Source organism: Candoia aspera, chromosome 3 (genome assembly GCF_035149785.1).
Source record: "Candoia aspera isolate rCanAsp1 chromosome 3, rCanAsp1.hap2, whole genome shotgun sequence".
Classification (NCBI taxonomy): domain Eukaryota; kingdom Metazoa; phylum Chordata; class Lepidosauria; order Squamata; family Boidae; genus Candoia; species Candoia aspera.
The window spans coordinates 26,146,540-26,257,442 of NC_086155.1; the positions used below are offsets into that span (position 1 = coordinate 26,146,540).

The 110,903-nt window shown below is 39.5% G+C and overlaps 2 protein-coding genes across 2 annotated transcripts; both read right to left on the bottom strand.

Moving 5' to 3' along the window:
- Positions 1 to 1,863: 1,863 nt before the first annotated feature.
- On the bottom strand, positions 1,864 to 18,233 carry FAM83D (family with sequence similarity 83 member D). The gene is made up of 4 exons (XM_063297174.1): positions 17,737 to 18,233; positions 8,298 to 8,465; positions 5,545 to 5,669; positions 1,864 to 2,925 (listed from the first exon to the last, which is right to left on the bottom strand). The coding sequence occupies exons 1-4, from the start codon at positions 18,205 to 18,207 to the stop codon at positions 1,923 to 1,925; spliced, it is 1,767 nt and encodes a 588-aa protein (XP_063153244.1). The 5' UTR covers positions 18,208 to 18,233; the 3' UTR covers positions 1,864 to 1,922.
- A 14,416-nt stretch (positions 18,234 to 32,649) lies between these two features.
- On the bottom strand, positions 32,650 to 109,931 carry PPP1R16B (protein phosphatase 1 regulatory subunit 16B). The gene is made up of 10 exons (XM_063297176.1): positions 109,566 to 109,931; positions 61,013 to 61,083; positions 58,090 to 58,235; positions 50,693 to 50,796; positions 47,537 to 47,661; positions 44,716 to 44,841; positions 43,887 to 43,962; positions 42,137 to 42,266; positions 35,239 to 35,407; positions 32,650 to 34,611 (listed from the first exon to the last, which is right to left on the bottom strand). The coding sequence occupies exons 1-10, from the start codon at positions 109,810 to 109,812 to the stop codon at positions 34,090 to 34,092; spliced, it is 1,716 nt and encodes a 571-aa protein (XP_063153246.1). The 5' UTR covers positions 109,813 to 109,931; the 3' UTR covers positions 32,650 to 34,089.
- Between the last annotated feature and the right edge of the window lie 972 nt (positions 109,932 to 110,903).

The window sequence follows — 110,903 nt, forward strand, 5'->3', positions numbered from 1 at the left end:
CAGGGTTTCCTTCACTATATGGGCTTCATCCCCTTCCCTAAAGGAGAAGTGCAGGACTTCCATCAGTTCCACCACACAATGCATGGCATATTGAAGTCGGTGAGGCAAAGGCCTTGTTTTTTCAAGCATCTATTTTGCCCCAATAAATCTTACCTTAATTCCAAGGGGCCAAAACTTTGGGGGAATCTGGGAATCAAAAAAAGTACATTTTTCACTGACTTTTAATACAGTAAAAGCTCACGTAGACATTAATGATTTATTGGGAGGAATAGCTTGGTTTTCCATCCATATTTATTTAACAAGGTTTATGCCAGCTCAGAACAAATCTAAGCCGAGAACAGCAAGTAATATAATAATTGCCACATTGTATGAACTTAATGGAGATTCTTCCATCAGATGCTTCCACTGCAAGTTGGAATGATCCAAATGACTAAATATTTGCTTTCTCCATTAAAAAGGTCTGGCCTTTACACTAAGAAAGGATACCTCCATGTAAAAGCAGAGGGAGCGGGCTCTATTTCCAAAAATTAAACTTATCTGAATGGTCACAACCCAAGATCCTGTTATTTAACATGTTTAGCAGGTAGGCTGTGCTGAACGTTCAAAAGATCCTTTGCAAAGTGCACTGGTGCGAGCAAAACATCCTGGTGGCCATAGGGCATCTGCTTTAAAGGCTTTTCCCAGATTGTTTGGGCACGCAAGCACAGACATATCCATTAGGACTGCCAGCTAAGTAAGCAGCTATGCATGCACACACAAGCATAGTCAACTTAGGAAAGCCTTTGAAGTAACTATGCTGAATCTTCTAGATAACAGCTGCTTCAAGGAGGGTATTTTGCTTGTACCCACACCTTACGAAGCATAGTTTCTAATGCTTACACAAACCTATTAGCAATTAGCCTCCAGTTTGCTATAAATCAGTTTTTCCTGCGGTTTAGTAATGGTTTTTTCATAAAATGAACCAAATAACCATCTTACTCCAATATAAACTTTAAAAGGTTGTCATTAAGCATGCTAACTACACATTAAACATTTTCTCTCTCAATCCCCTCATCACCTATTAGGGAATAAAGGTGATCTATCTCAAAAAGGCTCTTGAGAAAAAATGGCAGAGTTTGTGTTAATCATAACTTACTGATATCCACAACTGGATGGTTCATTATGTTAACCCATTAATCATGGTTTGCACAATATATCACCACCAAAACTGAACATGCAGTTTTGTAACTCAGTAAATTAATAATCTAAGGGCTACAGACAGTTTTCAGACTGAAATTGTAAACCTTATCAGAGAGATACAATCACAAGAGACCAGATTTGGATTCTACAGTGCCTTAGCACACTTTTGGAAACAAGTATATTTTTGGTAAGGTTTTATTTTCAAAATGTAAATTCATCAACACAATATGTCTAACTGTAATAATAAGATTAGCAAAAGACAGGTGGGAAATTTGCCATACCTTTATTAAAGATAAGGCCATACTTATTAGAAGAGCTATTATGAAGCTTGAACAGTGGCTTAGCTGTGATTAGATCATACCCTTGGTTTAAAAAGCTTGTAGGCACTTTTGAAATTTTAAAGAAACTGTATTGACAAAAACATTCAGTCCCCCCTCTCCCCCAAATATTTGTAAGGTACCACAAAATGAACAGGCCCAAGGACAAAGCTCGGCGTACCTCCAACAGCTGTACCCAAAACAAACCCTATTGAATAAAATTAAATAAAGAGTGCCTTCTTTTGTACTCTTAAGCTAGATCCACCTATTGGCTCTTAACACAAGGGGATTTTCTCCATGCTGCAGTCAAGGTTGAGCAAGTCTTGTAATACCACAGAAAAAGTAAGTGGGCAGAAGTGTACAGTTTTAAGAGAAACTCCCCTTGCCAACAACTATGTATATATCAGCTCTCCCCTTCTGCATTTCTCAGAAGCAGTCACTTGAAGTATACAGTGCAAAGTCTCTAAGATTTATTAGGCTTGTACTAATCTGTTGCCTAGGTTTTAAGTTGCATCTCATTGGATGGCAACCTCTGTAATTTTCAGCCGTACTTCCCCTCCTTGAGAGCATGGAAACCATGTGGTTAAGCTTGGATCGGATGACAGAGTAGTGAAATTCCCTCTCCTTATTTAGTTTGCGGAAATAATCTCCCCGATGATTGACAGAATAGTCAATAGACCTAAGGGATGTTAGTGAACCAGCAGAACTTGCCCGCGAACACTGGGAGGACAATGAAGAAAGTGACCGTGCGCTGGACGAAGTTGAGGTGGACTTTCTAGAAATAGGAGACCCTTCTTTAGAGGACATTCTTTGATCAGGAATCTTCTGATCAGGTATTCTCTGAGCCACGGCTACTTCCACATTATCTCCTTTGTCAGTCTGTGTCATGGAAGTCTTGAATACAACTGTTGTCTGAGTGCCTACCATTCTAGATCGAGAAGTGGTCTGGGTGGTGGCTGACACCATGGAAATAGCAGTTTGTGTGGCACAATTTAAAAGTGTTGTTGCACGCTTCTCATCTAAAGTTTCAGTCTGAGTGGACTGGCTCTTAGTCTCCTTAGGTTTTGTTAGGATCTCAGGACCACTATGCCATTCTTCTTCACCACTAAGGTGTGGCCGTTTAGCACTCATCCGCCCCCCTTGGAGCTCTTTAACCTGTTCTATTTCTCTTTCAAGCTTCTTTGGGGTGCTTGAGAGCCTAGCAAACTCAGCTCTCAGAAGGTTACCCACTGTAAAATCTTTGCAAGGTGTTAGTTTGTTGACTAGATGCTCGTGGCAAACAGTAGTCCTGCAGCTTTGAGGCAGCTTTGAGTTAAGAGGCTTAGATTGTGCATAAAGGATTCGGAACTCCAAATCAAAATGTTCCACTATTTGGCCTGAGAGTAGCAATAAGTTACTGCTGTTCAGCTTCCCATCACTCCAAGTGAAGCTAGAAAGATGGAAAAAGAAAATATTATACTATACATTTATATGTTAAAAATAAATTAAAAAATCTCTTCCCTATAAAGTAGACAATCATCCCCATTTATCAGATAGGTTGAGGTTGCAATACCAATTCATCCAGGAACATAGAGTGATCATGGATCTGAATCCAGAGAACTCCAATCTATATCCATTATTCCAGTCCATTCTATTTTTGTAACTATTGAAACCAGGAATTAGGAACTAAAAACAATGCCTTTAAGTAATCTTTAATGTATATTCGCCTTATGCAAATTGGCAAGATGTATTTATTAACTGGCTCTTATAATTAAATTATTATGAGAAAATGGCCATAACTTTTTCATTATTCTAGTAATTCTCTATTCATTCTAAAATCTATTCCACACCTATCACAATTCAGTCTAAATGTCTATACAAAACTCTAGATCTTTGTACTAGGACATCCTTTTTCTCCCACACCTCCATCCAGTTTTGCTTAAATTTCAGCCTGTAGAAACATGTTTGTTTATGGGGGGAGCATTCTACTTACTCCAAACAATAGAATTACAGTACTATAATTTTTTAATAGCTGGCAAGGTAATGTTTAGTTTTCCATCCAATATTCACCAACCTATATATGATTGGTAAAAAAAAAAGACAGGCTATATTTAGGAGCTCCCTATCCTATAACCCAGTTGCAGTACAAGACAAAATATTGGTACTATCTTGAACTTTCATCTCAATATACTTTGAGTCCTCTAGGGAAAAATAATAGGTTAACAGGGAAACCACGAATTCTAACCACTGCTGCTTAGTAAGTCAAATGATTCCTAGATGGCTATTAAGACAAGTCTACACTAGAAGAGAATGATTTAATTATGCAGTTTAAATGCTTAATGACATATTTTGAGCAAGAGATTGGGGAAGAATGGGCACAGAGATGTGTTAGATATTTATGTCTGCAGTAGATTAAGCTGAGAGAATGTCACTTGCTCAAAGTCATACCATGGGTGAATTTGAATCTCTGCCTTGTCTTAGTTCAGCAAATGAACAACCAAACTATACCTGCTCTATATTATATGATTTAAAGTATTTATAAACAAGCTTCTCTACAAATGAATGGAAAGCTACTCTGTGCCCTTGTAATAAAAGCCTTATGAAAACTATATGGGCATATTTAGAATGTCAGCCAGCACTGCACTAATAGTGTTGACAAGAACTCCTATGGGACAGGAATCCTCTGTGGCTGAAAATAGAACAGTAAAGAATAAACTCTAGCCCACAGGCTAGGCATAAATACAAGCTTTTGTCAGGCCAGACAGTCCTTATTAGACGTACTCCAAGTTAATGGTATTATTAACTTGATGAAACTCAGTCCTCCAATAACAAAGTTTATGGAGGAAAGGAAAAAGCCTCTTCATAAGTGCATTTTTCTCTTTCTCAGCATTTTTTTACAATAACCACTCCAGTTTAAATATATGCAAACATAACCTCTGTTTCCCATTCTCTCCACATTCCACTTTTTAAAAGCAATTTTATGCCCTTAAAAGCTGAAGCTGTTACCCTACAGTAGTGTTTCTTAAAGTATGATCCTCGGACCCTTGGGGATCCCCCAAGATCCTTCCCAGGGGTCTGCAAAATCAAAATTATTTGCCAGCCTTTGTTGAAAAAAAGTAATATAGTATTAAAATCCATCAAAAAATTGTGAGAAGTGGTAGTGAATACACCAATTTTAATTTTTAATATGTCAAAGGTAAAGGTTTCCCTTGACGTAAAGTCCAGTCGTGTCCGACTCTAGGGGGCGGTGCTCATCTCCATTTCTAAGCCTTAGAGCTGGCGTTGTCCGTAGACATTTTCCAGCATGACGACACGGAACGCCGTCACCTTCCCGCCGAAGCGGTACCTATCGATCTACTCACATTTGCATGTTTTCAAACTGCTAGGTGAGCAGGAGCTGGGACTAGCAACGGGAGCTCACCCCGCCGCGCGGTTTCGAACCACCGACCTTCCGATCGGCAGCTCAGCGGTTTAACCCGCAGCGCCACCGCGTCCCTTCTTTAATATGTTAAATATTTAATATGTTAAATATTGATAAATATAACCCATATAAACAATGCTCTTTTGGGGTCCCCCATAATTTTTAAAAGTGGGAAGGGATCCTGAGAGAAAAAAGTTTAGGAAACATTGCCTTACAGGGAAAGATTAATCTATTGCATTTTATCTGTGATTCAACTAAACAGAAGAGATGCCCAGCCAGAAAGTGATAGCAGCCCACTTTAAATATCAAAATTAAAACCCAAAAAGAAATCATACTTCCTTTCTAAAATAAAAACGAATATAAAACAGAACGTTTTAGAAAAATATAGCCTTGCTTAAATGCTTTTCACACCCCATTCTGTATAGAAATGTTAACATACATTTATTCTCAGATCTACCAAGAGAAAGTTCAGCTTTCCTTGCATGGATGCCCTTCTGAAATACTGGATTATAAGCACTGAATATAACTGGAAGGTTATGGAAAATTAAGGGGGTCACTGGACTAGAGAAAGCTGGTCCACCTATTGAAGCCATGGCCCATTTCCAAGAGATCTAGCTAGTTTTCCCATAACTTATAACAGATACTTACCTGTAAGAGCCTGTAGTCACTCTTACACCATCAACAAGCATGAACTTCTCATGGAAACTCCCAATTATCTTCGCTCCTGATCTTGCATAATATGTGTTACCAGCAATAGTTCGGACTCTCATAAGCTGTTTTCAAAATGGCACAAATTTTGGACAAAATTACCAAGGCAATGTGTTTAACCAAAAAGCATTCATTGATACAAGCCTGAGCGTGTACCCATAAGTATCAAAGTTCTTCTCTATAAACAATATCTAGGCTTTATAGAGATTTGCTAGACACAGATAAGATAGTGTGTTTGGCACAGAATTAAACACTACAGAACTAGTGTCATATTATATAATATATGGAGCAGGAGTAGACTACAGAACAGAACCTATAGGATTAGGCCTTTGATTGTGTATTATTCAACCAGCCACATAGAAAAAAAGGCTATAATGGGCTATGCAGGGATATAACATAGAATGTCAAAGTCTGGGGCACTATTAAGTCTACTTTCACATGGGCTTTGGAAATGAGGGGTTATTGTAGGAGGAACTTGCTTATCCACTGAATGCTAATGAGTTCCATACATTTCTTTGTTCCAGAATTAAATCTGTTCAAAATTAACCTTAGTGATTTTTTCCTTCCACGTGATTAGAGATTTCTTTCTGCTGTCAGTTAAAAAGAGGGAACTGTGCCTTGCCCATTCAATTCCTTTGATATGGCAAAGCAATAAAATGGGCTTGACAGCGCAGAAAAAAGATATGTAACTATTGCATCCTTTTAGACAATGCTAACCTTATCTCCAACTGCAGATTTCTCCACTACAGCTTCTGTGCAATATCAAAACAGCAAACCCGTTTTCTTATTTAGTAATAGGCACAGAAGCTGAAACATGCAGAAATGTCAAGAAATCCCATCCATTTTTAATTGCTGCAGGGGATACTACTGGTATAAAAGATAAGAATGGTAGAAATCAAATCACTTATTTATGGTCTCAGACCAACAAAATACAAATACAAAATTAAAATACAGGGGGGAAAAAACCCCAAACCTGAAACAATTGTTGATGAGAAGAGAATATCAACCAGCTTCTGCAACCCATAGCTATTCCTAAAAACTTGGCAATCTTTATAGTGGTTGTCCAGGTTAAGCCTTCCAGAAGAAAGACTGCAATTTCTTGATCAGAGAGACAACTAAAATATCTGAAAATCAGGTTTATGAGTGCCAGATGCCATAGGTGGTAAATGAGAAGTATAACAATCCATGGATTACTGACTCAACATCTGAATCAGAGCAGACACACATATGATTGCTGTATGGGAGACTAGTCTATAGTTGCAATAAGTAGTGTGCCAATTCAAGCTAAAGTGAAAAAAAAAATCCTATGTGAAATATGCAGGATGTTACAGAGGTAGCTAGGAATTGAAAATAGAGAGCCTTCAATTGTGCCATAATAGGGATGGATGATTTGACTGTCATTTTGAAAATCTAAATCCCAAATCCTCTTTTTAAGTTTGATTAAGGCTTTATCTTGGCTGAGTGACGTTACTGCCAGGAGTGAGAGGCCACAATATGCCAGATCAGAATCAATCTGCCTCCTTGCGGATGAGGAAAACCTATCCAGTAGGGTGAGGTGACTCAACCAAAATCTGAGATGGCAGCGTCTCAGGCCATCTCTTTCCACACCCCCAAGGAGGCAGATAGATTCTCATCTGGCATATTGTAGCCTCTCACTCCCAGCAGTAACGTCACTCGGCCAACAGAAATGCAGCCAAACTCTAGCCCAAAAAGTGCATTTCAAGTTGAGTGAGTGACACAAAGTATGGCTTTCAGAAACTTAGACTGAATAGCTTCTAAAATAGGGGCATCCTTATAAATACGAAGTTATGCACCATAACAAACTTGAAATCCTTAACCTGATCAATTGGTATTTTGTTAATTTCCCATTTAATGGGGACTTAAGCACTCTAGAGAAAACTAAAACCTTACTTTTTGAGTAATTCATTTCAAAGCATTCCCTAGAACATTAAAGTAGCTAAGCATCTATGGAGGCCCACCTGGGTTGCAGATAAAATGGCTGTATCATCTGCATACAAGAGAATTGAAATCGGAAGTGAACCTGGCAGAAATTATTCATCAGGCAAAAGAATTTGTAAAATGTAAATAAACAAAGAATAGCAGATAGAGAACCTTAATCCTCTAAGCTATCTGATGGATACAAACACCAAATTCTCTCTGCAAACGTCTGAGGATTGTAATATATGCTCCTATTGATAATCTAACTACTGATTAATTTCCCACAGCTACGGACACACCAGTGACACTCTCTGTGGTATAGATTCTTAAGGTAACTTGTAAAACTATCAGTGTAGATCTTCTAGAGCCAGTCATTTTTAAGGGCAGACAGTTCACTGCCTCCTCTTGAAGGTGTTAATACCATTTTTAAAATCAAATGACTTAGTTATTAATGACATTAGTACTGAAGATAGTTGATTACTTCAGTGAAATCAGAGTATTAGAGAACAGACTTATTTCAGAAAATAATTTAATAGTGACAACTGCAAGAACTTGGCACTGCACATATTAGTCAAGGGAGGGGGGAAATGCTACATTCCCAAGCTATAGCAACATTTAAAATTAGATAAAACTGTAGAAGCTTCTACAGTTCAGGATATAAGGAGTTTCTCCTCTCTTCAGCTGTGTTCAAATAATCTATGATCAGCTTGCGTGTATGTGCATGTGTATGTAAACAAAAATGTCCCATAACGTACGTTTTCCTGTTCCGGGTAGAATTCCAAGTTTTTGCACATTTCCAAGAAATGGCAGAGAAAATTCTGATCCAGAAGTATATACACAGGAACCACCCTCTTCCTACAAGCTTCTTGAAGGTCGCTGAAGATGTCCATATCTGTGAAGGCGTCCATAACCACAGCAATAACCTTGAAAATCAAAATCAGACAAAGTCCAACTTTTTATATAAACGTTTTATCAGAGGCTTTAACATAAGATGAAAAAAAAAATTCCATGCTGCAGCACTTTTCCATTTGTACCATGCAGATACTCTAGATGCTATTTCCCTAATTAGCTAATATGAATATTCATAGCTCAAACATTTAGGCATTCCCTTTATAACTTTTCGTCTTTCCTACTGAAATGTGTAATTGAACATCTCTCTTCTCTTAATGCTACTAGCCTAATGAATTAAAAATACATTAACTTCAATAAGATACGCTTTATCTTTTCAGTGTGAAACTTACATTCTTCTAGGCTGATGTAAAACTCAAGACCTTCATATATGTGGATAAATCAGGCCTGCATATAATCCCCTAAACTTTTTAAAATACACCCATAACTCCTGTATTATATTTTATTGAATAAAAATGGTGGAGGAATATGTAGGGTGATTTTTGTCTATGCATTGAAAACACTGCTTCAGTGTCAAGAGGCCCATTTCAAATGCTATAGCTGAAGGGATTCACATTCTTAGTCATTAATTCTTATTTTGCAAGATTGGGGAGCTGCTACACCGAGCTTCCTACCAGCAAACCTATTTCTACAACCTACATGCTGGGAGGAACCACTGGCAATCATGGCTTCCATTCTTTCTTTGCGCACAGCCAATCCTATGCAGCCCACTAATTAGCTGATCAAGAAACTACTTGGATAACAATGAGGGTGGGGAAGCCACTGGTTTCTTATGGATTGCCCTCTAGTCTTCAATAAAGATTTATTCTTATAATCTGGAGCAGCCTTCCCCAATCTGTGCACACTCAAGATGTATAAACTTAAACTTTCAAAATCTACAGCAATGGCCATGCTGCAATGAAATTGTGGGATGGAAGTCTCATGTTAATGAAGACCAATCCAGAAAATATGCAATGATTCTAAACAGATTTCCTTTTTTACTTCTGTTGAGAATATATGTTCCTGCAATTAACCTTACATATAGGGCTTGTATAATTACTTTCATCGTGGCCACTAGAAGTTACTGTAGCAGAGTCAGCTATCTTTCAACATTTTCTCCACTCCCTTCCTTCAAGGCAGAAATTGGGCCAAGTACCAGCTTGCTGCAGGTGTTGTTAGGACTGTCAGTGCTGGATTTTAGGATTTAAAACTGTTAAAAACAAATCTACAGCTACATGTTACTTCTCATATTTTTTGAATACTTCATAAACATACAGGGATGCCAAATTGTTAGAACTTGGCACTAGCACTGTATAGGAATCTCAGAGGAATTTCAAGTATTCCTGGGTGCTGGAGGGAAACACTAATGTGCCTATTTTTCCAATCCTACATGAGGAGAGGGGAAAAACAGTTGGTAAGAGAATAATGATGGGGAAAAAAAAGCAGTATGGGCTTATCAAATACATTCCATATATTAATAATCGTGGTACATTTATAGATGCTGTACTAGATCAAGACAGCACTATGACTTTCTAACAGTGATATAGTAGAATAAAGCTATTTACAAAATCCTCGTCCTTATGCAGAGTAGATTTGTATGTTCTCCAAGGAAGGTCACATCTGGCTCTGGCACTTTATCTCTTGCATCACCAAGGTTTTTTCAGTCAGATGTCTGGCAGAGAGAAGCCTAAAAAAATACGTTCTAGATGACACTACTACCCAGATTGGGATATCTAAACATCCCATCATCTGATCTAGTGGCCATTTCTTGGTGTTATCTGCACAGCAATTCAGAGTTTAGTTCCCTTCTGTGAAATACATTTTTCCTGTCTTAATCTAAAGGAATTGCCTTTGATCCAGTTTGATACTTGACAGTTACCTGTGAAACTCAAATGCTGTTTGCAGACATGTTAACCAAGTGTAACTGAAGCAAGGCTTACTGAATTAAACCATTTGCCTGTTTGTACAATATGCTAAACCAGTTTATTCACATCCCATATTGAGTCGTACATATCCAAAAGCCACTTTTTAGCCCAGCCTTTCTCAACCTTTTGACCCTGGAGGACATCTTTGCACTGAAAATTTCTAAAATTTCTTCTAATTGTAATAAAGACAGCTAATACTGTTAATTAAATTATTCTGGACCACTACCCTTTACTTTTTATGAAGAGCAACTAATTGTACCAATTCACTCTCGTATACCTGTCCGTGCAGCTTCTGTTTTCTTGAAAAAGTCCAAATTGTACTTGAATTCCACATCTGTTTTATAAAGGCGTTTGCCCCGCAGTAAATGGAGCTTGTCCTTCAACAGGCAAGATTCCAATACTGCTAGGCAGATGAATAAGTGCATTCCACTGTGTGTGTGTGTGTTTCAATCTGTCAAAAAAGGATACTGAAAGTAACATCCCCCAAGTGATTACAGCAATCCAGTTAACAATCACAGTGAGTGCATAAGACAATTTATACTGAAGTTATTTGACCTGAATATATAGATAGTAAAGGTAAAGGTTTCCCTTGACGTAAAGTCCAGTCGTGTCCGACTCTAGGGGGCGGTGCTCATCTCCGTTTCTAAGCCTTGGAGCCGGCGTTGTCATAGACACTTCCGGGTCATGTGGCCAGCATGACGACTCGGAACGCCGTTACCTTTCCGCCAAAGCGGTACCTATTGATCTACTCACATTTGCATGTTTTCGAACTGCTAGGTGAGCAGGAGCTGGGACGAGCAACGGGAGCTCACCCCATCGCACGGTTTCGAACCGCCGACCTTCCGATCGGCAGCTCAGCGGTTTAACCCGCAGCGCCACCGCGTCCCCTAAATATATAGATACTGCTGTATTATTTGCATTTGCTGAGTCCTGTATATCACTTTAAATTATACTGTAATATAAGATTATGAAGACCTTGACTTAAATTTAAAAAAAAAAAAAACCTCTTCCCCAGCTAAAATGGAATATGAGCAACCCCATCCCTTAGCTGTAACAGAAGGGTAGCTAAGGATTCTGTATAACTCAACAATATCAATTAATGATTTGGAGATCAAGTTAAGGCAATTGGTTGTAGAGAACTGGGCTCTAGGACTGCTCACTGAATTGTATTTCAATATGCATCTGATGCAAAATGGCAGTATGCTACACCCTATCTTGATTCCATATTCAATATAAATATTAGGTGGCACCAAGTTGTATTCTCCAGCACTTACATTTATCTCTAGTGCATACTGCCACAACTAATAATTCCCAAGGATGTTTCCAAAGATAAAATTTGTGGCTTTGGATTGTTTCTGCAAATCACTGAATAGCAGATAGAAAGCTAAAACAAAAATGCAGAGTCATCCAACACCAAGCAAAAAACAGAAAAAAAGGGGTGCTTTTTTTATTCAGTTGTGTCATTTCACACTCTGTAGTTAAGTTTTACTTGATAGTTTGCAACCTTCCCACTGTTTGGACTGGGAATGACCTTAAGCCAAAAGCCTACAAGATTATGCAGTCCTGTATTCCACACATCACTCGTTATTAATGTATTGTGTATTATGTAACATTATGTACATAAATGTATCAGTATATTGTCAAAGAAAAGCTTCCACAAACTCTAAATTTCAGATCATGGTATAGTGCCCTATGAGGCAGACCAGACCAAGAAATATATTCCACGGAAGACTAAAAACTACTTTTATTTAGATAAGCTATAGTAACATAATCTTGCAAGTATGATTGTGCTTTCCCTCCTCCCTCTTTTATATTCACGTGCATAAGGAGGATGTCTGAGACGTTTTAATAATCCTCCCTCATCGTTTGGACTTAAGCAATGCTTCCCTTTTTGTTGCTTTGGTAATGGATCTTCCCTCCCTCTCTCAAGGTCATCCTCTTTACTCTCTACATACCTTGACCTGTAACATTCTACAACTCTATAGCCTGCTCACTAGTCACCAAATCAGAGTTCATCCACTCCACCATAGCTCTTAATCTTCCTTTTAGATTTTGACTTTTAAATTGCTATCCAGTGGAAAGGAACATCCATCTATGTTTCTCAAAGCAAAGGGATCTACTTTCTAGTTTCGACTGTCAATTATTCTGGATCCAAAGATGTGCAAAGAAGAGTTTATGTCTATGATTATGTCTATGAGAAAAAATGAGGTTTTTTCTCATTTTTCCGCACCACACAAGTTTTCTGCATTTCACTAGAAACAAGAGCAACCAAGCAGCTTTAGAAATTCATAAACAGAATCCGAGAATGATGGCACGAGGCAGAGTAAACACATATGCAACACAAATAAACACCTCTTAAGTAGTTGCATGCAATATCACAATACAGGTATGAACGGGCACAGCTTGCACTGTGATGTCAGAATGAGTATTTTGTCATCATCATGGCTAACCGTGGATGCTTGTAAGTGGCGGATCTTCTTTCTTTAATCACTAGTTCCTGGTGATCAGAAATTCACTTTGTACCACAAAGTACAGTATAACTTGTCATGACCCTAATCAGTCAACCAGGCCCTGTCACAGGATACTGCATTCCATTCCCTGCCCCTAGTTTTCTATTCCTTTCCTCTCTCCCAATCTTGGTACTAAAAAAAACAGCAGCCAGAGAACAAGCCTCATTAGGTTTGAATAGCACATTAAAATAACTGTTCTACAATGGATACACTTATAATATACAGCCTTTTCCAAACTGATATCCACCAGATACAATCCCATGATCACAAACACTGTGGATGGGGGTCGATAGGAGCTAGAGAAGATCAACTTCTAGAGCAGTGTTTCTCAACCTTGTGGACTGGGCTGGGGAATTCTGGGAATTGAAGCCCACACATCTTGAAGTCACTGAGGTTGAGAAATACTATTCTAGAGGGTATCAAGTTGGAAAATGTAAAATCAAATTATAGTCAGTGCTATCTTTTCATAGAATAATCAAATTAGTTAAGAAATTTTCAGAGGAAGCCTAGAATATTTCACGTTATCTTACTTACCTCAGTATCTCCCCTTATAATGCCAGCTAAATTGTACCCTCTGAACAAAATATATTGGACTACAATTGCATATTTTCTGTTCAGCACTATTACTTGGTTATAAATGATGGGAATTTTAGTTTAGAATTTTAATGTATAGACCATATATTTGTCTAAAAGATGCTAGTATCATCTTATATAGAGAATATTCACATTTGTAAACAATGGATTATTCTGAATAGGACTAGTAATCTTAAAATCAAGAGCTGCATTAGTATCACAGAATGGCAGGTGATCAGCCTTAAATGGTGTCATACTACTCAACAGCCAGAAATACTAGAAAACAGCTGAGTGAAGTATTTACATCCTGGTATCTCCACCCATTATTAAGCATAGCAGAAATTACAGCTGCTGCATGAAGTGGAAAGACAAGAAATCAAACAACAAATGAACTTGTGGTAGATTTGTACTATAAATCCTGGAACAAAGTCTTCTGCTAATTCTGTAATAAATATGGGTTTTTTACTCCTGTCAAAGCACGCTTCCTGATTTGTACAATTCCTTATTCTTGGCACCATATACTGCCCAGAGTCACTGGGAGTCAGGTGGTGCACAAATCTAATAAAGTTTTATTTCCTCTTCCCACCTTCAACCCACCAGCTTTATTCTTATGTCAGTGATGGCCCATGCTGTTTGTAAGAGACTACCTTACTATCCTCACCATACCACCAACAAATGGACAAAACCATGCCCAATAGCAACCAATAACTAGGGCAACAGATGGATACATTAAAGCATCCTAGCTAATTTGAAACAAAGGTTTAAATTATAGAATATTTCAAGGCTGTGCTGTTTTAGTAGAAAAGATGCTTCTACGTATGCACCTACATTTTGCTGTTTGTTTTTAAAAGGCCACTTAAGAAGTAGCATACAATATTCTGAAGAATCACTGTGAGAATAAATATATTTACATGTCAGGGTTTACTAAATTGACTAGTTTTGGCTTTCTGTGTTCTACGAACCTAGTCATTGTGGTTCACAAAACAGTTGTATTATGTGACTCCAAAACACATTATGACTTAACACAGTGTCTATTCAGACTATATAAAACTGGGCAAGATAAATAATCTGGCATGGTATGAAGCAACTTCCTGTATCCTTAAAGGGAAATAAACTGGATTAATATGACAGTAGGCAAATACTAATAGGTGAAATAGGTGGAATGACACTGAGAAATAAAATCCAAAACAAGATGCTTATTAATATCACCACTGTCAAATGTTATAGTTATGGCCATTAAATAAATGGCTTTTGAATAAACACATATTTGTCATCTGCAAGAATTTGTTCCATCTCAGGTATCTTGATCTTTGGTTATCAACCTTGCTTACATCACAGCCAAGAAAGCATATAGGTACTCATTTAATTAATTTGCCCTTCCTATTTCTGTGTCACTGAGGCTCTGTAATGTGAATTTCTTTCTTCCTACTAATTATAACACTCTGGTTCACAACACAACAGGCAAGCAGCACAGGAAACAAGACATTCCACCAACAAATGGCCTCACTTGTTTGCAGTGTCATTAATCATGAAGACATACTTATCACAAGAACATCATTATTTATTAGCTCCAAAGACGGTAGGTACAGCTGCTTCAATATTTTTAGCTAGGACTACCACCCAGTATTTCAGAATTAACTCACTAGGCCCCTCCCATGCTAAATATAGCATTATGGTATGATGGAGGCCATCCTGCCTCTTATTTAAGAAGCCTCAACCAGAATCACATATTCCACTTCAATATGAGTAAACAATAACTTTGATCTTCTTTGCAAGAGGCCCTTCCCAAATGCTGTGATTTTTCAGTTTAATTACTGATAGGGAATGGTCAGTTATGGAGTTAAAGCTTTTTGGGGGGTTTTACATATATAAACAACAAATAATTATCCGTAACAGATGTAAAGCAGAAGTGGATAATTTGGTAACCAATTGATGCTTTGGATTATAACATTTCCAATTCCTGCCTTTGGCCATGCTGACTGTGGCTGAGGTGAGTTGAAGGATACCAGGTTGCTAAAAGGAAAAAAAATGTATGAAACCAAACACTAACTAAGCCAAAGGATGCTGGAAGTAGAGTAGCTGAGAGCTTTAGATGCCAAAGAAAACCAGATGAAGGACAGAGAAAGCCTACAGAAGGTGCAATGCATCATATGGAGTAGTGAAGCAGACCTTTCCAGCTCCTGAATTATTAAGCTCAGCTCAGGCAGGAACTCACTGGATAGCCTTAGACAAATAACGCTGTCTTTGTATTAGGGTAAAATACTGGCCTATTTTATAGGGCTGCAGAGAAATTGTATTTAAAGTGCTTTGAATATGTGGGAAAACGCTAGTCCTATAATGAAAACTGGTTTAATTAAAAAAAAAAGAAAGCCCTGACCTTTGACAATGCCAACTGAACCTTGATTTTTTTTTCTTTATTTAAATAATGTCATTTCAATCTAAAAAGCTGGCACAATATTTCAAAGAGCTTGCACTGATTATGTGCACAAGTAGACATTTTTCAACTCCTTTGGTTACATTTCTAACTAAATGTAGGTCTTAATATCCAAACTTAAACAGATGAAGAAACATAACAAGCATTTATCAACCATTACATTCACTTGGATACAATATTAAATTCATCATACTATCACCCCTTTTAACTTGAATTTTGAGTTATCATTTTATCATAGTTATTGTTTTATGTAAAGTTCCCATGAGAAGATATGAATCTGAGCCAAGTTGCCTATTATTACTGACCATTGCTTTTATCTTGGATTGTTTTGTTGTAAGCCACCCATAGTTGCATTGTTCATAAAAATGGTCCTTGCTGAAATTATACTAAAGGATGGCAGAAGGGAATCAACATGCATCACATTTATTTATAACTTACAAAAATTCAATAAATATAAAAATCTTCAGCTGATGGTTCTGCAACATTTACACACAATACTGTCGATTAATTTTCAAAACATATAGGAACCTACCATGAAAAGCAGGAGGAAAATACAGTGATTTTTTTTTAAAATTTAAGTTAGACAAAGACCAACTCCAGTTGACTCAGGGTGGCTAACAGCATACTTCCATTCGTCAAGAATTGCCTTTGCTTCCAGTCAATGTAAGAATTGCTGAAGATTTCTGCTCTATTCAAATTGGGCTAGTATTCCTTTCTTGCTTACATTAACAACAATTATAATACAAAGAAGAGTAAATGAATGCATAAGAATCACATTTGACAGCCAACATGACAAAGACCTCTCTACCCCCAAAATAAGTCAAACAAGTCCTAATTACAAGTTGGCAATTACAGGCATAAAGGATTTAACCTTAAATTATGAGATGAGGAATCTGTGAGCTTCTAGTTGCTGCTGACCTACACCCCTTGTATCACAGAAGCTAGTTGAGGCTGTTAGGAATAAAAACTCAACAATCTAGATCAGTGTTTCTCAACCTTGTTAACTTTAAGTTGCATAGACTGCAACTCCATGCTGGCTGGGGAATTCTGGGAGTTGCAGTCCACACATCTTAAAGCTGACAAGGATGAGAAACACTTACCATTGGTCTCCAAAGTGCAATGTAAGATCATCAACTGGAGTGGAGGCAGAAAAAAAATAGATCGTTGACATCTGTTTATCACATTCTTTTAAAAATTGGAATGTTTATTATGTACATCTTAATGCATGTATATAATTTATAAACATACACAGGGGCTGCAGGGTCAAAAAAAAAAGGTTGGGGACCACTGACCTAGATGTCCACCAACTGTCCATTACTGCATTAAACCGATCTTTTATTATGACATTTGAGTTTCTCTTTTCATACAAAGCCCAACATCTCTACACTGCTTCTATATATCACGCTAAGGATTCCACCCCCCCAAAATGCATTACAACGTAATACAGCAAGTAAGTGCCTTAAGGTGGAAGTTTAAATACTCTTTCAGTTCTTTCCCCCATCTGACCCTTCAAGCTTTGAGGCTTGACTCTTTTTCGACAACCGCAAATTATCGACTAACAAGAGAAAAAGAGATAAATTATTTCTTACTATGACCACACACCGCACCTTCAACCACACAAGATTAAGGCGGCTCCTCGAAAATATGCGCCAAACACGGAGCAGTAATTTGTGGGTAGTTATAAAATACTAAAGGTTGCAAGAACTGTTGATTGTGGCTGCGGGAACGAACTCTGAAAGGGAGCTGAGTCTAATCTGCGTGCAACGTTAGCCTACTTTCACTACGGCTGTTCACCCAGGCCGAATCCTGCCCACCACGAAACGCAGCTCTCGCCAGACTATTGAACCGATTCTCCCTTACTCACTTCCCTGGCTGATCGGATCTGCTTGCGCACCGCCTCTTTGCAAGGGTAGATGGTCTCTCCAAAGCTGGGCTGGAAGTAAGTCTCCACCCGTGTCAGTCCTCGGAAAGAACCGCTAACAAAGGCCGGCCATCCCAGCTCCAGGACGGGCGGCTCTACGTCGGACTGCACCGGGAAGTATGTGAGCGAGGAGCAGTCCAGCGAGGTGTTCAGGGCTTGGTCTGTAGCGGAGGCGCTTTCGTCTGCCCCGAGGGGTGGCACGGCGGCGCGCAGAATGGCTTGGATCTCAGGATCGGAAAGGAAGGCGCGCATCTTCTCCCGGCGCAAAAAAGCGTGGAAAGCCGGCCGGCCTCCGGCGACAAGCTCTTCCAGCGCCAGGCGCTGCGCCTCGCTATAGGCCGGGGGCGGAGTGGGATCCCAGCCGCGGAAACTCCTGAAAGGGGCATCGTCCAGGCACTGGGACTGATTCGCCATGGCCCCAGCCTTGCCCTTGAGGAGACGCAGACCGTGGGGAATACTCGGGCGCGTGGGAGGGGTTGGCACTTTATAGAGAATTTGAATCTCAACCGGCGTCCGCGCTTCTGCTATAGGCTGGAATGGCTCTCGCCTAGCCTCTCAGGGGTGGGGAAGGCTCGCTGATTGGCTGCATTTGGGAGCGGTCGCTCCAATCCCGCGAGAAAGCGAGGAGGATCTAGGCGATTTAAAAGAAAGCCGCCCCTCCGCGCTCTGGGTCTGGATAGATAGTTATCGTTCGCGCCTGGGGCTTGGGCGCGGTGGGTAACAGCTGTGTTTTGCGATCAGGTAGGTAACGAAGCAAGCTGCAGGCAGCCTGAACGGATCGTTCAAAGTGGTGTGGAAGGTTGTTGCTGAACGCCTTGCCGCCTCTTTGTCTCCAGAATGAAGCCCGGAGTGGTTATACACGTTTGCAGCCGCACACGCGTTGCGGCGGCACCCACAGATTTGTAGGGCGGTCCTGAGCAGACTGATCTCAACGGAATGAATTCCAAAGATGACACAATAAGCCACAAAATCAAAATGAATGAACCCTCGGGTTCTCGAGGTATCCACCAAAGAACAAAATGGCTAATCTTTTGATAAAAATACGCAACTTGTTTTTAACATCATCTGTTCTGAGGACCGGAAATGAACCCAGTTTTTAAAATGGGATTGAGGGGCAGTAAAGGAAACCATTGGCCAATTGAACATTTGTTTGGGGAAATGGTTGGAAGAATTACTAAAGAGAAAATAAAAGTTACAGTATTGCAAAGGAACCAGCACCGCTTCCTGTAAAGTAAGTCTTGTCTCACCTGTCTGGACAGTTTTTGAGGGAAGGGCATGCAAGGGGGACAGCTTACATCATGGACCACGATGGCATTCATCACAGCTTCCTACAGAGGCTTGTGCAACAAGCACATCGGCATAGGTATTGTGTACTTGAACTGCCAAGAAATCCTTGACAAACACCCTTACCAAAGGTACCAGAGCAAACTCATTGGCAACTAATTAAAAAACAGGAAAGAGCAAGTAGAGATAAGTGGACAATGTGAAATATGCAAAGTATGGTCCGTCCCCGTCCCCCCCCCCCGAGAATCACTGTTGGGACCAGTGTTTTTTCATTTATATTTAAAATTTGCATGATCTGGAGTTAGGATTGAACAGGAGGGTAGTCATGTTGTGGATGACACCAAACTGTTCAGGATGATAAATTCAAAAAAATTCCAATGTGGGTGAATGGGTTTCAAAATGGCAAATGAGGTTAATTGTAAACATACATAAAGTGATGCATGTTAGTACCAAACATCCAGACTCTGCCTATATATTAAGATTATCTGAGTTTGTAGCAATAATGGATCAGGAAAGGGATCTTGGAGACACCATACATAGTTCTATGAAAATATTAGAGTGCACTACACCTTAAGATATTATAGAGCTTGAAAATGGCAAAAAAGCAGTCAAGTATACTGCTGTACAGGAGCACCTCCCCTACAGGGAAAGATTACAGTAATAGTGTTTTAGCTTGGAATGAGGGTAAAGGGTGAAATGATAGAGATATATAAAATCATGCATAGCATAGATGACATGGGTAGGAATTTTATCCCGGAAAATGTTTGAGGCCATCCATTGAAAATAAGTGCAGGGAGATTCAGGACCAACAGAACTAATGTTTTTCCTAAATTATGGAATTCGTTGTGGTGGTTGTAGCCAATTTGGATTATTTTAAAAGGGGATCGGATAAATACCTGGAGGATCAACTGTAAAAGTCTACTATCTGTTCACTGCGGAAGTTGTTTACTATCTCTTGAGTGCTTTAAAATGAGCTGGTAGAAAGTAATAGTGAAAGGGGACTATCTCCCTCCAGTCCAGGTGTAAGAGCTTCCTAAATGCATCCAGGTGCCCACTGTGTGACACAGAATGCTGGAGTAAATAAACCTGGTTCTGTCAGGCTCTTCATATGTTGTTATGGAATTTGAATCATTCTCTTTCACAGAAGCTTAAAAGAGTTGGAAAGCACCATTTAGACCAGTGTTTCTCAACCTTAGTAACTTTTAAGATGTCTGGACTTCAACTCCCAGAATTCCCTAGCCAAAATGCTGGCTGGTGAATTCTGGGAGTTAAAGTCCATGCATCTTAAAGGTGCTAAGGTTGAGAAATAGTTATTTAAACCAGCAAATCCAATAGTCTGCTCAATTCAGGAATCTAGTTTTAAACCTCTCCTGTGGCTGGCAAGCCTCTGCTTGAACATACCCAGCAAAAAGAAACATACCACCTCTCTTAGTAATTGGTTCCATTGCCAAACTCTTTCTTAGTTCATTCTAACGTTTAATGGGAATTTGTTGTCCTGTAGCTTAAATGCATTATCCCATTATTGATCAATCCTTATTTCCAGCTACAGGTTGCTCTTGAATAGACTTGCCTGTGCTACATGGTTCCCTGCATAGCCAAGCATTCATGCACCTCTGTGCTTCTGACTCCTTACATAGCAATGGTGGTCTTCCCTTGGGCTAGGTAGATGAGCATCTAGTTCAAGGTCTGAATGCCAAAGACCAGGAGCATAAATAATGTCCTGTAGCTTAAATGCATTATCCCATGTCCTACATTCTGGAATGAGAGAGAACAGGTCTTGGCTTCCTGTGTGATAATCTTTCAGTTGCTTGAAGAATGCGATCATATTCCTTATTCAGTATTTAGGTCTCAAGCCTGAACATGCTGAAGTCCTTTAGACGTTCTAGAGCTTAGCCTCTAGCTCCTCAATCTCTTTGTTGCTCTTCTCTGAACCTGTTCCAGTTTTTCTAAATAGCATGGTATCCAGAACTGAAACAAACTCAAGGTAAGATCTCACCAATGGAGAATAAAGGGGAATTATTGCTTTCACTGATTTACAAACAATAGAGCTACTGATGCATTCTAAAATTGCATTTGCTTTCTTTACAGTCTCTTAAGCCACCTTCAGTTTATAATCAGCTACTATTCCAAGAGTTTTTTTAAAAGCCTCATTGCCAAGCTACCTTGGATTTGAAGGCGAAAACATGCTTCAAGGTATACAAGAACACCAGGCAACCCCTGTCTGCAAATCCTCAAGGTGAACATCTTTTCCCAGGTTCTTGCTCCAGCTGTATAAGCAGCTGTGTGGTCCTGAGAAAGATGAAGCTGCTGTATGGGATTGCCAGGAGATGCAACATGAACACTCCAAAGCACTTTTTTGCCTTAGAGTCTGAAGCAACGCACAACCTTCATCTGTCACATACATACTTTATTTTATTGAGCGATGAAAAGTGTTTGTATACTGCTTCCCATTAAAACTTGAAGTGATTTACAATAAATATGTCTAAAGGAGTGTCATAAGAAAAATAATTTCCTTCAAGAAATCAGCTTGAGCTTAGTTATTGCAAAGGAGTATTTTCTATTTGCTAAATTGAATCAGATGGCACAGTGCCAGAGGACACAGCTCAGTCAACATTAATCTGCATTTTTGTCACTTAGCCTGCTACTGAGTTTACCTATAGTAAACTTACCTGAGTTCTCCACTTGCTTGCAGCAACAAATCTAAATATATCTGATATTTTCTCACTATCTCTTTTCAGATGAATGACACATTGGATAAACAGAAGTACTGGATAATTAAATGTGCCAGGTTGTTGTTGTTTATTCGTTTAGTCGCTTCCGACTCTTCGTGACTTCATGGACCAGCCCACGCCAGAGCTTCCTGTCGGTCGTCAACACCCCCAGCTCCCTCAGGGACGATTCCGTCACCTCTAGAATATCATCCATCCATCTTGCCCTTGGTCGGCCCCTCTTCCTTTTGCCTTCCACTCTCCCTAGCATCAGCATCTTCTCCAGGGTGTCCTGTCTTCTCATTATGTGGCCAAAGTATTTCAGTTTGGCCTTTAATATCATTCCCTCAAGTGAGCAGTCTGGCTTTATTTCCTGGAGGATGGACTGGTTGGATCTTCTTGCAGTCCAAGGCACTCTCAGAATTTTCCTCCAACACCACAGTTCAAAAGCATCTATCTTCCTTCGCTCAGCCTTCCTTATGGTCCAGCTCTCGCAGCCATATGTTACTACGGGGAACACCATTGCTTTAACTATGCGGACCTTTGTTGTCAGTGTGATGTCTCTGCTCTTAACTATTTTATCGAGATTTGTCATTGCTCTTCTTCCAAGGATTAAGCGTCTTCTGATTTCCTGACTGCAGTCAGCATCTGCAGTAATCTTCGCACCTAGGAATACGAAGTCTTTCACTGCTTCTACATTTTCTCCCTCTATTTGCCAGTTATCAATCAAGCTGGTTGCCATAATCTTGGTTTTTTTGAGGTTTAGCTGCAAACCAGCTTTTGCACTTTCTTCTTTCACCTTCATCATAAGGCTCCTCAGTTCCTCTTCGCTTTCAGCCATCAAAGTGGTATCATCTGCATATCTGAGATTGTTAATGTTTCTTCCAGAGATTTTAACTCCAGCCTTGGATTCCTCAAGCCCAGCTTGTCGCATGATGTGTTCTGCGTACAAGTTGAATAGGTAGGGTGAGAGGATACAGCCCTGCCGTACTCCTTTCCCAATCTTAAACCAGTCCAGGAGGCCATAGTTTATATCTACAACATACATTTGGGTGTATATGTGTAATTTACCTATGCATACTTGCTTACATCTGCATAGGCACATCTGTGTGAGTAGGAACTCTGCATTTCCACATTAATCTGAGTTAGTGATACAAAGAAAAATCAGCACATTTTTCTACAATTTCTCATTCTATTTGATGGAGAATTTAGGTGAAATTCTTACGGGTCAGATATGTTCTTTTTGCATGTACTAGTTATGAGAGGCATGTAACTATCCTGCCTTTCATTCTATAATCATCTTTTCAGTAACCCGCAGCCTTCCTGGCTTCCCATCCATTCATTAAATCTGAAGTAAAGACATATTAAAAGAATTCTTCCCATGGGGCATTTCAGTTCCAGAAATATGGGCAGCCAGAGAGACTTCAGAAAGACCAAAATACATGTCTATTAGTGTAGGAAGAAACTGTAAGTAGTACACCATCTCCAGCATTATGATCCAACAGCAGTAAACTCAAAAGCCACCAAGAGAAATTGGAAAGAACTCTGATGTGCCCCAAGAATAAGATTTTAAAAAAGCGTAAGATGCTTTCATAGAGGTAATTTAAGAAAATACAAGGATTTTGACATAGCATTACTTTCAGTTTTCTCAGGGTGGATTTATTTATTTATCGTATGGCACATTCACATCGCAGTTCAATAAAATAAAAACACGGGAGATAAAATACAAGACATAAAATATAGAATATAAAATTATAGACATGTGTCTAGATTACAAATATAACTTCTTGCTTCATTTGTCACAGCCAGGAAATTGGCAAAATCTCCGTTATAGGCTCTGTTTTGGCACTCTGACACTATATGTTGGAGAGTCTGTTTTTCAGGCCCACAGTCACAATTCAGTGATGTCATTTTGCCCCACTTATAAAAGACATCAGCACATCTACCATGGCCTGTGCAGATTCTGTTCAACGTTGTCCATATCGCACGGGGCTGATCAAACCCAGATGGTTTCTCTGAGATGCAGGGTAAGCTTCGACATTGTGGAGGACAATTTTCTAGCCAATTCTGTTTCCACATATCGTGGATGTTGAAGTCATCTTCTACAAGTGATTTAGCAGTTGAAATGGCTGGATGTCTAGATCTCAGCCTATTTCGTTCCAGGCAGGTTACGTCACTCAGTATTGGCAGCTGGGGGTTATCAATAATATTCCGGTATTCTTAAGGAGGGCATTTTCCCATCGTACATCTGGGGGTGGTATATGACTCAGAACAGGCAGCCAGTATGTGGGAATAGATCGTATTGTCCCACTGACAATGTGCATTGACTCATTCAGCTGTGCATCAACCCTACTTGGTGCGGACTGTTAAGCCACACTTGGGCACGGTACTCTGCTGCTGAGTACACCAGGCTAAGTGCAGACACTCGCAACATGTCCACTGCCGAACCCCAACTAGTGCCACATAATTTACGTAAGATGTTATTTCTGCTTCGCAGTTTGGTGGCAGTCTTCATCAGACAGGGTGGATAATGCATATAATTGCTTTTGGAGATTATTTGTTGTCCATGTTGGGTTTTGCCACCCTTTAAAAATTTGATGTCATTTGTAAACTTGGCTATTTTGTATCACAGCTCCTGTTGTAAAAAAGTTAATTGCACATATTCCAGTAAGTTTATTATGGGAAAAGTAGAAGTATACTCTGCATCATCACCTTTGTTTGCATGCTTGAAGATACTCAATTAGTAGGATAGGAATTCTTGTGCAGGAAATTCTTTTGCAGCAAGACTTTTTCTTTATTTTAATTCTAACCCCCCCACCACCACCAATTTATCCAGGTTAGGTGGTAAATCAGCCAGACGGTGCTTCTCTCCCCCCCCCCTTTTAAAAAAAAATCTGCATTAAATTAACTACTTTCCTATAAGATGAAGTGGCAAATTATTTCTTGTTGTTCTTAGAAATTCAGTATTTTTCACTTCTGCATTGGTGGCATCTTTTTATTTTCAACAGAGTTGAATGTTGGAAGGATGTTTTGTAAAAAAGAGAAGTTGGCAAAAGATTAGGGTTGAAAATGGGCCAGATCAGATTGGGGATTGTGGAGGAAAACATTCCATAAAGAACTTCCCTCATTCATTCCTATGGGAGAGGCAGTGGGGCAGCAGCTCAGAAAGTTGTGACTCCTCCATTCTAAGCCCCCCTCCCTTTCTTAGTCATGTGAGTCAGAAGATAATTAATATTAAGACTTGGAAAGAATTCCAAAAGCCCTGCTGTGCACACTTTCTCTAGCTTGGTTTAATTTGTCTCAATAGTCTTCCTGGCTTCTCTCTGCAGTGTACTCATGATTCAAAAGTGATTGGTCCAACATGTTCCAGGAGACAGGCAAAGAATTATTATATATTCCTTCAGTACCTCTCTTTGAGAGACAGTTTGGTGTAGGGGGTAAGGCATCAGGCTAGAAACTGACTAGAGACTATGAGTTCTAGTCTTGCCTTAGGCACACAGCCAGCTGGGTGACTTTGGGCCAATCACTCTCTCTCAGCCCTAGGAAGCAGGCAATGGCAATCCACTTCTGGAATCTTGCCAAGAAAACTGCAAGGACTAGTTCAGGCAGTTGCCAGGAATTAACATTGACTCGAAGGCACCAAATATATATATATATTCACACACACACCTTCTCTTTAATCTTACTTTTGGTTTCAGCGAAGCAGCTGTTGAGGTCACCTAGATTGAATCTCAGTCTAACCACTGTCCTTAAAGGAGCACATATGCCACTGTAGATGTAACACTTCCATGACCAGGTTCATAAAAAAACAAAAACCTTATACAGGGAAGCAGAATTATGCATCTGAGTCACTGAGTTGTATGCATACCAGCACGGTGCTTCCAAAAATAGGCTTGATATGATCACTCATAGCAGCAAAGCCAAGCAAGAAACAAAAGGCAGGCTGATTTACAGAACCGTTGGATATGATTCCACATCATGTTTAACATACGTAACTTCGGGGAAACACAACAAAAACTTATATTTTGACCAACTGCTTCTGTTTAACAGATATTGTACCTTTTCTTTCCAGTACCTAAATAAACCAAATGAGCATGATTTTGGCTTAGTGTACAGTATGAACTGCTGTGGTTTTTAAACCTTGGTTCATGAGATCTATTGTGTAAGCCCAACCAATTGTAGTTTATCCACTTATGGATAAGCAAACTGGCTTAGCATGTATGAACCCAGGCATAATGACTTCCTTAGTTTTTGCTTTTAGAATGTGACACTCCAAGCATAGATTGCTGATGCCATATTAAGTATGCATATGGATTTGGGATTTGTCTTTCGTCCATATGAAAGCCTATGAAAATGAACCTTCTTTTCAGCAGCAGAACTATTAAAGGTGTATTCAGAATTCAGCTCACCCTACAGGTATTACACTGCTGACTGTTGCTAGCAGAAGTGTGCCCTTCTCAAAACTATGTAACTGCACTGAGGGAGTGGTTCTAGCTTCTACATATTCTCCCTTTAAAAATTATAGAGCCTGTTAGTTTTTGAAGAGACCCCATGTACACAGCTACATCTGATGGAAAGGGAGGAATCACGTTTTTGCTGTGCAGTTTTCATATGTGGCTTCTCATTGAGCTATAGATATTCATGTGGATGCTTGCTTCTGCTCACATATTTTTCCTACCTGTAATGAAACTTTCAAGAAAATCTGACAGAGCAACTTGGTAACATGTAATGCAGATAGACATATTAAACTAAACTTTGATATTAAGTCAGCAAACAGTGCAGCAAGAGTTTTATGATTCAGATGGAAAAGTGTGCCTATTGAATAGTTGAAGTTGTTTGGCAATTAGTGTTTCCAACATTTTTTCACAGGGTGTGTCAGCCTGGCCCAAGGAATTAACTCCATTTGAATTGTGTGAGAACTTAAGATGTTTCCTAGATCAGGCCAAAGACTATCTTTTCCAGCCTTTTGTGGCTCACGGTGGTTAAACAAATGCATCTTGAAAATTCACAATTAGGGCATGAGGATAAGAACCCTCTTTGACTGATGCTTCCTAGCAACTGACATTTAAGGCATGTGCCTATAATTTTAGAGTAAAGTTCTCACAACTAAGACCTGCTGATAAAGATCTCCACTATACATTTGTCCAGTTCTTTTAAAGTACTCTAAATTGGTAGTTGTTATTTGGTGGCAATGAAATCCATAGTTTAATGGTGTGTTATGTATAAAAGTATTTCTGTTTATTGATCCTGGAGCCTCACATGTAGTTTCAGTAGATGACCCTGGGGTCTACTATTGCATAAGAGGAAGAATTTATGTTCCTTTGCTTTTTCTACCCAGCACAAGAGTTTATGTATTTATCCTTTCCCCAGAATCATATCTCCAAATTAAAAAATCAAAATGTTGTGGTTTTTCCTTTTATGGGAGTTACTTTAGCCTTCTGTTTTACTCACTATTACATATATTAGTCTGAAAGACAAAATCATGTGTGGTAATTTTCCTTTTGATTGGGAACATGATTCACTCTAGGTTTTCCATTCTATGGGAAAGCCTTTCATACATAAGCTGTAGACATATAGGGCCGAGAGAGAAGAGGAACGTGCAGTCTTTAGTTATTTTTCAAATTTCTATCACTGCCCATCTCTCCCAAAAAGGGGACTCTTGCTAGGTATGCATGTGACCAGCAGATGCATCACCCCAGGTGGGCTGACTGGCATGATTCCTTGTCTGTCTCTATACATGAATAGGCCTATAGCTGGGTCTAGCTGCCCCTTGAAAGAAAAATAAATGCTTATATAATCCATCAACATCAATAAGCAAGTAGAAGGAAATATTTTCCTTCTTGTGAGATAGATGGATAGATAGATCTGTCTGGCCACAAAGTGCTAGGTAAGGTAGGTCTGGTTCAATAGAACAAATCCAAAGAGTCCCTTACTAGGAATCCCAAGGAATAAATTCTATTGAACGAAGAGAAAATAAGTGCAGTACAGTGCCAACTATAAGGTGCATGCTGATAAAAGATTCTTTTTATTCCCAACTATAAATCCATGTGTTGTCTGAGTATGTTTCAATGTAATTAAGAATGCCAAACCCCCCTGTACTTTGTGAACAAAGCCACCATTACATTCTGAATCCTGACCATAATCTTTGGATTTATTTATATCCCACCTTTTTTTCCACAGAATTTACAATAGATTACATTGGTCTCTCAGCCAGTACTGACTTGAACCTGGATCTGGTCAGCTTCATCAAGGCAGGTAGATCAGGAAACTTTAGGTCAGTGTTAATACATTACTGGCCAGGTTCCCAGGAAAAGCTGGAGTTACAGTTCAGCAACAACTGTAGTGCTGCAGATTGCCTCCTCCTACTTTAGGTCATGTTGCAAGGCAACAAAATAGATTATTGCTAAAAGACACTGCTTATATACAGGCAGAGAGATATCAAAGCTCTGCAGGCATGATCCTTTCCTGTATTATTTTTGAATAAGCACAAAGAACCAACACTCATCTGTTTTCCTGTTAATAAAAGAAATTTAATAGTTTATATTAAAAACTTTTCACTTAATCAAAGGCAGAAACTAATACTGACATACATACCCCATGCCATCAGATTTGTGAGGCAATTTGAGACTTTATATATTGTTTCAACTAGTTACGGAACAACCATCTTTTCATACATCATACAAGATTTCCATAAAAATAGCAAATAATCATTCCTTTAAAACTTTTAATATATCATTTGATGGGCCAAAATGACATCTATATACACTGTGCTGCTTATATATACAGGTGTGTGTTCTTTACCTCCACCACCCACCCATCCTCTAATACAGTCCTTTTTCCTTTTGGTAAATCTTTCAATGAAATCCTTGAAGTCATGACTGCAAAGGCTGATCAAACTGTTGACATGTTGTGAATGTAGCTTATCTTCGCTGTTTGTGGGTGTGTCACCAGTTTCCTTTCCCAGACAATGCTGAAAAATGTTGCTGCTAAGCTATTGTGTAAACATTTACCTCATGCCAGAATAACCATTAAAACAATCTGTCTTAAAATGATAATGGAGTCCATTTTTAACAGGCCCCTTGATTAAAAAGCAGTAGTGTTCCAAGGACACTAGACATTTTTCTTTTTTTTTACAGCAAAGACTAGGATGCTACTGGAAATTTGAAATACCGAACTGACAGGCCATGGCCTGGGAGAGGAATAAAGATGGTCAGATCCTATGCTACAAGAATAACTCATAGGGATTTTTGTTTTGTTTGTCATTTCAAAATCTTAAAACAAGTTGGATCTATAGATTGTTAACAGAATCCTTTCCAAAAAAGAAAGAGAGACATAGGGAAAGCTATTTAAATTATAAAAGATTCCATCTGCTAAAACCTTAAAATACTGGTTATTCTCATTAGATATATTTCCCATGCATACAGGGAAAATCTTTGGGTGAATTGTGGATGCGTTCCATTGCTGATAGGAGAACTTACTGGAATGGCTGAATGGATTTTTTTTAATAGGGATCAACTTCAAAAGTCACAAAATAAATATGACTAGAATTACATTCTATAAAAACCCATTTGGCCATACCATTGTATTCTCCTAAAAACAACAGATACCTATCTGGAAGGCACCTTCTTGTTTACAAGCATTTTTGTTTGCTTCATACAATAAAACTTACATATCCTTCTGCATAATCTAAAACACAGACCACATGTCTACAACACTCAGTTCTCCAATTGTTATCTTCAGCTCCAACTTCACCAAGGTGAATAGTTCACCAAGTTGAGGAAGATTGAAAAACCCTAAAGCTTGCAATTATTAGCAAAATACAGATTTTGTTAATGGATGTTTTTTTCAACACACCTATATGCAAAATAAACAGCTGAGGTTGTCTAAAAATATTTTGATTCCATAAATTTTTTTAGAGTGATCACAGGAATAAACTTGCTGCAATGCATGGCAAACCTGGTTTTGAAATGACAACTTGGGATTTATAGCAACCTGTATGATTTGGTTTTCCTCAGGTGTCTCAGGGCTCACTTACACAGAAAAAATGTAAACTGCACTTGGGGCCTACCATGTATCATTTGGAATATGGTATGAGTGTTCTTTTAAGTGAATTTACAGATTAGAGAAGTAAAAACACATTTTTCAGGTAGATAGGAATAAAACTCATAAATCTGAGCCAGTCATACTGATAAAATAATTGATTCTCTAAAGTCTATACCAAGTGCGAGGAACATGTATCTGCACAACTCCCATGAGATCTCTGTTAGCTATTAAAGCCAGGAGTTGGAATTCAACAATACTTGGAGGACTACCATTGGATTATGCCTTCAAAAATTGTTGCAGTTATTCTGATAATGTGAATCCTGCATCAAATGTCTGAAACATGTACTGTGTAGTATCTTTACTCTCCAGCTGAGGGCATGACAGACTTGTATTTAGAATATTCATACTAGATATTAAAGGGCTGAGATAAATTCAAGAAGTTAATAAAGAAACAGCATTTAAAGGAACTACATAGAGACATTTTCTACTGTTCTCCCACTTGGTAAAAGAATAGTAAATACCTTACACTTCTGCATATATAGGTTTACAAAAGAGGTGATTTTAAAAAATCAGGCACTACATACATTGGAGAAGACTGTACTAGAAAGCAGATTTAAGTACTGTATAATGATTCTTCCACGATTCAGAACTGTGAAAATTACAAGTTTTATTAGTGTCAGCCCCCTAAGAAAATTTGAAATTCCCCAGTGCAGTTATACTTTTCACCTACCCCAAAACCTTCTAGCTGAGTTTACAGCTTTCCTTTCACAACATTCTATATATTAGGCTATAGCCTGTTTGTGTGGACTTGAACACCCTGACATTGTAATCTGTTTCCTGCCTGATAAACCAATAAGTTAACTGATTTAAAACATATACACATAAGTAATCAATTCAAAGTAATAACAATTAAGTGCTTATAATTAACTGAGATTGCAGTCCTCCAATTCACACGTTAGTGAATCCACTGAGCATACCCAGGCCTCTGAGTAAACATACATAGGATTGCATTGTCACTGTGCAGTCTTACAAATGTTTACTTGGATGTTAGCTTTATAATGTTTATCAGGGCTCCCTCCTGAGTTACAGAGCATAGGATTGCAACTTCACAATGAGAGTCCAACATGCTTGTTCAGCAGGCAATTTGCCACAACATATGCGAAATGGCTCTTGCTTTCTGTCATGTTCAGATTTTTGGTGAGGAAAATTACATTAGATGTCTGCTCAAAGCTCTTCAGTCTTTAATATTTAGGTTAAATATTCCTCACTATATTGAAACATTTTAAACATCATGCTCTTCTGACATAGGGGGCAGAAACTGGAAACTTTTACACCCAAATGTAATTTTCTTGTCTTTGTGTAATCGCATGTTGAGGTAATTGAATTTGGCTGGAGCCCAATTTAAGTGGGACTGCATGTCTTGTTATTATAGCGCTACTTGTAGTATTAGAAGAATCTATGAGTGCTTCCAGATAGAATACACAAAAATAGCTAAAGATTTGATGCTGCTATTTTTTCTTCTTGAAAAAAATTAAATATACAAGTGGTGGAAAACCCCAAGAAAGTTACAAGCAGAAAGAAGCTAGGTCAGGACCCAAGGCACTTAACATTCTTTTCTCTTTTACATACAGTTACTGATCCTACATAGATTTACTGTGATGGTCCCTACAAATTATAATTTGATGTTGATGCTGAGGATTTTTGTTAAACACCTGTGTTCTTGCTACTAACTACAGAACTATTCTTAAAACTGTTGGACAAGAAGGAAGATTGCTGTGCTGCTAAACTGTCCTTGATGCCTACAGTATATTATACTGTATATTATGAACGACACTTTACAACTGTGACTTACAACTTTTGAATGAAAATATAGAACCACGATTACATGATCAGATGTACAGATCTTTAAGTAGAAAACTTCAGAGAAAGCATGTGCCTGACAATTTACTTAAAAGAGAAAAAGTCCACCAAAATGGTTTTCTTTCAGAATTACCCTTGTTCTCCAATTTGGAGGTCTATCTTTTTTGAAAATTTGAAGCAAATATAAACTAAATACAACTTAGACAATTGCTTTTGTTATGTTTGCAAGTACAAAATTGACTGAATATTGAATTATAGGTGACATTTTCAACTATTTTATTTCTCAGCTCTAAGTGCCACACTTAGGAGACACTTTTCCAACATCATGAATTAAATGAGATATGAGATTCTCATTGCCAAAACAGAAATTTTAATCACGAATACTTTGCCAATACACAGCTGCTCTTACTTTCCTATCTTGAAGACTGCTTCTCATCATTACGTCTTAAGTATAGTTCAGACCTACAGAACTTATTTCATAAAACTGCAATCACCTTTTCAGATGACACATTCCCCTTCATCATGTGCAATACAGATATATAGATATATAATTTTAAAAGCCCTATAATTCTAAAAATTACATTCTTGGGTATATATTGGGAAAGACTAAGTTGCCTAGTCTGCCTCTCAGACAGCTATATGTTATATATTATTTTCCCTGTTTCAGAAAAACTAGCTTTCTTGCTTGCAAAATGGTTGCCAAAGCAATATAGACTTTGGGTTTTAGCAAGAGAATTCCAAGTCTAATCTTCAATTGATGGAAGAGGACAACAGATGCAACATGAAGGATTTCAGAAATTACTACATTTTCCTTTCACTCAAAAAAAAAAGTAGACTATATATGGAGAATTAAGATTAAACCACTACTATTTCTTAAGTCAGGTCTGAGTCAAGAGATTAAATGTGCAAAGAATAGACCATCAGTGATCAGCATTCCTTTCTGCAAACTGAAATGATGAGAACACATATTTATCTGCAATTGACAATCAAGCTTCCACCACTTGGCTATGGTGCTGGTCACCTGCAAATTCAAACATTATTGCTAGATATAAGTGGCTGTTCAATGTTAAAACCTCCTTATGTGTCATACTTGCGACAAATGTCATTGCATGTGCTTCTGTGGAGTGGAGTAATGCACAACACCCTTACACTGTAAGATGGGAAACGTGCAGCTTTTCCCAAGCTTTATCCTCCAGGTGCTGGCAGAGAATTCTCAGTACTATATTCCTAACACAATTGGATAGCATCAGGTAAAAGAAGGCTAGATAAATGTGTTACAATGAGGAGAACCTGACTCAAGAACGAAGATCACATTTGAATACAACTAAATTCCAGCATATAAATTCTGGCCACCAATTTCTTGATCAGACAAAAAACAGAAAGTGGTAGTCGCAGAGAATTAGCTGAAAGTTGCAGTGAAACTTAAAATGATGGCCACCCCCCACCCTCAAACCCTAGTACAAGATGTAATATTTAAAAGCCATTTCAAGGGAGTTCTTTTATATGCACAGCAGAACAGACTAATCAAATAATAGTACAAGCAGCAAGACGTAACACTGAAAAGAATGGAAGAAAATAACTTCCCTGCAAATCTCCTTCCCAATAGAAGTTGGAGAAAAATCAAAAATGGTAGTTCTCTGATGGAACATCAGGAATTAAAATTTGCTGCAGTACTGTAATGCATATCAAAATATTCTCAAGTGCAAACTAAAAGGGATTATCAATGGAGAAGGCTAGGCATAAAGCATGAACTCCTTTTAAGTGTATTGCTCCTCTAAGGAGCTGAAAAAAAATCACCTCTTTCTTAAAAGAGCTGAAAACCTGCATAGAAGCCTACTTCATTATTTTATAAAATGAACACTATGAAACGATGGCAAAAAAAAATTGGCAATAAGATGGATAATATTCCAACAGTGCAGTCACATTAGAGACTAAGTTTTCAGACTGGTTGTTATCATAAAGTGCATATATCTTCGTGTGCAAAATCTTACACAGAGAAACTGGGTCCTTTCTTGTCTACCTAGTCTGCTTGTAAGAGTATTGTCAGTAATGGTGTACCAATGTCAAAAGAATTTATTCCTCATGTGTTGGTTTTTAAGAACATTATGGCCACAGAAGCCCATAAATATCTCAAATCAGATTAGAGTTGTAATCAAATGAACAATCTCTTATCTAGTACATAAAAGTATGTGTAAAGAGTTTCACTTTGACCTCTCTTTCCACCTACACATGCTCGATTTTTAATGAAACTGCAAAAACAAAATATGGAGCTAGGTATGCATAAACCTTGAAGAGCCTAGTCTTAGATGACTGAACCAGATTCTGTGATCCTGCAGTAGTAAAACTGAAGATTCAGTAGTAGATGCAACATGCCTACCAGCTTGGTAGGGATAAACTGAGATCAGGAAATCCTGCAGCAGCCATGCACCTTTTCTTCCATTTCTTCCATGGGAGCCTTGAATTTTAAGAGAGGTGGGTCACCACTTGACATGGTATAATAAACTGAAGTTCCATTAGACGTACAGGAAGGCATCCTGGAACTAATCAGATGCTCTTTAGCTTCTCCCCCGTTTTCCACTGAGTCTCCTACACTGCTACCAAAGTGTGTGCTGATGAAGGGGTGGTTGAGAAGCTTGGCTGCTGCTCGCTGCCGTTTCAGTTCAGAAAGGGTTTGGTGGCTCCTTTCTTTGTACTCATCCCAGATGTGATGAGAGTCAGAGACCCCAGGGGTACTGTAGGGCAATACGTGGCTTGCATCATTGTCCAGGGCTGAATGCATTATCCAAACATCTCCATTTGGAACAGAGTATTGGTAAGGGATGGAGGGTAGGCTGAGTCCATTCTGAAGCAGATTTTCTGAATCACATTGTGTTCCTTTGGTTACCAACTCTGGAAGGATTATAGCTGTATCAGCTGTCAAGTTCTGAAACAGAAAAATATATATGAAGGGTAGCTTTGCCCTTCCATCTATCAGGCAACCAACAGTTTGCCCATGTTTACTGATTTTCTTGCATTACACAATCAACCCCTTGTCTCTATTACATAGGTATCCAACCTGCGGGCTCAGGACCACATGAAATATCCCAGAACCTTTGGTGTGACTCCCAGAGACCCCCAAAAGTTCTTATCAAATTGAATTTTTAATGGGAGGAAAAATATTACATTATTTGACAAGACGGTAATCACGTTAAGTCAAATATAGTTTTTTCCTTGCCGTACTTATTATGCCCCTACCATACCACTCAAAGGCTAAATACAACCCAGAAGAAATTGTGCAGTTCTGCTATATGTTAAACTAATATGTGGCTTTTTTTTCCACTGAAAGGATCCTATAAAGAATAATTTTTCTCTTAGGCATAGTGAGGGGCCAGTAATGATGTTCACATAAGACCTAGAGGGAAATATAGAAGATTGCATAGTAGAGCATGTATGCTTTGGTTAACATGAGTTTTAGTTATGCAACTGTTATTTCCATAAGACTCACAGGGTCTCCTGATTGGAAATGCTTTAATATGAACAGAAGAATTTAGTAATTATTAGTTTTCCTTACTGGATCTGTGTTCTCTTGGTTAGAGGAAGCCTCCCGAATGTCACTATTGTAATCAGAAGTTCTTTGTTCCTCAGAAGATTCCATTTGCTGCCAGATGATGGCCTCCTTCTCATATTCCTTCCTATAAAGGTTTGTTCGATCTGAAAGGCTTGCCCTCCGCACCACTTTTCTAGGACAGGATGTAAAGAGGAGAGGAAAAGACTTACTAAAATGGTGACTTGCTGGAATGGAATGGACATTTTTCTATAGCTGCATTCCCAGCTGTACTATTCTGAAGGAGGAAAGACTGTATACCTGAGCAGAAATGGACCACAGTTTTCTAACACCAGGTGGTACTCACGAGTCATTTTTTTTAATTTATTCAAAAGTAGATTGTCAACCATCATGGAACTGAAATTCATGGATGAATACTTATTCATGCATAACACACACTGAACTGCTCCCTCACTTAAAGTTAAGTCCATTTCTGTTATACGTACTAGGTTTAGAATTTTTCAGCCAGCTATTTGATCATGTAAATATAAAGTCAACCTGCAAATCGTTACTCTAGTAATTATGAATCCTGCAGTTGCTTTTATCACATATTACTGAACGAAATACTAAGTACGTGACACCTGTGCACACACACATACAAACATTAAGAGAGCTTTTTGGACTGTAAGATTAATTTTCTTACAGTTTCTATCAGATAACATTTCTTCAGCATTTAAATATTGTACAACATTTAAATTATTCAAAGAATATGAACCTACTTTTCTTTGTGTGTGTGTGCCTTCAAGTCAGTGCTGACTCCTGGTGACTTCCTGGACAAGTCCCTGCAGTTTTCTTGGCAAGATTTCAGAAGTGGTTTGCCATTACCTACTTCTTAAGGCTGAGAGATAGTGACTGGCCCAAGGTCGCCCAGCTGGCTTTGTGCCTAAGGCAGGACTAGAACTCCCGGTCTCCTGGTTTCCAACACGATGCCTTAACCACACCAAACTGGCTCTCTTACAGATCATATGCCAGGATATTAATTAGGCCAAGATCACACCTATATCCTAATTATAACTGGGGAATATCCTGCTGTTTCATTTAATGAACTGTTCTTTTTATGGCTTTCCAAGATTTCAATCTGGTACTTCAGTTGTAGTTACAACCTGCAGCATCCCTCTCCATTGTCCATACTGGCTTGGGCAATACTCCTGGTTCAAAACATCATCACATGTTCCTCTAGCTAATACAAAAGAAGGCATCCTCCTCTCACCTAAACCTGCTGCTATCCATTCTACATTGCATGAAACTGTTTCCAGATTACTCAAAATGTAAAGCAATCGGCTTAAATCAAGGATAAGTGACTCAGAACCCATGCATAATCAATAGAACAGAAGTCAAGAGAGAGCTTTTGTTTTGTTAGACTGTGAAAATGGTGGCTGGATTCAGCCCAGTACTTTGTTTATAAGTATGTCTATCTGCATAGAAAAGGGACAATAGAAAGGTAGAGGGATATAGAACTAGAGGACATAATATGGATTTCCCATCTTGGAAAACAGTATGATTGGCTCAGCCAGTGTACTTACTTGAATATAGCTTGGCTATCTTGGTATAAACTTGTCCAGAACTACATTCAGTCTGTTAGTTATATTTTTGATTACTGATGAAGGCTAATAAGCCAAAACGTGTATAGTCAGCATTATATCTATTAGTGAGCATTCCAGTTGGAATATTTGTGTCTGTTTATTGGTTTATACATGTTGACTGTTTTGGGCCTTCTCATTTTTTTCCCCATTGTTTTTGGTGATTTTGTAATTTTATATAAAATATTAGTAAACGGTATTATCTTCAGCAAAGGATCGTTACCTTGTCGTGGTGCTGGAGCTTGAGCACCTCAATGATGCCATGAGCTAAACCGTGAAGGGCCACCCAAGACGGGAAGGTCATGACAGAGAGGTCAGACTAAATGCGATCCCTGGGGAAGGTAATGGCAACCCACTCCAGTATTCTTGCCGTGAAAACTAAATGGATCAGTACAACCAGAGATATGTCGGTATACCATCGGAAGATGAGACCCCCAGGTCGGAAGATGGTCAAAATGCTACTGGGGAGGAACAGAGGAGGAGTTCAACTAGCCCCAGACATGATGACGCAGCTAGCTCAAAGCCGAAAGGATGGCTAGCGGCCGACGGTGCTGGTGGTGAACGGCGAATCCGATGTTCTAAGGATCAACACACCATTGGAACCTGGAATGTAAGATCTATGAGCCAGGGCAAATTGGATGTGGTTATTGGTGAGATGTCAAGATTAAAGATAGACATTCTGGGCGTCAGTGAACTGAAATGGACTGGAATGGGCCACTTCACATCAAATGACCACCAGATCTACTACTGTGGACAAGAGGACCACAGAAGAAATGGAGTAGCCTTCATAATTAATAGTAAAGTGGCTAAAACAGTGCTTGGATACAACCCAAAAAACGACAGAATGATCTCAATTCGAATTCAGGGCAAGCCATCTAACATCACAGTGATCCAAATATACGCCCCAACCACAAATGCTGAAGAAGCTGAAGTAGAGCAGTTCTATGAGGATCTGCAGCACCTACTGGACGACACGCCTAAAAGAGATGTTATTTTCATCACAGGAGACTGGAATGCTAAGGTGGGCAGTCAAATGACACCTGGAATTACAGGTAAGTATGGCCTGGGAGAACAAAATGAAGCAGGACATAGGCTGATAGAATTTTGCCAAGACAATTCACTCTGCATAACAAACACTCTCTTCCAACAACCTAAGAGACGGCTTTATACATGGACTTCACCAGATGGACAACACCGAAATCAGATTGATTACATCCTTTGCAGCCAAAGGTGGCGGACATCTGTACAGTCGGTAAAAACAAGGCCTGGAGCTGACTGTAGTTCAGATCACGAACTTCTTCTTGCACAATTTAGGATCAGACTAAAGAGATTAGGGAAGACCCACAGATCAGCTAGATATGAGCTCACTAATATTCCTAAGGAATATGCAGTGGAGGTGAAGAATAGGTTTAAGGGACTGGACTTAGTAGATAGGGTCCCGGAAGAACTCTGCACAGAAGTTCGCAGCATTGTTCAGGAGGCAGCAACAAAATACATCCCAAAGAAAGAGAAAACCAAGAAGGAAAAATGGCTGTCTGCTGAGACACTAGAAGTAGCCCAAGAAAGAAGGAAAGCAAAAGGCAACAGTGATAGGGGGAGATATGCCCAATTAAATGCAAAATTCCAGAGGTTAGCCAGAAGAGATAAGGAATTATTTTTAAACAAGCAATGCGCGGAAGTGGAAGAAGACAATAGAATAGGAAGGACAAGAGACCTCTTCCAGAAAATTAGAAACATTGGAGATAAATTCCAGGCAAAAATGGGTATGATCAAAAACAAAGATGGCAAGGACCTAACAGAAGAAGAAGAGATCAAGAAAAGGTGGCAAGAATATACAGAAGACCTGTATAGGAAGGATAACAATATCGGGGATAGCTTTGACGGTGTGGTCAGTGAGCTAGAGCCAGACATCCTGAAGAGTGAGGTTGAGTGGGCCTTAAGAAGCATTGCTAATAACAAGGCAGCAGGAGACGACGGCATCCCAGCTGAACTGTTCAAAATCTTGCAAGATGATGCTGTCAAGATAATGCCTGCTATATGCCAGCAAATTTGGAAAACACAAGAATGGCCATCAGATTGGAAAAAATCAACTTATATCCCCATACCAAAAAAGGGGAACACTAAAGAATGTTCAAACTATTGAACAGTGGCACTCATTTCACATGCCAGTAAGGTAATGCTCAAGATCCTGCAAGGTAGACTTCAGCAGTTCATGGAGCGAGAATTGCCAGATGTACAAGCTGGGTTTAGAAAAGGCAGAGGAACTAGAGACCAAATTGCCAATATCCGCTGGATAATGGAAAAAGCCAGGGAGTTTCAGAAAAACATCTATTTCTGTTTTATTGACTATTCTAAAGCCTTTGACTGTGTGGACCATAACAAACTGTGGCAAGTTCTTAGTGGTATGGGGATACCAAGTCATCTTGTCTGCCTCCTGAAGAATCTGTATAACGACCAAGTAGCAACAGTAAGAACAGACCACGGAACAACGGACTGGTTTAAGATTGGGAAAGGAGTACGGCAGGGCTGTATACTCTCACCCTACCTATTCAACTTGTATGCAGAACACATCATGCGACAAGCTGGCCTTGAGGAATCCAAGGCTGGAGTTAAAATCTCTGGAAGAAGCATTAACAACCTCAGATATGCAGATGATACCACTTTGATGGCTGAAAGTGAAGAGGAACTGAGGAGCCTTATGATGAAGGTGAAAGAAGAAAGTGCAAAAGCTGGCTTGCAGCTAAACCTCAAAAAAACCAAGATTATGGCAACCAGCTTGATTGATAACTGGCAAATAGAGGGAGAAAATGTAGAAGCAGTGAAAGACTTTGTATTCCTAGGTGCAAAGATTACTGCAGATGCTGACTGAAGTCAGGAAATCAGAAGACGCTTAATCCTTGGGAGAAGAGCAATGACAAATCTCGATAAAATAGTTAAGAGCAGAGACATCACACTGACAACAAAGGCCTGCATAGTTAAAGCAATGGTGTTCCCTGTAGTAACATATGGCTGCGAGAGCTGGACCATAAGGAAGGCTGAGCGAAGGAAGATCGATGCTTTTGAACTGTGGTGTTGGAGGAAAATTCTGAGAGTGCCTTGGACTGCAAGAAGATCCAACCAGTCCATCCTCCAGGAAATAAAGCCAGACTGCTCACTTGAGGGAATGATATTAAAGGCAAAACTGAAATACTTTGGCCACATAATGAGAAGACAGGACACCCTGGAGAAGATGCTGATGCTAGGGAGAGTGGAAGGCAAAAGGAAGAGGGGCCGACCAAGGGCAAGATGGATGGATGATATTCTAGAGGTGACGGACTCGTCCCTGGGGGAGCTGGGGGTGTTGACGACCGACAGGAAGCTCTGGCGTGGGCTGGTCCATGAAGTCACGAAGAGTCGGAAGCGACTAAACGAATAAACGACAACAAACGGTATTATATATTTTCACTTGTGGCCCACCATATTTATATTTACTTGACCTTGTTTTTTCATTTTGTGTTTTTGGGTAAGTGTGTTCCCTTCTTTTTTTGTCCACAGCACATTCCCAAATATCCAAATGTATCCACCAGTTGAAAGGTTTGTTGATCCCTGTCTTATGAACAAGCCAAATATTGTAACCTATTTCAACTTAGCAATCTTTTGTCAGTATTATTTTTTTAAAATATTTTGAATGCCATCATAGATGACAGCACATGTTGAACTGCTGTATTGTTTCTTTCCTTCATCTCCACCGAATGAATGCACAATTTTCTAACGTAAGGTCGGGACACCAATTAATAGATAGGTTAGTACAGGTAGTCCTTAACTTACGACCACAATTGGGACCAGCATTTCTGTCGCTAAGCAATGTGGTTATAAAGTGAGATGTCACATGACCGCATCACTTTGCGATGGCACTCCCGGCACTCCCTGTTACCATCATTAAGCAAATTCCACTGGCCGTTAGCCAAGGACTCACCATAATCCAAGCCATTCCGGGCTTGGTTTCTCTCAGCCCCAAGCCTCAGTAAGGTAAAGAACTGCCTCCAACTCCCCCTGTCTGCCTATCTCCCCCCCACATTTCTGCCCTTTTGGCTGCCTTGCATCCTGCCTTGTGGGGTGGCATGCAGCCCCAGAACCATGCAGCTCTGGGGCTGCTTGCTACACTGCGGCTCAGAGCAGCTCAAAGCTACAGCCACCCCTGGAAGCCTCAGCCGCCCCAGCCTGCCCCAGCAGTGAGGTGCCAAGCTGCAGCACCCGGAAAGCCCCAGCAAGCCCCAGCAAACATCTCTTCACCCAACTGCCTTCTCTCCAGTTCCCCGCACTCACCATTCGCCTTTTGTGCCCAGCTGCCACAGCTGAAGCAGAAGCACCTTGCTGCCTTTGCTGTCTCCGTTTTGGACCCATGGCCATGCTACCCCGGGCACTCCAGCTTCTCCAGTGACTGCTTCCTATATGTGGCTCCCTGAGCCAACCCCAGTGCTTTCCCACTGGATGAAACCACTTCCGGCCTTCTGCATTGGCTGGCATTCTTATTTGCACTGTGCTGCTTGGCCAGGCTAGGGAGCCACATGTAGGAAGTGTTCACTGGAGAAGCTGGAGCACCAGAGCAAGAAACAGTGAAGGTCAGCTGGGGTAGTGGAATGCAGGGTGGCAGGGGACTCGGGGTGCAGAGTGGCAAGGGTGACTGTGGCTGGGACTGAGCTGGGGTGGCGGAGGCTTCTTGCAGCCCCAGAGCCTCAGTGTCCCAAGCAGCCCCACAGCCACGCAGTTCTGGGGCTGCTTGCTGCCCGGCAGGGGCAGCCAAAAGGACAGAGATAGGGGGGAGATAGGGAGGTGGGAGAAGTGCCCCTGCAGTCTAAGTGCAGGCAGGCTGCCAAGCACCCAAATTTTGATCACGTGACTGGGGGGGTGCTGCAATGGCCGTAACTTTGGGGACAAGTTGTAAGTTCATTTTTTCAGCACCGTCATAACTTCAAACGGTCGCTGAATGAATGGTCATAAGTCAAGGACTACCTGTGGAGTGAAAATACGATTTTTAAAATTCTGTCTGAAAGATGGACCTGGTATTTAAAAAACCCTATTTGCTTCCGATGAAACATACAGAAAGACAGTAGCGATCTGGGGGGAAAGTGTATCTTAGTACAAAATTTTCTGTTAGAATTTCTGTTCCTCAGAATGAGATGGTCATGGTGAAAATCAGCTTCAAGAAGTTCAACCCACAGTTTAGAAAAAAGATTGCACAGTCCAGGCTAACTGACAGACAGACAACAGATTTCTACCAAATTTGTTTTTTCCTGCTCACTCACCCTCGGCTTCCAGTGCTGGATGTTCTCCTGTTCAAGGAGGACTTGTGCCTCATCTGAGACTTCATGATAACGTCATGTTTATGCTTCAGCTCTAAGAGCAGAACCTTAAATTCCTCTTCTTCACACAGGTCTAAAGGAACACAGATCAAATCCTTTAACTGAACTGCTCGGTGATGATAAAACAGACGCTAGCGTGATAAGTAAAGTGTTGCATCCACTAGACATTCTAAAGGTAAAGGTAAAGGTTTCCCTTGACGTAAAGTCCAGTCGAGTCCGACTCTAGGGGGCAGTGCTCATCTCCGTTTCTAAGCCTTAGAGCCGGCGTTGTCATAGACACTTCCGGGTCATGTGGCCAGCATGACGACACGGAACGCCGTTACCTTCCCGCCGAAGCGGTACCTATTGATCTACTCACATTGGCATGTTTTCAAACTGCTAGGTGAGCAGGAGCTGGGACGAGCAATGGGAGCTCACCCCGCTGCGCGGTTTCGAACCGCCGACCTTCCGATCGGCAGCTCAGCGGTTTAACCCGCAGCGCCACCACGTCCCTTATACTAGACATTCTACATGGTAGTAAATGGGGCAGGATGGGGAGAAATAAGAGCCTTTCATATCTTTATGGGTTTAAGAACCATGGAGTTGCCTGCAGATTTGCCCACTGTTATTTGAAGATCACTGTGGATTGAGGCTATTGTATCTGAGTTATGTAAATCTGGTTGATTGCAACAAAAAGTTAAAGAGGTTCTGCTTCCATCTAATGGTTGCCCAGATTTTTGCAGCCCTGTAAAACAACCCTACTGCAGATGCAGTAAATATCCAGTCCTTTTGACATGTCTTCTCTCCAATCTAAGGAAGGAAAGGTTCGTTTCTTCTGTTTCTATTTTTTTAAAATCTACTTAAAATTCAATTTAAATATATTTGTATGTACTTTTGGGGGATATTTTGTGCAACATACAGATTTCTAAAGTTATATTTTCTTTGAGAATAGGCATTTAATTGCCTTTTGATACATTTTTAATGTCAGGATTTGTATCACAAGACTTAGAGAGGTGGAAAATCCAGGGAATATCTATATTCTGAAATATATATTTGCCCAAGAGGTGCATTCAAAACTAAAACTGAATTGCTTAAGCATCCATAGTTAATCTATGAGCAAGTGAATGTGTGGGCTCTGATTTCAACTTAAGAAATATTAAACACATAAATAGCTTTTAGGGGAATCTGATAATTTCAGGATTACTAAAGAATTACTAAAAAGTTAATGCAATAGTTTTAGACTGAAGGGATATGAAGACACAATCCAGACTAACCCAGAGCTTTCCTCTCTTCACCCTTGATACAGAACACACAGTTTTTCCCACACTCACAGGTATTCTAAGAAGCATTTTCCCATACTTTACATAATGACAGTGCCTGAGAAATGAAACCAACATTTCATGTTTAACAAACTTCAGAAAGGATTCTGAAGGAATCCTTCTGCAGTATCTCATCAGCACCACCTACATGCTGTATATGCTATTGATGAACATCATTTTACAAACTGACAACCTGTATTCCCAAACTCATTAACAATGTACACTTTTTACATAAAAAGCACTTGAAATAACAAAATACCAGATTTCTTGTGGAAGCTTTGACCACTTTAAGGATACTACGGCAGGACAAGCAATTCTTAAAAGAGCACCAAGATATTTTGAATTTTATTATGCTGTCCAAGTTTTGGCTAAGAATAGAAATAGCAGAAATTCACCTATTGGCATCTCATCCATAGCTGTTCGGGCACTCAAGCTTGCCCCATGGGACACTAAGAGCTCTGCCATTTGCATCTGGAACAAAGAAAATAAAATTAAAATGAATACTCTCCCACAACATGACCCAAGTTTTATTTAAATTAATCTAGCACTAAGAGAAGTTAATTGTTAGATTAGTCCATGGAATGTAGCCTCTCTAGGTTCTCTGTGTGAAAGCAGACCCCTAAGGTGATACAAGTTTTCAGTAACTACCTTAAAATTAAACAGAAGTGTGGGAGAGTGGCTGAAATTACTTTTTGAATGGGGCTTTTTTTTTCTTTGACCACATCTGCTATGCCCCTGATTCTGCACACATGCATCATCTAACATATATCAGGAGACAGCGATGAGGCCCTTATTGTAAAAAGGTTATGCACTCCTAAATCAAGACTGAAAAATATTTTAGTTCAATTTTCCCCAAGTACTGCTTTTCAGAAAAGCTGGGATTTAAACTTTCATAATTCCTACTCAGCTTGGCCACTGGTTGGCTTGGAATCTGGGAGTTGTAATCCAATACTTCTGCAATACAGTAGATTGGGCAAGACTGAGCTAAACTAGGAACATGGTTAATCTGAGGCTTCAAGGAGAATCCACAAGTAGGTAATGCAGGCAAATTACTATCCCACTCTCAGATCACCTGTTCTGCCCACGAGCCCTGCCCCGAACTGGTATTCAATGACACACAGATCTGAACATCCATTTAGCTATATGGTCAATATCTCTTGATAACCCTATTTTTCTTGAGTTGGTCTAGCTTCATTTTAACTGGTCTGTTAATGAAATACATACATGTCCCCAGAAAGCAGCAGCATGGAGGGGTTCCCAGCCATCCCAATCCTTGAGGTCCAGGCTTGCTCCCTGGTCTAGAAGAAGCTCTGCTGCATGCAGGTAACCATTAGCTGCAGATATATGTAACTATAGCAAGGAAGGAATAAGAACGTTTTAAATGTCTGTAATTCTCTGTAATATATGCACATATATCTATGTATACTCCCAAGTTTTTTTATTTTTCATTTGCTTTTGTTCTTTGCATATTCTCCTTTTTAATACTGTTTTTCTCTTGTTTTGTTTTTGTCTTCATTCTTTCATAGGGGAAAAAGACTTACAGCTATCCTAGTATTCATTCTATGGGACCAGCATTATGTGACTTTTCAATGGCTTGCTATAGAGATCAGCCTAGTTCCAGCCTCGGGGAAGCTAGTGTTTAATATAACTCCTGCTCTTACATTGACCTCATCAAATAAATATCCATTATTTAATATATAATAATTAAGCATTAACTAATTAATGGATAAGATTCCTTGAGCCAATAGAGGACTCTTTAGGAACAGGTAATACCTGCATTAAAAATCTACACTGGCAGTCCCAAGTTGAAATCTGTCATCAACACCATGTCTTGCTGTTGTGAGCCACCCAGGCAGCCATATAAATCTTTTAAATAAATAAAATAAAATGTCTTATGGCCCAACTAAATGTGGACAGGGTTTTTATCTCTTTCTTTGCTTAACACATTTGCACAGTGGAAAGAGCCTGCTAACATTGTCTCTTCTTTCACCTAAAAGATTCCCCTGAACCTGCCCTTATCAGAAGATTAAAAACAGATGCCTTTCTACCTCTTTCCTCCCACCCCATCATGCCACATATAACAACAGTTTTGGAGAAGAAAAAAGCAATTTAAGTGTGTTAACTGGCTCTGAAGGAAAGGACTGGACTAATTTTACTCCCCAAACCCCTAGTGAGATGGCCTCACTCCTAATTATGCAACTGCATCAGAGATAATTTTGGTGCTTATACACCATGATTTTAGCACAGCAAAAAAAAATATGAACATAAAACCCCTGGAGAAAGAGGCAAAAAACCTCTCTAGCCCAGCATCCTTGATATGCAGCAGCCATTCAGGAAACAGGCAAGCAGAAGTTAAGGGCAATAGCTCTCTTCCATGTTATTCCAGAGCAGTATTTATTTGAGCATGCTACCTTTGATTCTGGAGATAACATACTGCTGTCAAGCCCAGTAGTCTAATCTCTAGGAATTTCTCTTTGAAGCTGTCTAGAATGGTGGGCACCATTCAATATTGGTAGTGAATTCTACAGTTTATGTGTGAAAACAAGACCTTTTGTTGGTCTCGAATCCCCCACCTCATTTAGATTCAACGGATGATGCTGAGAAAAACCCTTTTTTTCCATGATATGGCATAATTTCTAGTATGTATTACTAAGACCCTAGTAATATTGTACACAATGTATATTTCATTAGAACTGCAAACAGTCACGTTATTCAAAAATCATGAATTGCCAAAGTCAGCGGCAGCACTTCTGAATACATAGGTCTACTCTTATTAAAGCATTGCATTGTTTCTGTTTTATGGATTAGATTCTACATCATTATTTGCAATGTATTTTCTAGATCACTTTATGTAGAATTCACCATTAACAAGTTAAAGTTAATGAAAATATATGAAAAACATATGATTATTTATTTTCCTTGCTCTGTTGTTATATGGAGTTCACAATCCTGGTTTAATCTCTGACGTATACTATACAGTACAGTAACATAGCAGAAGGTTTCACAGAATAAAGCATCTAATTTAGGATCAGTGACTCTAATAACCTTTTACCCAGAAAAGCAGTTATGTGGTAGTTTATACAGTTGAATACAAAACTGAATGAATAAATAGATAAAATTGTATGGCTAGTTTATTCAAATCTCCAATTCTGAATTTAGCCTAGATTAATGATGATGCCATGAGATCATTATAGAATGTTAAGAGGTTTATATTGTTGTTGTTGTTGTTGAACAGACATAGGATTACAGAATGAATCTTTGGGGCAATCCAAAGGGGTAGGCATTGATTGTATTGTCATGTGCTTTATCATATGAATGCCAAAATATGGGGAATTCTATTCGTGCTACTGGACTGACAGGCATGCATGGGGAGTGATGTCCAGTTCAAATTAGGACCAGAGGTTTAAGACCTTCTTTCCAATGCCACATTCTCAGCCAACTAATTTTCTTAATTTCTGTGTAAAGGTCAACTGTATGAAAAACATTGTGTTTAATTCTGTCTTCAGTGTGCATGTGGCAACCTGAACACTACGGTGTTTTTGTTGTTGTTGTTGTTGCATTCCTTTTCACCCCCACCATATTTTAGTTCCTACCATTTTGAGGCAGGAGATAAACGTATGTGGTAGCCAATACTCCCAAATCATAGTAAATCCCAGCACCATCCATATATCTAACAAGTTGGCATATGCATCACAGTCACCCAAAGATTGTCTGCTCCAAGGTTAAATGCAGCTATGAGAGCTCCAGATGGAAAACTGGAGAATCAGCATTTAAGACCCATGGCATAAAAAATAAAATTACAGGTTGGAGCAAAAGCAATGAGACCAAAACCAAGCAATCAAACAAAAAAGCAGTGTGCGTGGGAAGCAGAATTTCTTCATTTTTCTTGGGGAAAAAAATCCTACCTGACTTGAACATTGGTCATTTCAGGAGCCTGTACTTTAAAAAACAATATAGGTATCTTGAAGATGTGCAGTTCCAATTACATTCAAAGATGGTCAGTCTGTCATGCCAGCTGTAGTAAAACAATGAAGGAATGGCTCACCAGTGAAGCACCTTGAGCATCTATTATGTTCAGATCCTCTCCTCTTGCAATCATCTCTGCAATATCATCAACCATTGCTTGTTCAGGGGCAGCTCGCATCTCATTGATTTTCACTTGTGTGATTCCTACAATGAACAAGAGGAAATCTATGATGTAAAATTTCTAGAAATGTTAAAGCAAATGAATATATATGTAGGAGAAAAATGGCAAGATATGCAATATTTTTTTAAAAGTGACTTTCACATATATTTAAATAAATGCTGCTGCCAATACCTATTCTACCTCCAGGCTCTCGGTATAATTCTCTTGGCTATTCCCCACACCCAATATAACCAGTATTCCTCAAAAATGGTCAGATTCCATGAAAAGTACTGTTACCCCAGATATCAAGGGATAGATTCAAGAAATGTGTAACTTATCAATTTTTGAAAAGACTGTTTTTACTACTCATCAAAATAAAATGGTGCAGTATGTTTGTCTTTGGCATAGATTTCATCTTATATTACAAGGCTAGATGATTTTTATGCAGGCCCAGGAACAGAGAGTTTTCTCTTGTGGTGCCCACCCTTTGGAACATCTTTCCCTGAGAGATTAGATTGGCCCCAACTATCAGCCTTTCACAAGGCCTTAAAGACGTGATTCTGTTGCCAGACCTGGGTCTGAGCCCATGCAATGCTGTGCTGATTTGTGTTGTGGATTTTTTTAAACCTCAGCTGTGTTTTTATTTTTTTATTGTCATATTTCTCCCCCACAACTCGTACCACGATGACTCTGGGCAGTTTACAGACAATTAGGAATAAAAGAATAAAATGTCATTAAAACCATATAATATCAATATATATAAAAACATAAAAACATAAAAATATAAAATAAGCAATATAGAATAGGTAAAGGTAAAGGTTTCCCTTGACGTAAAGTCCAGTCGAATCCGACTCTAGGGGGCGGTGCTCATCTCCGTTTCTAAGCCTTGGAGCCGGCGTTGTCATAGACACTTCCGGGTCATGTGGCCAGCATGACGACTCGGAACGCCGTTACCTTCCCGCCGAAGCGGTACCTATTGATCTACTCACATTTGCATGTTTTCAAACTGCTAGGTGAGCAGGAGCTGGGATTAACAACGGGAGCTCACCCCGCCGCGCGGTTTCGAACCGCCGACCTTCCGATCAACAGCTCAGCGGTTTAACCCGCAGCGCCACCGCGTCCCATAATATAGAATAAGTAATATAAAATTCAAGATGGGAAATAGTGGTGTTATTGTTGGTCCCATCAGGGGGCCAACCACCCCCATGATCGGCTATCTCCCCTCCCACCCCAGACAAGGTGGCATAACCAGGTTTTAACCCGCTTCCGGAAGGCCGGGAGAGTGGGGGCCTGCCTTACCTCCGGGGGTGGCTTATTCCAGAAGGCGGGTGCCACGGCAGATGGTTATACTGTTGTTTTTTTATTGTTTTTGCTGTTTTTAAATTAATTTAGTAGTGAATTTTTTTTAGGGTTTTTAAATTTTTTTATCCCACCTTTATTATTATTTTTTATAAATAACTCCTATTTTCCCTACAACATCAACCCTGTGAAGTGAGTTGGGCTGAGAGAGAGTGACTGGTCCAAAGTCACCCAGCTGGCTTTCATGAGTTTCACTAGAACTCTCAGTCTCCTGGTTTCTAGCCTGGTGCCTTAACCACTAGACCAAACTGGATCTCTTTTGCATATTGTTTTCTCTGTCTTTTTTTTTTAAATGGCAATAAAATTATAAATATAATGTAATGCAATATGTCCACCCCAGTCTCAGTGTTTTAAGGCATACTGAAGATCAGGAAAGTTCTACTGAAGTCTTGATCAAAAGTTAGCAAGAGGAAACAGACTCATGAGTTTAAAAAAATGCACCAAGTCCTTCTTTTGCTTATGAAATATCTCAGTACCGACTGGAGGAAGAATTGCATTCTTGACCTTGACTTCAGAGCTCTATTGTATAATGTGTCCTTTGTGTAAACGAACTGTAATGATTTGATACTCTAAATAGTCTTCCTATTACATAAGTTTTAGAAATCATTTGGGAGAGTAAAAGTTGGGTTGCAATATATGAACACTTTTCTTAACTTTTTAACACATCATTTTAAAGGGAAAGATTACAGAATATTTCGTGATTTTTAAAAAATTTTCTCATGGCAAAAGCAGGAGATCCTATCATATGTAAAAGAAATATATTGATAATATTTGCTTTTATACTTCTGATTAGCTTTTTATACCATTAGACCAACATATAATGTCTGAGCAGCCCTGATGCTGTCTTTTCGTTGAGAAAAAACATTGCGTTATTTTAAAAAATCAGGATTCATATGAATGTTACGTTTTCATTCTCATTTGATATTCTCCAAACCTAATAATAATAAATAAAATGTTATTTTATGCAAAATAACAGTTGCACATATAATGTAGCCATGATTCTAAAGAGAGAATATCACTGATTGTTGATACAAGGGACAAGTGGATGGAAAGGCTGCTTCTGCTTCCTACCCTGAAATTACATGTGTTGTCTGTAAATACGCAGGGCACCAAGGAACACACAGAGCTGTGCAGTAGGAGAGTCTGCTGTTCTGTTTCATTAGAGAAGCAAGTTTGTTATGCTTTGGGCCTTAATACAAAGTTGCTAAAGGAAATAGATGGACGGACTTGTGATAACTGAATAGCGATCGCTAATAGCAAAACAACTTCGTGGATGCAGAAGGAAAAATTATAGTGCAAATCCTATACGAATTATTCTGAAGCGCAAGTCTAAATGAGAGTAGTGGAACTTAATCCCAAGTAATGCCTAGAGCAGTGTCTCTCAACCTTGGCGACTTGAAGATGTGTGAACTTCAACTCCCAGAATTCACCAGCAAGCCTGGGGAATTCTGGGAGTTGAAGTCCACACATCTTAAAGTCACCAAGGTTGAGAAATACGGGCATAGAGGATGGCTCTCCACCTATATTTGGCTACAACTTCCAAAAGTCCAGCCAGTGTGGTCAACAGCAAGAATAAATGAGAGTTGTACACCAATGCATCTGGAAGGTAGTATGTTGGAGAAGGCAGTCTTAGCCTCCAAACAGAAAAACTGTACTACAGGGCAAACATTTGGCAGAATCACATCTGATGCTCCCAGGTCCCATATCCTGCCTTACCTTGGTATGCCATGCAGGTCTCAATAACATCCAGAGTTGGTTCATCTTCACAGAGGTCATATGGCATGTTGCCATCTGCATTCACTGCCAGCAGGTCTGCCCCACTGCAAGAAGAAAGCGAGACATGAGAGATATCCGCACAGCTGGACAGAAAACCCTCAGGCACTTTGGAGGGTGTATAGGAAGGTGCAGAAAATACAGCCTACAGGCCACATAGAGCCTACCAGCATCCCTTTATTGTCCCCAGAGCCCTGCAGAGCAGGTGGACAGAAAGTATGATTTTTTTTTTTTGCACTGGGGAGGTTTACAGCTCTCACTTCACCACTGGAAACAAACTTCCTCCCAAAATGAGACATAGCCCCACACAGTTTTGAAATGTTGTTCTCCACATTCCAGCAAAGTAACCACTGAAACCTCTTACGTAGCATGCAGTAAGGCCACATTTTTAATTTTCTAATTATATATTAAATGGATTTACATATTAAGTGGCATTTAGAAGATGACTGTCATTGAGGACAATTTTATTATACTGAGCTCTCAACCCTAGTTAAGCGTTACTGATGTCCATCTAGGGTGAGTGCTGATTTATTATTGCTGCACTTCTTTATAATTTTACTGTGCCGTAAGCCACCCAGGGTCTTTGGATTTTGGCAAGGCACAAACGCTGGCAAATAAATAAAGGCAACGGGTTCCATAGGAAATGCAGCTTATGGGGAAGGCTAGTTTTTATCTTCTTTCTGCTTGTTTTGCAGAGCTGGTCTAGTTTGTCTCGCAGGCGGTTTCTCATGTACTAAATGAGGTTTAAAAATTTTAAAGAAAAACATTATCACTGCCATATTGATCTGCAACTCCATGGCTTCTTCCAGCTTTTATAAAGGATTTGCCACCAAGCTAATAAGCAAACACCTTCCCAAGAGTCTCACTAAATACTAAGATGAGTGAACATTTCTTTAATAATCAGCTCTTGAATACTGTACCAGTTTACATTCTTGGAGAACATTACAGGAGAAGGTGTTGAGAGGTTTGTGTGCCCTAAACCAGCAGTCACTCCTTCATGATTTACCTCCTGTGTGACCTACATTTTGGTATGCCAAGCAAACATGGCAGATTTTATCATACAGATCAACTCTTCCCCCACCCCACCCCTTTCAATATACAGACCTTCCACAGTTCTCAGCAGTGGTTATATTAGCTGGGGAATTAAAATCCACACACTAGTGGGTCACATAGGCTGGGAAAGGCTGCTTTAGGCTGTAATATAGTGGTTGACAACTAGAACTGGGGTAACATATCAGTAAGCCAGAATGTGGTTTGTTCTTTGTGGCTTATTATTGTACAAATCTAACTGCTATAGTTTACAAATTCTGGCTTAGGCTTAATCTATTATAGGAAACTGCCCAACTTGGATGATTCAACAAACCAACTTAGTGCAAGGTATGAACCAATCCATGCTCCATATTACAAGTACAGGAAGTTCTTACATCCACCCAAGTTACTTATTTTGTCTGAGCAGTTCAACTCATCAATAACCATACAATTTCTCCTACTTTCCATTTCTGCTTCAATGTGTCCTTCTAGCATATTGTGTCTCTGTCCTCATGGATCTTTACCTACAAACAGAATAAATCACTATTCCCACCAGTGGCCTCCCCTGGATTTTGATGGTTGACAGAGTTACTGCCATTTCACTACAGATAGCATTCAAGAATTTTAACCACATAAAAGCAAATCAGTTTAAAACATAATAATGAAACTAGTCATAGCTTGTGTTGGACAAAAACATTATATTGTATTTTTTTTCCTAATAGTTCATTCAATTCGATATAACAGAATTGGCATCAGAGATTCTTTCAAAGGAAAGGAGAATTCTGGGGAAATTCTCATGCATAATGGAAGTCTTGCATTTAACTTAGTACCAAACTAGCCATCTTCCATTGCACAGTCATTTGTACGGCTTTTTGCATATCAGGCAAATCTAAGAAAGGATACCATAAGGATATCATGTCTTCATTTGGCTTTTTCAGTAGTGGTGAACTATTACTGCCAGATAGGGGTCCTGTACTTAAGATATTGATAGAGAATTTCCAATTTCTTGGAGAAAATTGGAGAACTGACCCCACAATTTCTCTGCCCACAAACATGGGGAAGATTTCAAAAAACGATTTACAGTAAAAACCTACTTCAGCAAACAGCTTAAAACCCAAGCACCTATCTGAATAAAAATATGTATTCCTCTTACTTCAAGTTTCCTCTTGTGATAATAGGATGTTAAGGATCATATAAGCATGAATGCACAGTCATGGCCTCATATACACATTTCTCTCAAATATCCTTGCATTCTATTCTAGCTGCCACTTTGTAAAGAGTATCAAAACCGAGAAACCCACCATTCTACTTCAATAGGTGATCTTTAACCCTGGAGTAAACTGCTAGAGAGGTACCAATGCATTCTGAATCATTTTGAGTCTCCACATGAAAATATTTCAGTGCAGATTAAGCGTGACCCATCTTGACATTGACAGCCTTTGAAGAGGACACCAACCAACCGCTTTTATGGGTATTTATGCTCATTTTTCTACCCCATGAGAACAGAGGAAATTAAAATGTAAAATGCACCTGCAAGTGGTTTCTAAAGACTCTATCTATATCAGCAAACAAAGCACAGGATCAGACTTCCTTTGTACTGCTGCTACTTTGACAAGTCTCTCTGGGTTCCATGCTCTGACACTGAAGCCTTTTGATTCTGTGCTTAAATAAGCTCTTTGATCCAAAGTATTTCTTACAGAAGCCTGCTTTGATTGGAACAATCATATGCTGCTTTGTGTTCTGCAAATAAACAAATAAAAACAAATCCAGCCCATTGCTCCTTTTGATATCAAAGCTCAACTACTGCAATGAAACAGCCATTACATTCTTATTAGTGAATGCTAGAGACAAGGCACACTTTATCAGAGCACCTTGGTATCCTTCTCTTCCAAGTTCAAGATAACACTTGTAAAGTTTTCCCCACTACTCCTTTCTATTTTATTTCTGTAGCAATCTTCTGTGATCAACTCAGAAATGGGCTACCATGAGTCATTATGTTAAATACATGATGGCTGACTTGCTTCTTTTTTTTAATTATTTATATGGCTACCTATCTTGTTTTCAAGACCCTGGACAGGTAACCATAATTACACCATAACAAACCCCAACATTCAAATAAAAATAACCACAACAACATTAATACACTGCTGTCAAGGTCCTCAAAAAACCCTTACAACCTACAACCATACAGATGGGCTAACCTAACATCCTGGCCCAATGCCTGGGGAAATAGGCACCTTTTTAGAGCTTTTCAGAACACCAACAGGGTTGGGGCCATCTGAATCTCAGGGTAGAATGATGTTCCATAGGGCAGGTACTGGGACAGAGAAAGCACACTTCCAGGGACTCACTAGATGACACTGCTTCACAGAAGGGATCTGGAATATGCCCACCCTGTCTGATGTGGTGAAATGAGCAGAAACAATTGGAGACAGATGGTACTGAAATAACCTGGCCCTATGCCAGGTTATTTATATAAATCTCCATGTATCTGTGTGTTCTGGGGGGCGGGCTCAGAACACACAGATACTCAATTTTGCCAGAGATGAGCTGCAGCCAGTTCTTCCCCATCTAGACCCTCACAGCCACCAGACACTGGCAAAGAGCTTTGGCGGTATCATGGGGCAAGATTTACAAGGGAGCACTATCAGCATACTGATGATATTTCACCAGATGATCTCACCTGGCAGCTTTATGTTGAAAACAAGTAGGGAGAGAGTGGAGTCCTGCAGTACCCCTCAATGGACCTCTCCCCACATACCAACACTGACTGGAACCAGCCTCAAAGGAAGGAGAATCACCATAAAACAATGTCCCCCATTTCCAATCCCTGGAGCTACAGTAGTATCAAAGGCCTCTGAGGCCACTGAGAGATCAAGGAGAGCCAGGATGGATACAATACCCTATCCTGTACTCTTACCCATGCTTGGTCTGATTCTCTCTTTGTTTTCCTTCAGTGGCACACTAGGTGTATGTTATGCCTAGTGTTCCTCTGAAAACTAGGGGGTGGTCCAGAATCCACATGCATAGAGAACCTGCATAGGCAAGATTTGGTCCAAGGCTGTCATCATTCCCTCATTCCAGATAGCAACAAAGGCCTCAACCGTGAACCTCAGGAACAACCCCAACTTCCTTCTGAAACTCAACAGAGTCCATTAAGTGCCTAAGGTGGACCAACTGAATAGGTCCTTTCTCTCTATGGCAGAGTGCAGCTGAGAGACCTGCAAGGCTAACTAGGACTGATCAGATCATGACAAAGGACTTATGTTAAGATCCTACCACCAACCTGAGTCAGAAAACAGATCTAATATGTGACCCTCAAAGATCTAGGTCAGGTCCATGGTTGACAGAGTGGCCATGAACTCCAAAGCTGTCTCTGAATCTAATCCTAGATAAGGCAAGTTGAAGCCCCCCAATATCATTAGTTTGGGGAACTCCAGTGCTGCAAAGGAATATAGAGATGACCTTGGTGAAGGAATGGGTGAGCTATTAAAAGAGGAAAAATGCTAACTAACTTTGGGGAAAATGGAAAGTATGAGAAAGAAACTCAAAATAACCCCTCCTTGATTCTGTTTGATATAAAATGGGGCAGAGAGAAACTCTGACAGGCTTCCAAGATTCTGTTACTATTGTATACCCTACAACAATAAAGTAACATTCCTGGAAGACCTGGTCACCTTAAAAGGCTGACAACCACCAACCCAGTCACAGCATTGAGCAGTTCACATAAGGAGGCTGCCATGTAGTAGGAGGCCAACATACTAGCAAGAGTACCATCTAAACCTTAAAGTCCAACTTCATGAACAGGGTCTCATATCTGGTTATCCTTGGAGTAGAGTCCCTGGAACCCACCAGAATCTCTCAGATGACAATTGCCAGACCACTGCCCCTATCCTGGAGCTGCAATTAATGCCACACACAAAACCAGGTGGGCACATTTCTGAGAAGGGCCCCCCTCCCATGCACAACCAGGTTTAACATGCATGCAGAGTTGGCCTTCTCATCCATTAAATCACGAACAAGGCCAACCATGCATTGAGCAGCCAGAAAAGCAGGGTCACTGAAATGCTGATGACCAACACTGGGGCAGAGTGCAGGGGGTAAGAAGTAAGCATTGGCCCAAAACACTGAAATTGTCTTCCCTCAGAATGGCCCACCCTCTTTCTCCCAACATATCTCCCTCTGCCCATCATCACCAAATTAGAATCATGTTCCATTAACAAAGCAAGGATACATGCTATAAATTCTTTGTAAACCCAACCCGTTTTTCAGTTTAAAGCTTTGGCCAGTTTGAAAGCAAGACATCTGCAAGATCATCACTTTAATTATTTGCTTCACAACCTTTATAATTTTTGCTCCCAAAGATTTGGGTTACTGCCATAATAGGTTCCTTTTGGCAGGACGCTGAGCTGTTTAATTAAGGTGTGCCTTTTGTGAGTTTCAATGAGGAAATCTGACTATTTTGTTTTAACTGCTGAGATGCTTTTATTGTTTTCAGCCAATTTCAAAGATGGCTGTAAAAACTCCCTTATCCCAGGTGAGGCTATTGGTACATCTAGTCTGTTATTATCCATTCTGATTACCATTCTCTGACATCACAGGAGAAGTCAAGTTACCTTTGCTTTTTAATTAGAGATGCCAGGATTCATCCTAGAACCTTAAGAATAAAAAACATATTCCCTACGATTGAAAAAATTATCTCTTTCTTAGACAGAATGAGAGATCTATACATATATACACATATGGAGACACACACACACACATGCACACATGCATGGGAACTTATCAATGATCCAAAGAACATGCTCTCACTTATGTACTAAAAAATAAGGCTGTGCAACATATACGATCAGTGGCAAAAAGGTGTAAATCCAAAGCACCTTCTATTTATTTTCAAGTACAACTCTGCTAAATACATCTCATGGGTTACATCAGATAGGAACATGAAAGAAAACAGAGCACAAATGCAAATACTTACTTTCATCAAAATAAATGAGATGTACATGAAGAATATGAAAGGCTATTACCTATGAAAGAATCCGTGCTAGGGTTTGAGAAAGCATATCTATCCATTCTATACTTCTACATAACCATCAGCTCCATCTCCCAAACCCTCAGAAGTATTTTTGTACTATATTACAAGACTTACTATTGCCATCTTGTTAAAGCCACCTTCTCTTCAGCTCTTTAAATGACACCTAGTGAAGTGGTAGTAAGACACTTGACTTCAACAGGGAGCGAGGGAAAGCTGAGTAGCTGGGAAACAGGATGATTCTCACCAATTGAAAACTGTCCACCAGGACAGCTCTAGCATTTATGCTGAACAACTGTCTTTATAGCTTTAGTGCTGGAATTAAACTGCAGCCAATAGTTGTAGAAAAACCTACTAAAGAGCAGCAGCATGGTGTTGATCCCAAATCGGCACAAATGCTCCACACGGAAGAACCCTATCAGACCATTATGTCACTGGATACCCACGCTATTCATCCATCTTGTCTTGACATCATCACTATACTGTACTTCATTTTATATCCTTTCTTTCCACTAAAGTTTCTGCTTCACTGTTGCTGTGGTAGAATGAAGAAATATGCTGCAATTACTGTCTCCAAAAAGAAGATAGATTTACAACACATATGATGGATCTGGAAGATGAGGGAGACATTTCTTTACTGGCAGACCCCCTTTCATAAGAATTCCCTCTAAAGGAAAAAAAATGGTAATACATTTCCACCACAATCTGCCCCTCAAGAGAACACTTTAGCTGTCCAAGGTTGTACATCTGGGAACCAGAGACAAGATATCTTTCTGTTGCAGTTTTTTAAAATGCCTGCACCCAAAAGATGGAAGGTACTATATGGAGCACTTGATTCAAGCATTTGCCGGAATCTGTAAGTGTTCAAAAATGGATAGAGGATGAGACCATGTACACTGACTACACTCATGCTCTCCCTGATCTATTCACATTGACCAAAAATGTCTAAAGGAGAACTGCACTCTGTCATTTGAATGGAAGTATAGCTTTCTGCATAAACCAGTGTCCTAACAAATCAGGAGCCAGGATCACAGGAAAATCACATTAAACAAATGTGGATATAGATCCTAATTAGATCTTCCAGTTGACTGCATGGAGATCTGCAATAATAGATGGATAAGTATGAGGACATAGATGGCAGTGCCAGCTCATACAGCTCCATCCTTTATGCAATTTGTCCTCACAGATTCAAGCAAATGTTTGATCAGGGCATCTGCGTAGACCAAGTTCAGCACAAAACTGGCCCAACAAAAAATACGGAGTATCACAGGTCACCTACTGCTGAATCAGGATCTTCACTAGACTGATGTGTCCACATGTTGCTGCTGCATGCAGAGGAGTCCACAATTCATTGTCCTTTGCATTGACATTTGCCCCATGGCTCAGAAGAAGTGTAACTATTTCTTCATAGTTGTCTATGCAGCACTGTTGAGAAATCAAACCAGCAATGTTAAGCTTTAATTTGTATAGATGATTCCTGCCCCCCAAAGCAATGGGAGTGACTTTCACTTTACTGCCACCTGATAGAGCACTGATGCCTTGATAACACACAAATGATCGGAAGAGATATGAAGAGAAGACGAAGAGGAGCTTTATGTTTGCAATGAGGAGACATAATGTTGCCATTATGAGACATAATCCCCTAATGTTGTAATTGCGTCTGTTCTTCCATTCCATGATGCAAAACTAAATAGAAAGATTGCCAATAGCTTATGGCTAAGTCACTTTCTTGGAAAAGGCACATAGTGCCTATAGCTGTATATTCTGAAACACACTTCATAAAAAAGATCCAAGCACAGGCTCAGGATTGGGTGTCAGAGTGAAAAGTATGAATTACTTCTCATAGGCAATATCCAATAGTCACCTGCAACAGATCAATCAAAAAATTAATTTTTATTGCTCTAATACAGGTTTTATCTTTTCAAAATCCAGCATTCATGATAAAGGGTGAAATCAAAACCAGAAAAATCAATCTGACACATAAAAATGAAACTGTGCACCTCAGGCAATGAAGTTCTGCAATACTCACTCCAAAACTACAAAAAAAAGTTTTAATTTATACAGAACTTCAAGTTTGACTGGTCTTTTATACAGAGAATATAAATGGTATATTCTCAGGAACCATCTACTTAAGATTTTGGCTCACAGTGGTCTGAAATGTGTTTGCTGAAGGCTAAACAATTTAAATGGAAACTCAGTGAGGTAATAAAGAAGTCCACAGCACCAAGATTTTATTTGTATATAGTACATGGCTCTGAAGCATCTTACTCATTTTTAGCATTTCTGGCCTGTCTACCTGATCAATTCTGGGTAGTAAAAATGGGGCTCTCTTTTTATTTATCTTCACAACAAGCCTTCAAGTTGTACCCATGAATGAATGTGCCATTCATATAGATGCTTCATGGTTCTTTATACAACACACAGTACTTGATAACTCAGCACTTTCTTAGGAATTCCTGAGGAATTTTCATTTAAACACACAATGGGTTTATGACACCCTTGGTAAGTTTAATGTCAAATGCTAGGAGCAAAAAGAAACCCAAAGCTGATTGTTCAAAATCCAATACTCTTCTTCCATTTGCATAGGTGAGATAAAGCAGGGTTTTTCTGTGTTCTGTGGAACCTAGGCAATTAGGAGAACTTGATGAGGGCTCCATGAGAAACTAAGAGCAAACAAGAAAAACATTTGCTTAAACACAGCCAATTTTCTATCATGAGAGCTTTGCCTCTTGATCAGGACTTCCAAGAATTTTGGGTTTTTAACTGACAAGTTCCATGGCCTGAAAAAGTTTGAAAACCCCTGTGGTATAAGGCAACATCTCACATTAACATTATTCAGCAACTCTTTACATTTATCTTTAAAAACCTACAAATGAATTCAGTATATATGAATGTCAAACCATCCCAAAGAACTTAAATAATTACAAGCTTAAAGAGAAATCTCCAAATGGTGCCTCCCACCCCAAAAGTCCAGTAGCCCACTGATTTCAGAACAGTGGAGAAAAAAATTAAAAAGAGACTGAATTCAACCTGCCTAAACAATCCGCCTTCTGATGTGCAATATTTTGTATAATTACTTTTGTTACTCTATTTAATTACTATACAGTATTTCAAAATCACTCATTGCTCTGGATGATATGCTAACTAAAACAGAAATGAAATGTAGCAACAGAAGAAAAGGAATAAAAAAAGCAAATAGTTGAGTAAGCCATGTTGCCAATATGACAACATTCTGAAAAACGTATTAGGCAATACCTTTATTAGAGCAATGTGAAAATTCTTGAGCTCTCTTAATTTTCATTAGGTAAGACAGTTACACAAAAACATGGAGTGGGGAGGGGAAAATAAGGAGAGGGCTTAGTACTGGACTTATGAAATCAAGATGGAACACAGAAGGAGACTAGGGACTGGTGTACTGATAATTTTGGCTTGTATTCAAGACTTCCTCTAGTATTGTGAGGATGTAAAAAGCTCTCATGTTTAAAAATATAAAATCCAGGAATTACTCTCACCCATCTTCATCCTAAAGCAAAATGTAAAGAGTCCTTGATAAGTGGGGAAAAATCAGTAAATTATAACTTGTATTAGTCCTATTCTGGTATGTCTACTTCTTATTTTGCAAGATGCATGCTGACTTCCAGGGGTCTCCTACTGCTTATGTTTTAACTCACTTGCACTCTTACCTGCTGATGGTAAACATTCTTCTTCCACCTAAATTAAGCAAAAAATCCAGTACTGTCTAGAGTGGCTGGAAGGAACTGTTGCAGCCAACAGCTTTTTCTCTGAATAAATGCAAGTATGGATGGGTGCAGGGATTTAGAATTGAAGATGGAGAATTGACTCCTATCACCACCATGCATGTCATTTTCTTAACTTAAATCATGCATCAAAATCAATTAACTACAGAAATGGAAATACAAATGCAGACAGGTTTTGTGCCACAGAAGGCAGCTTTGTATACCACCAGCTTTCCCAACAGATGGCAAGGAAAATATGATTTGGTCTATCCCTATTTCCCAAAAAGCTCAACTGAACGTTTTCTTCAAAGTAGAAGCCACTTTTGTGTCTTGCAGTCAACTATTTCCTACTGTTCTAAGTTAGTCCTAGATCACTACACTGGCAACACAGAAATCCTGATGTACAACTATTTTTCTTCCTTTATTCCTGAATGATATCACATTTCAGCTCTCCAAAATGCTTACCTGATGCAGTGCAGTTAATCCATCTTCATTGCACAGATCTGGACTGAAGTCGTTGTTCAATAAATAACACACTGAAAGAGACAAGACAAAGATTTATCCTCAGGAAAGCTTATTACATTTCATACTTAGATGGAACAAACAGTTGGCCCCAAAGGGAACCACTATGTCTAAAATGCACAACCAAATAAGCTGAATGCGCTTTATATTATTATTGAATCCAACAGAACAAGCACTATCTTAAATCCAAGAACTTTCACTCAACAATTGCTTTAAAAGCTATCTATTCAGTCCTCTCCAACTGCACTGTTATAGCATGTTATTGCTCTAGTGTTTAATTAACAGTGGAACATCTGGCAGCTGGATCCTATTCAGCACTCACAATTATCAGAGTTCCATTGCTTCACATCAAGCACTGGTAAATGTGCTGTCCTTCAAAATTACTGAACTTCAGTTCTGGTGTTTAAACCAGTATGGTCAATAGTGATGCATGATAAGGCTTGCATTCCAACAATATCTGAAAGGTTGCCCAGATATTTTGCAAGAGGACTTCAAATGTGCCTCCTGGTCCCTAAAGATGAATCCTGAATTAGATGGTTAGAAATCCACAGAAAAATGAAAACTTTGGATGTTAACATCTTAGTTGCTCAGCTATATCAGGAAAGCAGTGTAAAGATGCAAAGCAGATTCTTCACCACCAGACATCAGATTCAAAGGATTCAAAGAAACTATAAGCAAAATAACGAAATAGTTGTGTTTGAGAGGGAAAGTGAACAATTGGAAGCTACTGTATATATAAATGGTGAAAAACTAGAACAAGCAGATGAATTTATGTACTTTGGTAGACTATTTACTAAAGAGATGAAAATGGGTGGAGAAATTTTAAGATGTGCAAATGCCAATGAAAGATAGTGGATAATATGCAGTTTGTTGCAAAGAATGAATGTTTGTCAAGAGAAATGAAATGTTTTTGTGTAGGGGCATGCTTCTGCCCACTTTGTTATGTGGAACTGATAGTTGGGTATCTCAGAGAAAACAAAAAAATAAACTGAAGGCAGTAGAAATTGGGCCTTAAGAAGAATGCACGACAAAGCAAGAAGAGATAGGGCCAAGAATGAAAGTATAATGAATGAGTGTGGACAGAATACAAAAGTAATGACCAGTATGAATGAAGTATGTTTAGGCTGTTTGGTTATATAAAGATAATGAATTAAGATCAATTCACTGTAGGATGAAACCCTCTTCACTGAAGGTTATGGACTGCAATCTACCGTGCTGGTCCAATGTGGGGTAGATACTTTTCAACTTCCCAGTCTAAGGCTAAGGAGAGTCACTGGCCCAAAGTGACCCAGCTAGCTTCCAAGCCTAAGGGAGGACTAGAACCTGGGTATCCCCACTCCTAGTCTAGCATCTTAATAACTATACCACGCTGCCATAAATATATATATAGAAGTATGGTATGAGTGTCTGACAGAGAAAGAATGTACATATAGAAAAGTGACTGGTTCAAAGAAGAAAACAGGAAGTTGTGGTTGGATGGAATTGATGAGATCCTCAAAGAGAAAGATAGAGATTAAAAGTATAAAGAAGAAAAGGCAATGCATGAATGAGTATATGTAAATGGTGGAACCAAGGACGGTTTGCAATAATAGAAAGGTAAAAAGATATAGTGCTATTTCTTTGCCCATTACTTCTTATCACTGCACTTTATATAATGTTGTTTACCCCAAAAGCAAATAGCATGACTGCCATGTACAATCATTAATGTACATGTACAGGTGGTCCTCAGTTAATGACCTCTTTTTCAGCGACCATTCAAACTTACAACAGTGCTGAACGAGTGGTCATTATGACAGGTCCTCGTATTTATGTCAGTCACAGTGTCCTGCAGTCAGATGATTGCCATTTGCAACCTTCTTTGCTGGCTTTCTACAGGCAGTCAATAGGGAAGCCAGAAGGCGGTCATGAATGGCAACCATGTGATGTCCTCACTTAACAATCGGCAGTGATTTGCTTAACAATGGCAACTGGAAGTGTTGGAATTTCCATTGCTAAGTAGTGCGATCACATGATGTCACGCTTTATGACCGCATCGCTTAGTGATGGAAATTCCAGTCCCAAAGTCACAACTATCTTGACTGCTTGTACGTTTTTGTGAATTAGGCAGGACAAATGGATAAAAGCCTTCTTTGCAAGCACCAGTCAGCCAGCCATGACCTCCTTCAAGATACTCCATATCTTCAATGAAGATTGGTGCTCTCTGAACTTGGTTGTTCGCTTGCAAATGTTTCATTACCCAACTAGGTAACAGTGCAAGTGAGTGTAGGGTTTGCTTCTTGTTTATATACAGTAGCTTGACCTGCCAGTTTTGGTGCGGGTGTGGTTTTCTCTTTGGTAGTTCCTTGGTTAGGGTATTGTTTTCTGCTTGTTTGCCTGGTGTTGATCCCTGTTTATCTGGATATTGGCTGCTGGAGAGGATGTGTTCTGGTCTTTTTGTTTCCTTCTTAGATTTTTATTGTCTCTTTTGAATGGTGTGTAAATGTGGTTTATTTCTGTGTGTCTACTGATGGCTGATTTCTTTGAATGCCAAGCTTCCAGGAATTCACTAGCATTTTGGATTTGGCTTGGTCTAGGATGCTCACAGTTTCCCAGTTGAAAGTATGGTTGAGTCTGTCCATGTGTTGTGAGATTTAGGAGTTTTCATTGTGTCTTCTGACTGCTAGTTGGTGTTCATGGATGCGCTCTGCTAGTCTTCTGCCTGTCTGTCCTACATGGTGGCTGTTACAGTCCTTACATTGTATGTTATAGGGATAAAAGCAATATTTTTATGCTATCAGTGTAAATTGTTAGGATTAACTTAATAGTTTTAAGAATAATTGTTAGCTGCCCAGAGTGATTGGTTTGTGATGGGTGGCTATATAAATTGAACAAATACATAATTATGGGACCCAAAGAATATAATTTATCTGCAGTATTGTTTTATTCAAAGTACATTTTTGATTATCCAGATAAGGGTGTTTGTTACTGTCTAAAAAAAAGCTGAGCTTGCCGATTGAAAGGTCGGCGGTTCGAATCCGCGCGGCGGGGTCAGCTCCCGTTGCTAGTCCCAGCTCCTGCACACCAAGCAGTTCGAAAACATGCCAATGTGAGTAGATTAATTGGTACCGCTTCGGCGGGAAGGTAACGGCGTTCCGTGCAGTCATGCCGGCCACATGACCACGGACGGGTCCTTACGGACAACGCCGGCTCCAAGGCTTAGAAACTGAGATGAGCACCGCCCCCTAGAGTCGGACTCGACTGGACTTAATATCAAGGGAAACCTTTACCTTTACTACTGTCTAAAATACCCATAATAAAATAATTTTCAAAACATATTTGATGGAATAGAATTTGTTCAGACACTCTCAAAGTTCCTTGTGCGTGTATGTGTGCATGGCGTGAAAAATTACAGCTTTTCATATTGGCTAGTTAAACAATCTATTCCATCTGCACAGTCCTATCTATCACATGCACACAAATATACTGTATATTATATCCATATCCATATCTTATGATTTGCTCAGATTAATCTTTCCTATTAAGGAAAGATTCCTTTTCACATGCATTGGGTTATGCCTGACAATATGACCATGCTAGCTGGGGATGAAAAAAAGCAGTAATTTGTCATCTGCACATCTGGAAGGTGCTAGGCAGGAGAAATCTGGGTTAGGCGTCCTTCTTGAGTATGCATGAAAAGTGGACAGCTTTAGTCAATTCTATTTTAAAAGATGTCATACAGTCAAAAGAGAGAGAGAGAGAGAAAAAAACTTACGTTTGGGAAGTACTTTCATAAATTCTTTTTAGGGAAAACTTTAAATAGCCAATAGCATTTGTAAACATATAATACGATAGACTTTTACTTTCCCTTATGATTTTCCCCTGCCTTTCCTTTCCCCTCTGAACAATGCATTCTATTTATTTCTCAGCTCATCCAAAGAGGTAGTTTGTGCAACCCAGAATATCTATGTGTTTCTCCTGCCCTTCTTGGAGGAATTGACTGATAAACAGGTCACTCGCCAGTGACTCTGGCTTTTCTGATTTACTTTGGATGCAACTTCCATTAGGAAGTTTAATTCAATCTGGCTCATTTAAAAGCCATTGTGTACTAATGACATGAGTTTCTGTAATCACACTGGCTCTGCTTCCAGTGATATAGCCATGTTGCTACAAGAAAATTAAATTTCATCAGTTCTTTTTACCTTCCTTATATTTTATAATACATTTCAGAAGAAAATAAACTTGCCTGTTCTGTCCTTTCTTCTACCACATGCTTTTTGGCCCTTGGATAAACACATGCATCCAAAAATCTTGTACAGTGTTATACCTAATTTGCTGAGCATCCCACAATGCAGACTTGTTGTATCGAGAAGGATATACATGAATATGGGCAAGCCTTTGGTTTCTTATTCCTAATATTTGTATTAGAGGTATACTGTACTTGACTGAGGTTTCAGAGCCATTTATCAAAGCCATTTAGTAGCTTTATCCTTCATTAATCTGCCTGATCCTGTTAAATAGCCATACATGCTAGTGGTCATCCCTACGCATTGTGGAAGTGAATTTGACATTGACTGTATATTTATGAAAGGATACTTCTTTTTGTTTGTTGTTGTTGTTGTTATTATTAACCTGTTCAATCATGTTTGATTCTTGGAGACTGCCTGGACAAGTCCCTGCAGTTTTCTTGGCACAGTTTTTCAGAAGTGGTTTGCCATTGCCTCCTTCCTAGGGCTGAGAGAAAGTGACTGGCCCAAGGTCACCCAGCTGGCTTTGTGCCCAAGGTGGGACTAGAACACACAATTTCCCAGTTTCTAGCCTGATGCCTTAACCACTACACCAAACTGGCTCTCTTTGATTAATTACTGGTGATTAATTATATGGAATGGCATTGTGTTGATCCAAGATGCCTAGAAGCTATAAGGAGAAAAACTCTACCTATTCACACCCCCTTTTCCCCTGCATATAAATTGTTCAGTGGTTTATTACAATGTAGTTGCTCATGCTGACCATATAACATCCTTTGTCTGCACTACAGAAAATGGGAGTGGGTACAGCATGTTGCCTGTGAAGATTAGATCAACCAATCCATCACATAAAATCCCTCTACTTCCCTGAAATCTTTGGGCTACTGTATGTCTTCTTTCCCGGAATATATTAGACAATTACTTAGAAAGGAAGAAAAAATAAAGCTATGTTTTCATATTGAGCTACGATTTGCTCAATAAACAGTGGCTGAGTTCATACAACATTTCAAGCCAAAACCAAATAAAGCACATTTTGATTCAGTGCACTGTTTGAACTCAGCATATATTGGGAAAGTTATTCATAATCACCAGGAGTACATATGGCTCTGTGTACCGGTAGAGAAAGTGATATGTGAGCATGTCACCAGAAAAAAGCAGTAGCCCTCAAAACTGTTTCAAAACACTTCTATACTTGATCTTGGCCAAAAAGGCCAAGAAGCTTTTCTGAAATACAAATTGCTAATCATGATGTTGGTTCTGGTTCATTGAATTCCATTTATATTTTACTCTAATGCATTCTTACAAAGCATATGGGGCACAGAAAGCCCTGTACATTTCAGAGCCAATTTAGGGTGGTTTCCAGTAGATGGAGAAGATAACTGTGCAAGCAAGTATAAATGAGTTTGCACTCTTGCTGGCTTGGCTATGATATTGTTTTGTTTTCCTGCTGCATTTCAGGACCATTTGTCAAGATTTTGCAATGAGATGACAGCAGTACAGCAAAAGGGACTTCAAGTGTGGAAAGACAAATTCTATGCCAGATGGGCATTATTTTGCTACTTATTCTCTCCCCCTCAAGAAAATCCTGGGAACTTTAGCTGTATAAGATAAAATGGCATTACAATTTCTAGGCTTTTGGGGAGACACCAAATCAAAACTGAAATAGGTTCCTAGCTTAACTATACCAAGAATGCTAACCCAAGAGCGACCACACAAGATACCTAAAAGCTAGTCCATTTCAGGGCTTTCACTTTGTGGGTGGACCAACCCCCTTTAAAAAGGGAAAACAGTAGCTGCCAAAGCAGGTTTCCCTCAAGAAAACTGAGGGCTGGGTGGACAGGTTAGGGGCTGAATGAAGAGGGGGGTCACACACAGGAAACCAGCAGAATTAATTAGAGCCACAGGTTTGTCAACACAGAACACATCATTTCAGGCTGACATGTGTGTAAGTGCAATTAACATTGCCTACACACAACATCGGGAGGCAGGATAAGACAGTAAAACCACTTCCAGAGCAGAGTACCTAGAGCCATCCTTTACCTCAGGGGCAGGTAGATAATAAGACATAGGTGGTGGTAAGCAGGTGTTTCTCTGGAAATAATTATCAGGCCAGCCTTGATTCTTTGCTCTAGAAACCAAGTTAGAGCTATTTTAAAGCTTATGTTACATATTTTGTGTGTTCCCCATTTTAAAATGAGAGAAAGGAAAAACTGCTGTTGATTTTCAATGTTGGTAGTCAAACAGGGCTCTGGGAATTTCCTATCCCTGCTCTAAACTCTGCAGAGGAGAGAATGAGAGAGTAGCCAAAACTGAAGCTCAGGGGTTGCAGAACTCATTTCACTGATTGAAAGGTTCTACTTTTAAATCTGATGGCTTAGTTTTGCACGTTTAATTGTTTCAAGGGCAGTGCACCATGATATGAAGTTGCAGATAGTACCTCCATGATATTCCTCTTCTCTAAAATCATCCATTTACTTTTCATGGCTGGAATTTCTTAAATGGTTAGCCTTGGATAAAGCTTGTTTATCAGAATTGCCTGACATATGATCAGTCTTACTTGTTGAACTAGGAATCAAGACACTACTGAACAGTTCTCAATGCTCTGAAGTCATACTGTAGGTCCAGAGACTACCTCCTGCCTACAGTACACTGCTTGTCTCTAGTATGCCTACCACTGGCAGTCCTTGCTTAACAACCACAATCAGCACTGGAATGTAGGTCACTAAGTGATATGGTCATTAAGCGAATCAAGACATGATTCTATGACCATTTTTGCAGTGGTTGTTAAGTGATTCACATGGTCATTATACTTATCATGTGGTTCCCTTTTGATTTTGCTTATCGGAACCCAGCTGGGAAGGTTGAAAATGGCGATCCTGTGACTGTGGGACACTGAAACCACTGTAAATGTGTGATGGTTGCCAAGCACCTGAATTGTGATTACATGGACTGCAGGGACATGGTGATGGTCATAAGTGCAAGGACCAGTCATAAGCTGTTTTTTTCAGCGCCATCATAACACCAGACAGTCACTAAACAAACAGTCATTAAGCGAGGACTACCTGTACAAATATTGGACGGCTGTGTAAGGATTTGAACCCCAGGGCAGACCCTGTTTCTTACCAAGACTACGTAGAAGAGGTAATTTCACATGGCTAAGATAAACTGCTAGACTGTTGTTTCATTTCATAGCCCTCTCCCCCAGACTTTCAATTTCATCTACTTCATTAACATTTCTACTTCTCAATTACTTCTTTATCCTGAGAGCTGTTCCTAGAATATGCTCACTTGACCTTTCATTGACATTACTGGCCTTCATCTGTGTTCAGGCTTCAGCTTGCAACTTTGGATCATAAGTTTAGGCTTTCCAATGGTTTTTATTCAACAAACAAAACAGAGGAGCAGTCAGCAGGAACATGCAATATAGCAACTTATCATCTCCTAGAAGTGTCGTTTCTCAAGGTGTTCCATAACACCATAAAGATCATAGTGTGACTGGAGGCTACACTTCACTGATCTTCAATTGGTGGTCAATTACTTGATCCCGACCTGGAGGCAAGCCAAGCAAAGTCGAACGACGCTCATATGTTCTTTTTTATTATGGTTTCTTGTTTACTTTTTTAAAATGTAGAGAAAATGGCAAAAACAACAGAAGAAAGGGGAAGTAAAATCAACAGGGAGAAAGCACATGGACAAGAGAAGTTATATTTCTCCTCTTTTTAATGCCATGTTTCAATTTCAGACATATAAGTTTTAGGACTGCAATTTTTAATATAACAGGTTAGCTGCTGAAGGGATGGTGAGCTTCACACATCAAACTGAATGCTTGCTTTTGATTCAGTGTGATACATTCACCCAACCACTGTGGGTTGCTTAAAATTGTGTGTGAATACTGCCACTTCCTTAATATGGGACTGTAGTCTTAGAAATACACATCTTTCTGAGTGAGAAAAGAAATGCTGATTTTTAAGGAGCATTAAACCCTACCCCAGTTGCAACACACATGTACTATTTCAAATCCAAGAATATGCCAGTACCAAGTCAGATTAAATTATCATCTGAGCCACACGTGGGGAACTTTTCCTGTTGAGGAACTGTGTTCATATGTGACTTCAAGTCAATGCTGACTCCTGGCAATTGCCTGGACTAGTCCCTGCAGTTTTCTTAGCAAGGTTTTTCGGAAGTGGTTTGCCATTGCCTCCTTCCTAGGGCTGAGAGAGACTGACTGGTCCAAGGTCACCCAGCTGGCTTTGTGCCTAAGGCGGGACTAGAACTCACCATCTCCCAGTTTCTAGCCTGGGGCCTTAGCCACTGCATTAAACTGGCTGTTGCTGAGGAACTACATGAGGGTAATTTATTGGATGCCACACAGAAACTGTAGGTATAGCCAAAGTCAAAATGGATGCCTCTTCTTTTCTACTCTCTCTCTTTTGAACTGCCAGATGATGGTCATGAAAGTCTTACCAGAGAGTTAAACATGTTAGATAGATCTTTTGAAATTAGAGATAAGTATACAGTACATTTGGTCCATAGAATAGCCAAGAATCAGACCTGATTGAACAGATAGCATCATCACATATTAAATTAGGCTGAGAGCCACTCCTGATATAAATCATTAAACTTCATCATACATCTTCCTAGGCTATGTTTGCTGAATCACAATTTGTGGAATATACTACATATGGTTTATTCAACAAACTGATCGTGTTAAACCATAAGTTCATAGAGCATGCTAATTCAAAGAAAAAGAAACTATACAGGTAGTCCTTGACTTACAACCATTTGTTTAATGACCGTTTGAAGTTACAATGGTGCTGAAAAAAGTGAATTATGACTGGTACTTGCACTTACGACCATTACAGCATCCCTGCAGTCACATGATTAAAATTTGGGTGCTTGGCATGTATTTACAATGGTTGCAGCATCCTGGCATCATGTGATTGCCATTTGCAACCTTCCCAACCAGCTCCCAACAAGCAAAATCAATCGGGAACCACATGATTTGCTTAACAGCCGTGGCAAAAAAAAGTTCATAAAATTGGGTGCAACTTACTTAATGACCACATCACTTAGTGATGGAAGTTCCAGTCCCAATTGTGGTCATAAGTCGAGGACTACCTGTATTACGGCTTAGAACAATATGTGACCTGAGTTATTTCCTTGACTGGCAATAACTCTACGATTTCTAGAAATAGGCCTTTCAGGGCTACCTATAAATGCCAAGATGCAACCCAGAGCAAGGCAGGTGCTTCAAGACCAAGCTACAGCTTTCTTCCTTGGATTGTTTTTTGTTCGCCTGTCTAGTCTTACCCCAATTAAAATGATTGAAATGTGTATTATTAAACAGCTAAATTCCTTGAATGGACTAGCAATTCCAATTATTTTATAATTGCCATGGATTATGTAACTTTTGAAGGGGCTAGCAAGAGACACACACTGTTCTTCAGCGCATCAGTAGCGCTGATTATAATCTAATATTTTGGGTGCCAACAATGAATTTACCCTCTTTAACCTCATCAACGCCTTCTCCTTACAGCCCTTTTTAATTCTTCAGCCTCCTTTGAATGTTCTTTTATCACCCTGTTGTTAAGGCTGCCTACACAAGAAACTATTTTCTAGACTGTTCCCCCAAGCTTAAAGTCACGCAGTGACAAACTGCAATCTGCTCCACTGTTATTAAGTAAAATATATGCCCACACCTCCTGCATTAGGCTTTTTCTGTTTGCAGTTTTCTGTCTGTTAAAAAGGTCTTTTATAACTGAAAAAAAAAAAAAAATCACACAAACAACGGAAACTGACTCACTGGTTCGTTGCAGGAAGAACAATGAGGCTGACTGCCAAACAAAAAATATTGCATCTACAAAAGAAACAAGTGACGGGCTTCTTTACATTCTGTACTGCATGGTATCAATTCCTTTGTGAATATAGCAAGACACTTTTGCTTGTAACTGCAGACTCATTCTGCTTGTGCATGTTCATGTGGATGATATCAGCAGCACCTACACACTTTCTGAGAACTAGCCTGGAGCGTCTTGAGAAAAGGCAGGCTATAAATATAATTAATTAATTAAATCAAGCTCACCCCTCCCAGCTTTCAATTCCCTTCCTAGGACTGAATGCAGGTAAAACATTTCAGTCCAACAGTAACACAATTCTTCCACCAGCATATGTTATACATATTCCTGGGTATTATGTCATTGGATATATAGTTGTTTCCATATTCCATAAATGCCCAAATACCTAGCTGCATATTAGAATTTGTTGGAAAATGTAGAATATAATGTGCACAAGGCAATATTTCCATCTAGCCTGGGCCCCAACCTGATGCCGCCAAGCCCCTGGATTCCAGAAACCCCTTAAAATGCACTTCCAAATTCTGGATTCCCATGATTTTGAGATATGAAATAGAGAAGAACTGTAATGCAATCTATTAGGCTTAATACTTGGAGGGCAAAACACATAAATATAATCTGCATACATAAATCAAGAGCCACTTTGGTGTAGTGGTTAAGGCACCAAGCTAGAAAAAGGAGATTGTGAATTCTAGTTCCACCTTAGGCATGAAGCCAGCTGGGTGACCTTGGGCCAGTCACTCTCTCTCAGACCTAGGAAGGAGGCAATGGCAAACCACTTCTGAAATCTTGCCAAGAAAACTGCAGGGACTAGTCCAGGCAGTCGGCCAGGAGTGACTCAAAGGCAACAAAAACAAACAAAGAAACATATATCAAGTGGTCTACCCACTTTGTATCATTTACCCACTTACAAAAGCCCTTGGCCACTTCCCCCAGAATATGTTTTTCTCTCTTCCATCCTCGATCTAACCTGTCAAGTCATCTTCAGAGTCAAACTACATATTATGCTGGATAATAATCCATGACTAATATAACTCCCAGATACACATTTGATTGGAGAAGTAGCATGAATCTTGTTTATCTAAACCTTCCTACAGTTTTCTAAATCTTTCCCTTCTCCACAGCTATTGTTTGCATTAGGAGGCAGGGAGCTGAAATGTTGGTAGGACACAAGGAAGTGCCTGCATTTTTCCCCACAGACCAATAACTACTAAGGAGAGGATTTAGAATTGGAAAATTAGGAAAGGAAAAAAGGTTAAATGGGCCCAACTCTATACCCATACCTAGGGCAAGTTATCAAGAACTCCGAGTGCCTTCCTTAAGAATATATTCTGATGTAAGAGATATAAGATCTATCTCAAATTTCCTAGAATAAGGATAGCTCATTCTTAATTTTATTGTTTTCATATGTTAAAAGAAAGTTGATAGATCATCTCAATCCATTTTCATTCAAACATATTTATAGAAGGGTTTTCATTTTAAAAAAAGGCTTAATCTTGCTCTTGTTCTTACTCTAAATCCAACATTTTATCTCTGCCCAAAGGCCACTTCCCTTTGAAAGCACAATAAGCTTTATAATATGGAATTGCAAAATAATTATTTCCAAGACTATCCCAAGCAGTTCCTTTACCTGGAGGCTGACTTGTGAAACCATATATTCTGATGAGCCCCAAAAGCTGTTTATCTCAGTAGTACAGTCAAATCCATATAAACAAAAGCTCTTTCAAAACATATTCTAACTCTGGACCAAAAACCTATTTGGAAACAGAATGGAGACATTTAAATTAACTCCAGGCTACAAAAGCTCTGCAAATAAATCTCAGACAAATATATGAAAAATTGAACTTACCAAAACTGGAAAACTCAAGGAAGATACTATAAAACTTACTTACCAAAACAGGAAAGGACTTTACTAATGGAAATTCATCAGGATTTTTAATATAATCAAATTGCCATTACTTTGTACTTTTGTGATAATTGGCCAAAATTGGCCATGAAACATTATAATCAGCTAATAGAGGTAAAGCAACAAACATATCCCTTTCACTAAGATCTTATGTATACGCATTACTCTAATCAGTCATCTTCCTGAGAACACTATACCACTGTTTAAACAGCATAGTAACACTGAATGCTGTTTATGAGCATAGGAAGCATTCAAGCTCTTTTGAGGTAAGTTTTCCATAGTTACTGAATACATCAAGCTGGGCTTCAAATCACATCAAGCACAAAGCTTGAACTGCATACATTAAGTGAATTGGCGACAAAAAATAAATCTCCTCATATACAAGTATAATCTCTGCATGATCAGACACCTTAATTCTTCAAGGCCGCTGAATGGAGAGAAATCCCTTAAAAACAAACATGGGACAAGGATAGTGTACAGGGACAGTGCATATTCCATTTTCTCCAAAGATTCATAACTCATGAACATGGCTTCAGTTGCTGGCTCAAGAAGTCTTGTTCACAGATGAAGCAAATAGCATTCCCTTCACTTATAAATAAATAAATTGACAGGAACTAACATAGGTGTGGGTATGTCCTAGTCCTCCCTGGTGTGTTCCTTATCAGGATATATACTTTAAAGCATCCTACTCATCATTAGAATGATGAGAAAAACAAAAGGGCACTTGCTAGACCTTAGAGGGAAAATCGTGGGAGCTAGGATGACCATTGGCCATCACTGTTACAAACCCTAGAAATAGTCGGTAACAGGAAAAAAAGTCCATTCCATTATGGCTCAGAGACCATTACCAAACAGGGATCTTGGCAGGGATATATACACAAGATCATATAAATGTGCAGGTGTGTCGACAAACATGCCGACAGGCACAATTCCAACTATAGGAGGTGAAATCCATGCAGAAGGAATGGCTGCTCTACATTAATGAAGTATTTTTCTTCTTCTAAAATAATATAGCTAAGCCTTCAGTACTCTAATGTTTGGACAACAATCACAGAGTTACAAAAACTACATGATATATTGAATCTCAAAACAAAAAAAACCCCCAAACCTTCTAATATGCAAACCCCCAAACCTTCTAATATGCAAATCTAGGTTTACATCTCTCTGGAAAACATGTTATTCTGCATTCACACGCCTTGGGATAGTGCCTTTGACATGGATTTCATCTCCTATAAGAATGTTCTGCAGGTACAAGCTTTAAAGAATAATCTTCCATATTATTAATAAAGCTCTTTCCTATGATGAAAGTATAAAATTCAAAATGTTTACATCAGTTAAGCAAAGGCCTTGATCCTGTGTCCACCTGATCTGCAGGTGAATCAAATTTCCAACAGAATTAATGCTTCTCATAAAATCCCACTGGTTCTACGGGGCAGCCTCAACTTGGTGGTGGTGGTGGTGATAGTAGTGAGAAGGAGAACCTGATAGGGACTCTTCAGCCAGTATGTGAGATATGTAATACTGAAGAGAAATAGAGCTAGTATCTGCTACCACAGGAACTCCTAACTAGATTGCATGTGGCAAGTTCCTCTTAATGGAAGATTTGAACCCTTCTGGGTCTCTTCTGTAAAGTCTGATCCGGCTGGTTTTCTGGGGTTGTAGGGTGGGATGAGGAAACTCCTCATGTTCCAAAGAGGGCACCAGGGTTCTAAGACTCATTTGTTACATAGACAAAAAATGCTAACTCCAATAACAGTTTATATCAAAATCAAAAGATGACAAATATATTAGGGAGATACTGTTTTAGGAAGGCAGATTCTTTTGCTCCATCTCTGTTTATTTTGAACTGTGTGGCAAACCAAGGAGATTGAAAATATACAAACTAATCCATTATTTTTGAATTATCCCATTTTAAAAGTAAAAGTGGTCAGTGTTCAAGTTCACTCTTAAAGGAAGAGGTTCTGATCCCTTTGCATAAACCATTTCACTTGTGAAATTACAAGAGGGAGAAGCAGCAGCAACTGGGGAAAAGTTAATTCCACTCATAACCCTATCATCCTCCTAGGAACTAGGGGAGAAGGACTGCTATATGCATTTGCATACAATGTTTTCTTACAGCCAGAAGTACCTGTCTCCTTCAGTGTTAGACAGCATAAAAACAGTTCAAAAATTCATGATTCTCTCTTTAACGACAACAGACTATAGAAAGCAATTCCAGCAGATTCTTGTTCTGTACATAGTTTCAGGAATCTTCAAAAACAAAATCTCTTAATCTCTCCTCTTCTTCTCTAAAGGAGACCATACAGAATCCTCATTCAAGGCCACCTTGTAATAACTGTTTCCTTTGGTCTGGAGGTCAAGAAAGAGAGAAGAAACTGGCAAAGCAACCAAAGATTTCCCATCTCATTGTCTGCAACATGATCACCCATGCAGCTTGATACTATGTCAACAGTTTGACTATCCTTAAACAGCTGCTGCTGTACAGCTACCAGGAGAACAGGAATGAACAGCCTTCTGAAATCAACAGCAAAGGGCCAAGCCATTGTTTCTAACTCAATGACATTCCTGCATGGAATGAAAGTAGCTTAGAACTTTTTTTTAAATAACCTTGTATGATACTTACCTTAAGAGCGTAGCCTACCCACAAATGATTTTCCAATTGAGCATACTGAAAGGAGCATTGTATTTTGTATGAAAAAGGATTGGGGAGGGTTTTTTAAAAAAAATTTCAGCTGGAATCTAGCGCCACACTTCATTCAGAGCTGAACTATGTGAGATAAAAGGAAAATACAGAACTCTGACAATATCCTTAAAAGCAAGTATCAATCAATGGAGCTAGGGTGGAAGCACTGCCTACATGTTAATGGACCCTGGCAGTTCCTCAATCAAAATCCTGTCTCCAACAATTATTTGCTACATATTGGCAATGCCCACATGATATGTCTTAACCATGATTTACGAAATTAATCCAACTGCCCAGTTCACACAACAGACTGAACCATAATATTTTAAGCTACAATGCAATTGGCTAGATTGTGGTTTACTGCATCATCATCATCAACTGATGCACTTACGCATTCATCTTGAGCTTAGCTGATACAAGAGAGATATGAAACCTTTGAATATGAAGCCGGATTGTATAGCCAGGGCACAGGGCAAATGTCCTCTCTAGGTGGAGTGACATATAAGAAGCCATTGTTAGTTTAACCATGTTTTATTGAATAAATCACAGTTAACTGAGTTTCTACAAGACTAATAATTAGCTTTGTTTAAAAATTTCAGTGGCATAGCATATTAATCTCAAAGTTTATAATATGTGTGATGTGTGAAGCTTTCCTTTACATAAGCAAATGACTATATACTGTACCACTACTATACCATACCAGAGGTCTGAGCACAAAACCAGGAAGCATCTGGTTCAAATATCACTTCAGCCATGGATTCAAGAGGTGAAAAAAAGGTGAAAGGTCCCCTGTGCAAGCACCGAGTCATGTCTGACCCTTTGAGGGGACTCCGCTTTTGCAGCGTTTTCTTGGCAGACTAGCGGGGTGGTTTGCCATTGCCTTCCCCAGTCATCACCTTCCCCAGCAAGCTGGGTACTCATTTTACTGACCTTGGAAGGATGGAAGGCTGAGTCAACCTGAGCCGGCTACCTGAGAATCCAGGTTCCGCTGGGATCGAACTCGGGTTGTGGGGAGTGTTTCGGTTGCAATACTGCCGCCTACCACTCTGCGCCACACGAGGCTCTTTCAAGAGGTACCTGTAGAAAACCTGCTTAATCATCTAAATTCAAGCTTAATAATTGTTGGAACAGTGACAACAAGATAGGATATTTAAAAGACACTGAGCTTTCCCAAATGCCAAGTATTATAATCATTATTTAATACTGACATCAGGATGCTGACAACACCAGTTCTCACTTCCCCTTGGAGAACTGTCAAAATTTGGGTATGTTTTCGTGCCTTATGAAAAAAGCACCCTGAATCTGTCAATATTGTTAATGCAAGGCAGAAAGTTTAAAAGTGCACATTTTACTGAATGTAAGTATTGGGGCAATAACAACTACACAGAAAATGTTTAAAAGGACATTTAAAACATCTCTTGCATATTTTTCCTCAAAATCATAACTAGGATTTTGAGGAAGTAGCCTTTCATTTCTCATACAAACATATGATTTTTTTATAATCTGTAGAAAACTTTGTGGGAGGGGTGGGGTTAGACAGATTACAACTAAACAGACCCAGGTTAAAATCCCCAATTGAAAATCTCATTGGGTAATGTTGTATCACTCATTACCACACCGACTTGAGCTGGGTTCACGTGCTTTGGCTAAACTACAAGCCATGATTTTAAAAACAACTATGGTTAAGCCAAGTCAAAAATCAAACAACCCAATTCATGATTGTATTTGCAAAATGCACTTGATCTAATTACTGAATTAATCATTTCCTGGGTTCACCCTATACATTAAATCATAAATTTACCCAAACGTGCTGGATTTTGCAGAACATGCCAACAAACCAGAAGCTTAATCAAAGTTAACACTACCCAAACTTAGCATACTGTATTAAGCAAATACAATGCCTTTGACCTGCTTAAGCTTCTTGAGTGAACACAACCCATGTTTTACCATGTTGTCTGAACCAGGACATTATGTTTAATCACAACATGATTTATTTATCAAAACAACTTTATGTGGTTTGTTAATCATATTATATGATTTAACATGCAATGTAAACACAACCGTGATCTTCCTATAGGAAAGTCAATATTTCTTTCAACTGCAGTTTGTCATCTGAAACTTAAACCAATGTTTGTTTTTATTGTGGTTTGTGAGATGGTAGACAACCAATCCTGTGTTTGTTTACTCATTCAGAAGTAAGTCAAACCATGGCAAAACCTACAGTCCGAATACTTTTCTATTATTCAACTAATTTGTTTTGCTGCAGATGCCATTATTAGAAAGCATGGGAGTCACTGCATCTGATTTAGCAACTGCATTATATTCATTAACCTCCAATTAGGTTGTCAAGATTAATAACACAGAGAAGAAGATTTAAGCCCATGTATTTTGTGCTTGCTAATAAGTCAGTGCTCACAACTGAAGAGAAAAAACTGACATTTCAAAAGTTACTGCAGAAAAGAACAAAGATGCAGCAGCCAAGGCTCGCTTTTAGAATAATACTTAATCCCCAAGCACACAGTTTTGCCTTAAAAATTTATAGCATCAACTAAACTGCTTTAGAAGCCAAAGGTGATCTCAGTAAATTCATTAAAGTAATTAATGCTAAAGTGGCTGCCTATGCTACACAAGAGAAGAGAGAGATAATTGCACACTACGGACATAGATCATAGTAATGTTCCAGGGAAGCAATGAGTCACTTCTAATTAGGAGGCAAGAGCTCAGCTTTATGTGGCAAAGTTGTGAGGACAAGGGTTCTTTTTTTTTTAATCATTACAGTTTAGAAAATGCCAACACTTCCAGTACTGAAGTCTTCTGAATCTCAGTTTTGCTATACTGTAATAACCACATGGATGAACTGAGTATTTATTTTTAATTCTAAGAAAGAACTCTGATTGGTTGCTTGTGGATTCAGCAAAAGATAAATATATCACTCCTTTACTGTACAAGCTTAAACAGCATAGCTAAATATACTTTCATACTAACTGACCCATTTTTAATTAACACAGTGAAAAAAAGATCCTCAAAATAATGATATGGAGGAAGATTGGGTAAAATTTTAAAATGTTCTTATCACAGTTGATTTGCTTTAGAAGAGATGCTGCTTTGTCCCAGTATGTTCTGTTACAAGCTAAGAGGTCCAATTCCATGATCATGTTGACCTTCCATGTAATTAGCCTTTCCTAATTGGGAAATTCTATCCAAAATAACTGGGGCTGAATAATCTGCAGGCCCATTGATGTTTGAACATGTTCAATCGAAATCCAAATGTCCTTCTCCTCTCACTAAGGCAGGGCTGGCAAACTGTCAGGTTAGTCACAGCATAATGCCTTCCCAAGGAAGGACCAACTATATCTCAGCAAGTCTTTCATACTGTAATGGATCTTTGGCAGCATGCGGCGGGATGATCATTCATGGTTAGCTTGCATTCTATGATCTCGGCTCATCCTGGGTTATCTGCAATACCCCTGCTTCTGTTCCCATCCCCACTTAAGTTTTAAAGCAAGTGAAGGAAATAAGGTGCAAGTCTATTTAAAGAAATTTGTATGTCATAATACCATAGGAAAATATAAATTAATAGTTGACAGCATGATGTCCTTTGACTGTCTTGAATTTCAATATTCATCAACCACAGGCAGCATGACCAACAGTAAAGCAACACAGGGGGACCTACAATCCAAACACCCATGGGGTGTCTCTGCCTTGATAAATCATCTATAACTGTAAGAAAAGCCAATGTGACCAAGGGAGTTGGAATAATCCTGCTCGAGGAATGTCTTCCAGCTGCCTCCTCTAAGGTATTGTTTTTCAAACTGGGTTCCATGAAACCCTTGGGTTCCACAGGAACTTGACTGGGTTGCATGAGAGGCCAAGGGGGGGAAAGCTCCCTTGAGCACAGCGAATGTTCTATCACTAGAGCTTTGAGTCTTGATCAGGAGTTCCAGAATTTTTTTTAAAAAACTAACAGATTCTGCAGAGTGAAAAAGTCTGAAAACCCCTGCTCTAGGCCTCAGTAGCCATTCTCTGAGGGCTGAAGCTGCCAAGGATGGAAGCAAAGAGCTTGAAACCAGAGAGAGCAGTTATCAAAACACAGCTCACGTGCCCTCTACACCCAAGGCCAAGTAATGAGCAACATTTACTCTATACAGCAAAAGGAAACAAAATGCAATTTAAACCATAGGTCTATTATATACAGTGGGATGGATTACTAGAGTCTGCAGTAGCTGATCTCCTTCATTACTTGGCCACCTTGTGTGGGGAATAAAAGCAACTTATCTATCCAAGACTAGTTGTACTACTGGCTTCTGAGTACAGCTACGTTCCCAAAGATTGCTGGCCTCCAGCTAAAACTCTGACACACCTTCTCTTGGGTAAATTGAGATTTACAAGAACATGCAGTCAGGTTATTCTGCAAGCAGCCCTTTCACTAGTACCACCTCCATGCTTACTTCCACACCAGAGTAAGAGTGTGTGATGCATGTCCTAGGCAGAGTCTTATGGCCCTCAGAGTAATTTCATGCAAGCGTCCGTTGCATAAAAAACCTCTACAAAAGGTCAGAACCCTGGCAAAAGAAATAAAGCATCTGGCAAAGTATCCACAACACGCTGATTTACCAGTAGATTAAGTGCAGGTTGGATGGGTGAACAATTAACTGGATACATAGGTAGCTCAAAAAATACATTCAAAGAGTACTCATCAATAGTTTTTCATCAAACTGAAGAGCAGCATCATGTGGGGTGCCACAGGGATCAGTCATGGATCTTCTACTCTTTAATGTTTTTATAGATTATTTAGAGGGAGAGATAGGGTGGATGCTTATCAGATTTGCAGATAAAACAAAATTGGGTGAGATAAGTAATCTCCCACAAGGCAAAAATAAAATTCAAAATGAACTTGATAAAATACTGAAAGTAACACAATGAAATTTCACAGGAAAAGTGAAAAGTTCTTATCTTAGAAAACAAAAATCAAAGACACAGATATAGAATGGGAGATATCTGGCTATCTTTTGTGAAAAAGATCTTGGAGTAATGTTTTGAGTAAAAATTGAATATGAGCCAGTAGCATGATATGGCTGCAAAAAAGACAAGTACATTTTTAGATTGCTTCAGCAGAAATATAATTTCCAGATCAAAGGAAGTAATTGCTCCCCTATATTCTGCTCCAGTCAGACACCATCTCAAGTACTATGACCAGTTCAGAGTAACAGAGTTTAAGAATAATTCAGAGCAACTGAAACAAGGTGAGAGAAAGGCAATGAAAATGTTCAGGGGACTAGAAGCTAAGACCTATGAAGACAGATTAAATAAACTGGGTATGTTTAGCCTGGATAAAATATGACTAAAGTGAGATATGATCGCACTCTTCCAATACCTGAAAGGATGCCAAACCAAAGATCAGGAACTGTTCTCTCAATCCAGGGTGCAGTACACAAAATAAAATAAACAGATTTAAGTTACAGGAAGGAAGATTTGTTTGAATGTCAGAAAAAAATCCCTAACAATAAGAGTAGTTTGACAGTGGAACAAATAATCCAGAGATGTAGTAGAATTCAACACCCTTTACTGCCCTCAGTATGGGATAGGATTCAGTGACCTGAATGGCCCCTTCCAGTCAGTTTGAGCTGGACAATAAAGAAATACCAGTAATAAGTAAATAAATAAAGATATTTCTTCAGGCAATGAATGTGGTTGATCAAAAGGGGGGAGACCTCCTAGGTATCTCTCTTGAATGCCCCACCAATTCCCAGTGCAGGATTTCTTAGGATTATTCTTAGTAAATGAAAGCACTTACAGAATTCTTTTACTCCTTAGATCCATGTTCAGTCATTCTAATTGCTACATCTAAGATAGTGCTGCTAGGGATATCCCAAAAAGAACAGAAAACCAACACCTGGGAGGTAAGCATTGGGCTTTGCCAAGAGAATAAGCCAGACTGACATAGACCTGTTATGTTAAACAAGATCAGCATTAAATTTATTGTAACTTCCTCTGAAGAATAATTTATCTAAGTTCACAGGTGGCATTTGCCTTTCACAGGAAAAAATGTATCCAATGGTACTTGTGGAACTAGAATTTTGTTTCATTGTTGAAAGAGAAAAATGAACGTAATTTGCAATCAGGAAGGGACTACTTCTCACCTATCTTTCCAGGAGAACTCTTCTGGCCTCTTTCCTATCCACTAAAACAAAATATATTCCTAGTCTTGCACTGTTATCCAGAAAGGAAGGATGTGAAAACTAGGGTCTCGTGCTGAGCCCTAATGTGATTTATTGGGCCTCTGGTCATGTTTGCTGGGGCTACTGCTACCACTCTAGAATCTGCAGCAAATGAAACTCAACAATTTAGTGTGTTATGTGAACACAGCCATTACGGTTTAATTATCATGGTTTATGAGTTGATGTACAATGTGAGCCCTGTTAGCTTCTTGGCATAATAGTGCACTGGACTTTGAACTCTGCCATTGTCAAAAAAAAATCACTAATGTTGAAAAACCAGACTTTTTGTGTCTGGTATTTGGTCTAGCCAAAATACATAAATCACTAATTTTTATAGTTATACACAAAATGTTTCTGTACAAGACAGAGTTCAAATATATCCTGCTGAGAACAAGCAGGAGTTTCCAGTTTATTTATTTATTCATTCAATTTGCATGACCACCCTTCTCAGCAAGTGACTTCGGGCAGCGAACAAAATTAAAGTTGCAGTAAGAGCTTCATTTCACAGAGAAATCAACAGTTTTCCAGGAAACTGGATATCCACCGCCATCTATACTTCTAACACTCCAAAAGACAGACTAGAATGCATTTATTAGACTTTTGACAAGACTATGTACTGATTGGTTTTTACTGCAACAATACTACCCCTCTAGAAACTGTAATAATCTCCACACCCAATTTAGTGTTAATCTCTCTGAGAGATGGCACACTTTGGAGCAATAGAAGTCCATATGATACCCATTTCTCTTTAAGCTACAGTTTACAAAATGCCTGCATTTCACACCATATGCTAAACCCACACCAAAGAAACATTATGATTTAATTTAAAAAGTAAACCCAAACCATTATTATTTCCTGAACGATTTATCAAATGTATATCCCGTATTCAATAAAGTTTTATTTTCAATCTGTACAGCTCCCTCTAAGAGTTATTTCTGCATCAGCCTTGACTGATCTCAAAACCTAACAAAGATTTGCCCTGCTTACTACATGGCTACAGGAAGTCCCAGTATGATATGCTAGATTGGGGGGTTAAAAAAAAGTCACAGAGGAAGATAATACATTGCAGGGACCTATCCATAAAGTCACAAGGACAATGAGAGATGCCCCTCAGATCTTGAGCTAGAGGGACCCAAGCATGTCCCACATATACTGGTAGGATAAGGGGAATTAACCTTGCCTTTGCTATTGACTACAAAAATGTACAAAGAACAGAACGATTAATCTTTTGTAACTTTTTCCAAGCCAATTCCCATTCATAGGCCATCTGACTACTGTAACTAATTATGTGCATCTCTCTCTTTCTCTCTCTCTGAACATCAGATATACTTTGAAACTTCACTGGCTACTTGAGAAGGAAGTGAGGCTGTTCAGAGTTGGCAGAAATAAGTTGGCAGAAATAAGAACTAACTTATACTAGGTATGATCACTAATTACTCAAAACACAAATGAGGGATGGTATTATTTATTTAAATTGTTAAGTTACTCCTTTTTTCTTGCCAACTTCTGAGGAGCTAATTTTGAGTGGCAAGTTCTTTTATTTCTGCCCTTGTCCCTGTACATAGGTCTCCCCCTGCCCCGCCACCACCATGTACCATTTCTCTCCTTAATATCACAGTTTCCAAAGGTTGCTTTGGATTAAAACCAGCAATAGTTGGGAAGGCTACATGCAAGCAAAACACCCTTGGGAAGCTGTGAGTTTAAGGGTAGAAGTAACAAATGTGGTGGGGCTTTCCAGCATCAATATTTTTCATTCCAAGCCCCTCCCTACAAATCCCAAACTGCATTTTGTCTCTCAGAGGAAAAGATAAAAGGTCTACAGGAAGCCAGATCTTGGTATGCTTCCAAGATTTTCCAAAAAAGCAGCAGTAGAAAGTAATCAGAGTCTTGAGGCAAGTGAAAGATATTTACAAAAAGATACTAGAAGTTATATTGTAACAAAAATAATTCAAATACTGGTATCTACATAACAAACATATATGAAAAAACATGCATGCACACACAGTCACCAGATTATATTGTCAATATTTTTGTGGTTAGCCTGTGCTGTCAATTCTTGGAATCATGATAATAAAAACTACAACAACTTTTAAAGTAGACCAAATCAAATGCTCAGCCTTTCCCTGCTACTCAGTTATTTTTTTTTTTCTGTTTTTCAGTCCTATTATCTGGATGGCTCTTTAGTCATCTGAACTTCTTCACTGCCATTAGTCAAGCAGAATAATTGTATTTCCGGTGGAAATTACAGCTCTGAGTTGTAGAATAGCATGTACTTTCCTTAGAATCAGGCAACCAGAAAGGAACCTTTTTAAAGAGCCAGATAAGATCTCTGGTCATTTAGCTGCCAGCCCTGAACTGAAACTGTCTAAATTAAAACAACCTAGACTGTTTTAATCCCATAGAGCTAGAAAGAAGAAAAGTAAGATGCAAGAAGATAGTAGCTATTTCTAAAACAGAAGTAGAGAACTAAGCAGTGACCTAACTAAGTAATGACCTAACTACCAGCATCTTTTACCACTGGCTAGGCAGCTGAAAACTTAGTTCAGTGACTTCTGGAGACCTACTCTAGTCAGGAAGGAGTAGGTGACTTTTTTCCATCTATGAACAACATCTTATCTTTTGCCCAGCTCATGGTGACAGGAACAATTTAAGGGAATAATTATATCACCTGAATTGGCTCAATGAAGACTTGTGGAATTGTTTTTCCTTTTGGGGCTTTTAAGAGGTGAAATTTGTCTCTGAAATAACCTCAGAATGGGAAAATTAACCTGATGGTCTTTTCATTGATGTTGAGTGCCTTCAACTCTGCACAGAGGCTTATGGCATTCATTTCATTCCTTAAAAACCTCCAACACCATTGCCCAAAAATGGGTCCAAAATTTTCAGCCGTCCTAACAGTCAGAAATCACGCTGAGACGAGGAGTAGGTCTCTAGTGTTTATTACTGCTACATTAAACAGAATCCTAACAAACTGAAGAAGCGTGGGAAAAACCCAGACAGATAAACCCCGAAAGTTAAGGTGGGTCTGATCTGTGTCTCTTTGAATGGCTGCTTAATTCCTCAGTACCACGCATGCATTTTCCCCCCTGGATAGAGGCCCCCTCCTGCTCGCCATCAGTACGCATGACAAGCCCCATCTGAAACCCCTGGTGGTTCTGGAGACAGGAAATGGTGTGCTGGAGACTATCTGCAGTACATAGGTCATGGGCTGCCTCCTGCTGTTCTATGGGTGTTACATTGTCACTCAAAAGCAACACAAAAATTATCCAACTTTCTGAACCACACTATCCTGATTTATATGAAATACTGAACACTCTCACTATTAGCAACAGATTAAGTCTTAATAATTCTTTTCCGAGATTAGCTCATTGCTGCCCAAAGCAGCCAACTCCATTTAACGAAAAATTATGCAGGTATGACATACAGTTGCAGATATCGTTCCTTTCAGTGTTTATAGTTGCACGGCCAACATACTTAAAGTAAATCCAATACAGTAAAGTGAACAAATTATATATATTAGATCCAGTATCCTACTTGTGATGAAAACTGTTAACATGATGGGTAACAGGAATAAAAGGAAAAACAAAATGGAACTATTTTAAGACTGAAAGGTCACTTCTTAACTGATGTTGTTCTGTATTTGTACTTTGGCAACATTGGTTAATAATTTATAACAGAACTGTTTGATAAATGGCGTCTCTGCTAAGAAGTGCCATATAAACTGAAATAATAATTACCATTTGAGTGGGTGACATTCCATTCAAAGCAAGCACATACGAATTTCTGTCACTCATAGAGGAGCACAGAGATGCAGCATTTTTAGAAGTCATCTGCTATGCTGAATTCCAACTACAGGGCAAGCTCTAAGCAAGTAATTAGCGAAGGAATATTGTATCATTTTACATGACTCATCTCTATACTTCTAAGCCTTATTTATTGTGTGGGTTTTCTTTTTTCTTGTCCAAATGAGGATTGAACAAGAAGATATCTTGTTTTAAGTTAAAAGCACCTGCAGAGAAAAAAAAAAGTATTTTCACTACTATGGTCCCAATGCATCTCTTCTCCATAGATGGTTTTGAAATATCTTAATAGAGATGAGAAGTCCAACCACAGATCCCCAACATTTTAGCCAGCTTGACCACTAAAAAATGAAGTGAGCATTTAATTTATTTGATTCAAATACCTGGATTTATTTCATAAAAATATTTGTTCAAGTATTAAAATCAACATCAACATCATTTTCAAATAGGGCTGCTCACTTATTTCCACCTAACCCCAGAGCAGATATTTCAATTTAAGAGAAGTCTGCAGAGAACCTTTTTAATGAATACGTGTCTGCTTGGTAAAATAGAGGCATACTCACACTCATATTTCACTATTATAATAGCATGCCTGTTTTTTTCTTAATTAGTAACAGAGAAAGCAACATGTGCCTGACTGATCTGTTTTCTATCTTTTCTTTTTCCTAGGCTAATAAGGACTGCCCTAATCTTTTTAGGCAATTCTAAATCTTCCCCTCAGTTCAAGATCTTCAAAGCCAGGCAAACAATAGTGACTCAATAATTTATGTTAAAAAATAAATTATTCTCAGCAACAATTACACTTGAAAGTCCTCTGTTCTGATGTTAACAACCATAATGTTGATTCTGCTTTTACTGTAAGAAATGATGAAAGCCAGCAGTACAGAGTTAGATGGGAATAATACAATTAAATATACATATACATAGGCGAGACAAAACATATGCTCCTCGATATTAATCTTTTACTCTTAATATATTTTTCTAAATCCTGCTTTGTTTCGAAATAGAAAGTGACCCACTTGGAATGTTTTCCAGCACCTTCAAAAATGCCTATTTTGAACATGCAGAAATGATGAGAGTGAGAGAAAACAAAGAGCATCCCACACGCTTTCCCACTCTTCTGAGAAAGATGAAAAGACACCTCTTAAAATATTGTATAGGTGGTTTAATTAACTGCTTTCCTTTGAAATCCATTTTTGTTGCCTTTTTTCTTCTTCTTTAGTCTAAGTCAATGTTTCTCAACCTTGGCAACCTGAAGATGTGCGGACTTCAACTCCCAGAATTCCTCAGTCAGCATGCTAGCTGCGGGATTCTGGGAGTTGAAGTCCATAATCTTCAAGTTGCCAAGGTTGAGAAACACTGGTCTAAGTAATAAACATGTAACCAATTGTCCTAAGTCAGTACATACTCACTGTTTGCCAGTAACTAAATGCTCTCTTTGCATTTTGAGAGCAAAGTGAAGTCTACTGAGGCCAAGAAAGAACATAGTGCTTTGAGATGTCAGGGCACTTATCGTCAGTGTCACCCTTTGAATATACGAAGCTACGTTATTTGGATTCAGACTACTGTCCATCTGTCTTAACGCTACGTATTCAGCCTAAAGCAACTCCCCACATCTCAGACAGGGGTATCTCCAACACTGATTCCTGAAATCCTAAATGAAGATGCTAGGAATTGGGATGTTCTGCACACGAATCGGGCGCTCTACCAATAAGCAAAGGGATTTCAGGCAAATCCATATTTAATATAAGAATGTTTTACAGGATAGACTTGCCCTTTGATGAGCAGTAAAAACAATGTGCTGTATGAGGAAATCCATAAATGGCTTTTGCTAGAAGCATCAAGTTCTCTACTTCTGTTCACATGACAATTTTAGGACACATCTGTCTTTCAGCATGGATAGATGCCCTTACATGTCTGCCCCTAAACAAGTAGATTTAATTTGCATTAACATTTGGTCATATTGTGGTTTTATCAATGGAGCGGAAAGCTTTGTGGGCGGAAGTAGGACGGAAATCTAAGGCAGTGGAATCACAGAGCGTCTCATTCTACTTTTGCCATTATGGAGTTGATTTAGTAATAATCAAGCTAAAGCTAGATAACCAGCATCCCTGCAAGGCCACAGAGCAAGTTCCCATTCATTTATATTGCATCTTCCAATGCTCTGACTAGACTGGCAGTTCATAATATTTTCACATTTCTAAGGAGCTTCAAAAATTGTATACAACATAATATAAAAAGCCAGCACAATACATTATAACATGTTATTTTAAAAAACAAACATTCCTAACAAACATAAATCTGGATTGAAACAAATATGTGGCCTCAGAGTAAGCAACTGAAAAACTAGACCAAACAAAAGTATTTAAACAAAGCATTGAATATATATGCATTCTGGAAAGGGAAGTAAAGGGCTGATGTTCTAACACTAAAAATATCCCATTATGTGTCAGAATCAATTGCACATATTTCCAATGGAAGAACCTGAAGATCACACAGATGTGCATCTTCAGTGGCAGGTATATACCCTGCCTTTCATCCAAGAAATGTAAGGTATCTAAGAACAGTAAATTAAAGATATGCAGAGTAACATTTCTCAAAGCAGTAGAATACAAAATGATGAAAGGCTTTTAAAACTAGGGAACATTCTCCAGCAGTTCACCTCATCAACTTAAATCACAGTGTAGGACCTTAAATTTAAATCCATATCCATATCCCCAAAGCCTTCCTATCTAGGTCAAAGGGGACATTTTCTATGTTAGCATCAGCTACGTTGGACAGGATTGACACTGGCCAAGAATAACCATGCAAATAAGATATATATGAATATTGCAATAAGAGTCTTTGTAACGTATGATTTAGCAAATGTAGGGGGTAATAGGACTTCCCACCCTGCCACTGATGTCCAGTTGCCTCCCTGTCTTGATGTTCTCTTCATATATAGTAGCTACATATTAGTAGCAAAAAAGTCTTTTGAGTATTTTAATGTGGGAACCAAATCTACTTTGCAATCTCTGAAAAGGGTGTCATAATGAAAGAGCAGCCATGCGTGCTATGGAAAACCTCGCCTACCTCTTCCTGTGCCGTGAGTGGAAAGCACAGAGGCACTTCCTATGAAACAGGAGAGGGGAAAGGGTGTATACTAGATATTACATTCCTAAACTGGGTAACTACTGCCAAGTGGAAAAACATTTCAAACTCAGCTACTGGATCACAACCAAACCAAGTAGTTTTGCTGCTGCAATCAGTGATGATGAAGATGATGATTAATTTGTTAATTTATTATTAAACAAACATTTGAAGTAGTTAATAAATAAATAAATAAATCTGTTAATCCAATTCACAACAAGAAATTCACAATTACTGAAGTCTTGCTTCAGAAAGTTGGGTGCAATTTACTTTTGTTGTTCTGTCCTTAAAAACAGATGAGGGGAGCTGAACCAGTGTTTCATATTTCCAATGGATAATTCTGTTGTAAAGTAAGAGGTAGACGGCATTATGTCAAATTCAAGACATAGTCACTACATGGGCACATCCATTAATTTTTTTTAACAACAATATGGAATTGGTTATCTCTGCCTTCTTCTGTAATGTTTTTTTATTTTTCCCAGTCTAGCCAATAACTCTGAGATTACCTGATGATTTCCAAAACAAATAATAAAGCCAGGATCAACCCTAGTTAGCTTTTTAGAATAAGCCAAGTTCAACTACACATTATACCTGTTTAGGGCCAATTATGTTGTAAACATGAGAGCCAGTCTAGTGTAGTGGTTAAGGCATCAGGCTAGGAACCAGGAGACAGTGAGTTCTTGTCCCGCCTTATGCACGAAGTCAGCTGGGTGACCTTGGGCCAGTCACTTTCTCTCAGCCCTAGGACACAGGCAATGGCAAACCACTTCTGAAAAACCTTGCCAAGAAAACTGCAGGGACTTGTCCAGGCAGTTGCCAAGAATCAGACACAATTGAATGGATAAAAAAAATGTTGTAAACATACATATAAAAATACATTCTGACTTCTAAATATTCAAGGAAGTACATTTTAATTCATACTTATGAAATTGAAGTTATCAATCTTACTAGTACATACAGTATAACACATATTGAATGCATCTGATTGGTTATGAATCTACTATAGTCATTTCCAATTTTTCCAAGTCCAATCCAATGTTCTGGCTTTAACCAGGAAAGCCACAATGCCTTAGGATAAGGAAACATCAAAAACTGCCTCCTCTTGCACAAACCCTGTGCTGGTATAAAGATGCTCATCACTGGCTATGTGAAATGGGTAGAGATTCAAAAACTGTTCTACATGTGGCTGGTCCATAATGCAGCAGCACTGGCAGTTATGGGCATGCCCATGTAGCACCTCTGCTCCATGAGCTGCACTGGTTGCCAGTAGGCTTCCAGATGCAATTCATGGTGCTGATTTACATTTATAAACCCCTTCATGGCATAGGGGTTGGATATTTCAGGGACTTGTTTTGGATTTTATATCCTGTGTTTTCATTGTTTTTTATTGTTACATCCTGTAAGACTCCCAGAGTTGTACAAATTGAGACAGCCTGTCCTAACAGCCAGGAAACACGCTGAGACAAGGAACTGGTCTCTAATGTTTATTGCTAGTACATAACAGGAATCCTAACAAACTGAAGAAGCATGGGAAAACCCAGACATATAAACCCCAAAGGTTAAGGCGGTCCCGATCTGTGTCTCTTTGAATGGCTGACCAATTCCTCAGTGCTACGCATGCGCTTGACAGTCTGGATGGGAGCCCCCTGCTCGCCATCCTTACTCATGACATCACCCTCCCCTCCAGATTCACATTCCATTTCAGCCCCCTCCCCTCCAGAGTCTTGATAAGATGTGCCGTCTTTGTGAAAAGGTTCACCACCACAAGTATGGAAGTCAGGCCCTGGACCGGGGGTAAATCAGTGATGAAATCCATGGAGTTAGTATCCCAAGGCTGACTAGGGGTGGGTAGGGGTTGCAAGAGTCCTGTGGGCTTCCCTGGGAGAGGCTTGGCTCGTCTGCAGGTGTGACAAGAAGCAACGTACCCCTTAATGTCTCCATCTTAGGCCACCAGTAGTCTCTCAGAGCTCTATGGAGAGTTTTGAAAACGCCTCCACGGCCTGCCATTTGATGGTCATGACACAGTCTCAGTACTTCTTCCCTCAATTAAGGGGGAATGTATAATCGCCCACTATGCCAGAGGATTCCTGCCTCCACATTGAATGGGGAGGCAGTGTCTTGCGGGGCCCTCTGGAGGTCATCCATCCTGGCCCTGGCATATGGGTCCTGTTGTTGCTGAGCTCTGACTCTTGTAAATAGGTCGTCTGCTTGTCTGCCTGCTGCTAAAGTCTCTGTCTGGCTCCCCCTCATAGACTGATCAAAGTTGTGAGGTTGTAATATAGCAGCCTGTACCTCCTGGTGAGTGGCGGGGTTTGCCTGAAAGGATCGAGACAAGGTGTCTGCCAAGCAGTTTTGCGCCCCGGGCACATAAGAAATAACAAAATTGAAACGGGAGAAAAACTGGCTCCATCTGATCTGGCGTGGGGTGAGGGATCTGGTGTTCTGTAGAAGCTGTAAATTCTTGTGATCGGTGCAAACTTTCACAGGAAAGATCGCCCCTTCTAGCCAGTGCCTCCACTCCTGGAATGCTGCTTTAATTGCCAGCAACTCCTTGTTAAAAACATCATAGTTTCTCTCTGCTGGTGAGAGTAGGCGTGAAAAAAAGGCACAAGGAAGCAATGTATTCTCGGCTTTGTTTGTATATTGCAATAACACTGCCCCAATGGCAATATCTGAAGCATCTGAATGCATGATGAATTGCTTCGTGGGATCAGGGTGTCTTAACAGCGGCTGGGATGCAAAGAGCTGCTTAAATTCTTGGAAGGCTGCTTGCTGTCTCTCCCCCCAAATGAATTTTGCTCCTTTCTTCAAAAGCTGTGTGAGGTGTCTAGCGAGATCACTATGGCCCTTTATGAAACACCTATAAAAATTATAAAATCCTAACAGTCTTTGGACCTCTTTAACATTTCGGGGAGGTGGCCAAGAGAGAATTGCCTGGACCTTAGAAGGATCCATGGATATGCCTTCTGTTGAGACTTTATAGCCCAGGAAATGTAATTCAGTTAAATCAAAGGCACACTTCTCTAGCTTGGCGAACAGCCTGTTCTCTCTCAGTCTTTGCAAGACATTACGCACATGGGTTACATGAGTTGTAGCATCCTCAGAGAAAATTAATATGTCATCTAGATAAATGACCAGATACTTATCTAGTAAATCAGAGAAAACTTGATTCATAAATCTGGAAAATATGGCTCCTGCATTAGACAAGCCAAAGGGCATAACAAGGTACTCAAATTTTCCAAACCTGGTGTCGAAAGCAGTCAGGTATTCGTGCCCCTCTTTCACCCGGATCAGATTGTACGCACTCCTGAGATCCAACCTGGTAAAAATGCGTGCCTTCTGTAAGCGATCTAGCAGATCCGAGATTAAGGGCAGAGGATAGGATTCTCTTTTTGTTTATTTAAAAAACTGAAGTCGTGGACCACTCTCATGGGTGTCTCCTGGGTTGCAGGTGCCAACGGGTCAGGCTTCTTTGGTACGAAGAAGGTAGGAGTAGACACTGGGGAAGTAGATGGTCGGATGAAACCCTTTTGGAGATTGGAGTCCAAGTAATCCTTTAAGGTGGCTAGTTCCTTGGGGGACATGGGATATTGTTTCCTTGCTGGAATCTTGGCTCCTGGTATCAACTCAATGGTGCAGTCACAGTCCCTATGGGGGGGTAGTGCTGTGGCCTCTTGTTCGCTGAAAACGTCTGCAAAATCTGCATACTTGGCTCGCAAGTGGACTCCCCCTGCTACTGTGACTGCGTTGGTTGCTGGAGAGCGTGGAGCGGCTTGAATCTTGTGGTGCTGGCATTCCTTAGCTGGGAAGGAGATTGCTCCTGTAGTCCAGTTCAGCAACGGGTTGTGGATCCTCAGCCAAGGCGTGCCTAGGATTACCGGTACATTTAGCGATGCAGTAACATAAAGCTGGATCCACTCAGTGTGGTCTCTCATTGTCAGTTGCACCGGTTCTGTGAGCCTTCTAATCGGCCCTGCCTTGAGTGGCTGGCCGTCAACGGTCTCCACTTCTATGGGGCATGGCAATTCTCTGGTCGGGATGTTGAAGTCCTGTACGGTCTGCACATCAATAAAATTGGTTGAAGCTCCGGAATCCACGATGGCCTCTAGCTTGGCCTGGTGCTCTGGGTTGACGTGTATGAGTACGGGTAAGTAGTAAAAGGCTTGTCTGGAATCCTCGGAATGAGCCCTCCTTAATTGATCTTTGGTCTCCCTGCTGAGCTCTGTGGAGGGAGACCGCTGGAGTTTCCCTGGTTGGGAGTAGAGGCGGAGCTGGTTCCTGTTTCAGCTGCTTGCCTTGGGGTTCTTACTGGAGTTGCTTGGCCTCTTGCTGGGCAAACTCTCACCATGTGCCCCTGGGCTCCGCAGTAGAAACACAGGGCTCTCTCTCTCCTTCTCTGCCTCTCAGTCTCGGAAATCAGTCTCTTGCTTGCCCCAATCTGCATTGGCTCCTCTTGTGCTGAGTGAGAGGATGCTACGGAGAGAGCTGGAAATCCTGAAAACGCTCTGAGGGTCCTGTTTCTCCCCGGTTGCATCTGCCTGAGCTCTTCTAGCCTGGCATCTATGACCACCGATAACTGATATAAGGCTTCTAGGGTAGCTGGTGTTCCCTGGCGCACTAATTCATTCTTAATTTCCTCATCCAGCCCCTGTTTGAATTGGTCTTTTAATGCACTCTCATTCCAGTCCAGATCTCCTGCTAACAACTTAAAATCAGCAATGTAGATTCCCACCCTCTTGTTACCTTGCTTGAGCTTCTGAATTTCCCGGCTGGCAGTGGCCTCTCTGATCGGGTCGTCAAAGTGTGCTCGGAACCCTGCCAAAAAATTCTGGTAGTCGTTGAGAATCGGGTCGTTGTTCTCCACCGTGGGAATAGCCCATTTGACTGCTGGTCCCTTTAGCAGACCTAGGATGAAGGTGACTCTGGTTCTGTCTGTGGGGAACTCTGCCGGTCTGCTGTCAAAGAACATAGTGCACTGTGTGAGAAAGGTTCTCAGCTGTCCTGCTTCTCCTCCAAATTTCTCTGGTAGACTGCCCTGGGATCTCAAGACTATTGGCGGAGCTGCTGCTGCTGCTGCTGGTGCCGGTTGTGGGTTAATCGGAACTGGTTGTTGTAACTGCTGTAGCATGGCAGCTTGTAATGTGTTGATTTGGAGATCTACTTGTTGTTGGTGTTGTTGCAGGGCTGCTGCCAATTGTTGGATGGCGAGCCGCATTTCTTGGTTTTCTGAAGACATTCCAAACGTCTCTCCTTAATTTCTTGTTCCTCCCTCTTTCGATGGGAGTAGGAGTTTGTTAGGATTGATGTCCTAACAACCAGGAAACACGCTGAGACAAGGAACTGGTCTCTAATGTTTATTGCTAGTACATAACAGGAATCCTAACAAACTGAAGAAGCGTGGGAAAACCCAGACATATAAACCCCAAAGGTTAAGGCAGTCCCGATCTGTGTCTCTTTGAATGGCTGACCAATTCCTCAGTGCTACGCATGCGCTTGGCAGTCTGGATGGGAGCCCCCTGCTCGCCATCCTTACTCATGACACAGCCTATGAATCTAACAAAGGTAAAGGTAAAGGTTTCCCTTGACATTAAGTCCAGTCGTGTCTGACTCTAGGGGGCGGTGCTCATCTCCGTTTCAAAGCCGAAGAGCCGGCGTTTGTCCGTAGTCACTTCCGTGGTCATGTGGCCGGCATGACTAAACGGAACGCCGTTACCTGCCTGCCGAAGCAGTACCTATTAATCTACTCACATTTGCATGTTTTCGAACTGCTAGGTTGGCAGGAACTGGGACTGGCAACAGGAGCTCATCCCGTCACACGGATTCGAACCGCCAACCTTCCAATCGGCAAGCTCAAACAAGTGAACAAATAAATGTATTATTATGTTTTATAAATGGGGGGGGGGGTTTCCCACTCTCCTGAAAACAGGTGCTGAAGCAGGTGGAGCTAAAATGAACAATGGGAAGTATTTAGAGTAAAAATTATTCTGAACATATTTTTAATTTAAGCAGTCTTGAAGGATCAAACGAGCAATCAAAAACTAGTATGAAATATACCAGGGTGCAGTGGGAAATTAACATATATGAGTCAAAGTGGACAAGTTCTAAAAGTTGCTAAAATATAGTTATAAATAGGTTTAGCAGATTTTTTAAAAGTCTTTTTCCTTACATGTTCACTCAATGTGGGAAAGAAGGGTGTACAATCTTACCATTAATGTATCTCTCCTCCTCTTAGGCTGTTCTCCTTGGAGACAAAGGTTTGAAAAGAAACACAGCTGTACACATATATATGCTTTGTGCGTGCGTGCGTGTGTGTGTGTTATACACACACTGTATATTTGAATGTATATACTAAATGTGAAGAAAAGCTGAAAGAAGCTAATTTTTCCACGTAAGGTAAATTTTAGCCAAACAAATAAATCCAGAGTTCTCATTTGAGGCACAAATGACCAGGCTCCAATTATCCTACTTCAGACACATTATGCAAAGACCTAACTCTCTGGAGAAGGCTCTGATGCTGGGAAAGGTGGAAGGAAAGAGATGAAGAGGAGAACCAGCAGCAACATTATTTATTTAATACAGGTAGTTGTCATTTAGCAGCTACAGTTGGGACTGGCAACTCGGTTGTTAATTGAAGTGGTTGTTAAGTGAACCTGTGACTATGCTTATGATCTTACTTCAGCTTTCCTTTGTTTTACAGACCTGTATAGGTCATAAATGTGAGGATTGGTCGCAAGGTTACTTATTCACCACAACTGTATCTGCAAACAGTCACTGTACGAGGCAGTCACTAAATGAGGACTATCTGTCCAAGTGAGAGCCAGCATGGCATGATGGTTACTGCACAGGAATAGAAATGAAGAGACCCAGGTTCTAGTCCTCCCTTAGCTACAGAAGCCAGCAGAGTGACCTTTGGAGCAGTCACTCCCTCTCGGCCCAAATCAGTGTCAGACTCTGTAACAAGCCAACTGAAGAACAAGCCCCATCGTTGTTTCGTGTATTGACAGCTTTCGTGTAAGAATATCCTCCATATCAATCACTCAGTGCCTGCTTAAATAATTATGTCCTCACTGATCTGTAGCAAAAGGATGAGCATCTCATATCTGGAAGGAGCCACAAACCACTGGTTTGCTTTGTTAGGCAGGTCATAATGCAGAATTATTGTCAATACTTTTATCTCATGCCTAAAATCTTTTGTCCTGCAGGTAGCCTCTACATCTTCATCACACAAATCTTTTTTTTTTTTTGAGCCCAGGCGAATTATTGCCTGCAGTCTTGAAGACTTTGCTGGATTCCAATGGTATACACTGAACAGATGTACAGGGGCATCATCTGTGTGTTCTGGGGCAGCTTTCAAGGCATCACTTGAAAAGGCTCACCTGCACTGTGCGGTGATTTGCCTGGAACTGTATTGTAATTGTCAATTTTGGGTGGAAAATTCTTTCCATGGATCATCTTCCTACATGCAAAAGGCACATGCATAGCAAAGTGAAGAAAATACTCCACACAGTCGCATTATTTTCCTCAGCATATAATACTGAACCAAATCCAGATACAACCATATTTAACCCAGACTCATTCATCTATAGAACATAACTGACTTAAGTTCCAGTCTACTGTAAATATGCACATTTATGCACCAATAATTAGGTTCTTGTACTGCAAATCTCAGAAAGAATTTTATGCCTTAGTTTATATTATATGCCTAGCAATAATGAGCCTCATTTCTTCTACAGTGTGGGTCGGGTCGCACTTCATCATTAGTGTTTTTTTTTTCAAGCACTGCCTTCTAAGGGGCACAGGGTACAGAAAAATGGCTTTGGGGGTGGCATTCATTCATTCATTCTTTTTTTTTCTTGGACTGAGGATAGATTGAGAATTTATTAAGGCTTTAAGACTAGTGGAGGCTTACCATCTAACCTATGGTAGCCAGTATTTCATTTTTTAAGCAGAAATGAACAAACACTGCAAAAAAAGAAAAGCCATTTTTGCTGTCAAATTTCGGCAGTACCATCTTGGGAGTCAGACTGTAAAGCCTGGTCTGGAGTGCAAGAGTCCCCCTTTTGTGGGGAAATGGGCGGTGATAGAAATGTGAATAATAAATAAATAAATATGGCTGGCTGGTTTAGCATGTTGTTCAGATCTAGCTTACTATGGCTTATTCAGAGCCAGATTTAGCTAAGTAAGCTCCAGCTTAAGGCCTCACAAAATTCCTGATTTTTTAAATTTGTTTCAGTTTTATTATAATTTTATACAGTATATGAAAGTCTTCATAAATCCTCCTCCTGTTCAGAGGGCTTTCCCACCCCATCACAAGCTTGTTGGCACCCTTGCCAAGTTCAGTTGTTACACAGCCTTATTCTGATAGCATTTGACAAACAGCCTGTACCACTTCCCCTGCCTTAGGGCCTCTAAATCATGGCTAAATCCCTAGGCTTATTCAGTGAATCACATATGAACATGTAATATTTCAATCCAGAAAATTGTATAAGGCTACAGAGGAGAGAAAGTGTCCAGAGTCCACTTTTGGAAGATACAGAAATTCTTCAGAATATTTGGAAATCTTAAATAGTGATGGTGCAACTAACATGCAGGTGGTTGGGGAACAAGGGGAAGTCCTTCTACACAAGCATGACCGTTCTAAGTATGCCAAATAGAAAGTCTGCAAATGGCTAAATTTTAATTCTACCGTAATGCTACTAAGCATTTTTAGAAGATTTCATTTGCATTCGACAGCACAAAAATTCAGCCACAAAACCTGTTTTTAGACACCAGGCTCAACATCAGGGAGAACAACAATAACCAAACACAGAATTCCTCTGAAGTTGTGGAATGAACTTTCTGTACTAAGTAACAATGATCAACTGACAGCTATCAGAGGCTATTCCTCAAGGTCATGAGATATGTTTGTTTGGGCACTGTCATTCTTTAGACTACAATACAATTCTTTAGATTCCAAGGATGTTTAAAATCAAACCATACACATATTAACAAAAGCTTGTCATGAAAAACCAGAAAAAATGACAAAAGGCCTGATAACTTCATTTTTTGTGAACAACCATGTTCTGAAGGCAGGCTGAAATCTTTTTCAACCTTTCCATACCTAACACTCCCCAGATTTCCAGTGTAGTTCCAATAGATATGAAAGGAGACTGGTTGGGGAAAGCTGATCTGTATTATAATAAACTTAGAACTATGGTGTTAGAGAAGCCACCATTAATACCGGTTAAATCACTGTGGTACCATAATGATGAAGCACTGACTGTGTAGGGGACAAATAATACATTTTATCCATATACACTGTTACCATGAGGGATCTTGAATTACACAATAGAAAGAGCAGGCAAACTGAAACTGCTTGATGATCCCGGAAGGGAAGGAGACAGATAAGAGACAACAATTATCACCCCAATGTCCTTTTTCTACTTTGCACTTATACTTACTTAGGCCAAACGTACGATATTGTATATGATTAAAACTTATTCACTGAGGTAGCCACACAACTTTCAAATTAGTGTTTTGTTCAGATTATCTAGTAACAAATGCATTTTAACATGCTGGCTATTTTGTATTTTAGCATTTTCTTTGTTAAAAATATGGGTAGGCAAATCTCTGGGGACACATTTGTAAAGTTAAAAGCTATTTGTGGATGTTCTCAGAAAATGCTGTAGTGATAGTTCTCCTATTTACAAAATGTCTGCTATCGTAAATGGTGTACCAGGTCTGGATTGGAAAAATCTTAATGATCACTAGATGGCAGCAAAGAATTAGAGTTTCTTAGTATCTTTTTGCTGCCATCTAGTGATCTTCTGGATTTCTGCCTCACAGCTGGATTCTGAAACACTCTACTTGTTTAGGGCTAGAAGAGTTTGATTTCTGACTTTAGTTTCAGAAAAAAACTCTTACTCTACTAATTTAGAACCACACTGGTGTTATGTCTATAAGCTTGCAAGTTTTAATCAATCAGCGAACTAGACCTTTAATTACAAGTTGAAATCTTGATGAAATTTGTTAGGCTGAGTCTGAAAGGTACATTGTTATCCACATGTGGCAACAACTCCTCACCTACCAAGCTACTGAAAATGTAACTAAGTGGCTTTTTTTCCTTAATTATTCCAAAACTAGCCAAAGTTTTATATTTCAGGTTAAAATATACTCAAAATAAGAACCACCGCAGTCATTGGCACTTAAATGAAAACAATTTCAATACATGTCTTACATGTTTTTAATATGGAACTGCCATGTTTCTGATTGAATTTGGACTCATTCATTTCTAAAAGCTATTTTGGCTCTCATATAGTAACAAATATCCTGCAATCCAATTTCCCATCTGATTTACACTGTCAGTACAGTACGGAAAATCCCATGAATGCCATGCAGCTTTTCCTTATTATGCTGCAAGTCATCTCACACTTAAGAAAATATTCCTTCCCTTGAATGGCCTATGTTGTTTGTTGTTGTTTATTCGTTTAGTCGCTTCCGACTCTTCGTGACTTCATGGAACAGCCCACGCCAGAGCTTCCTGTCAGTCGTCAACACCCCCAGCTCCCCCAGGGACGAGTCCGTCACCTCTAGAATATCATCCATCCACCTTGCCCTTGGTCGGCCCCTCTTCCTTTTGCCTTCCACTCTCCCTAGCATCAGCATCTTCTCCAGGGTGTCCTGTCTTCTCATTATGTGGCCAAAGTATTTCAGTTTTGCCTTTAATATCATTCCCTCAAGTGAGCAGTCTGGCTTTATTTCCTGGAGGATGGACTGGTTTGATCTTCTTGCAGTCCAAGGCACTCTCAGAATTTTCCTCCAACACCACAGTTCAAAAGCATCGATCTTTCTTCTCTCAGCCTTCCTTATGGCCCAGCTCTCGCAGCCATATGTTACTACGGGGAAAACCATTGCTTTAACTATGCGGGCCTTTGTTGTCAGTGTGACGTCTCTGCTCTTAACTATTTTATCGAGTTTGTCATTGTTCTTCTCCCAAGGATTAAGCATCTTTTGATTTCCTGACTGCAGTCAGCATCTGCAGTAATCTTTGCACCTAGGAATACAAAGTTTTTCACTGCTTCTACATTTTCTCCCTCTATTTGCCAGTTATCAATCAAGCTGGTTGCCATAATCTTGGTTTTTTTGAGGTTTAGCTGCAAGCCAGCTTTTGCACTTTCTTCTTTCACCTTCATCATAAGGCTCCTCAGTTCCTCTTCGCCTTCAGCCATCAAAGTGGTATCATCTGCATATCTGAGATTGTTAATGTTTCTTCCAGAGATTTTAACTCCAGCCTTGGATTCCTCCAGCCCAGCATGTCGCATGATGTGTTCTGCATACAAGTTGAATAGGTAGGTTGAGAGTATACAGCCCTGCCGTACTCCTTTCCCAATCTTAAACCAGTCCGTTGTTCCGTGGTCTGTTCTTACTGTTGCTGCTTGGTCGTTATACAGATTCTTCAGGAGGCAGACAAGATGACTTGGTATCCCCATACCACTAAGAACTTGCCACAAGTTGTTATGGTCCACACAGTCAAAGGCTTTAGAATAGTCAATAAAACAGAAATAGATGTTTTTCTGAAACTCCCTGGCTTTTTCCATTATCCAGCAGATATTGGCAATTTGGTCTCTAGTTCCTCTGCCTTTTCTAAACCCAGCTTGTACATCTGGCAATTCTCGCTCCATGAACTGCTGAAGTCTACCTTGCAGGATCTTGAGCATTACCTGACTGGCATGTGAAATGAGTGCCACTGTTCGATAGTTTGAACATTCTTTAGTGTTCCCCTTTTTTGGTATGGGGATATAAGTTGATTTTTTCCAGTCTGATGGCCATTCTTGTGTTTTCCAAATTTGCTGGCATATAGCATGCATTACCTTGACAGCATCATCTTGCAAGATTTTGAACAGTTCAGCTGGGATGCTGTCGTCTCCTGCTGCCTTGTTATTAGCAATGCTTCTTAAGGCCCACTCAACCTCACTCTTCAGGACGTCTGGCTCTAGCTCACTGACCACACCGTCAAAGCTATCCCCAATGTTGTTATCCTTCCTATACAAGTCTTCTGTATATTCTTGCCACCTTTTCTTGATCTCTTCTTCTTCTGTTAGGTCCTTGCCATCTTTGTTTTTGATCATACCCCTGGAATTTACCTCCGATGTTTCTAATTTTCTGGAAGAGGTCTCTTGTCCTTCCTATTCTATTGTCTTCTTCCACTTCCGCGCATTGCTTGTTTAAAAATAATTCCTTATCTCTTCTGGCAAACCTCTGGAATTTTGCATTTAATTGGGCATATCTCCCCCTATCACTGTTGCCTTTTGCTTTCCTTCTTTCTTGGGCTACTTCTAGTGTCTCAGCAGACAGCCATTTTGCCTTCTTGGTTTTCTCTTTCATTGGGATGTATTTTGTTGCCGCCTCCTGAACAATGCTGCCAACTTCTGTCCAGAGTTCTTCCGGGACCCTATCTACTAAGTCCAGTCCCTTAAATCGATTCTTCACCTCCACTGCATATTCCTTAGGAATATTAGTGAGCTCATATCTAGCTGATCTGTGGGTCTTCCCTAATCTCTTTAGTCTGATCCTAAATTGTGCAAGAAGAAGTTCGTGATCGGAACTACAGTCAGCTCCAGGTCTTATTTTTACCGACTGTACAGATGTCCACCACCTTTGGCTGCAAAGGATGTAGTCAATCTGATTTCGGTGTTGTCCATCTGGTGAAGTCCATGTATAAAGCCATCTCTTAGGTTGTTGGAAGAGAGTGTTTGTTATGCAGAGTGAATTGTCTTGGCAAAATTCTATCAGCCTATTTCCTGCTTCGTTTTGTTCTCCCAGGCCATACTTACCTGTAATTCCAGGTGTCATTTGACTGCCCACCTTAGCATTCCAGTCTCCTGTGATGAAAATAACATCTCTTTTAGGCATGTCGTCCAGTAGGTGCTGCAGATCCTGATAGAACTGCTCTACTTCAGCTTCTTCAGCATTTGTGGTTGGGGCGTATATTTGGATCACTGTGATGTTAGATGGCTTGCCCTGAATTCGAATTGAGATCATTCTGTCGTTTTTTGGATTGTATCCAAGCACTGCTTTAGCCACTTTACTATTAATTATGAAGGCTACTCCATTTCTTCTGTGGTCCTCTTGTCCACAGTAATAGATCTGGTGGTCATCTGATGTGAAGTGGCCCATTCCAGTCCATTTCAGTTCACTGATGCCCAGAATGTCTATCTTTAATCTTGACATCTCACCAATAACCACATCCAATTTGCCCTGGCTCATAGATCTTACATTCCAGGTTCCAATGGTGTGTTGATCCTTAGAACATCGGATTCGCCGTTCACCACCAGCACCGTCGGCTGCTAGCCGTCCTTTCGGCTTTGAGCTAGCTGCGTCATCACGTCTGGGGCTAGTTGAACTCATCCTCTGTTCCTCCCCAGTAGCATTTTGACCATCTTCCGACCTGGGGGTCTCATCTTCCGATGGTATACCGACATATCTCTGGTTGTACTGATCCATTTTGTTTTCACGGCAAGAATACTGGGGTGGGTTGCCAGTACCTTCCCCAGGGATCGCATTTAGTCTGACCTCTCTGTCATGACCTTCCCGTCTTGGGTGGCCTTTCACGGTTTAGCTCATGGCATCATTGAGGTGCTCAAGCTCCAGCACCACGACAAGGTAACGATCCTTTGCTGAAGTGAATGGCCTATACAATCAGTTAAAATGATCAGAAGATTAAATATTATTTAACCAGTTGATAGTTCTCACCATCTGCTTTCAGCTGCCAAAATCAGTGACAGCGTAACGTGACCTCAGATTTCCCTTTTGAGACCTGACAACACAGACTTTGCAAAACAGATGGCTACTTTAAAACACTCTGCCAGCTCATAAAGGCAGTCCAATTCACCTCATTCAGATAAACTAGTTAGCACAAGTGCTGCAACAAATACTTGTTACCCTCAAACCAGAGCGAGACAACCTGTGGCCCCAGTGTTGTTCAAAAGTTACCAAGTTATTATGCATAACTGAAAACTAATTACATTAATTATATGTTATTTAATTACAATTTTAATAAATATTTAAATGTAAATAAAAATAAAATACAGTATTTGGTTTGCACCCAGTAATTGTTTGAGTGATGTACCAAGGACTACTCTCCAAGTCCAAAGATGGCCATCACCTCAGAAAAAGTTGTGCAGCTCTGCTTTAAACCACTAGTACAAAACCAAAAGGTGACTGTTACTCAGAGAGGGGGAAACAAACTGTGAACATAGTTAAGTGCATAATCACTATGATATATCACATGTATGTTCCATTTTAATTTTTTTCATTAGATGCTTGTCATATCCAATACTCTCTCCTAACTCGATAATGGATCTGAGCAACACCATAAACAGGAGCTGTATATCTTGGCACTTCTAAAATGTATTAGGAGTGTATACCTATAGACTCAACTCTTCATTTCATATTCCTTATCCCTTTATATCTTTCAGTATCATCTGTTAAGTACCCTCTGGGTTGCAGGCAAGGATTGGGAGTTGGGGCACTGATTTATGGTAGTTCTGCTCCATTCTTAGAAGGCAATTCCAGTCAGTGGCAAGGGAGATCTACTTGTTAGCCACTCCAATGTGGGTGTGTGGGTTCTTCTGTCTTTTCCTGTTTAACATTTACATAAAGCTGTTGAGAGTTCAGGATGTGGTACTATCAGTATACTGAAAATAACCAGATACACATCCTTCAGCCCAGGCTGGGATGGCGATGCAGTGGAAGTTCTGATCCAGTGCCTGTGGGCTAGAAGGATCAGTTTGAAGTTGATTCCCAGCAAGACTGAATTACTGTTTGACAAGAAACTATCTGACACCCTAATTGCTCCAGTGGTTACTCTCGACATGATAGGACTACCTCAAAGAAGCAGACAGATGACTTTGGGGTCCTTCTAACTCATAGCTGCTGCTAGAGCCAGGTGGAGTTTGTGGCAGGGGGGCTTTGCACAATGTTGACTGGTGCGCTAGCTGCAGCCCTTCCTGTGGAAGGAGGCTCTGGTTGCAATGACTCATGCCCTCATCAGCTCCTGATTAGATTACTACAAATCTCTGAAGACTATCTGAAAGCTGAAATTGGTAGACAACTCAAGAGCCCACATCTTAGTGGCTGCGAGCCACTACTCACATTTAAAATCTGTGTTGCTGGTACTTCACTGGGTGTCATTAGTCTTCTGGGTACAATTCAAAATGCCAGTTTCAACCTACAAAGCCCTATTTAGCTTGGCACCCAGGTACTTCCAGGATGGTCTGCTTTAAGTAGATCCTATCCATCTAGGGTGCTTGTCCCAGTTGGGTATGCTGTGGGTTTCTCCCCCATAGGAGATTCAGGAGAGGAAGACTTAATAGAGGTTTTGTTTTGTTTTTCTGGTGGCAGTAACCATCCTTTAGAGGGAGATTTAAATGGTACCTTTGCTCCTGAGTTTCATGAAGACTGAAAATGGAGATATTTGGAAGGACATTTGGAAGTTGATATCTGGTCACTGGACACCTATTTATGCCAGCTGTAATTGTATTGTTGAGCTGTGAATTATTATAGTAATTTATTGACTTATTGTATTATATTTTTATTTTAATGTTACATTGGTATACTGCCATCCTTGTGGACTGTGGCAGTCCATAAATATAGAAAGTAAATAAATATTACTTTTATGGCATGGATAGGCATACATCTTTTTGTTATTGCTGTTTTTGCAGGTTCCTTTGTCCCTTCAAATTATATAACTGACATCTGATTATGCAATTTGCACCTAATTTTCAATGGGATTGTTAGCCAGCAGAAAGTGGCAGTGCGAGTTCCATTAACACATGTAAAGAAACAAGATAAAACAAAAACAAGTATTTCACCCCACAAAAAATGTACCAGGAAGTAAAAAAATACCCTGGGGCCTTAAATGTGTGACAGACTTCTACTCCTATATGTTATCATGCTGCCCACTTGGTCCTTGGCCACCCAAATTTGTCTACACTATTTTGACTGGCTTGTGCAAACCAACCTTCCCAAACCTATATGTGCCCTGATGCAATGGGCTTTGATTCCTGTTCTTCTTTATGTTGGCTAGGAATGTTGTGATTTGAAGTACAACATATTTGGCAGAACCAGGGAGTTTGGTGAAGGCTTACACAACAAAGTTTTATGTAAAATTTAGAAATCCTAATTGCCGATACCCTATTTAAACCCACATTTTAAAAGCAAGTTAAGGCAACAGTATAGTACTTTTAAGTTCTACCATGAGCTTCAGCTCTTCAGAGGAAAAACTTTAGACATGCTCAGCTATAGCATTCCGGCATCTACTTTAATCTCCTGCTCTGAAGAGAATCCACTAAACCATCTCTGACAGGTGGCATCTACCACCATGACCACTCCTCCATTTGAAGGCTACCACTGAGGAGGAGTCCATCACTGTCCTAGGCAGCCTGTTCCACTATCAGGAAATTCCTTCAAATATTCAACCAGAATATTCTTTAATTTCAATCTGTTCATACTTGTCCTGCTCTTGATTTCAGTGGAGAAGAGTTTTGTCCCCCCTTGCACATGACAGCTTTTAAATATTTGTAGACTGCTGTCACATCTCCTGTTAGTTTTGTCTTTTTCAAGTTAAACATATCCAGGTCCCTTAACTATTCCTCATAGAGCTTAGTTTCCTGGTAGTTCTCCTCTGAACCCACTCAAACTATTCTACATTTCTTTTAAATGATAATGCTTAGAACTTCACACTTCAAATGAAGCGCAGAATACAATGGAACTACTACCCCCTGCCCAAATCTGGACACAATTGTTATTGTCATTGCAGCCCAAGATTGCATTGGCTCTTTTAGCTGCTGTATCTCAATACTCGCTAATATTCTGCTGGTGGTCCACTTGTACTCCTAGCTCCTTTTCACATGTACTTTGCCAAGCCAGATCTCACACCTTTCGAGGTAATTTTGAATTGTGAATTTTGTCCATTAAGGTATAAGCCAACCTCCCATCTTAGTACCACCCACAGTTCAGTGATCTACATCTCCAAAAGGATTCACATCCTGGCTGCACTATCTACTACAGTAGCCAGTACACTGTTAAATGTTCAAAAGGACCTTAACAGACTTGAACATTCAGCCCTATCCAACAAAATGTTGTTTAGCAGCAAGAAATGTAAGGTTCTGCACTTAGGAAGAACTAGGCGCACAGCCACAAGATATGCAGTACTGGCTCAGCAACAGTTCTTGTGAGAAGGATGTGGGAAAAAGCATGGAGGGAGAATGAACAGGCTGGAGATAAAATGACAGCGAACTGGACTTAGTAACAAGAATCTACATTATCTATATATCAAAAGGCAAAGAACATTCAAGACCAGCCTTGGTTATTCTGCCATGGTGCCATCTTGACTTTTTGGCCCACGCCCTTTGGACATCCCTGTTATTTATAGTATTTACACCCCATGGTGTTTATAATCCTGCCTTCACATTACAGACGTACTGTAGATTTTCTGCTTCCATCTAGTTAATTATCTGGAGTCTTATATCTCTAAGCAAGAGAAAAGTAATCAGATTTTACTTGCAATTTCTCTTAAGTTGTATTGTTATTGCAAAGATAAAACTTTTGGGCCAGGTCCCCAGAGTTACCTCCATGAAAATAATTACTGTAGACTGTGGGTATACTGCCTGTCAAGATCATTCCGATCCTGTTATTATTCTCCGGATTTTGCTTCCTTTGTCATACCTATCAATCTTAGATTTAGACTGACAGATTTTAAAGTAGGCATTATTTTTTGTTTTGTTTCCCCTCCAGAGCCTAATATGTAGGAGCTAAACCTATAGCTGATACAAGAGAAACAAGCACTAACACTTGAAGCAAGATTATGTTAAGACTCTGATAGATTTAACAAAGAAAGAAAGGGAAAAGGAAACCTAAGTGAGAGGATAAATATCCAATATCACACACCTTTTCCCTTTTGGAGAAAAAAATACTTGTACAAAACACTTCAAAGTTAATATTCTTACATATTCTTGCAGTTTTAGATGTAATTTACAGTAACCTTTTTCCCCAGTGATGTCCACAGGGCATGGTGAAAAAAATCAAAACAGTGGCCATGATGCTGTGATCAGAGCTCTGCCTTTTTTGTGTGTGTCGCAGGCAGAGGTTTGATTGCACAACATAGCCACCATCTTGACTTCTTTGACTACACGTTGAGGACATCCCTGCAAAGTACTCAAATAAGTATGCATGTGATAGTAGAGGTATATAATCTGTAGGGCATCAAAGAAACAGAAAAGGGAATTCCTGTGAAGGGGTCAATGTACAATATAAAGTAGTTGAGTATATCTGCTAAACTGTTTTTGATAAGCAAAGACATAAAATATATAAAGAACTCAGCAGAATCATCTAATAAACTTTATTACTACAGCTGTCAAAAAGAATATTTAGGTCAATAATTACTAGACCATCATGTGTGCGCGCGCACACATGTATGTGTATGAAATACATTAAGTACTGGAGAGAAAATAAGTTAATAATGTGATACTAATTTTAATAATATGAGTTTCAGTATTCCTTTTTATTGATCCCTTGTTTATTCTGTCTTCCTTTTTAGGCGGTCTTCTCTAATCTGGCACCCTCCAGATGTATTGAGGCTACAAATCCCAGAATTCCCAACTAGCATCCTGTCTAAGAACTCTCGGATTGTAGTTGCAATACATCTGGAAGTCAATACATTGGGGAAGACTACCTACAGGGAATTTTAGTTCTTCTTTGCCTCTAGTTATCTATCCTATAGCAAGATTCACACATCATAACAAGCCAAACTATGGTTTGCCTGATTGTGATTTAGGAAACCCATTTTTGGGGAGGTAGTTTACTCGCTAATTAAACCATAATAAAAACAACACAGCAAGCCTTAGTATACTGTGTGAGTCCTATCTATGCACACTTAAATCAGATGAACTAAATTCAGTTGGACTTTTTCTGGGTACATACTGAAGAAGTACACAAAACTCTAAGGAAGTCCAACAGAAATAAAACTGGATAAATAGGAACAGGACTTGTGTACACAGTCTTTTTATGGAAATACATACTGTATAACAAAAGCATATACATTCAGAGCCAGTCCTACTGAAACCCAGGGGAAGCAGCTAACTCTGATGAGAAGTGGCAGTAGGAGCCAAATTCTCATCTACCTTACATGTCATCAGTTCAATGAAATCTTGCTGAGCAAGGATAGGATCAGGCTAGGTAGAGAAGAGATAAACGGCCTTTTCATATGCACTTCATTGCAATAAAAATGTCACCAGCTTGCTTTAAAGAAGAGGAAGACAAGGTACATAGCCCCAAACCAATCATCAGAAGAATGTCAAGCTAGGCCTTTCGGCAACTAAATGTTTTAGACTGCACCACATAAATCAAGTCCCAAAAATGTAGCAGATAACATCTATAATATAATAATGTAATTGAATAGTCTTATAAAGTAATCTCTTTTGAATCCTTCAAATATACCTTAACGTTCTTAAATATATTCTGGGTTGGTACAACAAATCTTTTCTTCCCCCCCCCTCAATTATTTTCTTTGTTACTCAATACTAAACTCACATGTCGCATGCTGACCATTACCAATGAAACAATTTCCTTCTTTTAAAACTTCTACAAAGCATTTTATATAAAATCTCTAATGTACATGAACACTAGCCAAATAATATTTTCTATTTCTTCATTGTATTTACATCATTTAGGTGATACCATATCTTTTCCAAAATCCAAATCTTTACAACTTGAGTTCAGATTACACTTGATATTATCCTAATTCAATGATTTATGCCTAATGTTGGAGGCAAGGATAGGAAATGTCTGGACTAATCTTAAAATTTAATTGCATCTTGACAATTTATTATATAATTCAGAAACTATGTGGCATTTTCTTTTAAGCCACATTAAAATGTTTCTAACGGATTCAAATGTAATTTCTGTTCTAGTCAAAATTTCACCAAAATCTTATTCTGAATGAAAAATTAATCAGAATTATTATTAGACTTGGACAAATATGGAAATCAATGTAAGAAAAGAATTCAATCAAACTATTTTGGATGTTAGGTAAAAATATCTATCAGAGCTGAAACTTTTTCAGGCCAAATAACAAAATATCCATCCATGCTCACACAATACCATTTACAGGGGCCAGGTTTTCAAAGATATTCACTAACCAACCCTCTACACTGTATGAACATAGCCACATTAAATTCTTATGCAAAACCTATCTACCATGAAAAAAGACAACTTGGCAATTAAGGTGATATAAACACCAAGACGATTAGACAGAAAAAAAAACCTTCTGCTTTCATTAGTGAATCTAAGCTGACCTACCTAAAGTATGTCTTTAGGGAGAAGTGTACAAAACAGTTCAAGATCAAATGGTGCCAGCCTTGAAATAGACTGTTCCAAACTTACTGGAAGTAATCTGAGCTAGAAACAGAACAGCCTAGACCAGGTATATAAGTAATCGACAGGGAAAGATAAAATGTGAAACACGCCACTTTCTGAACGTGGAAATGCAAAGGATTCCATCTCACACAACTGTTCACCTGGCTTGTGTCCACAGAACCACAATCCACTTTAATGTCTTCCTTGGTGGAACACCATTTGATGCTTAAATGTCTTTCAATAAACAAGGTTTACGAGATGCATGTAATTTTCACTTTTAGTATTTCTTACCTTCCTCAATATCGTTCCTCAACGAAGCTTCCAGCAATGCAACACTGGCCTCAAAAGACACCTTCTTGGGGCAGAAAACATTCCTCTTTTTCTCATGCTTCCGCTTCTTGTGCTGCATCTCCTTCTCATACTGAGCCCATTTCTTCAACTGCTGAGCCCTGCGTTTCTGAGCAGCTTGGAGTCTCTCTAGGGTAGGTACCTTATCCAGAAGCTGGAGCTCTGTCAGCAAGTCCATATGGGTGTCCATTTCTTCGACAAATTTGTTGATGGGATCAGCCACACAGCTGCGGAATCTGTAGCTCTGTCTAGGCAGCTAAGTGACTGGATCATGAGCGGCCCTTCTCAGAGTCTGAGGAACACATGGTGGAATCCTGGAAAAAGGGAAAGAGGGCCAAAACTGACTGTGTATCTTGTTATAGATTTTAAAAAGGAACAGAACAAGGGAAAAGATTCAAAAGAACATCTTGCCAAACAGCATATTACTATATAATAGAAAACAATGAATTTATATTTCTTTATGAAACAAATTTATATCAAGAATAGCATTTTTCCACAAAAGCTGTCTAGTATAGTAAGATATTTGGTCTGTCTTTGTATTCTAGCTGAATATTAAAACTGGAGGTAAGCTGAGGAAAGCTTAACTTTAAAAGGTCTTTATGTGCTGTGTTATCTTATGATAAGAACCTCTGAAGTAATTTCAAACTTTTGCTTTATTACATCCATTCAGCAGCCCATATACTATCCTGCCAAAACCAGAGTCCATAATGAACATAAAAATAAAACCCTTGAACATTTCTTCATATTTTAGACATTAAAACCTAGAACAGAGATCACTTTACAAACATTAGTAACAATATCATGGTTCTAACTTGCCTTGATTTTGTCTGGGAGAGACATGATAATATAAAAATTCAGTAGTACTGAATGGGGAGGCTGATGAGATTATAAACCTTCATTATCACTCTGTATATTGCAAAATATTTATGTAAATGATTTATTCCTGGAATACTTTAGGCTGCTTTAACCTGTGGATAAAAGTTCTGGCATAAGTATCTTTACCATCTATGGAGTCTTCATTATAAAAACAATTGTTAAAAGCTAAGCTGCAGTCCATTTATGCATATTATTAAAAATCTCTGTTGTTTTTCTATGTCCAATGAAGAATGCAAATCTATCATGTTTAGTTTTACTTAGTTTCTTAGGGGGTTTTTTATCTCAAAAAATCTACACAAAAATTTTCATGCATATTTCTCAGGATGTTTGCATTTTTGTGCAGTTTTCCTAATTTTACCTAGTATGCATCCTTAAATTAAATCAATTCATTTTTTAAAAAAGAAT

What these genes read in the sequence shown, in the direction of transcription:
- PPP1R16B (XM_063297176.1), bottom strand. Translation starts at nt 109,812, where the DNA reads ATGGACACCCATATGGACTTGCTGACAGAGCTCCAGCTTCTGGATAAG. An exon ending in GACCTGCATGGCATACCAAG is followed by an intron (nt 47,662 to 50,692) that starts GTAAGGCAGGAT and finishes TGTTCATTGTAG; the next exon opens with GAATCACACAAGTGAAAATC. An exon ending in ATGCTCAAGGTGCTTCACTG is followed by an intron (nt 44,842 to 47,536) that starts GTGAGCCATTCC and finishes TCCTTGCTATAG; the next exon opens with TTACATATATCTGCAGCTAA.
- FAM83D (XM_063297174.1), bottom strand. Translation starts at nt 18,207, where the DNA reads ATGGCGAATCAGTCCCAGTGCCTGGACGATGCCCCTTTCAGGAGTTTC. An exon ending in TCTACCCGGAACAGGAAAAC is followed by an intron (nt 5,670 to 8,297) that starts GTACGTTATGGG and finishes TTTTGAAAACAG; the next exon opens with CTTATGAGAGTCCGAACTAT. An exon ending in GTGACTACAGGCTCTTACAG is followed by an intron (nt 2,926 to 5,544) that starts GTAAGTATCTGT and finishes CCATCTTTCTAG; the next exon opens with CTTCACTTGGAGTGATGGGA.